Source organism: Lithobates pipiens, unplaced genomic scaffold (assembly GCF_037356315.1).
Source record: "Lithobates pipiens isolate NorthernLeopardFrog02 unplaced genomic scaffold, aLitPip1_a1.2 Scaffold_10, whole genome shotgun sequence".
NCBI classification, from domain to species: domain Eukaryota; kingdom Metazoa; phylum Chordata; class Amphibia; order Anura; family Ranidae; genus Lithobates; species Lithobates pipiens.
The window spans coordinates 73,861,813-74,005,991 of NW_027507686.1; positions in this window are offsets into that span (position 1 = coordinate 73,861,813).

Here is a 144,179-nt window from a genome sequence, read left to right on the forward strand (position 1 = left end):
GGGCAAAACGCAGGTGCTAGCAGGTATCTGGATTGATCCTGCTAACAATGCGTTTTTTTAGAACCCTAAATTGCTGGGCACGCTAGTATAGATCTGATCAGATCAGATATTGATCTGTTCGGATACTATACCACTAAGGGAGGTGTATGCTTTGCGCGTGGGTGTTAGCGGTGCTGGCACTAACCTAGCACTGCCTGGGGCGACGCAGACCCTTTCTGACCCTAAAACCAAATTTATATCACCCGCCGGGTGATCAGGGGGTTAACTAAGGGCAATCAGGGGTTAAAACCTTTATTGGGTATTTATATGGGGGTACCTAAATAACTAAATAACTAACTGGCTAACCAGCGTCACCAGTGACACTTATGCAGCGATCGCTGGTGAAAGGGTTAACTCTAGGGGCAATCAAAGGGTTAAAACCTTTATTAGGTTATATATCGGGGTACCTAACGGTATAAAAACCTGGCGTTGAACCTAAAAAAAAACTAGCTTCCTAGCGGGACCAGTGACACTATTGCAGCGATCAGAAAAACGATCGCTTAGTGACACTGGTAAAAGAGGGTGAAAGGGTTAACTGGGAGGGCAATCAAGGGGTTAAACCTTTATTAGGGGGGGGTAGGGGGCTACCCTGGACCTAAAGGGGCCTAACACTAGCTGCCCTGACACTTTTTACAGTCACAACTGACACTAAATGTAGTGATCAATAAATAAATGAACACTGCATTAGTGACACTGTGACTGGGGGGGGGCGGGGGGCCGATCGGGGGGGGGTGATCGGGGGGTGACTGGGGTGAAATGTGTGCCTGTGTGTACCTATGTGTCAGTGGACTGTTGGTGCACTTACTTGAAGGTCTTCACTCCTCGCTGTCCGGTTCAAAAAGACCGCCACGAGGAGTGTGACATCACTTCCTCCTCCTGTGTTTACATTTTCACAGGGGAGGAAGTTCGTCACTGGCCAGGAGCGATCGAGAGGCGATGGGCGGAAACCAGCGGCCATCCCCTCATCGCCGATCGCTCCGGCACCGAAAGGGACCGCCGTATCTAGCGGGAGGGGGTCCGATCGGACCCCCCACCCGCTAGAAGGCATTCACGTACATTTACGTGATTGTGCCTGCCTGTGCCATTGTGTTGACGTACATTGGCAATACGGCGGTCCCGAAGTGGTTAAGAAGTGTACCATGTCACACTTTCATGGTTTGCTTTTTAATCCTTAAAAAGCCTAACTGATATCAATGGTGAGCCTCAGACCTGCTGTTTTTATAGCTGTGTGTAGCTGACCATATGGTTGGATATTTACAGACACACTTTATCCAATCGTGTACTTGTTGCAGACATTGCTACGCAGATTGGTTAAATTTCCAGAAGTCATTTTTAAAAATGGTGGGCTTAGGTCTTTTTATTGTGTCTGTTCATTCCTTGACTATGCTCTGAACTCACCACTGAGTTTTGCTGTGTGAATATATTTTTTGTTGCATTGTAAAAAATGGAAATTGAAAAAATGTGAAAATTTGTGAAAACCTTCATAAATTGGTGCAATATGTCTTACCTATAAGATCTAGTAGTGGAAGGACTGTTTGAGGAGTAAAATACTTCAGTATTGTACAATGACCGATCTGTAGCTGGTGATGGAGGTGGATTCAAGATCTGTAAAAAAAAGTAATTATTCAGTTTAATACAATGAGCAATAGAATAAAGTGGCTGTGGCAAATAGCAAATAGCTTGGGGTGTCTACTTTCTAAAATGGGGTCATTTGTGGGGGTTTTGTGCCATCTTGGCATTTTATGGCCTTCAAAACTGTAATAGGTAGTGAGGAGTGAAATGAAAAATTTACGCCCTTAGAAAGCCTGAAGGCGGTGCTTGGTTTTCGGGGCCCCGTACGCGGCTAGGCTCCCAAAAAGTCCCACACATGTGGTATCCCCGTACTCAGGAGAAGCAGCAGAATTTATTTTGGGGTGTAATTTCACATATGCCCATAGCATGTGTGAGCAATATATCATTTAGTGACAACTTTGTGAAAAATTAATAAAGTTTGTAATTTTCCCGAAACTTGTGGCAAAATATAAAATATTCCATGGACTCAACATGCCTCTCAGCAAATAGCTTGGGGTGTCTACTTTCTAAAATGGGGTCATTTGTGGGGGTTTTGTGCCATCTTGGCATTTTATGGCCTATAAAACTGTGATAGGTAGTAAGGAGTAAAATTACAAATGTATGCCCTTAGAAATCCTGAAGGCGGTGCTTGGCTTTCGGGGCCCCGTACGCGGCTAGGCTTCCAAAAAGTCGACCACATGTGGTATCCCCGTACTCAGGAGAAGCAGCAGAATGTATTTTGGGGTACAATTCCACATATAACCATAGCATGTGTGAGCAATATATCATTTAGTGACAACTTTGTGTAAAAAAAAAAAAAAAAATGTCATTATTCAATCGCTTGAGGCAAAAAAATAAAATATTCAATGGGCTCAACATGCCTCTTATCAATTTCCTTAGGGTGTCTACTTTCCAAAATGGGGTCATTTGGGGGGGTTTTGTACTGCCCTGCCATTTTAGCACCTCAAGAAATGAGATAGGCAGTCATAAACTAAAAGCTGTGTAAATTCCAGAAAATGTACCTTAGTTTGTAGATGTGACAACTTTTGCGCAAACCAATAAATATACAGTTATTGACTTTTTTTTACCAAAGACATGTGGCTGAATACATTTTGGCCTAAATGTATGACTAAAATTGAGTTTACTGGATTTTTCTTATAACAAAAAGTAGAAAATATCATTTTTTTTTTAATTTGCGGTCTTTTTATGTTTATATTGCAAAAAATAAAAATCGCAGAGTCAGTCAAATACCTTTAAAAGAAAGCTCTATTTGTGGGAAAAAAAGGACGCAAATTTCGTTTGAATACAACATTGCATGACCGCGCAATTACCAGTTAAAGCAGCGCAGTGCCAAATTGTAAAAAGACCTCTGGTCATTGACCAGCAAAATGGTCCGGTCTGAAAGTGGTTAAGTGCTTTCATTCAAGTTTGGTTCATGTGAGTGTAATAATGAGTGTTTTTTATTGAGATTAAAAGATTTTTACAGTGTTACACTATGGAAAGTCTTTCTGTCTCCCCGAGGTATTTTGAGATGAAATTCTATTGATATCTGAAGGGAATTATACTGCAAGCGATTGCTGGATATTGATCAACATCATTCATAAGATCTTAAAACGCTTTTCTGGCTCAACACGAGAGTGCTGAGCAGTACAGCTGGTGAGTGCTCCAAACGAGGGGGGTCACGAACACCAAGGGTGTGGTGAAGGCTTTTGTTATATGGACACTGAATTTTCACATAAAAGAAAGTTTCCCGTATTCTGGATTTCTTTTTATGGACTATATATATTCTTTGTTCTCTATACACTTGTTTTTATTTATTTACTATTTTTTCACATTTGTAGAGTTTATCACTATTGATTATGCACATGTGAATTTACATAATTTTGGGGCTAACATAGTTTTGCAATCAATGTGTATAACTTTTATCCATTCTAATAGTAGTTAAGCTCTACAAGGTGATTTTTCTGATAATTTATTTTATTTCTGTATTCACCTTCTGATTTATATACTCATATTTATAAGTAGCAGCTGGAGGTAGGGTGTGCTTAGCGCTGTGATGATACACTAAGTTGGCGGTCTTTTGAAGTGTGTATCCTGGTTTTTATATGATATATACAATGGCAACATTATGGTTTCGATATAAAGATAGAGGACGCTCTACCCATCATCTTCGAATCCTCTGTATTAACTCCTATTCCTAAATCTTGCATAAATGTTTCTGTATCACAACAAAAAACAAATTTAATGTAACTTTTCCTCAGCTACCAGAGTGTAGGTATCGACGAGCATGGTATGATACAGTTCTGGGAGCTGCAGGAACCGGAATGGGAGTAATGAATGGGATACAGATGAAAATGATACAAAATAAGTGGAAACGTGCAGGAAGTCACATAGCTGATAGTTTAATAATCACAAGCAAATGGTTACCTACAACATTTGAAACACAAATTAACCAGGTGCAGTTAACTAAAAATCTCAATATTTTCGGTTAATCACACAGCACTAGCCAGTTAGGAGTTGTGGAAAGCAAATCAGAAGTTCATAAACATTACTCAATGTGCTTTTTCTACACTATCTTATCACATTCAAATTAATGGAGCTCGAGATGAGCTACGATTGGGGAATTATCACACTTGGATAAATTATTTCAAGGGTTTAAATTTAGAAAGTACATGGTTTGAAGTACAAGGAAAAGAAGTTGAATGTGAGGAAAGATGGTGTGCTGGAAGATTTGATGTATATAAAGTAGAGTGAGTTGAGGTAATGTGTAAGTTAATAGTAATGCCACTCTTGATAGGAAAGGATTTACCTGAATTTTGGTACCCTGAGATCTATGGACATTATGTAGATACACAAAACATGACTCATGATCTAAGTTTATGTGCTAAAACTAATAAGGGAATAGTCTGTGGAAGAAGTTCTCCGGTCTATGAACCTTGCTTATTGAAGCATCAATCTAACATATGTAAGTTTCAGAGATTACCAGTAAGTGTAGGAAACAGATTTATGGAGATAGGACCACAACATATTTGTTTAGTTACAAATGATCAGGAAACTATAGAAAGTTTAAATAAAACAGCCCCTTTTTCAGGATGCGTAAAGAATGTTAAAATGCTTAAATGGCAGAATGAAACTTTCCTTTTTGAACCAGATGCACATAGAATATTCAATCAAGAATGGACGGTAGATAATCTTACTGATACTACACCTTTCATAATATCATTAGAGCCCTTACAACAAATCTTAAATGAGCCCGAAATACTTAGAAAACACATAGAGACACAGGAACATACCCTTCAAAATAATCTAATATCTGCGGTTATAGATAAAGGGAAATTAATACATTTATCCTCACAAATAAGAGATGAAACCACACACCACTGGTACAATGTTTTCAGTGGATGGTCCCCTACCGCCACTACTATACTTAATTGGATGTTGAGTCCTATACTAATACTTATGCTTGCATTTGCTATAATGACAGTTATAAATATCTGTGTATATCGGAAGATATGATCAAGAGCTAAGAGACTGGAGAGAGGCAGGTATTGAAATCTGACTCTGGGTTATGATTAACTAGATGCTGACCGCCGGCCGTCAAATGATGGCCAGGCGGCACACCTATTGTGGCGGGAGGACGTCATATGACGTCCTCCCGTTTAAACAGGGAATGCGCGCGATCGTGCGCGCGCATCCCTGTTTCTTCGGTGGCGGCGTGTCACGGAGACACCGCTCGCCACCGAAGGGGGTGAACAGCCATTCGTTATGGCTGTTTACCACGTGATCGGCCGTGATGAAGTCACGGCCGATCACAGATGGTCACACCCTGAACATGCACGGCGCATGCGCGCGTTCGCGAGCGCGCTGCGCGTGCACGTCGGTGGCGGCGTGTTCCCCGGGAACACTGCTCGTCACCGACGCTGGTAAACAGCCATTGACCGGCTGTTTACCCACGTGATCGGCTGTGAAAGGATCACAGCCGATCACTAAAATGTAAACAAACCGCGACAACGGGATGTTACCGGGTTCTCCTCCTCACACACGAGGAGATTGCGGTAACATCTCGCATACTGATTGCCCCCCCCCAATAAAGAGGACCTGTCACCACCCCTCATAGTACCTGTCAATCACAGTCCATCAGAGTACCTGTCACAGTCCATCAGAGTATTTGAGTACCTGTCACCAGTCCATCAGAGTACCCGAGTACCTGTCCCAGCCCATCAGAGTACCCGAGTACCTGTCCCAGCCCATCAGAGTACCCGTCCCAGCCCATCAGAGTATCTGAGTACCTGTCACAGCCCATGAGAGTACCCGAGTACCTGTCCCAGCCTATCAGAGTACCCGAGTACCTGTCCCAGCCCATCTGAGTACCCGAGTACCTGTCCCAGCCCATCAGAGTACCCGAGTACCTGTCCCAGCCCATCAGAGTACCCGAGTACCTGTCCCGGCCCATCAGAGTACCCGAGTACCTGTCACGGCACATCAGAGTACCCGAGTACCTGTCACGGCACATCATAGTACCCGAGTACCTGTCACGGCACATCAGGGTACCTGAGTATTTGTCGCGGCCCATCAGGGTACCCGAGTACCCGTCACGGCCCATCAGGGTACCCGAGTATCTGCCACAGTCCATTAGAGTACCGAGTACCTGTCACAGTCCATTAGAGTACCGAGTACCTGTCACAGTCCATTAGAGTCCCGAGTACCTGTCACAGTCCATCAGGGTACCCGAGTACCTGTCACAGTCCATTAGACTACCGAGTACCTGTCACAGTCCATTAGAGTACCGAGTACCTGTCACAGTCCATTAGAGTGCCGAGTACCTGTCACAGTCCATCAGGGTACCCGAGTACCTGTCACAGTCCATTAGAGTACCGAGTACCTGTCACAGTCCATTAGAGTACCGAGTACCTGTCACAGTCCATCAGGGTACCCGAGTACCTGTCACAGTCCATTAGACTACCGAGTACCTGTCACAGTCCATTAGAGTACCGAGTACCTGTCACAGTCCATTAGAGTGCCGAGTACCTGTCACAGTCCATTAGAGTACCGAGTACCTGTCACAGTCCATCAGGGTACCCGAGTACCTGTCACAGCCCATCTGAGTACCCGAGTACCTGTTCCAGTCCATCTGTGTACCAGAGTACCTGTCACAGTCCATCTGAGTACCCGAGTACCTGTCACAGTTCATCTGAGTACCCGAGTACCTGTCACAGTCCATATGAGTACCTGTCACCGCCCTTCAGAGTACCCAAATACCAGTCACCAAACCATCAGAGTACCTGTCACCAGGCCATCAGAGTACCTGAGTACCTGTCACCAGGCCATCAGAGTACCTGAGTACCTGTCACCAGGCCATCAGAGTACCTGAGTACCTGTCACCAGGCCATCAGAGTACCTGAGTACTTGTCACCAGGCCATCAGAGTACCCGAGTACCTGTCACCAGGCCATCAGAGTACCCGAGTACCTGTCACCAGGCCATCAGAGTACCCGAGTACCTGTCACCAGGCCATCAGAGTACCCGAGTACCTGTCACCAGGCCATCAGAGTACCCAAGTACCTGTCACCAGGCCATCAGAGTACTCGAGTACCTGTCACCAGGCCATCAGAGTACCCGGGTACCTATCTCCAGCCCATCAGAGTACCCGAGTACCTATTTGCAGCCCATGTCTCATAGAATATACTTTGGGGTTTTGCTTTCCAAAATGGGGTCATTTTGTGGGTAATTTCACTGTCCTGGTGGTCCAGGACCTTCAAAAGTGTGATGGGTAGGAATGAAATGAGATGTGTCATTTATGCTCCTAGAATGCCTGAACGTACTACTTCAATGTTCGGCCTCTCTATGTGGCCAGGCTGTGTAAAAGTCCTACACATGTGGTATCGCCATACTCGGGAGGAGTAGCAGAATGTATTTTGGGGTGTAATTTTTGCTATATACATGCTATGTGTTAGAAATATCTTATAAATTGACAATTTTGTGTAAAAAAAAAATGTGTTTTAATTTTTTTCCACATATTCCAAAAACTTCTGGAAAAAAATGAACCGTTCAAAAGACTCATTATGCCTCACAGATTATACGTTGGGGTGTTTGCTTTCCAAAATGGGGTCATTTATGGGAAATTCCATTGTCCTGGTACTCCAGGGCCTTCAAAATGTAACAGGTGGTTGAGAAATGAGATGCGTAATTTTTGCTCGTAGAACGTCTGAAGGTACTACATCAATATTAGTGCTCTGTATGTGGCCAGGCTGTGTAAAAGTCTCACACACGTGGTATCGCCGTACTCGGGAAGAGTAGCAGAATGTATTTTGGGGTGGAATTTTTGCTATATACATGCTATGTGTTAGAAATATCTTATAAATTGACAATTTTGTGTAAAAAAAAATGCGTTTTAATTTTTTTCCACATATTCCAAAAACTTCTGGAAAAAAATTAACCATTCAAAAGACTCATTATGCCTCACAGATTATACGTTGGGGTGTTTGCTTTCCAAAATGGGGTCATTTTATTGGAAATTCCATTGTCCTGGTACTCCAGGGACTTCAAAAGTGTAATAGCTGGTTGAGAAATGAGATGCGTCATTTTTGCTTGTAGAATGTCTGAAGGTACTACATCAATGTTGGTGCTCTGTATGTGGCCAGGCTGTGTAAAAGTCTCACACATGTGGTATCGTCATACTCGGAAAGAGTAGCAGAATGTATTTTGGGGTGTAATTTGTTGTATGCATATGCTGTGTGTGAGAAATAACCTGATAATATGACAATTTAGTAAAAAATAAAAAATAAAAAAAAAAATCTTCATTTCGCAAAGAATTGTGGGAAAAAATGACAACTTAAAAAAACTCACCATGCTACTTACTTAATACCTTGGGATGTCTACTTTGTAAAAAGGGGTCATTTGGGGGGTATTTGTAATTTCCTGACTTGTTAGTGTCTCAAGAAATGAGGTACACCTGATGTACTGAAGGCCTGATCAGAAGTGATCAATTTTCAGTGATTGGCACCATAGTTTGTAGACTCTATAACTTTCACAAAGACCAAATAATATATACTAATGTGGGTTATTTTTACCAAAGATATGTAGCAGTATAAATTTTGGCCAAAATTTATGAAGAAAAATTACTAATTAGCAAAAATTTATGACAGAAACGAAGTAAAAGGCATTTTTTTCACAAAATTTACGTTTTATTTTATTTATAGCACAAAAAATAAAAAACCCACTACTGATTAAATACCACTAAAAGAAAGCTCTATTTATGTGGAAAAGTGGACGCAAGTTTCATATGGATACAGTGTTGGATGACTGAGTAATTGTCATTCAAACTGTGAGAGCGCTGAAAGCTGAAAATTGGTCTGGTCAGGAAGGGGGTGTAACTGCACTGTTTTGAGGTGGTTAAGGAAAAGTTGACGTCACCCTTCTCTTTGATTCTCTTCATCCATGAGATGATGGTATGGACTTGGGGGATGAGAATAGCAAAAGAAGACCTGTTCTCCTCTGACAACCCGCGGTCAGGGAAAGCACTCAGGAAAATACTATCACTCATGATTGAGGACCCAGAGTTTGGAGAAGGATGAAATTGGGGGAAATTGATAAGGGAAATTGATAAGATCAGAGTCAGAGTTCCACTTTACTTGTTTTCATGTTTCAGTAAAAACTAGGAGATGTTGTAATAGAAACTGTATGGGTTCAGCTTTCCTGTATTTCTTAATCACCCCGTGACTGAAAGATGTATTTTTTAACCATCCCGTGACAGAAAGACGTTGGTTTATTTATTTATTTATTTATTTTTTGGGTAATTTGTTAAACACAGAAGCTTTTGTGTCATCTTTCTCGTATTGTATAAAAGCTTTGCAAAAATAAAGGTGTCAGTAGCATCGGCAGTGTAACGAGGTGCATATGCTCAGAACTGAACTACGGAGAAGTCTTCTGTGTCTCATTTCAATAAGAGTATAAGATCTGAAATCAGCAGTACAAAGAGGAGAGCGATTAACTTAGAAATCGCACCTAACACCAGTGAGTCTCATACACAGCAATCAATCAGAGACCAGCGAGTCTCGAATACAGCAACCAATCGGAGACCAGCGAGTCTCGTATACAGCAAACAATCGGAGGCCAGCGAGTCTCATACACAGCAGAGACCAGCGAGTCTCGTACAAAGCAACCAATCAGAGACGAGTGAGGCTCATACACAGCAACCAATCAGAGACCAGTGAGTCTCGTACACAGCAACCAATCAGAGACCAGCGAGTTTCTTACATAGCAATCAAGGATCAGTGAGTCCCATACAAAGCAACCAATCAGAGACCAGTAAGTCTCTTACACAGCAACCAGAGACCAGTGAGTCTCTTACACAGCAACCAGAGACCAGTGAGTTTCTTACACAGCAACCAAATAGAGACCAGTGAGTCTCGTCCACAGCGACCAATCACAGACTAATGAGTCTCGTCCGCAGCAACCAATCAGAGACCAGTGAGTGTCATACACACCAACCAATCAGAGACCAGTGAGTCTCTTACAAAGCAACCAATCAGAGACCAGCGAGTCTCGTACACAGCAACCAATCAGAGACCAGTGAGGCTCATACACAGCAGCCAATCAGAGACCAGTGAGTCTCTTACACAGCAACGAATCAGAGACCAGCGAGTTTCTTAGATAGCAATCAAGGATCAGTGAGTCCCATACAAAGCAACCAATCAGAGACCAGTGAGTCTCTTACACAGCAATCAGAGACCAGTGAGTCTCCTACACAGCAACGAATCAGAGACCAGCGAGTCTCATACACAGGAACCAATCAGAGACCAGTGAGTCTCTTACATAGAAACCAGAGACCAGCGAGTCTCATAAACAGCAACCAATCGGAGACCAGTGAGTCTCTTACATAGCAACCAGAGACCAGTGAGTCTCATACACAGCAACCAGAGATCAATGAGTGACTTACACAGCAACCAATCAGAGACCAGTGAGTATCATACACAGCAACCAATCAGTGAGTCTCATACACAGCAACCAATCAGAGACCAGTGAGTGTCTTACACACCAACCAATCAGAGACCATTGAGTCTCGTACACAGCAACCAATCAGAGACCAGTGAGTCTCGTACACAGCAACCAATCACAGACCAGTGAGTCTCGTACACAGCAACCAATAAGAGACAAGTGTGTCTCGTACATAGCAACCAATCAGACCAGTGAGTCTTGTACACGGCAACCAATCAGAGACCAGCGAGTCTCTTTCACTGCAACCAGAGACCAGCGAATCACTTACACAGCAACCAATCAGAGACCAGTAAGTCCCGTACAAAGCAACCAATAAGAGACCAGTGAGTCTCTTACATAGCAACCAATCAGAGACCAGTGAGTCTCTTACACAGCAACCAATCAGAGACCAGAGAGTCTCATACATAGTAACCAATCAGAGACCAGAGAGTCTCATACATAGCAACCAATAAGAGACCAGTGAGTCTCTTAGACAGCAAACAATCAGAGACCAGTGAGCGTCATACACACCAACCAGAGACCAGTGAGTGTCATACACACAAACCAATCAGAGACCAGAAAATCTCCTATACAGCAACCAATCAGAGACCAGTAAGTCTCTTACAGAGCAACCAATCAGAGACCAGTGAGTCTGGTACACAGCAACCAATCAGAGACCAGTGAGTCTCGTACACAGCAACCAATCAGAGATCAGTGAGTCTTGTACACAACAACTAATCAGAGACCAGAGAGTCTCTTATACAGCAACCAATCGGAGACCAGCGAGTCTCTTATACAGCAACCAATCAGAGACCAGCAAGTCTCTTACACAGCAACCAATCAGAGACCAGCGAGTTTCTTACATAGCAATCAAGGATCAGTGAGTCCCATACAAAGCAACCAATCAGAGACCAGTGAGTCTCTTACACAGCAACCAGAGACCAGTGAGTTTCTTACACAGCAACCAATCAGAGACCAGTGAGTCTCGTCCACAGCAACCAATCACAGACTAGTGAGTCTCGTCCGCAGCAACCAATCAGAGACCAGTGAGTGTCATAAACACCAACCAATCAGAGACCAGTGAGTCTCTTACAGAGCAACCAATCAGAGACCAGTGAGTCTCATACACAGCAACCAATCAGAGACCAGTGAGTCCCATACATAGCAACCAATCAGAGACCAGTGAGTCTCGTACACAGCAACCAATCAGAGACTAGCGAGTCCCTTACACAGTAACTTATCAGAGACCAGCGAGTCTCTTACACTGCAACCAGAGACCAGAGAATTTCTTACAAAGCAACCAATCACAGACCAGTGAGTCTCGTACACAGCAACCAATCAGAGACCAGTGAGTCTCGCACAAAGCAACCAATCAGAGACCAGTGAGTCTCGTACATAGCAACCAATCACAGACCAGTGAGTCTCGTACATAGCAACCAATCAGAGACCAGTGAGTCTTGTACACAGCAACCAATCAGAGACCAGTGAGTCTCGCACAAAGCAACCAATCAGAGACCAGTGAGTCTCGTACACAGCAACCAATCAGAGACCAGTGAGTCTCGCACAAAGCAACCAATCAGAGACCAGTGAGTCTCGTACATAGCAACCAATCACAGACCAGTGAGTCTCGTACATAGCAACCAATCAGAGACCAGTGAGTCTTGTACACAGCAACCAATCAGAGACCAGTGAGTCTCGTACAAAGCAACCAATCAGAGACCAGTGAGTCTCGTACATAGCAACCAATCAGAGACCAGTAAGTCTCTTACAGAGCAACCGATCATAGACCAATGAGTCTCATACACAGCAACCAATCAGAGACCAGTGAGTCTTGTACACAGCAACCAATCAGAGACCAGTGAGTCTCTTACACAGCAACCAATCAGAGACCAGCGAGTCTCTTACACAGCAACCAATCAGAGACCAGCGAGTCTCTTACACAGCAACCAATCAGAGACCAGTGAGTCTCGTACACAGCAACCAATCAGAGGCCAGCGAGTCTCTTACACAGCAACCAATCAGAGACCAGCGAGGCTCATACACAGCAACCAATCAGAGACCAGCGAGTCTCTTACACAGCAACCAATCAGAGACCAGCAAGTCTCTTACACAGCAATAAATCAGAGACCAGTGAGTCTGGTACACAGCAACCAATCAGAGACCAGTGAGTCTTGTACACAGCAACCAATCAGAGACCAGCGAGTCTCTTACACAGCAACCAATCAGAGACCAGCGAGTCTCATACATAGCAACCAATCAGAGACCAGCGAGTCTCTTACACAGCAACCAATAAGAGACCAGCGAGTTTCTTACACAGCAATCAGAGATCAGTGAGTCCCATACAAAGCAACCAATCAGAGACCAGTAAGTCTCTTACAGAGCAACCAATCATAGACCAGTGAGTCTTGACACAGCAACCAATCAGAGACCAGTGAGTCTCTTACACAGCAACCAATCAGAGACCAGTGATTCTCTTACACAGCAACCAATCAGAGACCAGTGAGTCTCTTACACAGCAACCAGAGACCAGTAAGTGCCATACACACAAAGCAATCCAAAACCAGTGAGTCTCATACACAGCAACCAATCAGAGACCAGTGAGTCTCTTACACAGCAACCAGAGACCAGTGAGTGCCATACACACAAACCAATCAAAGACCAGTGAGTCTCGTCCACAGCAACCAATCAGAGACCAGTGAGTCTCGTACACAGCAACCAATCAGAGACCAGTGAGTCTCTTACACAGCAAACAATCAGAGACCAGTGAGTGTCATACACACCAACCAATCAGAGACCAGTGAGTGTCATACACACCAACCAATCAGAGACCAGTGAGTCTCTTACAGAGCAACCAATCAGAGAACAGCAAGTGTCTTACACAGCAACCAATTAGAGACCAGCGAGTTTATTACATAGCAATCAAGGATCAGTGAGTCCCATACAAAGCCACCAATCAGAGAATAGTGAGTCTTTTACATAGCAACCAGAGACCAGTGAGTTTCTTACACAGCAACCAATCAGAGACCAGTGAGTCTCGTCCACCGCAACCAATCACAGACTAGTGAGTCTCGTCCGCAGCAACCAATCAGAGACCAGTGAGTGTCATACACACCAACCAATCAGAGACCAGTGAGTCCCATACACAGCAACCAATCACAGACCAGTGAGTCTCGTATAGCAACCAATCAGAGACCAGTGAGTCTTGTACACAGCAACCAATCAGAGACCAGCGAGTCCCTTACACAGTAACTTATCAGAGACCAGTGAATCTCTTACACTGCAACCAGAGATCAGCGAATCTCTTACACAGCAACCAATCAGAGACCAGTGAGTCTCGTACACAGCAAACAATCAGAGACCAGTGAGTCTTGTACACAGCAACCAATCAGAGACCAGAGAGTCTCGTACACAGCAACCAATCAGAGACCAGTAAGTCTCTTACAGAGCAACCAATCAGAGACCAGTGAGTCTGGTACACAGCAACCAATCAGAGACCAGTGAGTCTCGTACACAACTAATCAGAGACCAGAGAGTCTCTTATACAGCAACCAATCGGAGACCAGCGAGTCTCTTACACAGCAACCAATCAGAGACCAGTGAGTCTCTTACACAGCAACCAGAGACCAGTGAGTGCCATACACACAAACCAATCAAAGACCAGTGAGTCTCGTCCACAGCAACCAATCAGAGACCAGTGAGTCTCGTACACAGCAACCAATCAGAGACCAGTGAGTCTCTTACACAGCAAACAATCAGAGACCAGTGAGTGTCATACACACCAACCAATCAGAGACCAGTGAGTGTCATACACACCAACCAATCAGAGACCAGTGAGTCTCTTACAGAGCAACCAATCAGAGAACAGCAAGTGTCTTACACAGCAACCAATTAGAGACCAGCGAGTTTATTACATAGCAATCAAGGATCAGTGAGTCCCATACAAAGCCACCAATCAGAGAATAGTGAGTCTTTTACATAGCAACCAGAGACCAGTGAGTTTCTTACACAGCAACCAATCAGAGACCAGTGAGTCTCGTCCACCGCAACCAATCACAGACTAGTGAGTCTCGTCCGCAGCAACCAATCAGAGACCAGTGAGTGTCATACACACCAACCAATCAGAGACCAGTGAGTCCCATACACAGCAACCAATCACAGACCAGTGAGTCTCGTATAGCAACCAATCAGAGACCAGTGAGTCTTGTACACAGCAACCAATCAGAGACCAGCGAGTCCCTTACACAGTAACTTATCAGAGACCAGTGAATCTCTTACACTGCAACCAGAGATCAGCGAATCTCTTACACAGCAACCAATCAGAGACCAGTGAGTCTCGTACACAGCAAACAATCAGAGACCAGTGAGTCTTGTACACAGCAACCAATCAGAGACCAGAGAGTCTCGTACACAGCAACCAATCAGAGACCAGTAAGTCTCTTACAGAGCAACCAATCAGAGACCAGTGAGTCTGGTACACAGCAACCAATCAGAGACCAGTGAGTCTCGTACACAACTAATCAGAGACCAGAGAGTCTCTTATACAGCAACCAATCGGAGACCAGCGAGTCTCTTACACAGCAACCAATCAGAGACCAGCAAGTCTCTTACACAACTTATCAGAGACCAGTGAATCTCTTACACTGCAACCAGAGATCAGCGAATCTCTTACACAGCAACCAATCAGAGACCAGTGAGTCTCTTACACAGCAACCAATCAGAGACCAGCGAGTTTCTTAAATAGCAATCAAGGATCAGTGAGTCCCATACAAAGCAACCAATCAGAGACCAGTGAGTCTCTTACACAGCAACCAGAGACCAGTGAGTTTCTTACACAGCAACCAATCAGAGACCAGTGAGTCTCGTCCACAGCAACCAATCACAGACTAGTGAGTCTTGTCCGCAGCAACCAATCAGAGACCAGTGAGTGTCATACACACCAACCAATCAGAGACCAGTGAGTCTCTTACAGAGCAACCAATCAGAGACCAGTGAGTCTCTTACACAGCAACCAATCAGAGACCAGTGAGTCTCGTACACAGCAACCAATCAGAGACCAGTGAGTCTTGTACACAGCAACCAATCAGAGACCAGTGAGTCTCGTACACAGCAACCAATCAGAGACCAGAGAGTCTCGTACACAGCAACCAATCAGAGACCAGCGAGTCTCTTACACAGCAAACAATCAGAGACCAGCGAGTCTCATACACAGCAACCAATCAGAGACCAGCGAGTCTCTTACACAGCAACCAATCAGAGACCAGCAAGTCTCTTACACAGCAACCAGAGACCAGTGAGTCTGGTACACAGCAACCAATCAGAGACCAGTGAGTCTTGTACAAAGCAACCAATCAGAGACCATTGAGTCTCGTACACAGCAACCAATCAGAGACCAGCGAGTCTCTTACATAGCAACCATTGACCAGTGAGTTTATTACACAGCAACCAATCAGAGACCAGTGAGTCTCGTCCACAGCAACCAATCACAGACTAGTGAGTCTCGTCCGCAGCAACCAATCAGAGACCAGTGAGTGTCATACACACCAACCAATCAGAGACCAGTGAGTCCCATACACAGCAACCAATCAGAGACCAGTGAGTCTCGTACACAGCAACCAATCAGAGACCAGCGAGTCCCTTACACAGTAACTTATCAGAGACCAGTGAGTCTCTTACACTGCAACCAGAGATCAGCGAATCTCTTACACAGCAACCAATCAGAGGCCAGTGAGTCTCGTACACAGCAAACAATCAGAGACCAGTGAGTCTCGTACACAGCAAACAATCAGAGACCAGTGAGTCTCGTACACAGCAACCAATCAGAGACCAGTGAGTCTCGTACAAAGCAACCAATCAGAGTCCAGTGAGTCTCTTACATAGCAACCAATCAGAGACCAGTAAGTCTCTTACAGAGCAACCAATCGTAGACCAATGAGTCTCGTACACAGCAACCAATCAGAGACCAGTGAGTCTCGTACACAGCAACCAATCAGAGACCAGTGAGTCTCGTACACAGCAACCAATCAGAGACCAGAGAGTCTCATACACAGCAACCAATTAGAGAACAGCGAGACTTTAACACAGCAACCAATCAGAGACCATTGAGTCTAATATACAGCAACCAATCAGAGACCAGTAAGTCTCGTACAGAGCAACCAATCAGAGACCAGAGAGTCTCGTACACAGTAACCAAGCAGAGACCAGTGAGTCTCATACACAGCAACCAATCAGAGACCAGGGAGTCTCATACACAGCAACCAATCAGAGACCAGGGAGTCTCATACACAGCAACCAATCGGAGACCAGCGAGTCTCGTATACAGCAACCAATCGGAGACCAGCGAGTCTCAGATACAGCAACCAATCGGAGGCCAGCGAGTCTCATACACAGCAACCGATCAGAGACCAGCGAGTCTCTTACACAGCAACCAATCAGAGAACAGCGAGTCTCTTACACAGCAATCAGAGATCAGTGAGTCCCATACAAAGCAACCAATCAGAGACCAGTAAGTCTGTTACAGAGCAACCAATCATAGACCAGAGAGTCTCGTACACAGCAACCAGAGACCAGCGAGTCTCTGACACAGCAACAAATCAGAGACCAGCAAGTCTCTTACACAGCAACCAATCAGATACCACTGAGTCTCTTACAGAGCAACCAATAAGAGACCAGTGAGTCTGGTACACAGCAACCAATCAGAGTCCAGTGAATCTCGTACACAGCAACCAATCAGAGACCAGCGAGTCTCTTACACAGCAACCAATCAGAGACCAGTGAGTGTCATACACACCAACCAGAGACCAGCGAGTGTCATACACACCAACCAATCAGAGAAGAGTGATTCTCTTACAGAACAACCAATCTGAGACCAGTAAGTCTCTTACAGAGCAACCATTCAGAGAGCAGTGAGTCTGGTACACAGCAACCAATCAGAGACCAGTGAGTCTGGTACAGAGCAACCAATCAGAGACCCGTGAGTCTCGTACACAGCAACTAATCAGAGACTAGCGAGTCTCTTACACAGCAACCAATCAGAGACCAGCGAGTCTCTTACACGGTAACCAATCAGAGACCAGCGAGTCTCTTACACAGCAATCAGAGATCAGTGAGTCCCATACAAAACAACCAAACAGAGACCAGTGAGTCTCTTACACAGCAACCAGAGACCAGTGAGTGCCATACACAGAAACCAATCAGAGACCAGAGAGTCTCATACACAGCAACCAATTAGAGAACAGCGAGACTCTAACACAGCAACCAATCAGAGACCATTGAGTCTAATATACAGCAACCAATCAGAGACCAGTAAGTCTCGTACAGAGCAACCAATCAGAGACCAGAGAGTCTCGTACACAGTAACCAAGCAGAGACCAGTGAGTCTCATACACAGCAACCAATCGGAGACCAGGGAGTCTCATAAACAGCAACCAATCGGAGACCAGCGAGTCTCGTATGCAGCAACCAATCGGAGACCAGCGAGTCTCAGATACAGCAACCAATCGGAGGCCAGCGAGTCTCATACACAGCAACCAGAGACCAGCGAGTCTCGTACACAGCAACCAATCAGAGACCAGCGAGTCTCGTACACAGGGACAAATCAGATACCAGTGAGTCTCGTACACAGCAACCAATCAGAGACCAGTGAGTCTCATACACAGCAACCAGAGATCAGTGAGTGACTTACACACCAACCAATCAGAGACTAGTGAGTGTCGTATACTGTAACCAATCACAGACGAGTAAGTCTGATCCACAGCAACTAATCAGAGACAAGTGAGTCTCATACACAGCAACCAATCATAGACCAGCGAGTCTCTTACACAGAAGCCAATCAGAGACCAGCGAGTCTTGTACACAGCAACCAATCAGAGACCAGTGAATATCATATTCAGCAACCAATCAGAGACCAGTGAGTCTCATACACAGCAATCAATCGGTGAGTCTCATACACAGCAACCAATCAGAGACCAGTGAGTGTCTTACACACCAACCAATCAGAGACCAGTGAGTTTCTTACATAACAACCAATCACAGACCAGTGAGTCTCATACGCAGCAACCAATCAGAGACCAGTGAGTCTGGTACACAGCAACCAATAAGAGACCAGTGAGTCTTTTACACATCAATCAATCAATCAGAGACCAGCGAGTCTCATACATAGCAACCAATCAGAGACCAGTGAGTCTTATACACAGCAAACAATCAGTGACCAGTGAGTCTCATACACACCAACCAATCAGAGACCAGTGAGTATCATACACACCAACCAATCAGAGACCAGTGAGTCTCTTACAGAGCAACCAATCATAGACTAGAGACTCTCGTACATAGCAACCAATCAGAGACCAGCGAGTCTCTGACACAGCAACAAATCAGAGACCAGCAAGTCTCTTACACAGCAACCAATCAGATACCACTGAGTCTCTTACAGAGCAACCAATCAGAGACCAGTGAGTCTGGTACACAGCAACCAATCAGAGTCCAGTGAATCTCGTACACAGCAACCAATCAGAGACCAGCGAGTCTCGTACACAGCAACCAATCAGAGACCAGCGAGTCTCTTACACAGCAACCAATCAGAGACCAGTGAGTGTCATACACACCAACCAATCAGAGACCAGCGAGTGTCATACACACCAACCAATCAGAGACCAGTGATTCTCTTACAGAACAACCAATCAGAGACCAGTAAGTCTCTTACAGGGCAACCATTCAGAGAGCAGTGAGTCTGGTACACAGCAACCAATCAGAGACCAGTGAGTCTGGTACAGAGCAACCAATCAGAGACCCTTGAGTCTCGTACACAGCAACTAATCAGAGACTAGCGAGTCTCTTACACAGCAACCAATCAGAGACCAGCGAGTCTCTTACACCGTAACCAATCAGAGACCAGTGAGTCTCTTACACAGCAACCAGAGACCAGTGAGTGCCATACACAGAAACCAATCAGAGACCAGAGAGTCTCATACACAGCAACCAATCAGAGATCAGTGAGTCTTGTACACAGCAACCAATCAGAGACCAGAGAGTCTTGTACACCGCAACCAATCAGAGACCAGCGAGTCTCGTACACAGCAACGAATCAGAGACCAGTGAGTCTCATACACAGCAACCAATCAGAGACCAGTGAGTTTCTTACATAGCATCCAGAGACCAGTGAGTTTCTTACACAGCAACCAATCAGAGACCAGTGAGTCTCGTCCACAGCAACCAATCACAGACTAGTGAGTCTCGTCCGCAGCAACCATTCAGAGACCAGTGAGTGTCATACACACCAACCATTCAGAGACCAGTGAGTCTCTTACAAAGCAACCAAACAGAGACCAGTCAGTCTCGTACACAGCAACCAATCAGAGACCAGCGAGTCTCTTACTCAGCAACCGATCAGAGACCAGTGAGTATCGTACACAGCAACCAATCAGAGACCAGCAAGTCTCTTACACAGCAACCAATCAGAGAACAGAGAGTCTCTTACACAGCAACCAATCAGAGACCAGTGAGTCTCTTACACAGCAACCAATCAGAGACCAGTGAGTCCCAAACACAGCAACCAATCAGAGACCAGCGAGTCTCTTACAGAGCAACCAATCAGAGACGTAAGTCTCTAACAGAGCAACCAATCATAGACCAGTGAGTCTCGTACACAGCAAGCAATCAGAGACCAGTGAGTTTCGTACACAGCAACCAATCAGAGACCAGCGAGTCTCTTACACAGCAAGCAATCAGATACCAGTGAGTCTCTTAGGCCGCGTACACACGCGGAGACTGTTCGCTCAACCTTGTTCGTCAAACAGTTTCGGCAAACAGTCCGCTCAAAATTAGCATGGACAGACATGGCCACACACGACGTACGAACAGTTTGCTGAAACCGTGCGCGATGACGTGAACGGCACGTACGACGGGACGAAAAATACGACGTCCTATACATTGCATTATAACTTTCGGCGTGTAAATCCTTTCTGAGCATGCGCGGAACTTAGTTTGTCGAACAAGCCTACACACGAGGGAACTGTTCGCCGAAACAAGGTTTCAGCGGACAGTTTTTCGGAATTTCCGAAAAACCTTGTTCAGCGGACTGTTCGCTGAAACTGTCCGCTGAAGGCCCACACACGAGCGGACTGTTCGCTGAAACCTTGTTTCGGCGGACAGTTTCAGCAAACAGTCCCCGCGTGTGTACGCGGCCTTACAGAGCAACCAATCAGAGACCAGTGAGCCTGGTACACAGCAACCAATCAGAGACCAGTGAGTCTCGTACACAGCAACCAATCAGAGACCAGCAAGTCTCTTACACAGCAACCAATCAGAGACCAGCAAGTCTCTTACACAGCAACCAATCAGAGACCAGCAAGTCTCATACACACCAACCAATCAGAGACCAGTGATTCTCTTACAGAGCAACCAATCAGAGACCAGTGAGTCTGGTACAAAGCAACCATTCGGAGACCAGCGAGTCTCGTACACAGCAACCAATCATAGACCAGTGAGTCTCGTACACAGCAACCAGAGACCAGCGAGTCTCTTGCACAGCAACCAATCAGAGACCAGTGAGTTTCGTACAAAGCAACCATTCAGAGGCCAGTTAGTGTCATACACGCCAACCAATCAGAGACCAGTGAGTCTCTTACAGAGCAACCAATAAGAGACCAGTAAGTCTCGTACACAGCAACCAGAGACCAGCGAGTCTCTTGCACAGCAACCAATCAGAGATCAGTGAGTCCCATACAAAGCAACCAATCAGAGACCAGTGAGTCTCTTACCTGGCAACCAATCAGAGACCAGTGCATCTTGTACACAGCAACCAATCAGAGGCCAGCGAGTCCCTTACACAGTAACTTATCAGAGACCAGCGAGTCTCTTACACTGCAACCAGAGACCAGCGAATCTCTTACACAGCAACCAATCAGAGACCAGTGAGTCTCGTACACAGCAACCAATCAGAGACCAGTGAGTCTCTAACAAAGCAACCAATCAGAGACCAGTGAGTCTCGTACATAGCAACCAATCAGAGACCAGTGTGTCTCGTACAAAGCAACCAATCAGAGGCCAGTTAGTGTCATACACACCAACCAATCAGAGACCAGTGAGTCTCTCACAGAGCAACCAATCAGAGACCAGTAAGTCTCTAACAGAGCAACCAATCATAGACCAGTGAGTCTCGTACACAGCAACCAATCAGAGACCAGTGAGTCTCGTACACAGCAACCAATCAGAGACCAGTGAGTTTCGTACACAGCAAGCAATCAGAGACCAGCGAGTCTCTTACACAGCAAGCAATCAGATACCAGTGAGTCTCTTACAGAGCAACCAATCAGAGACCAGTGAGCCTGGTACACAGCAACCAATCAGAGACCAGTGAGTCTCGTACACAGCAACCAATCAGAGACCAGCAAGTCTCTTACACAGCAACCAATCAGAGACCAGCAAGTCTCTTACACAGCAACCAATCAGAGACCAGCAAGTCTCATACACACCAACCAATCAGAGACCAGTGAGTCTCTTACAGAGCAACCAATCAGAGACCAGTAAGTCTCTTACAGAGCAACCAATCAGAGACCAGCGAGTCTCATACATAGCAACCAATCAGAGACCAGCGAGTCTTGTACACAGCAACCAATCAGAGACCAGTGAGACTCGTACAGAGCAACCAATCAGAGACCAGTGAGTCTCTTACATAGCAACCAATCAGAGACCAGTGAGTCTCTTACACAGCAAACAATCAGAGACCAGTGAGTCTCTTACACACCAACCAATCAGAGACCAGTGAGTGTCATACACAACAACCAATAAGAGACCAGTGAGTCTCTTACAGAGCAACCAATCAGAGACCAGTAAGTCTCTTACAGAGCAACCAATGAGAGACCAGTGAGTCTGGTACAAAGCAACCAATCGGAGACCAGCGAGTCTCGTACACAGCAACCAATCAAAGACCAGTGAGTCTCGTACACAGCAACCACAGACCAGCGAGTCTCTTGCACAGCAACCAATCAGAGATCAGTGAGTCCCATACAAAGCAACCAATCACAGACCAGTGAGTCTCGTACATAGCAACCAATCAGAGACCAGTGCATCTTGTACACAGCAACCAATCAGAGACCAGCGAGTCTCTTACACTGCAACCAGAGACCAGCGAATCTCTTTGACAGCAACCAGAGACCAGTGAGTCTCGTACATATCAACCAATCAGAGACCAGTGAGTCTCTTACAGAGCAACCAATCAGAGACCAGCGAGTCTCATACATAGCAACCAATCAGAGACCAGCGAGTCTTGTACACAGCAACCAATCAGAGACCAGTGAGACTCGTACACAGCAACCAATCAGAGACCAGTGAGTCTCTTACATAGCAACCAATCAGAGACCAGTGAGTCTCTTACACAGCAAACAATCAGAGACCAGTGAGTCTCTTACACACCAACCAATCAGAGACCAGTGAGTGTCATACACACCAACCAATCAGAGACCAGTGAGTCTCTTACAGAGCAACCAATCAGAGACCAGTAAGTCTCTTACAGAGCAACCAATCAGAGACCAGTGAGTCTGGTACAAAGCAACCAATCGGAGACCAGCGAGTCTCGTACACAGCAACCAATCAAAGACCAGTGAGTCTCGTACACAGCAACCACAGACCAGCGAGTCTCTTGCACAGCAACCAATCAGAGATCAGTGAGTCCCATACAAAGCAACCAATCAGAGACCAGTGAGTCTCGTACATATCAACCAGTCAGAGGCCAGTGAGTCTCGTACAAAGCAACCATTTAGGGGCCAGTTAGTGTCATACACGCCAACCAATCAGAGACCAGTGAGTCTCTTACAGAGCAACCAATCAGAGACCAGTAAGTCCCGTACACAGCAACCAGAGACCAGCGAGTCTCTTGCCCAGCAATCAATCAGAGATCAGTGAGTCCCATACAAAGCAACCAATCAGAGACCAGTGAGTCTCGTACACAGCAACCAATCAGAGACCAGTGAGTCTCGTACAAAGCAACCAATCAAAGACCAGTGAGTCTCGTACATAGCAACCAATCAGAGACCAGTGAGTCTCGTACAAAGCAACCAATCAGAGGCCAGTTAGTGTCATACACACCAATCAATCAGAGACCAGTGAGTCTCTTACAGAGCAACCAATCATAGACCAGTGAGTCTCGTACACAGCAACCAATCAGAGACCAGTGAGTCTCATACACAGCAACCAATCAGAGACCAGTGAGTCTCGTACACAGCAACCAATCAGAGACCAGCGAGTCTCTTAGACAGCAACCAATCAGAGACCAGCAAGTCTCTTACACAGCACGCAATCAGATACCAGTGAGTCTCTTACAGAGCAACCAATCAGAGACCAATGAGTCTGGTACACAGCAACCAATCAGAGACCAGTGAGTCTCTTACACAGCAACCAGAGACCAGTGAGTGCCATACACACAAACCAATCAGAGACCAGCGAGTCTCATACATAGCAACCAATCAGAGACCAGCGAGTCTTGTACACAGCAACCAATCAGAGACCAGTGAGACTCGTACACAGCAACCAATCAGAGACCAGTGAGTCTCTTACACACCAACCAATCAGAGACCAGTGAGTGTCATACACATCAACCAATCAGAGACCAGTGAGTCTCTTACAGAGCAACCAATCAGAGACCAGTAAGTCTCTTACAGAGCAACCAATCAGAGACCAGTGAGTCTGGTACAAAGCAACCAATCGGAGACCAGCGAGTCTCGTACACAGCAACTAATCAAAGACCAGTGAGTCTCGTACACAGCAACCAGAGACCAGCGAGTCTCTTGCACAGCAACCAATCAGAGATCAGTGAGTCCCATACAAAGCAACCAATCACAGACCAGTGAGTCTCGTACATAGCAACCAATCAGAGACCAGTGCATCTTGTACACAGCAACCAGAGACCAGCGAGTCCCTTACACAGTAACTTATCAGAGACCAGCGAGTCTCTTACACTGCAACCAGAGATCAGCGAATCTCTATGACAGCAACCAATCAGAGACCAGTGAGTCTCGTACATATCAACCAATCAGAGACCAGTGAGTCTCGTACAAAGCAACCAATCAGAGGCCAGTTAGTGTCATACACACCAAAAAATGAGAGACCAGTGAGTCTCTAACAGAGCAACCAATCATAGACCAGTTAGTCTCGTACACAGCAACCAATCGGAGACCAATGAGTCTCGTACACAGCAACCAATCAGAGACCAGTGAGTCTCGTACACAGCAACCAATCAGAGACCAGCGAGTCTCTTACACAGCAACCAATCAGAGAAGTATCTTCTGACCTTTGGTATAAAATATCCATTCAGCTGAACATCTTTAATGGGTGCATGAGCAACTCCTATTGACACAACTGAGGCAAAGCCCTGGATTTCCTGTAGAACAGCCTGTGTGTACGGCATTTTTACTTTGTCATCATAGTCAAGGTTGTCTCTGTCTCCTCTATTTCTTCTCTATATTTCTCTGAAAGAGCATCTACAGTTTTATACTCATACTGAAAATATAATAAAATAAAACTGAAGGCAGCTTAGGTTTGTATTATTCAAAAAAATATATTGAATTGCAGGTGACAGAAAGTGAAAGCACCTGATTGGTGGGTTGTAACTGACAATACAGATACTTCTAGAACAAAGCTACTAGATAATAAGAGATATAAAGAAGGAAACCATTATCAGAAGACTTTACCCCGAATGTCCGGATAGGTTATCATGTAAAGCAGACTCCATTCCAGAGTGGCAGAGGTAGTTTCCGTCCCAGAAAGAAAGATCTCCCACACATGAATAGGTTCTCAGCATCAAAGGTTGAATTGTGACCATCGGGGAAGTCTGCAAAATCTCCACTTACCATTCCTCGCTGTGGGGTTATCTGAGATAAACCTAATCACCCTTCACGGTGGGCTCCAAAACCTTCAGGAACAGGGGAACCTAGAGGTTACCCACAATCCTGGACCTGCAACAGCACCCTGCCAGTAAAACTTTGTGGCCCTACTACCAAAAAGTACTGGATCCCAGGGTCCAGCTCTCTAAAAAGACAAACATTCGCAAGCAAAACCTTGTTTCTTCAAACACGAGGCCCAGGTACCATTCCTTTGGCCCATGAAAGGACACTCTAAACGGATCCGGTCAGCATGGCTAGTCCCAGCAAGGAAGCTTCCAGTGGAGCTTAGCACAGCAGATCTTTACTCGTGACCAACACCTTAGACACTGGGGAAAAAACTGAGGACTCCCAGTAGTGGGAGGGGTTATAAAGGGAGTGCAATTCTTGCCTTAGGGTGTGCCAGTGTCCATCACCTATCAGTGGCCCTATAACCCGCATAGTAACTACTATGGCTCTGTGTCCCCTGATGTATGAAAAGAAAAGCAGATTTCAACTTTTGTAGACTGTTCATTTTACAGAAATCTTAAAAGCTGAACTTCAGTCATAGAAATAGAAAGTGCTTTCTACAGCAGGTGTGCTGCCTTACTGGGAATAAAGTGCCCAGTGCAGGGGGAAGCAGGGTGACATTTCAGCTCTAGAGATTACTTTTTTCATCACTGCAGCTTGCTGTTAAACTGAGTAACCTAGAAAAGCATTGCTTTGTCTGGGGGGTCCCTCTGCAACAAACTACAGCCAGTCTTTCCCTACTCATTGTGTGTGAGCATCTGTCTTCAGTAGCCCAGAGTTCAGCATAACCACTTGTTTAACGGGCACTTTCACCCACTTCCTGACCAGGCCAACATTTTAAGCTTTCAACACTGTCGCACTTTGACAACTGCACAGGCATGCAGCATTATACCCATGTGACATTTTTATCTCCCCCCCACACTAGAGCTTTCTTTTGATGGTATTTAGTCACCACAAGGTTTTATTTTTTGCTAAACAAATGAAAGAGCAAACATTTTGAAAATCACTGATCGGTTCCCTGATTAGTGTAGCTGTCCCCTTTCACACTTGTCGGTCACTGGCTCTCCTTAAAAATGAATGCTGATTACTGGGAAGTGTGCTTATGTCTTGATCAGCCGTGTATGGACACAGCTGATCATGTGGTAAAGGGCCACTGTGATTGCCGATCACAGAGCACGCTGGGTGAGCACTGCAGCGGGCAACGATCTTGAGGACGTCAACAGAAGCCCTCCTAGAACTAAACGACAGCACTGTAGCCGTCATTCTGCTATAGCACGGTCGGCAAGTGGTTAGAGGTTATAGTGTCATAGATTATCTATTTTAATTCCAATTCCTATGGAGATCACCTGTCAAGAATGTCACCAAGATTTAAAAAGTTAATAGTAATCCTACCACCATTTGATGTCGATGACTGTTGCGTTGGCATCCTTTGTGGCTTAGAGTCTGTTGGGTTGCTAATAGGAGTCATTTTACAAGTGCGCACCCAAAGAGAAGGCCTGGGGCTCTCAGCAGAAGGAGCCTAAAGAATAGACAAATTTGTTATAGACAATTTATAGGGATACGCAATAGAAAGTTATTCTACTTTAGACTAAGTCTTGTCATCAATTATATACAGTGCCATAAGAAAGGTATTCAAACCGCTTGAAATTTTTACTTTGTCATGTTTCAACCAAAAAAACTTAAATTGGGATTTTATGTGATAGACCAACACAAAGTGGGACATAATTAGGGGTGCAGCGGATCAAAAAAACTCACGGATCGCATCATTTTTAGGATCAGAAAATAGTAATTGAATTTGCAGAAACCTGTGAAAATTCCACCGCCATATAGTCCCCACTGTAATATCCACAATCTCCCCCACTGTAATATTGGCTGAGCGTGGCAGGGTACGGCTGGGTACGGCAGAGCATGGCTGGGTAAGGCAGAGCATGGCTGGGTACGGCAGAGCATGGCTGGGTACGGCAGAGTATTGCAGAGTAAGGCTGGGTATGTCAGAGTATCGGCAGGGTATGGCTGGGTATGGCAGAGTATTGGCAGAAGATGGCAGAGTAGTGGCAGGGGATGGCAGAGTATTGGCAGGGGATGGCTGGGTATGGCAGAGTATTGGCAGGGTATGGCAGAGTATTGGCAGGGTATGGCAGAATATTAGCAGGGTATGGCAGAATATTGGCAGGGTATTGGCAGGGTATTGCAGAGTAGGCTGTCAAAGAGCAGCGCTGTGGGCACTACAGATGCAGCCCACAGTGCTGCATCCATCCGACCTCTCCCCTTCCACTGTACAGATCAGTACAGAGAGGGGAGAGAGGAACCGGTATCATGTCATGATTTGGTTTGTTTATAAGTGATCGCTCCGTCATTTGACGGAGCAATCACATTGTAAACGGCCTGGGTGAATAAAGATGGCTGCCGCTTCAGACCTAGGCCGAAGCCGTGGCCTTCCCTGAGACCGTGACCGGGGAGCGCGCCGCGGATCACGGCGTGTGCCAATCCGAGCGAGGTGACCCGTTTGGATCACGGATCGGTGACGATCCGTTGCACCCCTAGACATAATTGTGAAGTGGAAGGAACACGATAAAAATGGTTTTTAACTTTTAACTTTTTTTTTACTGATACCTCCAACTAAAATCTAGTCTTGCCTTCAGACGTCACCTAATTAATAAACAGTCCACCTGTGTGCAATTTAATCTCAGCATAAATGCAGCTGTTCTGTGAAGCCCTCAGAGGTTGGTTAGAGAATCTTAGTGAACAAACAGCATCATGAAGGCCAAGAAAAAGCCATAAGAAGTCTTGTTTGCGAGAAGTCATGTGGGGGACACAGAAAACATGTGAAAGATGGTGCTCTGGTCAGGAGACCAAAATTAAATTTTTTGGCCTAAAAGCAAAACGCTATGTGTGGCGGAAAACTAACACTGCACATCACCCTGAAAACAGCATCCCCACCGTGAAATATGGTGGTGGCAGCATCATGTTGTAGGAATGCTTTTCTTCAGCAGGGACAGGGAAGCTGGTCAGAGCCAGATACAGGGCAATCTTATAAGAAAACCTGTTAAGAGTTTACAAAAGACTTGACTGAGGCGGTGGTTCACCTTCCAGCAGAACAACTACCCTAAACCTACAGCCAGAGTTACAATAGAATGGTTTAGATCAAAGCATATACATGTGTTAGAATGACCCAAAGTCCAGACCTAAATCCAATTGATAATCTGTGGCAAGACTTGAACATTGCTGTTCACAGATGCTCTCCATCCAATCTGACAGAGCTTGAGCTATTTTGCAAAGAATGGGCAAAAAGGTCACTCTAGATGTGCAAAGCTGGTAGAGACATTCTCAAAGACTTGCAGCGAAAGGTGGTTCTACAAACTATTAACTCAGGGGGGCTGAATTAAAATCACGTTGGCCACCATTTATCATTTTACTTCTACTTTACAATTATGTGCCATTTTGTGTTGTTTTATCACAGTAAAATACATTTACGTTTTTGGTTGTAACATAACAAAATGTGGAAAATTTCAAGGGGATGAATACTTTTTCAAGGCACTGTATACACCAATGGCTGCCAACCTAGCATTCTGGAACCACTTAATTTCATTCTGCAAGCCACTCATGTTGACCTCTGCTTCACATGCAGTACAGCAGGGGTGCCCAACCAGTGGCCCGCGGAGCCCTCTGATGTGGCCCGCGACCTCCTGCTCTGGGATGGCTGGTTGGCAAGCCCAGATTGCAGGTTCTCGACCCGGCATCCCAGAGCATCAGTGTTGTGAATGAAGCCGGTGGTAGTGGAAGCAAGCGGTTGTGTAGCAGAGCCATATAAGACGATGCTTCCTGTATAGCGCCACATCCTGTCACAGACAGAGTGATACCAAATGCACTCTTTCTGGAACAGCAACAGCTGGTGATACCCGAATTGAAGACTATTATTAAAGGTATGTTTAATACTATAATCTGCAGTGGTTACTGGACTGCTTTCAAACTGCACTGAGCCATAGACCTCTGTTATTTCCTATGGGTTTGGTGCGCTTTCAGAAAGTACACAACACCTGCAGGATATAATAGAATTCTATGGCAAAGTGCAGCTAACCCCAAGAAAAGCCAGAGGTGCACTGCTCTGGGTAGACCACAGCACATCAGTGTGAAAGCAGCCTTAGGCCCCTTTCACATGATTGGTCCAACCCAATCAGACCCTCCATTCACCTCTATGGAGTGGAAAATGTAAACAGACTTGTGTCCGTTTACATCTGCATACCTTCAATCCGAACCGCTAAAAGAAAAAAAAAACAGAAGGTGATCTGTCCCCTTCCATCTGGGTGGATCGGAGGGCCCATAGAGTAGAGTGGACTGTGTCGGCTCTGCATATGCGGAGTGTACATGGACCTGTCATCCTCCTTCTCCGCTCATTGTGGCCGTGACTGGTTACCAAGTCACTTAAGTGGCCCTTGCTCTTCAAAAGGTTGGCCATCCCTGCAGTACAGTCTGCAGGATTAACAGCAGCCTGATTAAGTTCTAAAGGGGCACAGAATGAGTAGAAAAAAACACCACATATTACTACAAATAATCAATTCTAGTTAAAAGGACAAACAAGCAATTTGTTTCTTATCTCCTCAGCAGGTTCTGCAGCTTCGGCCCTGCAGATTTAACAAACAAATTTAAGTCTGAAAAATCTAGCACCAGTCATTATACCACTTAGGATTTCCATTAATTTTTAAACACAACCATTATATACATGTATATATGCATACTAGTTGCAAGTACAATTCTTAACATGGTCACACAACCAATGAAGTCACCCAGAGGAGCAACGGATTCAAATGCAACTGGTGATAAGTATATCATAAAAAGAGTAATTAAGAGAAACAATAGCTAAGGCACTGGTCTAATAAAATTGTAACTTTTTTTTTTTTTTTTTTAAACAACCCATATCCAAACTTACACTAAGGTACTGAGGACGCAGCTCCTAAAGCCCCATACACACTATCAGATTGTCTGCTGATTTTTGTCATCAGATTTACCAAAACCATGTAGTAGAAGGGCCTACCTGATTGCATACACATTGAAACTCCTAATGTTTGACCTCATATTATATGGTTTTGGTAAATCTGAAGGAAAAACTCAGCAGAAAATCTGATAGTGTGTATGGGGCTTTAGACAGGGTGTTCACTAACTAGGACACAGGGTATCGAAGATCACTGAACTGAATGGAGGTGAGCCGGGCTCGCCACTCACCATGCCACTATTGGCATCTTTGTGAGCTCCCTCCGTCTCTGCGCTGCAAGCCAGAACCACAGTGAGTAGTGGGTGAGAATATGTTGGGGGCTTTGAAAAAGGGGCAAAGCCCCGAAACATATATGCCCTTTGGAGTTCTGGCTTGTAGCACAGAGATAAGAAGGGAGCTCACATGGACACCGACAGAGGCATGGTGGCCCCGTTCACCTCCATTCAGCTCAGTGATCTTTGATAACTAGGAAAGCAGCAAGCCACACCTCATGTGTGGATGGAGGAATCTTACTTATTTCAATCTTTAAAATATATAAAATAAGAAAACTTTACACAACTAAGAAAACTGTCAACTATTCAAACTAATCTCACAATCATTCTCACCTAATTTGAACAGTGACCTCTTCATTCACTATTTCAACGGAGCTCTGGTCTGCAAAAAAAGGTAACACATTAAAGAAGAATTAAAATGTAACGTTAATCAAAAAATTAAGTCCTAAATAATGCAATAAGCACGTCTTAAACTACGGGAGATGGTTCCTCAGTGCTTTGTCCTACCAATGCTCATCCCAGGTCAGCAAGCACTTTTACCATTATGTCAAAATAAATTAAGACATTACGCCATCCATCGTTTGCACAGAAAGACTTTGGGAAACCAGCAGTGGAGGCTTTTTCTTCCTGAACTAAAAGCCAAAGCCCTGCATTAAAGTGATTCTAAAAGAGTTGCGATAAAAAAAAAAAAAAATAAATAAATAAAAGCAGGGAGCAGATACCTGTCAAATTCAGGAATTTGCTCCCACTTCCGGGCATAGATCGCTGCACTTTCTGCTGCAAGCTACGCCATGTCCTGCAAGAGTGAAGCCGCCAACGTATTTTTTTTCCCAGGTGGAACTCCGCTTTAAAGTGGTAGTAAACCCGCTAATTTTTTTATTTTTTTTTTAACACCTGCAAAGCAAAAGGCATAATGAGCTAGTATGCACCGCATACTAGCTCATTATGAAATACTTACCTTAGAACGAGGCCCCGACATCTGGCCCGATCCACGCCGAGGGAGCTGACATGCTCCCTCGGCGTTTCTTCCGGGTATCGCGGCTCCAGCGCTGTGAGTGGCCGGAGCCGCGATATCGTCACTCCCATGCATGCGCGCTGGAGATTTCATTCCGGCCGGTCGGCCACTGCCAGATTTTCAGGCCGAGAATCCCCTTGTGCGCATGCGCCGCTGCAGTCAGCGGCGCATACCGAGGGGAATATCTCCTAAACCGTACAGGTTTAGGAGATGTTTTTTTTTACCTACAGGTAGTCCATTGATTCTTCCTGTCATGTGAAAAAGCCTGCCTGTACGATGTATAGGGCAGACAGCTTACACTGACCGTCTGTCGGAGTCATGCATGGTGCAATGCTTTCCAGGCTTCTATAAAGAATAAAAAAATAAAATGGTAAATGCACTTTTGTTACCTACAAAAAAAGTGCACTTATTTTTTTAATAGTGAACTTATCCTTTAAATTTCACAATGTTGAATCTATATAGTAAAACATGCAGTACCTCCAGACAATGTATTGTATAGGTAAATAGTCACTGAAGGTACACCTGGGTAAATGGTTACTAGGGAGGAAAAGAATTATAGGTAGCAATTCCTCAACCAGGCCACCAAAACTGTCACCCCAATAGTAATCAATAAAGTGTGAGGGGTGTTCCTCTGAATCAGTAAACAGCATATAAAAAAGTAGGACAAATTCCAAAGAGATTCTTCAAAGAGAAACAAAATATTTTATTAAACAATTCCACATAAGCACTGGCGACAATGAAAAATATTACCTCCACCACAATCATTAAAATGAGATCACGTTGACCACGGTGTCCCATCAATATTGCCCCATCATATTCCTCTATTATAAATCCTTAGTAGATGGTGTGGCTGTGCTGTCCCCCGGGTTCTATAATCAGAGCTAAGATGTCCCAGCCGCCTCCCCCACTGCTCATCACTGTGCAGAAGCTTTGGTAACCATGGCAACAAAAGCCTGTCAGTTAGAGGAGCACCAGGAGATTTGAAAAAAAAAAAAAAAAAGGTTTCCATGACAACACTGCTGCACTATGATGTCACTGGCTGCTCTCATATAAGAAACAGCTCAGCAGGGTTCCTGCCAGTTGCTTTGTTGACTCTGAACGGTTAACACAAGCTTCTTTCTCTAGCGAGTTTTTTCTTGTAATCTGATCAGATTTTATCCGATTTCATTACAATTTAATTCTCACCCATTTAAAGCGTGTTTCATTATTCTTCATAATGAACAGATTTAACCTTAAAAAGGTTGTTTCTCAAAATAACACCAAAGAGAAACCCACCATTGGAAGACCACCTATGGAAGGAGATATCAGTTTCCATCCTGCAGATATCTCAAGCAAGAAGCCCAAAAGAATGCAGAGAAGGATACTACGGGCTCTTATGCGCGGCTGCTTCAGAGCCGTTATTGGATGCTTTCATGCCGGCGTTAAAGTCAATGGCCAACAGCAGAAAACAGAAGACCTGAATGGTAAGTCCTTTTTTTATTAAGGTTTTTAGTTACAATCAACACAAGACATACACACAACCCATGTACGTATTGTACAATCATAATAAACACACATTTATAAGCAATATTTAAGAAAAAGAAAAGAAAAAAAAAAAAAAGACCTCATAACATTGTATACTACTAATATCTTAATCTCCCAACCCCATCATTCAAGTTTTTACACCGCTATATTTAGAGGTTCATATATATCTGGTGTAATAAATGGTCAATACATCATCACGACTATATCTGTCCTCAAACCCCTTGTGCCACTCTACATAATTGATGGTTGTGAGCAGGGGCGGACTGACAACTCATGGGGCCCCTGGGCAATAGGGGATCATGGGGCCCCCTTTGTCTCCACCCACCCACACACAAGCCACACCCTCACAAAGCACCACGTATATATTGCACTGCTACATTACATGCATTGGTCACATAATTTATCTACTGTATGTTCAAAATAAATGTTTAAAGAGTTAAGAAAAATAAACTCACATTAACCATGTACATTTACTGCGGGGGGCTGCATCTCCTGTGAGCAGAATCACGTACAGGTACTTGATTCTGCACTTGCGGGTCTGCGCGCTGTTTGATTGGACACACCGAGAGCTAATCAGCGCGTCTGGTGGGCCCCGCCCGATCGTTTCCAACAGAGGCAGAATAGTGGTCTGCCGATGTAAACAAATCCCCAGAGAGCCTCCCCCACTTACACCAGGATCCCCAGAGAGCCCCCTCCTTACATCGGGTCCCCAGAGAGCCCCCGACCCCCTTACGTGAGGCTCCCCAGAGAGCCCCCTCTTTACATAAGGGTCCCCAGAGAGCCCCCTCCTTACATCAGGGTCCCCAGAGAGCCCCCTCTTTACATAAGGGTCCCCAGAGAGCCCTCTCCTTACAACAGGGTCCCCAGAGAGCCCCCTCCTTACATCAGGGTCCACATTGAGCCCCTCATTACATCAGGGTCCCCAGAGAGCCCCCAACCCCCCCTTACATAAGGGTCCCCAGAGAGCCCCCTCTTTACATCAGGGTCCCCAGACAGCCCCCGACCCCCCTTACATAAGGGCCCCCAGAGAGCCCCCTCTTTATATCCTGGTTCCCAGAGAGCCCCCTCTTTACATCCTGGTCCCCAGAGAGCCCCCTCCTTATGTCAGGGTCCCCAGAGAGCCCCCGACCCCCCCTTACATCAGTGTCCCCAGAGAACCCCCGACCCCCCTTATGTCAGGGTCCCCAGCGAGCCCCTTCCTTACATAAGGGTCCCTAGAGAGCCCCCTCTTTACATCCTGGTCTCCAGAGAGCCCCCTCCTTACATCAGGGTCCTCAGAGAGCCCCCGACCCCCCTTATGTCAGTGTCCCCAGAGAGCCCCCGACCCCCCTTACGTCAGGGTCCCCAGAGAGCCCCCTCCTTACATAAGGGTCTCCAGAGAGCCCCCTCTTTACATCAGGGTCCCCAGAGAGCCCCCGACCCCCCCCTTTACATCAGGGTCCCCAAAGAGCCCCCTCCTTACATAAGGGTCCCCAGAGTCCCCTCTTTACCTCCTGGTCCCCAGAGAGCCCCCTTACATCAGGGTCCTCAGAGAGCCCCCCTTACATCAGGGTCCCCAGAGAGACCCCCATAGATCTGGGTTCCCAGAGAGACCCCCCCATTGATCCGGGTCCCCAGAGAGCCCCCCATACATCAGAGTCCCCAAATATCCCCCCATACATCAGGGTCCCAAGAAAGCCCCCATACATCAGGGTCCCCAGAAAGCCCACCACCCCCCATACATCAAGGTCCACAGAGATCCCCCTCCCCCATACATCAGGGTCCTATGTAGATATATTTATTTTTCTCTAAGCACCATATCATTTGTTTGCATTTTCCATTCGCCTAATGTCGGAGGATGTGGAGACATCCCTTAATTAGGCTATAAAGAGAGTCCTTACTATCGGTATATGAGTGTTTTCCAGGGTCCTAGATTCATCTATCATACTTAAGGGGCATACCCCAGGTTCTTCCATCAATTCTGACTTAAAGTGGAGGTCCCGCAATTTTTTTTTTAAAGTCAGCAGCTACAAATACTGCATCTGCTGCCTTTTAAAATATAGACACTTACCTGTCCAGGGCGCCCGTGATGTCGGCACCCGTGATGTCGGCACCCGAAGCCGATCTGTCGCTTGGCTCTCGGGTGCTGCCACCGCCATCATCGGTAAAGGAATCAGGAAATGAAGCCTTGTACATCCCAGTTCCCTACTGCTCAAGCGTGAGTTGCGCTGCGCAATCCGGATGGTCCCTGCTGTCTCTGGGATCCGTGCATTTCACAGTAGACGGAGGGGGGGGGGGAGGGTGAAGAGGCGTAGACTCCAACGAGAGTCTATGCCCAGAAATGGGTGCAAATACCTGTATTATACAGTTCCATTTTTATGTAAAGACAGTTAGCAGTAGAAATAACCCCTTCCCAATACTGATGGAGTTTAGGACATCTCCATAACATGTCTTAAATTAGCCAGCCCCATATTACATCTAGGACAAAGAGGGGTATCTTTACGCTGCCATGTGATAGGTCCTGTGTGAAATGAATAGTTGGGTTCATTTCTGTGTGGAGGATAAAGAGACCATGGGCAGTGCGGACAATGCCACCTCCCAATGATCATCCCTTATGGGACTTAGATCCCTTTCCCACTGTCTCTTTGAAGGTTCAATTTTGATTGCAACTCTGTAGTCATATATGTCAATCTTTTGATTTAATTTCCAACAATCCACATGTACACACTACTGGGAAGTCCATACACATGCAGATGGATGGTTATAGATCTCTTATTAGCACCATCTCCCTGTGAATTTGTATTTTCTGAAAACCAGAAGATTACTTAACGGTGCCCCAAAGAAAACATGAAATAGTCCCCTCTGTTCCCTGCTGAATTGACAAAAAATAATGGATTGTCTGAACAGCCTTAGGGCTCATTAAAGCATGTTGTGCCCTCTGAACAGCAATCCACATCCAGGTCGCTCTTCAGAGTCCATTTGACAGGTGGTAAGAAGGTGTTATATTGCCTCCTCACCACTTGTTTAAACACGACAATGTTATATAAACATTTTAGATCCCTGTATGTGTGCTGTACAGGTTTTAAAATCCTTATACTGTTAGGAAAATGTTGTCACACCCCAATTTCTTCACAGAGCACACAATCTCCTTTTTCTTTACTGGCTGAATGTGAGCTGTCAGGCAGGCCCAGGCCCTGGCCCTTATAGGTGGAGGGGGCCCAGTCATGCAAGCTGTACGGGGCCCCATTTCTAACAGCGGCCCTGAGTGTGGGGGCGAATGGCACTGAATGCAGACAGTGCATATCATATTAGGAGAAGTAGCTGCGTGTGTTCTAATCATTTTCAATAGACTGCCTGCATGCAGCACCTGGAAGTTACAGATGTTGCAAAAACGGCCCGTTCATGCTATATGGGCCTCATCACCCTTGTAAACAAGTCCATACAGACAGACAAAACTAATACAAATAAAACAGCGATAATTAATTATCCATGAGCATTTTAATATGCACTATGCAGGGCCGGACTGGCCTACCGGGATACCGGGAAATTTCCCGGTGGACCGGCTGCCTGGTTGTTTGTGGGGCCGCTGTGAGGGCAGCGGCGCCTGAAAAAATATGGCCGTGGGGCCGGGCCGACATGAAACTGAGCAGGCACCAGCGCTGTTCCGAAGCTGGCCGTGCTCGTCAATTTTCGTAAAGGAGGGCTCATGCGCAGTTACACGATGGGAGGCGCCATTTTTAAAAGTAAAGCAGAGCTCAGTGAGGTCTCGTCTGATGGCGTGTGCCTCTTCTTACGTCCCACCCGCAGCTTATGACCTCCTGAACGCCCCCCGTCCCCCTGCAGCCTCCGACCTTCTGTCCGCCCCCCTCCCCCATACAGCATCTGACCTCCTGTCCGCCCCCCTCCCTCATGCAGCATCTGACCTCCTGTCCGACCCCCATCCCCCATGCAGCATCTGACCTCCTGTCTGCCCCCACTCCCCCTGCAGCCTCTGACCTCCTGTCTGCCCCCCATGCAGCCTCTGACCTCCTGTCCGACCCCCCAGCAGCCTCTGACCTCCTGTCTGCCCCCCATGCAGCATCTGACCTCCTGTCCACCCCCCTGCATTATCTGACCTCCTGTCTGCCCCCACTCCCCCCTGCAGCCTCTGATCTCCTGTCTGCCCCTCCGCAGCATCTGACCTCCTGTCCGCCCCTCCTGCAGCCTCTGACCTCCTGTCCGGCCCCATGAAGCCACTGACCTCCTGTCCAGCCCCCGCAGCCTCTGGACTCCTTTCCACCCCCCCGCAGCCTCTGGCCTCCTGTCCGCCCCCCCCCCCGCAGCCTCTGGCCTCCTGTTCGCCCCCCCGCAGCTTCTGGCCTCCTGTCCGCCCCCCCGCAGCCTCTGGCCTCCTGTCCGCCCCCTCCCCGCAGCCTCTGACCTCCTGTCCGCCCCCCGCAGCCTCTGACCTCCTGTCAGCCCCCTTTAGCCTCTGACTTCCTGTCCGCCCCCCTCCCCCTGCAGCCTCTGACCTCCTGTTCGCCCCCCTGCAGCATCTGACCTCCTGTCCGCCCCACCCGCAGCCCTGACTTCTCCTGTCGTGCCATGCGCAGCCTCTGACTTCCCCTGTCGTCCCTTCCGCAGCCTCTGACTTCCCCTGTCGTCCCCTCCGAAGCCTCTGACTTCCCCTGTCGTCCCCTCCGCAGCCTCTGACTTGCCCTGTCCTCCCTTCTGCAGCCTCTGACCTCCTGTCCTCCCCCCTGCAGCCTCTGACCTCCTGTCTCCCCCCCTGCAGCTTCTGACCTCCTGTCCCCCCCGCACCTTCTGACCTCCTGTCTCCCCCTCTGCAACCTCTGATCTCCTGTCTGCCCCCATCCCCCCTGCAGCCTCTGACCTCCCATGTCCCCCCTCCTCCGCAGCCTCTGACCTCCCCTGTCCCCCTCTCTGCAGCCTCTGACCTCCCCTGTCCCCACCTCTGCAGCCTCTGACCTCCCCTCTTCCCCCTCTGCAGCCTCTGACCTCCCCTGTCCCCCCCCTGCAGCCTCTGACCTCCCCTGTCCCCCCCTCTGCAGCCTCTGACCTCCCCCGTCCCCCCTCTGCAGCCTCTGACTTCCCCTGTGCCCCCCTCTGCAGCCTCTGACCTCCCCTGTTCCCCCCTCTGCAGCCTCTGACCTACCCTCTCCCCCCTCTGACCTCCCCTGTTCCCCCCAACCACAGCCTCTGACCTCCCCTGTTCCCCCCTCTGCAGCCTCTGACCTCCCCTGTTCCCCCCTCTGCAGCCTCTGACCTCCCCTGTCCCCCCTCCTCCACAGCCTCTGACCTCCCGTCCCCCCCATGCAGCATCTGACCACCTGTCCGCCCCCTGCATCATCTGACCTCCTGTCTGCCCCATCCCCCTGCAGCATCTGACCTCCTGTCCGCCCCCTCCCTCATGCAGAATCTGACCTCCTGTCCGCCCCCTCCCCCATGCAGCATCTGACTTCCTGTCCGCCCCCCCTCCCCCTGCAGCCTCTGACCTCCTGTCTGCCCCCATCCCCCCTGCAGCCTCTGACCTCCCATGTCCCCCCTCCTCCGCAGCCTCTGACCTCCCCTGTCCCCCTCTGCAGCCTCTGACCTCCCCTGTCCCCCCTCTGCAGCTTCTGACCTCCCCTGTTTCCCCCAACCACAGCCTCTGACCTCCCCTGTTCCCCCCCAACCACAGCCTCTGACCTCCCCTGTTCCCCCCTCTGCAGCCTCTGACCTCCCCTGTCCCCCCCCTCTGCAGCCTCTGACCTCCCCTGTTCCCCCCCTCTGCAGCATCTGACCTCCCCTGTTTCCCCCTCCGCAGCCTCTGACCTCCCCTGTCGTACCCTCCGCAGCCTCTGACCTCCCCTGTCGTCCCCTTCACAGCCTCTGACCTCTCCTGTCGTCCCCTTCACAGCCTCTGACCTCCCCTGTCGTCCCCTCCGCAGCCTCTGACCTCCACTGTCGTCCCCTCCGCAGCCTCTGACCTCCCCTTTCGTCCCCTCCGCAGCCTCTGACCTCCCCTGTCGTCCCCTCCGCAGCCTCTGACCTCCCCTGTTGTCCCCTCCGCAGCCTCTGACCGCCCCTGTCATCCCCTCCGCAGCCTCTGACCTCCCCTGTCGTCCCCTCCGCAGCCTCTGACCTCCCCTGTTGTCCCCTCCGCAGCCTCTGACCGCCCCTGTCGTCCCCTCCGCAGCCTCTGACCTCCCCTGTCGTCCCCTCCGCAGCCTCTGACCTTCCCTGTCGTCCCCTCCGCAGCCTCTGACCTTCCCTGTCGTCCCCTCCGCAGCCTCTGACCTCCCCTGTCTTCCCCTCCGCAGCCTCTGACCTCCCGTCATCCCCTCCGCAGCCTCAGACCTCCCATGTCGTCCCCTCCGCAGCCATTGACCTCCCCGTACCATCTGCAGCCTCTGACCTCCCCTGGAGAGGAGTCAAGAGTGGAAATGCCGCCAGGGGGGTCATGGGAGAAGTCAGACATGTATGGACTGTGGAGAGGAAATGATGGGATAAAACCAGAGCCACGAGCTGAACCGACTGACTGAGCCCTGCACGGTGCACCTGAGAAGAGGTCAGTGAAAGCACCGCCAGGCCAGCCTGGGGGGGGGGGCAATACAATATTGTAAGGGGGCACTGATATAAAGGTTTCCCCCTTATATCAGTAAACCCTCTTATCTTAGTGTTTTCTTTCTTTCTGGTCATCAGAGTCCTCCCCACATTCCCAGAGTTCCCCTTTACATCATAGTCTGCAGGATTCCACCTTACAGTGCAAGGGGCGACTCTGATGTAAAGGGCAATGCTGCAGACCCTGATGTAAGTGAGAACTCTAAAGGGGAATGCAGTGGACTCTGATATAAGTGGGGTCTCTGGTCACCAGTGCCCCCTTTTTATATCAGAGTTCCCGCTTAGATCGTGATCTGCAATGTTCCCCTTTATGTCAGAGTTCCCTTGCACTGTAAAGGGGGAATCCTCCTGATGTAAGGGGGAACTCTGTGCTGGGTTATATTAATCTGACCTTCATGTAAATGGAGAAATTTGGTTTTTGACTTTTGTTTAACTTAAACACATTGCTAATAGCATTAGCTACATGTTTATAGGGTAAATATTGATATTTGTACTGAAAACTGCCATTTTTGGCACCTTTTTTTTTGCAGTGTCAGTAAAAAATGTGCCAGTAAGGCCCCTTTCACATTGAGGCACTTTGCCGGCACTAGAGTGCTAAAAATAGCGCCTGCAAAGCTTCCTCAAACAGCCGCTGCTGTCTCTCCAGTGTGAAAACCCGAGTGCTTTCACACTGGAGTGGTGCGCTTGCAGGACGCTGAAAAATGTCCTGCAAGCCGCATCTTCGGAGCGCTGTAGGAGCGGTGTATTTACCGTTCCTAAAGCGCCCCTTCCCATTGAAAACAATGGGGCAGCGCTCCAAACCCACCTGCAAAGCGCCGTTGCAGCAGTGCTTTGCGGGCGGTTTTAACCCTTTTTCAGGCGCTAGCGGGGTTTAAAACTGCCCCGCTAGTGGCCAAAAAGCACTGCTAAAACGATGGTAAAGCGCCGCTAAATATAGCGCCGCTTTACTGCCAGTGCGCCCAGCACCTCAGTGTGAAAGTAGCCTAAATGCCATGATTTTTTGCAAGTAAACAATTGGTGCTGTTTGTAAATTCCACATCTCTCTTATCTATATATAATACACTCTTCAAATGTGCTTTAAAATGTATGGTTTTCCCTTTTGTGAACAAGAAAATAATGACGTTATGCTGTTGGGCTGGTATAATAATGCTCTGGGGCTGGTATGAAATTATTTCCAGGGCTGGTTTTTATTCTCAGTCCGGCCCTGGCATTATGCCTTTAACCTAAGTGCTGTAATTAAAAGTGTCTGTGTTCCTAAAGCCGGCCATAGACAGTTCGTATCTCGGCCAGTTCAGCAGGGACCAGCCGAGATTCTATCCATGTATGCGCAGGCTGATTACGGGCTGGGTACAACCAGCCTGTCTGGTTTTTCATGTGATTATTGCCAGCCAGTGGGCTGGGATGAGTGGCAGGCAACCAGCATTTTTATACAAAGGCCAACAATAGTCATCCTGGTGTCCCTGTCATATCACGTTTATTCATTGTCTCTGGTACAAGAGTTTTGAACTTTTCTCTCTATAACTTGATGTTGTACAAAGAAAAATATATGAAATGTAGATGAAGGTGCTAAATCTAATTCCCCTTTTTTTTTTATTGAAGATGTATGCACTATTTACTGCAGACAAGGCTCACATGGCAGGCCTGTTGACCAACACATTGAGACGCCGCCATCAAGTGACATTGAAATTAAGACTCCACCAGAATGCGGCCTGGACATGGCCACTCCACCAGAGTGCGGCCTGGACATGGCCACTCCACCAGAGTGCGGCCTGGACATGGCCACTCCACCAGAGTGCGGCCTGGACATGGCCACTCCACCAGAGTGCGGCCTGGACATGGCCACTCCACCAGAGTGCGGCCTGGACATGGCCACTCCACCAGAGTGCGACCTGGACATGGCCACTCCACCAGAGTGCGACCTGGACATGGCCACTCCACCAGAATGCGACCTGGACATGGCCACTCCACCAGAGTGCGACCTGGACATGGCCACTCCACCAGAGTGCGACCTGGACATGGCCACTCCCCCAGAGTGCGACCTGGACATGGCCACTCCCCCAGAGTGCGACCTGGACATGGCCACTCCACCAGAGTGCGACCTGGACATGGCCACTCCACCAGAGTGCGACCTGGACATGGCCACTCCACCAGAGTGCGACGTGGACATGGCCACTCCCCCAGAGTGCGACCTGGACATGGCCACTCCCCCAGAGTGCGACCTGGACATGGCCACTCCACCAGAGTGCGACCTGGACATGGCCACTCCACCAGAGTGCGACCTGGACATGGCCACTCCACCAGAGTGCGACCTGGACATGGCCACTCCACCAGAGTGCGACCTGGACATGGCCACTCCCCCAGAGTGCGACATGGACATGGCCACTCCCCCAGAGTGCGACCTGGACATGGCCACTCCCCCAGAGTGCGACCTGGACATGGCCACTCCACCAGAGTGCGACCTTGACATGGCCACTCCACCAGAGTGCGACCTTGACATGGCCACTCCACCAGAGTGCGACCTTGACATGGCCACTCCACCAGAGTGCGACCTTGACATGGCCACTCCACCAGAGTGCGACCTTGACATGGCCACTCCACCAGAGTGCGACCTTGACATGGCCACTCCACCAGAGTGTGACCTAGACATGGCCACTCCACCAGAGTGTGACTTCCACAAGGATACTCCACCAGAGTGTGACTTCCACAGGGAGACTCCACCAGAGTGTGACTTCCACAGGGAGACTCCACCAGAGTGTGACTTCCACAGGGAGACTCCACCAGAGTGTGACTTCCACAGGGAGACTCCACCAGAGTGTGAATTCCACAGGGAGACTCCACCAGAGTGTGAATTCCACAGGGAGACTCCACCAGAGAATCCACTAGAATGTGACGTTCACATTCAGAACCCACCAGAATGTGACGTTCACGTTAAGACTACACCGGAAAGCGGCATTCACATTGTTAATCCACCAGAATGTGGCAATCACGTTGTGACTTCACCAGAATGTGACGCTCAAGATGAGACTCCACAAAAATGCCAGCGGAACCTTGGGAACATCTCCTCCGGTGAAGATGGGGGCAAAGTTCCAGCAAAGAATAGGAAGATATTGGTGGTAGGGGACTCAATCATTAGAAGGACAAAGAGGGAAATCTGTCTCAAAGACAGTTATTACCGAACAGTATGTTGTTTACCAGGTGCTCGTGTTCGAGACATTATCCATCAGATGGACAGATTGTTGGATGGGGCTGGGGAGAGCCCAGCTGTCATGATACATATTGGTACTAACGAAAAAGTTGGAGGAAATTGGGGCACCCTAAAAAATGATTTCAGGAACTTAGGGGCTATATTGAAGAAAAGGACCGCCAAGGCAATATTTTCAGAAATACTGCCTGTACCTCGAGCCAAACCATGGAGGCAGCAGGAGCTTAGGGATCTTAACAACTGGCTGAGGTACTATTGCAGGGAGGAGGGGTTTGGCTTCATGGAGAACTGGGCTGACTTTTCAGCCGGTTACCATCTTTATTGCAGTGATGGATTGCACTTAAATGGAAGAGGTGCAGCTTTTTTGGGAAGGAAGATGGCCAAAATGTTGGAAGAAATTTTGGTTGACGCTCCACCAGAATGTAAAGTTCACATTGAGAACCCACCAGAATGTGACTCTCACACTGAGACTCACCCAGAATGTGACGTTCACGTTGAGACTACACCTGAAAGCGGCGTTCACATTGTTTCTCCACCAGAATGTGGCATTCACGTTGTGACTTTACCAGAAAGTGACGCTCAAGATGAGACTCCACAAAAATGCCAGAGGAACCTTGGGAACATCTCCTCCAGTGAAGATGGGGGCAAAGTTCCAGCAAAGAATAGGAAGATATTGGTGGTAGGGGACTCAATCATTAGAAAGACAAAGAGGGAAATCTGCCACAAAGACAGTTATTACCGAACAGTATGTTGTTTACCAGGTGCTCGTGTTCGAGACATTATCCATCAGATGGACAGATTGTTGGATGGGGCTGAGGAGAGCCCAGCTGTCATGATACATATTGGTACTAACGAAAAAGTTAGAGGAAATTGGGACACCCTAACAAATGATTTCAGGAACTTAGGGGCTATATTGAAGAAAAGGACCTCCAAGGCAATATTTTCAGAAATACTGCCCGTACCTCGAGCCAAACCATGGAGGCAGCAGGAGCTTAGGGATCTTAACAACTGGCTGAGGTACTATTGCAGGGAGGAGGGGTTTGGCTTCATGGAGAACTGGGCTGACTTTTCAGCCGGTTACCATCTTTATTGCAGTGATGGATTGCACTTAAATGGAAGAGGTGCAGCTTTTTTGGGAAGGAAGATGGCCAAAATGTTGGAAGAAATTTTGGTTGACGCTCCACCAGAATGTAAAGTTCACATTGAGAACCCACCAGAATGTGACTCTCACACTGAGACTCACCCAGAATGTGACGTTCACGTTGAGACTACACCTGAAAGCGGCGTTCACATTGTTTCTCCACCAGAATGTGGCATTCACGTTGTGACTTTACCAGAAAGTGACGCTCAAGATGAGACTCCACAAAAATGCCAGAGGAACCTTGGGAACATCTCCTCCAGTGAAGATGGGGGCAAAGTTCCAGCAAAGAATAGGAAGGTATTGGTGGTAGGGGACTCAATCATTAGAAAGACAAAGAGGGAAATCTGCCACAAAGACAGTTATTACCGAACAGTATGTTGTTTACCAGGTGCTCGTGTTCGAGACATTATCCATCAGATGGACAGATTGTTGGATGGGGCTGAGGAGAGCCCAGCTGTCATGATACATATTGGTACTAACGAAAAAGTTAGAGGAAATTGGGACACCCTAACAAATGATTTCAGGAACTTAGGGGCTATATTGAAGAAAAGGACCTCCAAGGCAATATTTTCAGAAATACTGCCCGTACCTCGAGCCAAACCATGGAGGCAGCAGGAGCTTAGGGATCTTAACAACTGGCTGAGGAACTATTGCAGGGAGGAGGGGTTTGGCTTCATGGAGAACTGGGCTGACTTTTCAGCCGGTTACCATTTTTATTGCAGTGATGGATTGCACTTAAATGGAAGAGGTGCAGCTTTTTTGGGAAGGAAGATGGCCAAAATGCTGGAAGAAATTTTAAACTAGGAGATGATGAGGAAAAGGGATCAGAGAATGATTTTCTAGTGAACATGAGGGAGAAGATCTTCAAGTCGAGCCATCATCACCAGAGTCCAGATGTCATTACTCTCTAAAAAGATTCTCATCAGCACCTATCTTCAAAAGAGCAATACCTTCAGCTATCTTCACCCAACAAGAGTGCCATATTATCAGGGCCAGGACAAGGGGTGGGCAGGAGGGGCGGCTGCCCTGGGCACTGTGGTATCATGGGCGGTGGGGAGCACCACAAGGAAATAGGGGGAGGGGATTTGTGTTGGAAAGGGGGATTTGGGGGGCAACAGGAAGTATTGTTCTAGGAGGGGAAATTTGGGGGGTATGCTAAAATTTAGGGGGAGAAGGAATGGGGGAAGAAGATTTGTGCTAGGAAGGATGATTTGCAGTGGAGTTATTGGGAGGAGTAATCTTAGGGGTAGATAATTTGTGCTAGGAGGAGTGATTTTTTTTGGGGGGGGCACTTGAATTGGGGGGATTTGGGGGGTGGGGGGGTAAGATTTGTGCTGGGATGAGGGGGAATTTATGCTTAGGGGGGGTGAAAAAGATTAGTGCTCAGTTTTTTTTGTGGGGGGGTTTTGATGACGCATAATGCCCATACACCTTGGGGGCGGCGGGTGTAGTTGGGCATGTTTGCCCTGGGCTCTGGATGACCTTGTCCCGTCACTGCATATTATCTTTTCTACATAGTCCAAGTTTTGTGTGTGGGAACAGAATGTTACAAGACTCAATGGAAAGTCTGAGGAATCCTGCCAGGGACCAGGTATATATGTACCAACACAGGCTCCTACACTGATGGCGGCTGCCACTCCAGTAACTGGAGGGCCTTCCCATCAGCCCTCTATTTCCCTTTCTGCAGCTTCTGGATCACCAACTATCAAGTATAAGTAGTATCAGCATGTTTTTGAGGTGTGTGTTGGACCGGCTATGAGGGGAGGTTGGAGGCCGGTATGTTTTTTTTTTTTTTTTTTTTTTTTTAGCATTTTATGTTTTTAATATATTAACAGACATTACTGTATAAATGACTTTGCCAGTGGTGGACGTTAGGCAACTAAAAGGAAATAAAACATACAAACATGTTCATACAACTTCCTTGGCATCATTATTACTAACTTGCTCACTGCAGGGAATATCACAACAAATGTGTTGGCCTCCCTTATTGCGGAGGCCGGTATGTTTTTGAGCCGTGTGTTACACCGGCTATGAGGGGAGGTTGGAAATCTTTTTGTCTTCAGAGGTCGGAGGAGTCTTTCCAGCTTTATTTAGGCTTTTTCTGCTGGAGAAATGAGAACTCTTCTCACCAATAAGGTCCTTTATGGAGAAGTTCAAGGCCTCACTCACACGGGGTGTATGAATCTGTACCCTGTGTGGGGCTGTATTTACCCCAAAAAGGACATCCATGCGGGTGCAGTTGTGCGGACGCACCCTGGGTGCATTTCGGGGCCTTGCACCAGCACCCACACAGATGCCACATTGGGTACAGCTGCTGCACCCCAGTTGACAGCAATGGGACTGCCTACACGGGATGCTGGGAACACCTGTGCATCCCCATTCTGATAAACACGGCCCTCCCATGGGGTATGGCTTCATACCCTCCATGTGAATAAGACTGGCTAAAAGACAGAATTCAGAGAGTCGTGGTTAATGATTCTTACTCTGAATGGTCTAAGGTTATGAGTGGTGTACCCCAAGGTTCAGTGCTGGGACCCTTACTTTTTAATATCTTTATAAATGATATTGGGTCTGGGATCAAGAGTAACATTTCCGTCTTTGCAGATGACACCAAGCTATGTGGTGCAATAACGTCCTTACAGGATGTCACCAATTTACAAGCAGACCTCAATGCTCTGTCTAATTGGGCGACTATGTGGCAGATGAGGTTTAATGTTGAGAAATGTAAGGTTATGCACTTGGGGGCTAAGAATATGCATGCATCATACACGCTAGGAGGAGTACAACTGGGGGAATCCATAGTGGAGAAGGATCTGGGGGTTTTGGTAGATCATAAGCTCAATAATAGCATGCAATGCCAAGCTGCGGTTTCCAAAGCGAGCAAAGTCCTTTCCTGTATTAAGAGAGGTATGTACTCCAGAGAGAGAGATATCATTTTTCCCCTGTTCAAATCATTAGTAAGACCTCATCTGGAATATGCCGTTCAGTTTTGGGCACCAGTTCTCAAAAAGGATATCGGGGAACTGGAGAAAGTGCAGAGAAGGGCAACCAAACTGATAAGAGGCATGGAGCAACTCAGCTATGAGGAAAGATTAGAGGAACTGAATTTATTCACTCTTGATAAGAGGAGATTAAGGGGGGATTTGATCAACATGTACAAATATATAAAGGGTCCATATAGGGAACTTGGTGTCGAGTTATTCACTTTAAAGTCAACAAAGAGGACAAGGGGGCACTCTTTACGTCTAGAGGAGAAGAGATTTCATCTCCAAATACGGAAAGGTTTCTTCACAGTAAGAGCTGTGAAAATGTGGAATAGACTCCCTGCAGAGGTGGTTATGGCCAGCTCAGTGGATTGCTTTAAGAAAGGCCTGGATTATTTCCTAAGTGTACGTAATATAACTGGGTACTAAAATTTATAGGTAAAGTTGATCCGGGGAAAATCCGATTGGCTCTCGGGGGATCAGGAAGGAATTTTTTCCCCTGCTTTAGCAAATTGGATCATGCTCTGCTGGGGTTTTTTGCCTTCCTCTGGATCAACTGTGGGTATAGAATTGGGTATATGGGCTGGTATATGTATGTGTGTATATATATATATATATATATATATATATATATATATGTATGTATGTATAGTATATTTTACTTTATTTTATTTTATTTTTTTTGGTTGAACTGGATGGACTTGTGTCTTTTTTCAACCTGACTAACTATGTAACTATGTAACTATGAACGGAATCATTAGCTCCTTTGTGTTGCTAATTTGGGGACCACTGAACTCCCCCCCTCCCAGCTCCTCCAGTTACCATGGGCCTCTTGGCTGCTTCTCTGATTAATGCTCTCCTTGCCTGGCCTGTCAGTTTAGGTGGACGGCCATGTCTTGGTAGATCTGCAGTTATGCCATACTGTTTACATTTCCGGATGATGAATTAAACAGTGCTCCGCAAGATGTTCAAAGCTTGGCATTTTTTTTTTTTTTTTATAACCCAACCCCATTTTAAATGTCTCCACAACTTTATCCCTGACCTTTCTGGTGTGTTCCTTGGCCTTCATGATGCCGTCTGTTCACAAAGGTTCTCTAACAAGCCTCTGAGGGCTTTGCAGAACAGCTGTATTTATACTGAGATTACAGCAGCTACCTAAACCAAACAACCAGTTTCCCCAGGAAGTAGTAGAGAAGTTAATATTGCAGTCCAGCAACAGGTTTTATTTGCCCACCACCTTTACTACATAAGGTTCTGATGAAACTGCACTGAGGCTCTGCAACACTACACTTTAAAGTGAACTCTGCTTTGCCCATGCAGGTTACGTGAACAACCGTTTTCTTCCCTCACTTGCCACCCGCCGGCCATCATATGACAGCCAGGCGGTGCGGCTCTTGTTCTGGGAGTGCTTCATATGATGGCCTCCCATTTAAACAGGGAATGCGCACGATCATGCACACGCATCCCTGTTCCTTCGGTAGCGGCGTGTCACTGAGACACCGCTCGCCACTGAGGAGGGGTGTACAGCCATTTGACATGGCCGTTTACCACGTGATCAGCCGTGATGAAGTCACAGCCGATCACAAGTGGTACCGCCCCACTTTGCACAGCTCATGCACGCGATCGGAAACACGCTGCCCATGCACGTCGGTGGCGGCATGTTCCCAGGATCACTGCTCTTTACCGACGGTGGTAAACAGCCATTGGCTGGCGGCGGCATGTGATTGGCTGTGATCCTTTCACAGCCAATCACTAAATGTAAACAAACCGCGGTAACGAGATGTTACCGGGTTCTCCTCCTCACACACCAATCGTCGGTAACATCTCGTTACTGCCTACAGTGTACACCAACACACACTAATTGCCCCCCACACCTGTCACAGTCCACCAGAGTACCCGAGTACCTGTCCCCAGGCCATCAGAGTACCTGAGTACCTGTGGTGGTGAAGCACTCGGTCGGTGTTCCTATTAAACACTTTGGGTGGAGATAGAAGCATTATCAAGAAAATCTTAAACACTGAAGAGACTGTTTACATTTATGCACTATATTTATGCACAAAGCACTTTTTCTTACAGGAGATAATAAAGCACTTGTAATATTAATGGTATATTGGAGCATATTGTGGTTTATACTGTTTGTGGTATATAGAAAGCAACAAACAGTTTTTTTCACACATTTTTTACACTGTTGAAACTATTTATTGTGGATGATTTTTTTCACAGCATCCCTATATAATTTTGGGGGCTTGAGCACTTTAGTTGTTCGTGGTCTGTGTAAGATTTCTTTATTTATTTGTTGACGCCAGTGCAGGAGTTGGGGGTCTGGTCAACAGACACAAACTGCAGTGGTACCATCACATATGTATATTTTTCCTTTTTTTTCTGGTTTTATAATTTGTAAAAGTGGTGGTTTAGTTGGTAGTGATATTAATGTATTTGAAACACATGGTCTAGACTTCTTGGAAGTAAGGCATTATTATAGGAAATAAAGTTAGCGCAACCCTGATCATACGCACATATTCATTAGATTGACTCACATAGTGATATCTCTATATTAGGTTGCAGCAAACAGATATATTTTACATTTTCTTGTCCCTAGTGCGCCGGTATTTTTACTATTTTTTGTTAAAACACATGCATGTTCACCTTAAAGCAGAGTTCCACCCAAAAGTGGAAGTTCCGCTTTATGCACTCCTGGCCCCTTACATGCCACAAATGGCATGCAATTTTTTTTGGGGGGGGTTGGGTACCTATAAACACACCTTCTTGACAGGTACTTCCTGTCCCACTTCCTCCTTCCGTGTGCCTAGGCGATGCCTCCTCTCCCCCTAGGTGGCCCCTCCCTCGCTGCAATCTTCTGAGACATGTCACAGGTCCCACAAGATTTCCTGGCCACTAGGAGAGCTCAGAGCAACTCGCGCATTCGCAGAGTATGCCTGGCTGTGAAACCGCAAGCTGTCACAGCCGGGTGCCCACAGTTGCAATGACAGCACCGCGGAGAGGAGGGGGAGAGGAGTGAGGCTTGCGGCGGCCGCATTGCTGGAACGTGGGACAGGTGAGTGTTTTGTTAAAAGTCAGCAGCTACACTTCTTGTAGCTGCTGACTTTTAATAAACTGAAAAATGAGTGGAACGGTTTTGTTTTTTTACGTACTTGCAGTGCTTTTATAGGGATAACATTTAGAGAACTGTGTTTGTATTGCAGAGATATATTTTATATGTTTCTGTTTGTTTTTCTCAGACATACACTTGAAGTATCTTCTGACCTTTGGTATAAAATATCCATTCAGCTGAACATCTTTAATGGGTGCATGAGCAACTCCTATTGACACAACTGAGGCAAAGCCCTGGATTTCCTGTAGAACAGCCTGTGTGTACGGCATTTTTACTTTGTCATCATAGTCAAGGTTGTCTCTGTCTCCTCTATTTCTTCTCTATATTTCTCTGAAAGAGCATCTACAGTTTTATACTCATACTGAAAATATAATAAAATAAAACTGAAGGCAGCTTAGGTTTGTATTATTTAAAAAAATATATTGAATTGCAGGTGACAGAAAGTGAAAGCACCTGATTGGTGGGTTGTAACTGACAATACAGATACTTCTAGAACAAAGCTACTAGATAATAAGAGATATAAAGAAGGAAACCATTATCAGAAGACTTTACCCCGAATGTCCGGATAGGTTATCATGTAAAGCAGACTCCATTCCAGAGTGGCAGAGGTAGTTTCCGTCCCAGAAAGAAAGATCTCCCACACATGAATAGGTTCTCAGCATCAAAGGTTGAATTGTGACCATCGGGGAAGTCTGCAAAATCTCCACTTACCATTCCTCGCTGTGGGGTTATCTGAGATAAACCTAATCACCCTTCACGGTGGGCTCCAAAACCTTCAGGAACAGGGGAACCTAGAGGTTACCCACAATCCTGGACCTGCAACAGCACCCTGCCAGTAAAACTTTGTGGCCCTACTACCAAAAAGTACTGGATCCCAGGGTCCAGCTCTCTAAAAAGACAAACATTCGCAAGCAAAACCTTGTTTCTTCAAACACGAGGCCCAGGTACCATTCCTTTGGCCCATGAAAGGACACTCTAAACGGATCCGGTCAGCATGGCTAGTCCCAGCAAGGAAGCTTCCAGTGGAGCTTAGCACAGCAGATCTTTACTCGTGACCAACACCTTAGACACTGGGGAAAAAACTGAGGACTCCCATTAGTGGGAGGGGTTATATAGGGAGTGCAATTCTTGCCTTAGGGTGTGCCAGTGTCCATCACCTATCAGTGGCCCTATAACCAGCATAGTAACTACTATGGCTCTGTGTCCCCTGATGTATGAAAAGAAAAGCAGATTTCAACTTTTGTAGACTGTTCATTTTACAGAAATCTTAAAAGCTGAACTTCAGTCATAGAAATAGAAAGTGCTTTCTACAGCAGGTGTGCTGCCTTACTGGGAATAAAGTGCCCAGTGCAGGGGGAAGCAGGGTGACATTTCAGCTCTAGAGATTACTTTTTTCATCACTGCAGCTTGCTGTTAAACTGAGTAACCTAGAAAAGCATTGCTTTGTCTGGGGGGTCCCTCTGCAACAAACTACAGCCAGTCTTTCCCTACTCATTGTATGTGAGCATCTGTCTTCAGTAGCCCAGAGTTCAGCATAACCACTTGTTTAACGGGCACTTTCACCCACTTCCTGACCAGGCCAACATTTTAAGCTTTCAACACTGTCGCACTTTGACAACTGCACAGGCATGCAGCATTATACCCATGTGACATTTTTATCTCCCCCCCACACTAGAGCTTTCTTTTGATGGTATTTAGTCACCACAAGGTTTTATTTTTTGCTAAACAAATGAAAGAGCAAACATTTTGAAAATCACTGATCGGTTCCCTGATTAGTGTAGCTGTCCCCTTTCACACTTGTCGGTCTCTGGCTCTCCTTAAAAATGAATGCTGATTACTGGGAAGTGTGCTTATGTCTTGATCAGCCGTGTATGGACACAGCTGATCATGTGGTAAAGGGCCACTGTGATTGGCGATCACAGAGCACGCTGGGTGAGCACTGCAGTGGGCAACGATCTTGAGGACGTCAACAGAAGCCCTCCTAGAACTAAACGACAGCACTGTAGCCGTCATTCTGCTATAGCACGGTCGGCAAGTGGTTAGAGGTTATAGTGTCATAGATTATCTATTTTAATTCCAATTCCTATGGAGATCACCTGTCAAGAATGTCACCAAGATTTAAAAAGTTAATAGTAATCCTACCACCATTTGATGTCGATGACTGTCGCGTTGGCATCCTTTGTGGCTTAGAGTCTGTTGGGTTGCTAATAGGAGTCATTTTACAAGTGCGCACCCAAAGAGAAGGCCTGGGGCTCTCAGCAGAAGGAGCCTAAAGAATAGACAAATTTGTTATAGACAATTTATAGGGATACGCAATAGAAAGTTATTCTACTTTAGACTAAGTCTTGTCATCAATTATATACAGTGCCATAAGAAAGGTATTCAAACCGCTTGAAATTTTTACTTTGTCATGTTTCAACCAAAAAAACTTAAATTGGGATTTTATGTGATAGACCAACACAAAGTGGGACATAATTAGGGGTGCAACGGATCAAAAAAACTCACAGATCGGATCATTTTTAGGATCAGAAAATAGTAATTGAATTTGCAGAAACCTGTGAAAATTCCACCGCCATATAGTCCCCACTGTAATATCCACAATCTCCCCCACTGTAATATTGGCTGAGCGTGGCAGGGTACGGCTGGGTACGGCAGAGCATGGCTGGGTACGGCAGAGCATGGCTGGGTACGGCAGAGCATGGCTGCGTAAGGCAGAGCATGGCTGGGTACGGCAGAGCATGGCTGGGTACGGCAGAGCATGGCTGGGTACGGCAGAGTATTGCAGAGTAAGGCTGGGTATGTCAGAGTATCGGCAGGGTATGGCTGGGTATGGCAGAGTATTGGCAGAAGATGGCAGAGTAGTGGCAGGGGATGGCAGAGTATTGGCAGGGGATGGCTGGGTATGGCAGAGTATTGGCAGGGTATGGCAGAGTATTGGCAGGGTATGGCAGAATATTAGCAGGGTATGGCAGAATATTGGCAGGGTATTGCAGAGTAGGCTGTCAAAGAGCAGCGCTGTGGGCACTACAGATGCAGCCCACAGTGCTGCATCCATCCGACCTCTCCCCTTCCACTGTACAGATCAGTTCAGAGAGGGGAGAGAGGAACCGGTGTCATGTCATGATTTGGTTTGTTTATAAGTGATCGCTCCGTCATTTGACGGAGCAATCACATTGTAAACGGCCTGGGTGAATAAAGATGGCTGCCGCTTCAGACCTAGGCCGAAGCCGCGGCCTTCCCTGAGACCGTGACCGGGGAGCTCGCCGCGGATCACGGCGTGTGCCGATCCGAGCGGGGTGACCCGTTTGGATCACGGATCGGTGACGATCCGTTGCACCCCTAGACATAATTGTGAAGTGGAAGGAACACGATAAAAATGGTTTTTAACTTTTAACTTTTTTTTTACTGATACCTCCAACTAAAATCTAGTCTTGCCTTCAGACGTCACCTAATTAATAAACAGTCCACCTGTGTGCAATTTAATCTCAGCATAAATGCAGCTGTTCTGTGAAGCCCTCAGAGGTTGGTTAGAGAATCTTAGTGAACAAACAGCATCATGAAGGCCAAGAAAAAGCCATAAGAAGTCTTGTTTGCGAGAAGTCATGTGGGGGACACAGAAAACATGTGAAAGATGGTGCTCTGGTCAGGAGACCAAAATTAAATTTTTTGGCCTAAAAGCAAAACGCTATGTGTGGCGGAAAACTAACACTGCACATCACCCTGAAAACAGCATCCCCACCGTGAAATATGGTGGTGGCAGCATCATGTTGTAGGAATGCTTTTCTTCAGCAGGGACAGGGAAGCTGGTCAGAGCCAGATACAGGGCAATCTTATAAGAAAACCTGCTAAGAGTCTACAAAAGACTTGACTGAGGCGGTGGTTCACCTTCCAGCAGAACAACTACCCTAAACCTACAGCCAGAGTTACAATAGAATGGTTTAGATCAAAGCATATACATGTGTTAGAATGACCCAAAGTCCAGACCTAAATCCAATTGATAATCTGTGGCAAGACTTGAACATTGCTGTTCACAGATGCTCTCCATCCAATCTGACAGAGCTTGAGTTATTTTGCAAAGAATGGGCAAAAAGGTCACTCTAGATGTGCAAAGCTGGTAGAGACATTCTCAAAGACTTGCAGCGAAAGGTGGTTCTACAAACTATTAACTCAGGGGGGCTGAATTAAAATAACGTTGGCCACCATTTATCATTTTACTTCTACTTTACAATTATGTGCCATTTTGTGTTGTTTTATCACAGTAAAATACATTTACGTTTTTGGTTGTAACATAACAAAATGTGGAAAATTTCAAGGGGATGAATACTTTTTCAAGGCACTGTATACACCAATGGCTGCCAACCTAGCATTCTGGAACCACTTAATTTCATTCTGCAAGCCACTCATGTTGACCTCTGCTTCACATGCAGTACAGCAGGGGTGCCCAACCAGTGGCCCGCGGAGCCCTCTGATGTGGCCCGCGACCTCCTGCTCTGGGATGGCTGGTTGGCAAGCCCAGATTGCAGGTTCTCGACCCGGCATCCCAGAGCATCAGTGTTGTGAATGAAGCCGGTGGTAGTGGAAGCAAGCGGTTGTGTAGCAGAGCCATATAAGACGATGCTTCCTGTATAGCGCCACATCCTGTCACAGACAGAGTGATACCAAATGCACTCTTTCTGGAACAGCAACAGCTGGTGATACCCGAATTGAAGACTATTATTAAAGGTATGTTTAATACTATAATCTGCAGTGGTTACTGGACTGCTTTCAAACTGCACTGAGCCATAGACCTCTGTTATTTCCTATGGGTTTGGTGCGCTTTCAGAAAGTACACAACACCTGCAGGATATAATAGAATTCTATGGCAAAGTGCAGCTAACCCCAAGAAAAGCCAGAGGTGCACTGCTCTGGGTAGACCACAGCACATCAGTGTGAAAGCAGCCTTAGGCCCCTTTCACATGATTGGTCCAACCCAATCAGACCCTCCATTCACCTCTATGGAGTGGAAAATGTAAACAGACTTGTGTCCGTTTACATCTGCATACCTTCAATCCGATCCGCTAAAAGAAAAAAAAAACAGAAGGTGATCTGTCCCCTTCCATCTGGGTGGATCGGAGGGCCCATAGAGTAGAGTGGACTGTGTCCGCTCTGCATATGCGGAGTGTACATGGACCTGTCATCCTCCCACTCCGCTCATTGTGGCCGTGACTGGTTACCAAGTCACTTAAGTGGCCCTTGCTCTTCAAAAGGTTGGCCATCCCTGCAGTACAGTCTGCAGGATTAACAGCAGCCTGATTAAGTTCTAAAGGGGCACAGAATGAGTAGAAAAAAACACCACATATTACTACAAATAATCAATTCTAGTTAAAAGGACAAACAAGCAATTTGTTTCTTATCTCCTCAGCAGGTTCTGCAGCTTCGGCCCTGCAGATTTAACAAACAAATTTAAGTCTGAAAAATCTAGCACCAGTCATTATACCACTTAGGATTTCCATTAATTTTTAAACACAACCATTATATACATGTATATATGCATACTAGTTGCAAGTACAATTCTTAACATGGTAACACAACCAATGAAGTCACCCAGAGGAGCAACGGATTCAAATGCAACTGGTGATAAGTATATCATAAAAAGAGTAATTAAGAGAAACAATAGCTAAGGCACTGGTCTAATAAAATTGTAACTTTTTTTTTTTTTTTTTAAACAACCCATATCCAAACTTACACTAAGGTACTGAGGACGCAGCTCCTAAAGCCCCATACACACTATCAGATTGTCTGCTGATTTTTGTCATCAGATTTACCAAAACCATGTAGTAGAAGGGCCTACCTGATTGCATACACATTGAAACTCCTAATGTTTGACCTCATATTATATGGTTTTGGTAAATCTGAAGGAAAAACTCAGCAGAAAATCTGATAGTGTGTATGGGGCTTTAGACAGGGTGATCACTAACTAGGACACAGGGTATCGAAGATCACTGAACTGAATGGAGGTGAGCCGGGCTCGCCACTCACCATGCCACTATTGGCATCTTTGCTAGCTCCCTCCGTCTCTGCGCTGCAAGCCAGAACCACAGTGAGTAGTGGGTGAGAATATGTTGGGGGCTTTGAAAAAGGGGCAAAGCCCCGAAACATATATGCCCTTTGGAGTTCTGGCTTGTAGCACAGAGATAAGAAGGGAGCTCACATGGACACCGACAGAGGCATGGTGATCTTTGATAACTAGGAAAGCAGCAAGCCACACCTCATGTGTGGATGGAGGAATCTTACTTATTTCAATCTTTAAAATATATAAAATAAGAAAACTTTACACAACTAAGAAAACTGTCAACTATTCAAACTAATCTCACAATCATTCTCACCTAATTTGAACAGTGACCTCTTCATTCACTATTTCAACGGAGCTCTGGTCTGCAAAAAAAGGTAACACATTAAAGAAGAATTAAAATGTAACGTTAATCAAAAAATTAAGTCCTAAATAATGCAATAAGCACGTCTTAAACTACGGGAGATGGTTCCTCAGTGCTTTGTCCTACCAATGCTCATCCCAGGTCAGCAAGCACTTTTACCATTATGTCAAAATAAATTAAGACATTACGCCATCCATCGTTTGCACAGAAAGACTTTGGGAAACCAGCAGTGGAGGCTTTTTCTTCCTGAACTAAAAGCCAAAGCCCTGCATTAAAGTGATTCTAAAAGAGTTGCGATAAAAAAATAAATAAATAAATAAATAAAAGCAGGGAGCAGATACCTGTCAAATTCAGGAATTTGCTCCCACTTCCGGGCATAGATCGCTGCACTTTCTGCTGCAAGCTACGCCATGTCCTGCAAGAGTGAAGCCGCCAACGTATTTTTTTTTCCCAGGTGGAACTCCGCTTTAAAGTGGTAGTAAACCCGCTAATTTTTTTTTTTTTTTTAACACCTGCAAAGCAAAAGGCATAATGAGCTAGTATGCACCGCATACTAGCTCATTATGAAATACTTACCTTAGAACGAGGCCCCGACATCTGGCCCGATCCACGCCGAGGGAGCTGACATGCTCCCTCGGCGTTTCTTCCGGGTATCGCGGCTCCAGCGCTGTGAGTGGCCGGAGCCGCGATATCGTCACTCCCATGCATGCGCGCTGGAGATTTAATTCCGGCCGGTCGGCCACTGCCAGATTTTCAGGCCGAGAATCCCCTTGTGCGCATGCGCCGCTGCAGTCAGCGGCGCATACCGAGGGGAATATCTCCTAAACCGTACAGGTTTAGGAGATGTTTTTTTTTACCTACAGGTAGTCCATTGATTCTTCCTGTCATGTGAAAAAGCCTGCCTGTACGATGTATAGGGCAGACAGCTTACACTGACCGTCTGTAGGAGTCATGCATGGTGCAATGCTTTCCAGGCTTCTATAAAGAATAAAAAAATAAAATGGTAAATGCACTTTTGTTACCTACAAAAAAAGTGCACTTATTTTTTTAATAGTGAACTTATCCTTTAAATTTCACAATGTTGAATCTATATAGTAAAACATGCAGTACCTCCAGACAATGTATTGTATAGGTAAATAGTCACTGAAGGTACACCTGGGTAAATGGTTACTAGGGAGGAAAAGAATTATAGGTAGCAATTCCTCAACCAGGCCACCAAAACTGTCACCCCAATAGTAATCAATAAAGTGTGAGGGGTGTTCCTCTGAATCAGTAAACAGCATATAAAAAAGTAGGACAAATTCCAAAGAGATTCTTCAAAGAGAAACAAAATATTTTATTAAACAATTCCACATAAGCACTGGCGACAATGAAAAATATTACCTCCACCACAATCATTAAAATGAGATCACGTTGACCACGGTGTCCCATCAATATTGCCCCATCATATTCCTCTATTATAAATCCTTAGTAGATGGTGTGGCTGTGCTGTCCCCCGGGTTCTATAATCAGAGCTAAGATGTCCCAGCCGCCTCCCCCACTGCTCATCACTGTGCAGAAGCTTTGGTAACCATGGCAACAAAAGCCTGTCAGTTAGAGGAGCACCAGGAGATTTGAAAAAAAAAAAAAAAAAGGTTTCCATGACAACACTGCTGCACTATGATGTCACTGGCTGCTCTCATATAAGAAACAGCTCAGCAGGGTTCCTGCCAGTTGCTTTGTTGACTCTGAACGGTTAACACGAGCTTCTTTCTCTAGCGAGTTTTTTCTTGTAATCTGATCAGATTTTATCCGATTTCATTACAATTTAATTCTCACCCATTTAAAGCGTGTTTCATTATTCTTCATAATGAACAGATTTAACCTTAAAAAGGTTGTTTCTCAAAATAACACCAAAGAGAAACCCACCATTGGAAGACCACCTATGGAAGGAGATATCAGTTTCCATCCTGCAGATATCTCAAGCAAGAAGCCCAAAAGAATGCAGAGAAGGATACTACGGGCTCTTATGCGCGGCTGCTTCAGAGCCGTTATTGGATGCTTTCATGCCGGCGTTAAAGTCAATGGCCAACAGCAGAAAACAGAAGACCTGAATGGTAAGTCCTTTTTTTATTAAGGTTTTTAGTTACAATCAACACAAGACATACACACAACCCATGTACGTATTGTACAATCATAATAAACACACATTTATAAGCAATATTTAAGAAAAAGAAAAAAAAAAAAAAAAAAAAGACCTCATAACATTGTATACTACTAATATCTTAATCTCCCAACCCCATCATTCAAGTTTTTACACCGCTATATTTAGAGGTTCATATATACCGTATATACTCGAGTATAGGCCGACCCGAATATAAGCCGAGGCCCCCAATTTACCCCCCAAAAAACTGGCAAACTTATTGACTCGTGTATAAGCCGAGGGTGAGACATGCCTGTCCATCCCTGTGTGTGTGTCCGTCCATCCCTGTGTGTCCGTCCATCCCTGTGTGTCCGTCCATCCCTGTGTGTCCGTCCATCCCTGTGTGTCCGTCCATCCATCCCTGTGTGTGTGTGTGTCCATCCATCCATCCATCCCTGTGTGTGTGTGTCTCCATCCATCCATCCATCCATCCCTGTGTGTGTGTGTCTCCATCCATCCATCCATCCATCCATCCCTGTGTGTGTGTCTCCATCCATCCATCCATCCATCCCTGTGTGTGTCTCCATCCATGTGTGTGTGTGTGTGTGTGTGTGTGTGTGTGTGTGTGTGTGTGTGTGTGTGTGTGTGTGTGTGTCCAGCCTACCTTTGTCCCGAGCCTCCGTCCCGTGCCTTGCCTCCTTGCCTCCGTCCCGTGCCGTGCCTTGCCTCCTTGCATCCGTCCCGTGTCGTGCCTTGCCTTGCCTTGCCCCCGTCCCGTCCCGTGCCGTGCCGTCCCGTGCCCTCTTCGTCGGCGGCCATTGTAAAGTTCAAAAGCTGCGCCGCCGCCTTCGCCTGTGATAGGCGGAACACTGAATTTCCCAGCAGCCTGTGTTCCGCCTATCACAGACGTCGTATCATCCTCGTCCGTAGTACGAGGATGATACGACGTCCGTGATAGGCGGAACACAGGCTGCTGGGAAATTCAGTGTTCCGCCTATCACAGGCGAAGGCGGAGCCGGAGGCGCGGCTTTTGAATAGAATGGCCGCTGTCTGTCTGCTCGACACGCTGATCGAGCGGGCAGACAGCGATGACTCGAGTATAAGCCGAGGGGGGCACTTTCAGCCTCAAAAAAGAGGCTGAAAATCTCGGCTTATACTCGAGTATATACGGTATCTGGTGTAATAAATGGTCAATACATCATCACGACTATATCTGTCCTCAAACCCCTTGTGCCACTCTACATAATTGATGGTTGTGAGCAGGGGCGGACTGACAACTCATGGGGCCCCTGGGCAATAGGGGATCATGGGGCCCCCTTTGTCTCCACCCACCCACACACAAGCCACACCCTCACAAAGCACCACGTATATATTGCACTGCTACATTACATGCATTGGTCACATAATTTATCTACTGTATGTTCAAAATAAATGTTTAAAGAGTTAAGAAAAATAAACTCACATTAACCATGTACATTTACTGCGGGGCTGCATCTCCTGTGAGCAGAATCACGTACAGGTACTTGATTCTGCACTTGCGGGTCTGCGCGCTGTTTGATTGGACACACCGAGAGCTAATCAGCGCGTCTGGTGGGCCCCGCCCGATCGTTTCCAACAGAGGCAGAATAGTGGTCTGCCGATGTAAACAAATCCCCAGAGAGCCTCCCCCACTTACACCAGGATCCCCAGAGAGCCCCCTCCTTACATCGGGTCCCCAGAGAGCCCCCGACCCCCTTACGTCAGGCTCCCCAGAGAGCCCCCTCTTTACATAAGGGTCCCCAGAGAGCCCCCTCCTTACATCAGGGTCCCCAGAGAGCCCCCTCTTTACATAAGGGTCCCCAGAGAGCCCTCTCCTTACAACAGGGTCCCCAGAGAGCCCCCTCCTTACATCAGGGTCCACATTGAGCCCCCTCATTACATCAGGGTCCCCAGAGAGCCCCCAACCCCCCCTTACATAAGGGTCCCCAGAGAGCCCCCTCTTTACATCAGGGTCCCCAGACAGCCCCCGACCCCCCTTACATAAGGGCCCCCAGAGAGCCCCCTCTTTATATCCTGGTTCCCAGAGAGCCCCCTCTTAACATCCTGGTCCCCAGAGAGCCCCCTCCTTATGTCAGGGTCCCCAGAGAGCCCCCGACCCCCCCTTACATCAGTGTCCCCAGAGAACCCCCGACCCCCCTTATGTCAGGGTCCCCAGAGAGCCCCTTCCTTACATAAGGGTCCCTAGAGAGCCCCCTCTTTACATCCTGGTCTCCAGAGAGCCCCCTCCTTACATCAGGGTCCTCAGAGAGCCCCCGACCCCCCTTATGTCAGTGTCCCCAGAGAGCCCCCGACCCCCCTTACGTCAGGGTCCCCAGAGAGCCCCCTCCTTACATAAGGGTCTCCAGAGAGCCCCCTCTTTACATCAGGGTCCCCAGAGAGCCCCCGACCCCCCCTTTACATCAGGGTCCCCAGAGAGCCCCCTCCTTACATAAGGGTCCCCAGAGTCCCCTCTTTACCTCCTGGTCCTTACTATCGGTATATGAGTGTTTTCCAGGGTCCTAGATTCATCTATCATACTTAAGGGGCATACCCCAGGTTCTTCCATCAATTCTGACTTAAAGTGGAGGTCCCGCAATTTTTTTTTTAAAGTCAGCAGCTACAAATACTGCATCTGCTGCCTTTTAAAATATAGACACTTACCTGTCCAGGGCGCCCGTGATGTCGGCACCCGTGATGTCGGCACCCGAAGCCGATCTGTCGCTTGGCTCTCGGGTGCTGCCACCGCCATCATCGGTAAAGGAATCAGGAAATGAAGCCTTGTACATCCCAGTTCCCTACTGCTCAAGCGTGAGTTGCGCTGCGCAATCCGGATGGTCCCTGCTGTCTCTGGGATCCGTGCATTTCACAGTAGACGGGGGGGGGGAGGGTGAAGAGGCGTAGACTCCAACGAGAGTCTATGCCCAGAAATGGGTGCAAATACCTGTATTATACAGTTCCATTTTTATGTAAAGACAGTTAGCAGTAGAAATAACCCCTTCCCAATACTGATGGAGTTTAGGACATCTCCATAACATGTCTTAAATTAGCCAGCCCCATATTACATCTAGGACAAAGAGGGGTATCTTTACGCTGCCATGTGATAGGTCCTGTGTGAAATGAATAGTTGGGTTCATTTCTGTGTGGAGGATAAAGAGACCATGGGCAGTGCGGACAATGCCACCTCCCAATGATCATCCCTTATGGGACTTAGATCCCTTTCCCACTGTCTCTTTGAAGGTTCAATTTTGATTGCAACTCTGTAGTCATATATGTCAATCTTTTGATTTAATTTCCAACAATCCACATGTACACACTACTGGGAAGTCCATACACATGCAGATGGATGGTTATAGATCTCTTATTAGCACCATCTCCCTGTGAATTTGTATTTTCTGAAAACCAGAAGATTACTTAACGGTGCCCCAAAGAAAACATGAAATAGTCCCCTCTGTTCCCTGCTGAATTGACAAAAAATAATGGATTGTCTGAACAGCCTTAGGGCTCATTTAAGCATGTTGTGCCCTCTGAACAGCAATCCACATCCAGGTCGCTCTTCAGAGTCCATTTGACAGGTGGTAAGAAGGTGTTATATTGCCTCCTCACCACTTGTTTAAACACGACAACGTTATATAAACATTTTAGATCCCTGTATGTGTGCTGTACAGGTTTTAAAATCCTTATACTGTTAGGAAAATGTTGTCACACCCCAATTTCTTCACAGAGCACACAATCTCCTTTTTCTTTACTGGCTGAATGTGAGCTGTCAGGCAGGCCCAGGCCCTGGCCCTTATAGGTGGAGGGGGCCCAGTCATGCAAGCTGTACGGGGCCCCATTTCTAACAGCGGCCCTGAGTGTGGGGGCGAATGGCACTGAATGCAGACAGTGCATATCATATTAGGAGAAGTAGCTGCGTGTGTTCTAATCATTTTCAATAGACTGCCTGCATGCAGCACCTGGAAGTTACAGATGTTGCAAAAACGGCCCGTTCATGCTATATGGGCCTCATCACCCTTGTAAACAAGTCCATACAGACAGACAAAACTAATACAAATAAAACAGCGATAATTAATTATCCATGAGCATTTTAATATGCACTATGCAGGGCCGGACTGGCCTACCGGGATACCGGGAAATTTCCCGGTGGGCCGGCTGCCTGGTTGTTCGTGGGGCCGCTGTGAGGGCAGCGGCGCCTGAAAAAATATGGCCGTGGGGCCGGGCCGACATGAAACTGAGCAGGCACCAGCGCTGTTCCGAAGCTGGCCGTGCTCGGGCTGAGCCCGTACACGCTCGTCAATTTTCGTAAAGGAGGGCTCATGCGCAGTTACACGATGGGAGGCGCCATTTTTAAAAGTAAAGCAGAGCTCAGTGAGGTCTCGTCTGATGGCGTGTGCCTCTTCTTACGTCCCACCCGCAGCTTATGACCTCCTGAACGCCCCCCCTCCCCCTGCAGCCTCCGACCTTCTGTCCGCCCCCCTCCCCCATGCAGCATCTGACCTCCTGTCCGCCCCCCTCCCTCATGCAGCATCTGACCTCCTGTCCGACCCCCATCCCCCATGCAGCATCTGACCTCCTGTCTGCCCCCACTCCCCCTGCAGCCTCTGACCTCCTGTCTGCCCCCCATGCAGCCTCTGACCTCCTGTCCGACCCCCCAGCAGCCTCTGACCTCCTGTCTGCCCCCCATGCAGCATCTGACCTCCTGTCCACCCCCCTGCATTATCTGACCTCCTGTCTGCCCCCACTCCCCCCTGCAGCCTCTGATCTCCTGTCTGCCCCTCCGCAGCATCTGACCTCCTGTCCGCCCCTCCTGCAGCCTCTGACCTCCTGTCCGGCCCCATGAAGCCACTGACCTCCTGTCCAGCCCCCGCAGCCTCTGGACTCCTGTCCACCCCCCCGCAGCCTCTGGCCTCCTGTCCGCCCCCCCCCCGCAGCCTCTGGCCTCCTGTTCGCCCCCCCCGCAGCCTCTGGCCTCCTGTCCGCCCCCCCGCAGCCTCTGGCCTCCTGTCCGCCCCCTCCCCGCAGCCTCTGACCTCCTGTCCGCCCCCCCCCAGCCTCTGACCTCCTGTCCGCCCCCCCCCAGCCTCTGACCTCCTGTCAGCCCCCTTTAGCCTCTGACTTCCTGTCCGCCCCCCTCCCCCTGCAGCCTCTGACCTCCTGTTCGCCCCCCTGCAGCATCTGACCTCCTGTCCGCCCCACCCGCAGCCCTGACTTCTCCTGTCGTGCCCTGCGCAGCCTCTGACTTCCCCTGTCGTCCCTTCCGCAGCCTCTGACTTCCCCTGTCGTCCCCTCCGAAGCCTCTGACTTCCCCTGTTCTCCCCTCCGCAGCCTCTGACTTCCCCTGTCGTCCCCTCCGCAGCCTCTGACTTCCCCTGTCGTCCCCTCCGCAGCCTCTGACTTCCCCTTTCGTTCCCTCCGCAACCTCTGACTTCCCCTGTCGTCCCCTCCGCAGCCTCTGACTTCCCCTGTCGTCCCCTCCGCAGCCTCTGACTTGCCCTGTCCTCCCTTCTGCAGCCTCTGACCTCCTGTCCTCCCCCCTGCAGCCTCTGACCTCCTGTCTCCCCCCCTGCAGCTTCTGACCTCCTGTCCCCCCCGCACCTTCTGACCTCCTGTCTCCCCCTCTGCAACCTCTGATCTCCTGTCTGCCCCCATCCCCCCTGCAGCCTCTGACCTCCCATGTCCCCCCTCCTCCGCAGCCTCTGACCTCCCCTGTCCCCCTCTCTGCAGCCTCTGACCTCCCCTGTCCCCACCTCTGCAGCCTCTGACCTCCCCTCTTCCCCCTCTGCAGCCTCTGACCTCCCCTGTCCCCCCCTGCAGCCTCTGACCTCCCCTGTCCCCCCCTCTGCAGCCTCTGACCTCCCCCGTCCCCCCTCTGCAGCCTCTGACTTCCCCTGTGCCCCCCTCTGCAGCCTCTGACCTCCCCTGTTCCCCCCTCTGCAGCCTCTGACCTACCCTCTCCCCCCTCTGACCTCCCCTGTTCCCCCCAACCACAGCCTCTGACCTCCCCTGTTCCCCCCTCTGCAGCCTCTGACCTCCCCTGTTCCCCCCTCTGCAGCCTCTGACCTCCCCTGTCCCCCCTCCTCCACAGCCTCTGACCTCCCGTCCCCCCCATGCAGCATCTGACCACCTGTCCGCCCCCTGCATCATCTGACCTCCTGTCTGCCCCATCCCCCTGCAGCATCTGACCTCCTGTCCGCCCCCTCCCTCATGCAGAATCTGACCTCCTGTCCGCCCCCCTCCCCCATGCAGCATCTTACTTCCTGTCCGCCCCCCTCCCCCTGCAGCCTCTGACCTCCTGTCTGCCCCCATCCCCCCTGCAGCCTCTGACCTCCCATGTCCCCCCTCCTCCGCAGCCTCTGACCTCCCCTGTCCCCCTCTGCAGCCTCTGACCTCCCCTGTCCCCCCTCTGCAGCTTCTGACCTCCCCTGTTTCCCCCAACCACAGCCTCTGACCTCCCCTGTTCCCCCCCAACCACAGCCTCTGACCTCCCCTGTTCCCCCCTCTGCAGCCTCTGACCTCCCCTGTCCCCCCCCCTCTGCAGCCTCTGACCTCCCCTGTTCCCCCCCTCCGCAGCATCTGACCTCCCCTGTTTCCCCCTCCGCAGCCTCTGACCTCCCCTGTCGTCCCCTCCGCAGCCTCTGACCTCCCCTGTCGTCCCCTTCACAGCCTCTGACCTCCCCTGTCGTCCCCTTCACAGCCTCTGACCTCCCCTGTCGTCCCCTCCGCAGCCTCTGACCTCCACTGTCGTCCCCTCCGCAGCCTCTGACCTCCCCTTTCGTCCCCTCCGCAGCCTCTGACCTCCCCTGTCGTCCCCTCCGCAGCCTCTGACCTCCCCTGTCGTCCCCTCCGCAGCCTCTGACCGCCCCTGTCGTCCCCTCCGCAGCCTCTGACCTCCCCTGTCGTCCCCTCCGCAGCCTCTGACCTTCCCTGTCGTCCCCTCCGCAGCCTCTGACCTTCCCTGTCTTCCCCTCCGCAGCCTCTGACCTCCCCTGTCTTCCCCTCCGCAGCCTCTGACCTCCCGTCATCCCCTCCGCAGCCTCAGACCTCCCATGTCGTCCCCTCCGCAGCCATTGACCTCCCCGTACCATCTGCAGCCTCTGACCTCCCCTGGAGAGGAGTCAAGAGTGGAAATGCCGCCAGGGGGGTCATGGGAGAAGTCAGACATGTATGGACTGTGGAGAGGAAATGATGGGATAAAACCAGAGCCACGAGCTGAACCGACTGACTGAGCCCTGCACGGTGCACCTGAGAAGAGGTCAGTGAAAGCACCGCCAGGCCAGCCTGGGGGGGGGGGGGCAATACAATATTGTAAGGGGGCACTGATATAAAGGTTTCCCCCTTATATCAGTAAACCCTCTTATCTTAGTGTTTTCTTTCTTTCTGGTCATCAGAGTCCTCCCCACATTCCCAGAGTTCCCCTTTACATCATAGTCTGCAGGATTCCACCTTACAGTGCAAGGGGCGACTCTGATGTAAAGGGCAATGCTGCAGACCCTGATGTAAGTGAGAACTCTAAAGGGGAATGCAGTGGACTCTGATATAAGTGGGGTCTCTGGTCACCAGTGCCCCCTTTTTATATCAGAGTTCCCGCTTAGATCGTGATCTGCAATGTTCCCCTTTATGTCAGAGTTCCCTTGCACTGTAAAGGGGGAATCCTCCTGATGTAAGGGGGAACTCTGTGCTGGGTTATATTAATCTGACCTTCATGTAAATGGAGAAATTTGGTTTTTGACTTTTGTTTAACTTAAACACATTGCTAATAGCATTAGCTACATGTTTATAGGGTAAATATTGATATTTGTACTGAAAACTGCCATTTTTGGCACCTTTTTTTTTGCAGTGTCAGTAAAAAATGTGCCAGTAAGGCCCCTTTCACACTGAGGCACTTTGCCGGCGCTAGAGTGCTAAAAATAGCGCCTGCAAAGCTTCCTCAAACAGCCGCTGCTGTCTCTCCAGTGTGAAAACCCGAGTGCTTTCACACTGGAGTGGTGCGCTTGCAGGACGCTGAAAAATGTCCTGCAAGCCGCATCTTCGGAGCGCTGTAGGAGCGGTGTATTTACCGTTCCTAAAGCGCCCCTTCCCATTGAAAACAATGGGGCAGCGCTCCAAACCCACCTGCAAAGCGCCGTTGCAGCAGTGCTTTGCGGGCGGTTTTAACGCTTTTTCAGGCGCTAGCGGGGTTTAAAACTGCCCCGCTAGTGGCCAAAAAGCACTGCTAAAACGATGGTAAAGCGCCGCTAAATATAGCGCCGCTTTACTGCCAGTGCGCCCAGCACCTCAGTGTGAAAGTAGCCTAAATGCCATGATTTTTTGCAAGTAAACAATTGGTGCTGTTTGTAAATTCCACGTCTCTCTTATCTATATATAATACACTCTTCAAATGTGCTTTAAAATGTATGGTTTTCCCTTTTGTGAACAAGAAAATAATGACGTTATGCTGTTGGGCTGGTATAATAATGCTCTGGGGCTGGTATGAAATTATTTCCAGGGCTGGTTTTTATTCTCAGTCCGGCCCTGGCATTATGCCTTTAACCTAAGTGCTGTAATTAAAAGTGTCTGTGTTCCTAAAGCCGGCCATAGACAGTTCGTATCTCGGCCAGTTCAGCAGGGACCAGCCGAGATTCTATCCATGTATGCGCAAGCTGATTACGGGCTGGGTACAACCAGCCTGTCTGGTTTTTCATGTGATTATTGCCAGCCAGTGGGCTGGGATGAGTGGCAGGCAACCAGCATTTTTATACAAAGGCCAACAATAGTCATCCTGGTGTCCCTGTCATATCACGTTTATTCATTGTCTCTGGTACAAGAGTTTTGAACTTTTCTCTCTATAACTTGATGTTGTACAAAGAAAAATATATGAAATGTAGATGAAGGTGCTAAATCTAATTCCTCTTTTTTTTTATTGAAGATGTATGCACTATTTACTGCAGACAAGGCTCACATGGCAGGCCTGTTGACCAACACATTGAGACGCCGCCATCAAGTGACATTGAAATTAAGACTCCACCAGAATGCGGCCTGGACATGGCCACTCCACCAGAGTGCGGCCTGGACATGGCCACTCCACCAGAGTGCGGCCTGGACATGGCCACTCCACCAGAGTGCGGCCTGGACATGGCCACTCCACCAGAGTGCGGCCTGGACATGGCCACTCCACCAGAGTGCGGCCTGGACATGGCCACTCCACTCGAGTGCGACCTGGACATGGCCACTCCACCAGAGTGCGACCTGGACATGGCAACTCCACCAGAGTGCGACCTGGACATGGCCACTCCACCAGAGTGCGACCTGGACATGGCCACTCCACCAGAGTGCGACCTGGACATGGCCACTCCCCCAGAGTGCGACCTGGACATGGCCACTCCCCCAGAGTGCGACCTGGACATGGCCACTCCACCAGAGTGCGACCTGGACATGGCCACTCCACCAGAGTGCGACCTGGACATGGCCACTCCACCAGAGTGCGACCTGGACATGGCCACTCCACCAGAGTGCGACCTGGACATGGCCACTCCCCCAGAGTGCGACCTGGACATGGCCACTCCCCCAGAGTGCGACCTGGACATGGCCACTCCCCCAGAGTGCGACCTGGACATGGCCACTCCCCCAGAGTGCGACCTGGACATGGCCACTCCACCAGAGTGCGACCTTGACATGGCCACTCCACCAGAGTGCGACCTTGACATGGCCACTCCACCAGAGTGCGACCTTGACATGGCCACTCCACCAGAGTGCGACCTTGACATGGCCACTCCACCAGAGTGCGACCTTGACATGGCCACTCCACCAGAGTGCGACCTAGACATGGCCACTCCACCAGAGTGTGACTTCCACAAGGATACTCCACCAGAGTGTGACTTCCACAAGGATACTCCACCAGAGTGTGACTTCCACAGGGAGACTCCACCAGAGTGTGACTTCCACAGGGAGACTCCACCAGAGTGTGACTTCCACAGGGAGACTCCACCAGAGTGTGACTTCCACAGGGAGACTCCACCAGAGTGTGAATTCCACAGGGAGACTCCACCAGAGTGTGAATTCCACAGGGAGACTCCACCAGAGAATCCACTAGAATGTGACGTTCACATTCAGAACCCACCAGAATGTGACGTTCACGTTAAGACTACACCGGAAAGCGGCATTCACATTGTTAATCCACCAGAATGTGGCATTCACGTTGTGACTTCACCAGAATGTGACGCTCAAGATGAGACTCCACAAAAATGCCAGCGGAACCTTGGGAACATCTCCTCCGGTGAAGATGGGGGCAAAGTTCCAGCAAAGAATAGGAAGATATTGGTGGTAGGGGACTCAATCATTAGAAGGACAAAGAGGGAAATCTGTCTCAAAGACAGTTATTACCGAACAGTATGTTGTTTACCAGGTGCTCGTGTTCGAGACATTATCCATCAGATGGACAGATTGTTGGATGGGGCTGGGGAGAGCCCAGCTGTCATGATACATATTGGTACTAACGAAAAAGTTGGAGGAAATTGGGGCACCCTAAAAAATGATTTCAGGAACTTAGGGGCTATATTGAAGAAAAGGACCTCCAAGGCAATATTTTCAGAAATACTGCCCGTACCTCGAGCCAAACCATGGAGGCAGCAGGAGCTTAGGGATCTTAACAACTGGCTGAGGTACTATTGCAGGGAGGAGGGGTTTGGCTTCATGGAGAACTGGGCTGACTTTTCAGCCGGTTACCATCTTTATTGCAGTGATGGATTGCACTTAAATGGAAGAGGTGCAGCTTTTTTGGGAAGGAAGATGGCCAAAATGTTGGAAGAAATTTTGGTTGACGCTCCACCAGAATGTAAAGTTCACATTGAGAACCCACCAGAATGTGACTCTCACACTGAGACTCACCCAGAATGTGACGTTCACGTTGAGACTACACCTGAAAGCGGCGTTCACATTGTTTCTCCACCAGAATGTGGCATTCACGTTGTGACTTTACCAGAAAGTGACGCTCAAGATGAGACTCCACAAAAATGCCAGAGGAACCTTGGGAACATCTCCTCCAGTGAAGATGGGGGCAAAGTTCCAGCAAAGAATAGGAAGGTATTGGTGGTAGGGGACTCAATCATTAGAAAGACAAAGAGGGAAATCTGCCACAAAGACAGTTATTACCGAACAGTATGTTGTTTACCAGGTGCTCGTGTTCGAGACATTATCCATCAGATGGACAGATTGTTGGATGGGGCTGAGGAGAGCCCAGCTGTCATGATACATATTGGTACTAACGAAAAAGTTAGAGGAAATTGGGACACCCTAACAAATGATTTCAGGAACTTAGGGGCTATATTGAAGAAAAGGACCTCCAAGGCAATATTTTCAGAAATACTGCCCGTACCTCGAGCCAAACCATGGAGGCAGCAGGAGCTTAGGGATCTTAACAACTGGCTGAGGAACTATTGCAGGGAGGAGGGGTTTGGCTTCATGGAGAACTGGGCTGACTTTTCAGCCGGTTACCATTTTTATTGCAGTGATGGATTGCACTTAAATGGAAGAGGTGCAGCTTTTTTGGGAAGGAAGATGGCCAAAATGCTGGAAGAAATTTTAAACTAGGAGATGATGAGGAAAAGGGATCAGAGAATGATTTTCTAGTGAACATGAGGGAGAAGATCTTCAAGTCGAGCCATCATCACCAGAGTCCAGATGTCATTACTCTCTAAAAAGATTCTCATCAGCACCTATCTTCAAAAGAGCAATACCTTCAGCTATCTTCACCCAACAAGAGTGCCATATTATCAGGGCCAGGACAAGGGGTGGGCAGGAGGGGCGGCTGCCCTGGGCACTGTGGTATCATGGGCGGTGGGGAGCACCACAAGGAAATAGGGGGAGGGGATTTGTGTTGGAAAGGGGGATTTGGGGGGCAACAGGAAGTATTGTTCTAGGAGGGGAAATTTGGGGGGTATGCTAAAATTTAGGGGGAGAAGGAATGGGGGAAGAAGATTTGTGCTAGGAAGGATGATTTGCAGTGGAGTTATTGGGAGGAGTAATCTTAGGGGTAGATAATTTGTGCTAGGAGGAGTGATTTTTTTTGGGGGGGGGCACTTGAATTGGGGGGATTTGGGGGGTGGGGGGGTAAGATTTGTGCTGGGATGAGGGGGAATTTATGCTTAGGGGGGTGAAAAAGATTAGTGCTCAGTTTTTTTTGTGGGGGGGTTTTGATGACGCATAATGCCCATACACCTTGGGGGCGGCGGGTGTAGTTGGGCATGTTTGCCCTGGGCTCTGGATGACCTTGTCCCGTCACTGCATATTATCTTTTCTACATAGTCCAAGTTTTGTGTGTGGGAACAGAATGTTACAAGACTCAATGGAAAGTCTGAGGAATCCTGCCAGGGACCAGGTATATATGTACCAACACAGGCTCCTACACTGATGGCGGCTGCCACTCCAGTAACTGGAGGGCCTTCCCATCAGCCCTCTATTTCCCTTTCTGCAGCTTCTGGATCACCAACTATCAAGTATAAGTAGTATCAGCATGTTTTTGAGGTGTGTGTTGGACCGGCTATGAGGGGAGGTTGGAGGCCGGTATGTTTTTTTTTTATTTTTATTTTTTTTTTAGCATTTTATGTTTTTAATATATTAACAGACATTACTGTATAAATGACTTTGCCAGTGGTGGACGTTAGGCAACTAAAAGGAAATAAAACATACAAACATGTTCATACAACTTCCTTGGCATCATTATTACTAACTTGCTCACTGCAGGGAATATCACAACAAATGTGTTGGCCTCCCTTATTGCGGAGGCCGGTATGTTTTTGAGCCGTGTGTTACACCGGCTATGAGGGGAGGTTGGAAATCTTTTTGTCTTCAGAGGTCGGAGGAGTCTTTCCAGCTTTATTTGTAACTTTTTCTGCTGGAGAAATGAGAACTCTTCTCACCAATAAGGTCCTTTATGGAGAAGTTCAAGGCCTCACTCACACGGGGTGTATGAATCTGTACCCTGTGTGGGGCTGTATTTACCCCAAAAAGGACATCCATGCGGGTGCAGTTGTGCGGACGCACCCTGGGTGCATTTCGGGGCCTTGCACCAGCACCCACACAGATGCCACATTGAGTACAGCTGCTGCACCCCAGTTGACAGCAATGGGACTGCCTACACGGGATGCTGGGAACACCTGTGCATCCCCATTCTGATAAACACGGCCCTCCCATGGGGTATGGCTTCATACCCTCCATGTGAATAAGACGGAAGTATGAACGGAATCATTAGCTCCTTTGTGTTGCTAATTTGGGGACCACTGAACTCCCCCCCTCCCAGCTCCTCCAGTTACCATGGGCCTCTTGGCTGCTTCTCTGATTAATGCTCTCCTTGCCTGGCCTGTCAGTTTAGGTGGACGGCCATGTCTTGGTAGATCTGCAGTTATGCCATACTGTTTACATTTCCGGATGATGAATTAAACAGTGCTCCGCAAGATGTTCAAAGCTTGGCATTTTTTTTTTTTTTATAACCCAACCCCGTTTTAAATGTCTCCACAACTTTATCCCTGACCTTTCTGGTGTGTTCCTTGGCCTTCATGATGCCGTCTGTTCACAAAGGTTCTCTAACAAGCCTCTGAGGGCTTTGCAGAACAGCTGTATTTATACTGAGATTACAGCAGCTACCTAAACCAAACAACCAGTTTCCCCAGGAAGTAGTAGAGAAGTTAATATTGCAGTCCAGCAACAGGTTTTATTTGCCCACCACCTTTACTACATAAGGTTCTGATGAAACTGCACTGAGGCTCTGCAAAACTACACTTTAAAGTGAACTCTGCTTTGCCCATGCAGGTTACGTGAACAACCGTTTTCTTCCCTCACTTGCCACCCGCCGGCCATCATATGACAGCCAGGCGGTGCGGCTCTTGTTCTGGGAGTGCTTCATATGATGGCCTCCCATTTAAACAGGGAATGCGCACGATCATGCGCACGCATCCCTGTTCCTTCGGTGGCGGCGTGTCACTGAGACACCGCTCGCCACTGAGGAGGGGTGTACAGCCATTTGACATGGCCGTTTACCACGTGATCAGCCGTGATGAAGTCACAGCCGATCACAAGTGGTACCGCCCCACTTTGCACAGCTCATGCACGCGATCGGAAACACGCTGCCCATGCACGTCGGTGGCGGCATGTTCCCAGGATCACTGCTCTTTACCGACGGTGGTAAACAGCCATTGGCTGGCGGCGGCATGTGATTGGCTGTGATCCTTTCACAGCCAATCACTAAATGTAAACAAACCGCGGTAACGAGATGTTACCGGGTTCTCCTCCTCACACACCAATCGTGTGTGAGGAGATTGCGGTAACATCTCGTTACTGCCTACAGTGTACACCAACACACACTGATTGCCCCCCACACCTGTCACAGTCCACCAGAGTACCCGAGTACCTGTCCCCAGGCCATCAGAGTACCTGAGTACCTGTGGTGGTGAAGCACTCGGTCGGTGTTCCTATTAAACACTTTGGGTGGAGATAGAAGCATTATCAAGAAAATCTTAAACACTGAAGAGACTGTTTACATTTATGCACTATATTTATGCACAAAGCACTTTTTCTTACAGGAGATAATAAAGCACTTGTAATATTAATGGTATATTGGAGCATATTGTGGTTTATACTGTTTGTGGTATATAGAAAGCAACAAAAAGTTTTTTTCACACATTTTTTACACTGTTGAAACTATTTATTGTGGATGATTTTTTTCACAGCATCCCTATATAATTTTGGGGGCTTGAGCACTTTAGTTGTTCATGGTCTGTGTAAGATTTCTTTATTTATTTGTTGACGCCAGTGCAGGAGTTGGGGGTCTGGTCAACAGACACAAACTGCAGTGGTACCATCACATATGTATATTTTTCCTTTTTTTTCTGGTTTTATAATTTGTAAAAGTGGTGGTTTAGTTGGTAGTGATATTAATGTATTTGAAACACATGGTCTAGACTTCTTGGAAGTAAGGCATTATTATAGGAAATAAAGTTAGCGCAACCCTGATCATACGCACATATTCATTAGATTGACTCACATAGTGATATCTCTATATTAGGTTGCAGCAAACAGATATATTTTACATTTTCTTGTCCCTAGTGCGCCGGTATTTTTACTATTTTTTGTTAAAACACATGCATGTTCACCTTAAAGCAGAGTTCCACCCAAAAGTGGAAGTTCCGCTTTATGCACTCCTGGCCCCTTACATGCCACAAATGGCATGCAATTTTTTTTGGGGGGGGTTGGGTACCTATAAACACACCTTCTTGACAGGTACTTCCTGTCCCACTTCCTCCTTCCGTGTGCCTAGGCGATGCCTCCTCTCCCCCTAGGTGGCCCCTCCCTCGCTGCAATCTTCTGAGACATGTCACAGGTCCCACAAGATTTCCTGGCCACTAGGAGAGCTCAGAGCAACTCGCGCATTCGCAGAGTATGCCTGGCTGTGAAACCGCAAGCTGTCACAGCCGGGTGCCCACAGTTGCAATGACAGCACCGCGGAGAGGAGGGGGAGAGGAGTGAGGCTTGCGGCGGCCGCATTGCTGGAACGTGGGACAGGTGAGTGTTTTGTTAAAAGTCAGCAGCTACACTTCTTGTAGCTGCTGACTTTTAATAAACTGAAAAATGAGTGGAACGGTTTTGTTTTTTTACGTACTTGCAGTGCTTTTATAGGGATAACATTTAGAGAACTGTGTTTGTATTGCAGAGATATATTTTATATGTTTCTGTTTGTTTTTCTCAGACATACACTTGAAGTATCTTCTGACCTTTGGTATAAAATATCCATTCAGCTGAACATCTTTAATGGGTGCATGAGCAACTCCTATTGACACAACTGAGGCAAAGCCCTGGATTTCCTGTAGAACAGCCTGTGTGTACGGCATTTTTACTTTGTCATCATAGTCAAGGTTGTCTCTGTCTCCTCTATTTCTTCTCTATATTTCTCTGAAAGAGCATCTACAGTTTTATACTCATACTGAAAATATAATAAAATAAAACTGAAGGCAGCTTAGGTTTGTATTATTCAAAAAAATATATTGAATTGCAGGTGACAGAAAGTGAAAGCACCTGATTGGTGGGTTGTAACTGACAATACAGATACTTCTAGAACAAAGCTACTAGATAATAAGAGATATAAAGAAGGAAACCATTATCAGAAGACTTTACCCCGAATGTCCGGATAGGTTATCATGTAAAGCAGACTCCATTCCAGAGTGGCAGAGGTAGTTTCCGTCCCAGAAAGAAAGATCTCCCACACATGAATAGGTTCTCAGCATCAAAGGTTGAATTGTGACCATCGGGGAAGTCTGCAAAATCTCCACTTACCATTCCTCGCTGTGGGGTTATCTGAGATAAACCTAATCACCCTTCACGGTGGGCTCCAAAACCTTCAGGAACAGGGGAACCTAGAGGTTACCCACAATCCTGGACCTGCAACAGCACCCTGCCAGTAAAACTTTGTGGCCCTACTACCAAAAAGTACTGGATCCCAGGGTCCAGCTCTCTAAAAAGACAAACATTCGCAAGCAAAACCTTGTTTCTTCAAACACGAGGCCCAGGTACCATTCCTTTGGCCCATGAAAGGACACTCTAAACGGATCCGGTCAGCATGGCTAGTCCCAGCAAGGAAGCTTCCAGTGGAGCTTAGCACAGCAGATCTTTACTCGTGACCAACACCTTAGACACTGGGGAAAAAACTGAGGACTCCCAGTAGTGGGAGGGGTTATATAGGGAGTGCAATTCTTGCCTTAGGGTGTGCCAGTGTCCATCACCTATCAGTGGCCCTATAACCCGCATAGTAACTACTATGGCTCTGTGTCCCCTGATGTATGAAAAGAAAAGCAGATTTCAACTTTTGTAGACTGTTCATTTTACAGAAATCTTAAAAGCTGAACTTCAGTCATAGAAATAGAAAGTGCTTTCTACAGCAGGTGTGCTGCCTTACTGGGAATAAAGTGCCCAGTGCAGGGGGAAGCAGGGTGACATTTCAGCTCTAGAGATTACTTTTTTCATCACTGCAGCTTGCTGTTAAACTGAGTAACCTAGAAAAGCATTGCTTTGTCTGGGGGGTCCCTCTGCAACAAACTACAGCCAGTCTTTCCCTACTCATTGTGTGTGAGCATCTGTCTTCAGTAGCCCAGAGTTCAGCATAACCACTTGTTTAACGGGCACTTTCCCCCCCTTCTGACCAGGCCAACATTTTAAGCTTTCAACACTGTCGCACTTTGACAACTGCACAGGCATGCAGCATTATACCCATGTGACATTTTTATCTCCCCCCACACTAGAGCTTTCTTTTGATGGTATTTAGTCACCACAAGGTTTTATTTTTTGCTAAACAAATGAAAGAGCAAACATTTTGAAAATCACTGATCGGTTCCCTGATTAGTGTAGCTGTCCCCTTTCACACTTGTCAGTCACTGGCTCTCCTTAAAAATGAATGCTGATTACTGGGAAGTGTGCTTATGTCTTGATCAGCCGTGTATGGACACAGCTGATCATGTGGTAAAGGGCCACTGTGATTGGCGATCACAGAGCACGCTGGGTGAGCACTGCAGCGGGCAACGATCTTGAGGACGTCAACAGAAGCCCTCCTAGAACTAAACGACAGCACTGTAGCCGTCATTCTGCTATAGCACGGTCGGCAAGTGGTTAGAGGTTATAGTGTCATAGATTATCTATTTTAATTCCAATTCCTATGGAGATCACCTGTCAAGAATGTCACCAAGATTTAAAAAGTTAATAGTAATCCTACCACCATTTGATGTCGATGACTGTCGCGTTGGCATCCTTTGTGGCTTAGAGTCTGTTGGGTTGCTAATAGGAGTCATTTTACAAGTGCGCACCCAAAGAGAAGGCCTGGGGCTCTCAGCAGAAGGAGCCTAAAGAATAGACAAATTTGTTATAGACAATTTATAGGGATACGCAATAGAAAGTTATTCTACTTTAGACTAAGTCTTGTCATCAATTATATACAGTGCCATAAGAAAGGTATTCAAACCGCTTGAAATTTTTACTTTGTCATGTTTCAACCAAAAAAACTTAAATTGGGATTTTATGTGATAGACCAACACAAAGTGGGACATAATTAGGGGTGCAACGGATCAAAAAAACTCACGGATCGGATCATTTTTAGGATCAGAAAATAGTAATTGAATTTGCAGAAACCTGTGAAAATTCCACCGCCATATAGTCCCCACTGTAATATCCACAATCTCCCCCATTGTAATATTGGCTGAGCGTGGCAGGGTACGGCTGGGTACGGCAGAGCATGGCTGGGTACGGCAGAGCATGGCTGGGTACGGCAGAGCATGGCTGCGTAAGGCAGAGCATGGCTGGGTACGGCAGAGCATGGCTGGGTACGGCAGAGCATGGCTGGGTACGGCAGAGTATTGCAGAGTAAGGCTGGGTATGTCAGAGTATCGGCAGGGTATGGCTGGGTATGGCAGAGTATTGGCAGAAGATGGCAGAGTAGTGGCAGGGGATGGCAGAGTATTGGCAGGGGATGGCTGGGTATGGCAGAGTATTGGCAGGGTATGGCAGAGTATTGGCAGGGTATGGCAGAATATTAGCAGGGTATGGCAGAATATTGGCAGGGTATTGCAGAGTAGGCTGTCAAAGAGCAGCGCTGTGGGCACTACAGATGCAGCCCACAGTGCTGCATCCATCTGACCTCTCCCCTTCCACTGTACAGATCAGTACAGAGAGGGGAGAGAGGAACCGGTGTCATGTCATGATTTGGTTTGTTTATAAGTGATCGCTCCGTCATTTGACGGAGCAATCACATTGTAAACGGCCTGGGTGAATAAAGATGGCTGCCGCTTCAGACCTAGGCCGAAGCCGCGGCCTTCCCTGAGACCGTGACCGGGGAGCTCGCCGCGGATCACGGCGTGTGCCGATCCAAGCGGGGTGACCCGTTTGGATCACAGATCGGTGACGATCCGTTGCACCCCTAGACATAATTGTGAAGTGGAAGGAACACGATAAAAATGGTTTTTAACTTTTAACTTTTTTTTTACTGATACCTCCAACTAAAATCTAGTCTTGCCTTCAGACGTCACCTAATTAATAAACAGTCCACCTGTGTGCAATTTAATCTCAGCATAAATGCAGCTGTTCTGTGAAGCCCTCAGAGGTTGGTTAGAGAATCTTAGTGAACAAACAGCATCATGAAGGCCAAGAAAAAGCCATAAGAAGTCTTGTTTGCGAGAAGTCATGTGGGGGACACAGAAAACATGTGAAAGATGGTGCTCTGGTCAGGAGACCAAAATTAAATTTTTTGGCCTAAAAGCAAAACGCTATGTGTGGCGGAAAACTAACACTGCACATCACCCTGAAAACAGCATCCCCACCGTGAAATATGGTGGTGGCAGCATCATGTTGTAGGAATGCTTTTCTTCAGCAGGGACAGGGAAGCTGGTCAGAGCCAGATACAGGGCAATCTTATAAGAAAACCTGTTAAGAGTCTACAAAAGACTTGACTGAGGCGGTGGTTCACCTTCCAGCAGAACAACTACCCTAAACCTACAGCCAGAGTTACAATAGAATGGTTTAGATCAAAGCATATACATATGTTAGAATGACCCAAAGTCCAGACCTAAATCCAATTGATAATCTGTGGCAAGACTTGAACATTGCTGTTCACAGATGCTCTCCATCCAATCTGACAGAGCTTGAGCTATTTTGCAAAGAATGGTCAAAAAGGTCACTCTAGATGTGCAAAGCTGGTAGAGACATTCTCAAAGACTTGCAGCGAAAAGGTGGTTCTACAAACTATTAACTCAGGGGGGCTGAATTAAAATCACGTTGGCCACCATTTATCATTTTACTTCTACTTTACAATTATGTGCCATTTTGTGTTGTTTTATCACAGTAAAATACATTTACGTTTTTGGTTGTAACATAACAAAATGTGGAAAATTTCAAGGGGATGAATACTTTTTCAAGGCACTGTATACACCAATGGCTGCCAACCTAGCATTCTGGAACCACTTAATTTCATTCTGCAAGCCACTCATGTTGACCTCTGCTTCACATGCAGTACAGCAGGGGTGCCCAACCAGTGGCCCGCGGAGCCCTCTGATGTGGCCCGCGACCTCCTGCTCTGGGATGGCTGGTTGGCAAGCCCAGATTGCAGGTTCTCGACCCGGCATCCCAGAGCATCAGTGTTGTGAATGAAGCCGGTGGTAGTGGAAGCAAGCGGTTGTGTAGCAGAGCCATATAAGACGATGCTTCCTGTATAGCGCCACATCCTGTCACAGACAGAGTGATACCAAATGCACTCTTTCTGGAACAGCAACAGCTGGTGATACCCGAATTGAAGACTATTATTAAAGGTATGCTTAATACTATAATCTGCAGTGGTTACTGGACTGCTTTCAAACTGCAATGAGCCATAGACCTCTGTTATTTCCTATGGGTTTGGTGCGCTTTCAGAAAGTGCACAACACCTGCAGGATATAATAGAATTCTATGGCAAAGTGCAGCTAACCCCAAGAAAAGCCAGAGGTGCACTGCTCTGGGTAGACCACAGCACATCAGTGTGAAAGCAGCCTTAGGCCCCTTTCACATGATTGGTCCAACCCAATCAGACCCTCCATTCACCTCTATGGAGTGGAAAATGTAAACAGACTTGTGTCCGTTTACATCTGCATACCTTCAATCCGATCCGCTAAAAGAAAAAAAAACAGAAGGTGATCTGTCCCCTTCCATCTGGGTGGATCGGAGGGCCCATAGAGTAGAGTGGACTGTGTCCGCTCTGCATATGCGAAGTGTACATGGACCTGTCATCCTCCCACTCCGCTCATTGTGGCCGTGACTGGTTACCAAGTCACTTAAGTGGCCCTTGCTCTTCAAAAGGTTGGCCATCCCTGCAGTACAGTCTGCAGGATTAACAGCAGCCTGATTAAGTTCTAAAGGGGCACAGAATGAGTAGAAAAAAACACCACATATTACTACAAATAATCAATTCTAGTTAAAAGGACAAACAAGCAATTTGTTTCTTATCTCCTCAGCAGGTTCTGCAGCTTCGGCCCTGCAGATTTAACAAACAAATTTAAGTCTGAAAAATCTAGCACCAGTCATTATACCACTTAGGATTTCCATTAATTTTTAAACACAACCATTATATACATGTATATATGCATACTAGTTGCAAGTACAATTCTTAACATGGTCACACAACCAATGAAGTCACCCAGAGGAGCAACAGATTCAAATGCAACTGGTGATAAGTATATCATAAAAAGAGTAATTAAGAGAAACAATAGCTAAGGCACTGGTCTAATAAAATTGTAACTTTTTTTTTTTTTTTTTAAACAACCCATATCCAAACTTACACTAAGGTACTGAGGACGCAGCTCCTAAAGCCCCATACACACTATCAGATTGTCTGCTGATTTTTGTCATCAGATTTACCAAAACCATGTAGTAGAAGGGCCTACCTGATTGCATACACATTGAAACTCCTAATGTTTGACCTCATATTATATGGTTTTGGTAAATCTGAAGGAAAAACTCAGCAGAAAATCTGATAGTGTGTATGGGGCTTTAGACAGGGTGATCACTAACTAGGACACAGGGTATCGAAGATCACTGAACTGAATGGAGGTGAGCCGGGCTCGCCACTCACCATGCCACTATTGGCATCTTTGTGAGCTCCCTCCGTCTCTACGCTGCAAGCCAGAACCACAGTGAGTAGTGGGTGAGAATATGTTGGGGGCTTTGAAAAAGGGGCAAAGCCCCGAAACATATATGCCCTTTGGAGTTCTGGCTTGTAGCACAGAGATAAGAAGGGAGCTCACATGGACACCGACAGAGGCATGGTGGCCCCGTTCACCTCCATTCAGCTCAGTGATCTTTGATAACTAGGAAAGCAGCAAGCCACACCTCATGTGTGGATGGAGGAATCTTACTTATTTCAATCTTTGAAATATATAAAATAAGAAAACTTTACACAACTAAGAAAACTGTCAACTATTCAAACTAATCTCACAATCATTCTCACCTAATTTGAACAGTGACCTCTTCATTCACTATTTCAACGGAGCTCTGGTCTGCAAAAAAAGGTAACACATTAAAGAAGAATTAAAATGTAACGTTAATCAAAAAATTAAGTCCTAAATAATGCAATAAGCACGTCTTAAACTACGGGAGATGGTTCCTCAGTGCTTTGTCCTACCAATGCTCATCCCAGGTCAGCAAGCACTTTTACCATTATGTCAAAATAAATTAAGACATTACGCCATCCATCGTTTGCACAGAAAGACTTTGGGAAACCAGCAGTGGAGGCTTTTTCTTCCTGAACTAAAAGCCAAAGCCCTGTATTAAAGTGATTCTAAAAGAGTTGCGATAAAAAAATAAAAAAATAAATAAATAAAAGCAGGGAGCAGATACCTGTCAAATTCAGGAATTTGCTCCCACTTCCGGGCATAGATCGCTGCACTTTCTGCTGCAAGCTACGCCATGTCCTGCAAGAGTGAAGCCGCCAACGTATTTTTTTTTCCCAGGTGGAACTCCGCTTTAAAGTGGTAGTAAACCCGCTAATTTTTATTTTATTTTTTTAACACCTGCAAAGCAAAAGGCATAATGAGCTAGTATGCACCGCATACTAGCTCATTATGAAATACTTACCTTAGAACGAGGCCCCGACATCTGGCCCGATCCACGCCGAGGGAGCTGACATGCTCCCTCGGCGTTTCTTCCGGGTATCGCGGCTCCAGCGCTGTGAGTGGCCGGAGCCGCGATATCGTCACTCCCATGCATGCGCGCTGGAGATTTCATTCCGGCCGGTCGGCCACTGCCAGATTTTCAGGCCGAGAATCCCCTTGTGCGCATGCGCCGCTGCAGTCAGCGGCGCATACCGAGGGGAATATCTCCTAAACCGTACAGGTTTAGGAGATGTTTTTTTTTACCTACAGGTAGTCCATTGATTCTTCCTGTCATGTGAAAAAGCCTGCCTGTACGATGTATAGGGCAGACAGCTTACACTGACCGTCTGTAGGAGTCATGCATGGTGCAATGCTTTCCAGGCTTCTATAAAGAATAAAAAAATAAAATGGTAAATGCACTTTTGTTACCTACAAAAAAAGTGCACTTATTTTTTTAATAGTGAACTTATCCTTTAAATTTCACAATGTTGAATCTATATAGTAAAACATGCAGTACCTCCAGACAATGTATTGTATAGGTAAATAGTCACTGAAGGTACACCTGGGTAAATGGTTACTAGGGAGGAAAAGAATTATAGGTAGCAATTCCTCAACCAGGCCACCAAAACTGTCACCCCAATAGTAACCAATAAAGTGTGAGGGGTGTTCCTCTGAATCAGTAAACAGCATATAAAAAAGTAGGACAAATTCCAAAGAGATTCTTCAAAGAGAAACAAAATATTTTATTAAACAATTCCACATAAGCACTGGCGACAATGAAAAACCTCCACCACAATCATTAAAATGAGATCACGTTGACCACGGTGTCCCATCAATATTGCCCCATCATATTCCTCTATTATAAATCCTTAGTAGATGGTGTGGCTGTGCTGTCCCCCGGGTTCTATAATCAGAGCTAAGATGTCCCAGCCACCTCCCCCACTGCTCATCACTGTGCAGAAGCTTTGGTAACCATGGCAACAAAAGCCTGTCAGTTAGAGGAGCACCAGGAGATTTGAAAAAAAAAAAAAAAAAAGGTTTCCATGACAACACTGCTGCACTATGATGTCACTGGCTGCTCTCATATAAGAAACAGCTCAGCAGGGTTCCTGCCAGTTGCTTTGTTGACTCTGAACGGTTAACACGAGCTTCTTTCTCTAGCGAGTTTTTTCTTGTAATCTGATCAGATTTTATCCGATTTCATTACAATTTAATTCTCACCCATTTAAAGCGTGTTTCATTATTCTTCATAATGAACAGATTTAACCTTAAAAAGGTTGTTTCTCAAAATAACACCAAAGAGAAACCCACCATTGGAAGACCACCTATGGAAGGAGATATCAGTTTCCATCCTGCAGATATCTCAAGCAAGAAGCCCAAAAGAATGCAGAGAAGGATACTACGGGCTCTTATGCGCGGCTGCTTCAGAGCCGTTATTGGATGCTTTCATGCCGGCGTTAAAGTCAATGGCCAACAGCAGAAAACAGAAGACCTGAATGGTAAGTCCTTTTTTTATTAAGGTTTTTAGTTACAATCAACACAAGACATACACACAACCCATGTACGTATTGTACAATCATAATAAACACACATTTATAAGCAATATTTAAGAAAAAGAAAAGAAAAAAAAAAAAAAGACCTCATAACATTGTATACTACTAATATCTTAATCTCCCAACCCCATCATTCAAGTTTTTACACCGCTATATTTAGAGGTTCATATATATCTGGTGTAATAAATGGTCAATACATCATCACGACTATATCTGTCCTCAAACCCCTTGTGCCACTCTACATAATTGATGGTTGTGAGCAGGGGCGGACTGACAACTCATGGGGCCCCTGGGCAATAGGGGATCATGGGGCCCCCTTTGTCTCCACCCACCCACACAAAAGCCACACCCTCACAAAGCACCACGTATATATTGCACTGCTACATTACATGCATTGGTCACATAATTTATCTACTGTATGTTCAAAATAAATGTTTAAAGAGTTAAGAAAAATAAACTCACATTAACCATGTACATTTACTGCGGGGCTGCATCTCCTGTGAGCAGAATCACGTACAGGTACTTGATTCTGCACTTGCGGGTCTGCGCGCTGTTTGATTGGACACACCGAGAGCTAATCAGCGCGTCTGGTGGGCCCCGCCCGATCGTTTCCAACAGAGGCAGAATAGTGGTCTGCCGATGTAAACAAATCCCCAGAGAGCCTCCCCCACTTACACCAGGATCCCCAGAGAGCCCCCTCCTTACATCGGGTCCCCAGAGAGCCCCCGACCCCCTTACGTCAGGCTCCCCAGAGAGCCCCCTCTTTACATAAGGGTCCCCAGAGAGCCCCCTCCTTACATCAGGGTCCCCAGAGAGCCCCCTCTTTACATAAGGGTCCCCAGAGAGCCCTCTCCTTACAACAGGGTCCCCAGAGAGCCCCCTCCTTACATCAGGGTCCACATTGAGCCCCCTCATTACATCAGGGTCCCCAGAGAGCCCCCAACCCCCCCTTACATAAGGGTCCCCAGAGAGCCCCCTCTTTACATCAGGGTCCCCAGACAGCCCCCGACCCCCCTTACATAAGGGCCCCCAGAGAGCCCCCTCTTTATATCCTGGTTCCCAGAGAGCCCCCTCTTTACATCCTGGTCCCCAGAGAGCCCCCTCCTTATGTCAGGGTCCCCAGAGAGCCCCCGACCCCCCCTTACATCAGTGTCCCCAGAGAACCCCCGACCCCCCTTATGTCAGGGTCCCCAGAGAGCCCCTTCCTTACATAAGGGTCCCTAGAGAGCCCCCTCTTTACATTCTGGTCTCCAGAGAGCCCCCTCCTTACATCAGGGTCCTCAGAGAGCCCCCGACCCCCCTTATGTCAGTGTCCCCAGAGAGCCCCCGACCCCCCTTACGTCAGGGTCCCCAGAGAGCCCCCTCCTTACATAAGGGTCTCCAGAGAGCCCCCTCTTTACATCAGGGTCCCCAGAGAGCCCCCGACCCCCCCCTTTACATCAGGGTCCCCAGAGAGCCCCCTCCTTACATAAGGGTCCCCAGAGTCCCCTCTTTACCTCCTGGTCCCCAGAGAGCCCCCTTACATCAGGGTCCTCAGAGAGCCCCCCTTACATCAGGGTCCCCAGAGAGACCCCCATAGATCTGGGTTCCCAGAGAGACCCCCCATTGATCCGGGTCCCCAGAGAGCCCCCCATACATCAGAGTCCCCAAATATCCCCCCATACATCAGGGTCCCAAGAAAGCCCCCATACATCAGGGTCCCCAGAAAGCCCACCACCCCCCATACATCAAGGTCCACAGAGATCCCCCTCCCCCATACATCAGGGTCCTATGTAGATATATTTATTTTTCTCTAAGCACCATATCATTTGTTTGCATTTTCCATTCGCCTAATGTCGGAGGATGTGGAGACATCCCTTAATTAGGCTATAAAGAGAGTCCTTACTATCGGTATATGAGTGTTTTCCAGGGTCCTAGATTCATCTATCATACTTAAGGGGCATACCCCAGGTTCTTCCATCAATTCTGACTTAAAGTGGAGGTCCCGCAATTTTTTTTTTAAAGTCAGCAGCTACAAATACTGCATCTGCTGCCTTTTAAAATATAGACACTTACCTGTCCAGGGCGCCCGTGATGTCGGCACCCGTGATGTCAGCACCCGAAGCCGATCTGTCGCTTGGCTCTCGGGTGCTGCCACCGCCATCATCGGTAAAGGAATCAGGAAATGAAGCCTTGTACATCCCAGTTCCCTACTGCTCAAGCGTGAGTTGCGCTGCGCAATCCGGATGGTCCCTGCTGTCTCTGGGATCCGTGCATTTCACAGTAGACGGGGGGGGGGGGGGGGGAGGGTGAAGAGGCGTAGACTCCAACGAGAGTCTATGCCCAGAAATGGGTGCAAATACCTGTATTATACAGTTCCATTTTTATGTAAAGACAGTTAGCAGTAGAAATAACCCCTTCCCAATACTGATGGAGTTTAGGACATCTCCATAACATGTCTTAAATTAGCCAGCCCCATATTACATCTAGGACAAAGAGGGGTATCTTTACGCTGCCATGTGATAGGTCCTGTGTGAAATTAATAGTTGGGTTCATTTCTGTGTGGAGGATAAAGAGACCATGGGCAGTGCGGACAATGCCACCTCCCAATGATCATCCCTTATGGGACTTAGATCCCTTTCCCACTGTCTCTTTGAAGGTTCAATTTTGATTGCAACTCTGTAGTCATATGTGTCAATCTTTTGATTTAATTTCCAACAATCCACATGTACACACTACTGGGAAGTCCATACACATGCAGATGGATGGTTATAGATCTCTTATTAGCACCATCTCCCTGTGAATTTGTATTTTCTGAAAACCAGAAGATTACTTAACGGTGCCCCAAAGAAAACATGAAATAGTCCCCTCTGTTCCCTGCTGAATTGACAAAAAATAATGGATTGTCTGAACAGCCTTAGGGCTCATTTAAGCATGTTGTGCCCTCTGAACAGCAATCCACATCCAGGTCGCTCTTCAGAGTCCATTTGACAGGTGGTAAGAAGGTGTTATATTGCCTCCTCACCACTTGTTTAAACACGACAACGTTATATAAACATTTTAGATCCCTGTATGTGTGCTGTACAGGTTTTAAAATCCTTATACTGTTAGGAAAATGTTGTCACACCCCAATTTCTTCACAGAGCACACAATCTCCTTTTTCTTTACTGGCTGAATGTGAGCTGTCAGGCAGGCCCAGGCCCTGGCCCTTATAGGTGGAGGGGGCCCAGTCATGCAAGCTGTACGGGGCCCCATTTCTAACAGCGGCCCTGAGTGTGGGGGCGAATGGCACTGAATGCAGACAGTGCATATCATATTAGGAGAAGTAGCTGCGTGTGTTCTAATCATTTTCAATAGACTGCCTGCATGCAGCACCTGGAAGTTACAGATGTTGCAAAAACGGCCCGTTCATGCTATATGGGCCTCATCACCCTTGTAAACAAGTCCATACAGACAGACAAAACTAATACAAATAAAACAGCGATAATTAATTATCCATGAGCATTTTAATATGCACTATGCAGGGCCGGACTGGCCTACCGGGATACCGGGAAATTTCCCGGTGGGCCGGCTGCCTGGTTGTTCGTGGGGCCGCTGTGAGGGCAGCGGCGCCTGAAAAAATATGGCCGTGGGGCCGGGCCGACATGAAACTGAGCAGGCACCAGCGCTGTTCCGAAGCTGGCCGTGCTCGGGCTGAGCCCGTACACGCTCGTCAATTTTTGTAAAGGAGGGCTCATGCGCAGTTACACGATGGGAGGCGCCATTTTTAAAAGTAAAGCAGAGCTCAGTGAGGTCTCGTCTGATGGCGTGTGCCTCTTCTTACGTCCCACCCGCAGCTTATGACCTCCTGAACGCCCCCCCTCCCCCTGCAGCCTCCGACCTTCTGTCCGCCCCCCTCCCCCATGCAGCATCTGACCTCCTGTCCGCCCCCCTCCCTCATGCAGCATCTGACCTCCTGTCCGACCCCCATCCCCCATGCAGCATCTGACCTCCTGTCTGCCCCCACTCCCCCTGCAGCCTCTGACCTCCTGTCTGCCCCCCATGCAGCCTCTGACCTCCTGTCCGACCCCCCAGCAGCCTCTGACCTCCTGTCTGCCCCCCATGCAGCATCTGACCTCCTGTCCACCCCCCTGCATTATCTGACCTCCTGTCTGCCCCCACTCCCCCCTGCAGCCTCTGATCTCCTGTCTGCCCCTCCGCAGCATCTGACCTCCTGTCCGCCCCTCCTGCAGCCTCTGACCTCCTGTCCGGCCCCATGAAGCCACTGACCTCCTGTCCAGCCCCCGCAGCCTCTGGACTCCTGTCCACCCCCCCGCAGCCTCTGGCCTCCTGTCCGCCCCCCCCCCCCCCGCTGCCTCTGGCCTCCTGTTTGCCCCCCCCCCCGCAGCCTCTGGCCTCCTGTTCGCCCCCCGCAGCCTCTGGCCTCCTGTCCGCCCCCTCCCCGCAGCCTCTGACCTCCTGTCCGCCCCCCGCAGCCTCTGACCTCCTGTCAGCCCCCTTTAGCCTCTGACTTCCTGTCCGCCCCCCTCCCCCTGCAGCCTCTGACCTCCTGTTCGCCCCCCTGCAGCATCTGACCTCCTGTCCGCCCCACCCGCAGCCCTGACTTCTCCTGTCGTGCCCTGCGCAGCCTCTGACTTCCCCTGTCGTCCCTTCCGCAGCCTCTGACTTCCCCTGTCGTCCCCTCCGAAGCCTCTGACTTCCCCTGTTCTCCCCTCCGCAGCCTCTGACTTCCCCTGTCGTCCCCTCCGCAGCCTCTGACTTCCCCTGTCGTCCCCTCCGCAGCCTCTGACTTGCCCTGTCCTCCCTTCTGCAGCCTCTGACCTCCTGTCCTCCCCCCTGCAGCCTCTGACCTCCTGTCTCCCCCCTGCAGCTTCTGACCTCCTGTCCCCCCCGCACCTTCTGACCTCCTGTCTCCCCCTCTGCAACCTCTGATCTCCTGTCTGCCCCCATCCCCCCTGCAGCCTCTGACCTCCCATGTCCCCCCTCCTCCGCAGCCTCTGACCTCCCCTGTCCCCCTCTCTGCAGCCTCTGACCTCCCCTGTCCCCACCTCTGCAGCCTCTGACCTCCCCTCTTCCCCCTCTGCAGCCTCTGACCTCCCCTGTCCCCCCCCTGCAGCCTCTGACCTCCCCTGTCCCCCCCTCTGCAGCCTCTGACCTCCCCCGTCCCCCCTCTGCAGCCTCTGACTTCCCCTGTGCCCCCCTCTGCAGCCTCTGACCTCCCCTGTTCCCCCCTCTGCAGCCTCTGACCTACCCTCTCCCCCCTCTGACCTCCCCTGTTCCCCCCAACCACAGCCTCTGACCTCCCCTGTTCCCCCCTCTGCAGCCTCTGACCTCCCCTGTTCCCCCCTCTGCAGCCTCTGACCTCCCCTGTCCCCCCTCCTCCACAGCCTCTGACCTCCCGTCCCCCCCATGCAGCATCTGACCACCTGTCCGCCCCCTGCATCATCTGACCTCCTGTCTGCCCAATCCCCCTGCAGCATCTGACCTCCTGTCCGCCCCCTCCCTCATGCAGAATCTGACCTCCTGTCCGCCCCCCTCCCCCATGCAGCATCTGACTTCCTGTCCGCCCCCCCTCCCCCTGCAGCCTCTGACCTCCTGTCTGCCCCCATCCCCCCTGCAGCCTCTGACCTCCCATGTCCCCCCTCCTCCGCAGCCTCTGACCTCCCCTGTCCCCCTCTGCAGCCTCTGACCTCCCCTGTTTCCCCCAACCACAGCCTCTGACCTCCCCTGTTCCCCCCCAACCACAGCCTCTGACCTCCCCTGTTCCCCCCTCTGCAGCCTCTGACCTCCCCTGTCCCCCCCCTCTGCAGCCTCTGACCTCCCCTGTTCCCCCCCTCCGCAGCATCTGACCTCCCCTGTTTCCCCCTCCGCAGCCTCTGACCTCCCCTGTCGTCCCCTCCGCAGCCTCTGACCTCCCCTGTCGTCCCCTTCACAGCCTCTGACCTTCCCTGTCGTCCCCTTCACAGCCTCTGACCTCCCCTGTCGTCCCCTCCGCAGCCTCTGACCTCCCCTGTCCCCCTCTCTGCAGCCTCTGACCTCCCCTGTCCCCACCTCTGCAGCCTCTGACCTCCCCTCTTCCCCCTCTGCAGCCTCTGACCTCCCCTGTCCCCCCCCCTGCAGCCTCTGACCTCCCCTGTCCCCCCCTCTGCAGCCTCTGACCTCCCCCGTCCCCCCTCTGCAGCCTCTGACTTCCCCTGTGCCCCCCTCTGCAGCCTCTGACCTCCCCTGTTCCCCCCTCTGCAGCCTCTGACCTACCCTCTCCCCCCTCTGACCTCCCCTGTTCCCCCCAACCACAGCCTCTGACCTCCCCTGTTCCCCCCTCTGCAGCCTCTGACCTCCCCTGTTCCCCCCTCTGCAGCCTCTGACCTCCCATGTCCCCCCTCCTCCACAGCCTCTGACCTCCCATCCCCCCCATGCAGCATCTGACCACCTGTCCGCCCCCTGCATCATCTGACCTCCTGTCTGCCCCATCCCCCTGCAGCATCTGACCTCCTGTCCGCCCCCTCCCTCATGCAGAATCTGACCTCCTGTCCGCTCTCCTCCCCCATGCAGCATCTGACTTCCTGTCCGCCCCCCCTCCCCCTCCAGCCTCTAACCTCCTGTCTGCCCCCATCCCCCCTGCAGCCTCTGACCTCCCATGTCCCCCCTCCTCCGCAGCCTCTGACCTCCCCTGTCCCCCTCTGCAGCCTCTGACCTCCCCTGTCCCCCCTCTGCAGCTTCTGACCTCCCCTGTTTCCCCCAACCACAGCCTCTGACCTCCCCTGTTCCCCCCCAACCACAGCCTCTGACCTCCCCTGTTCCCCCCTCTGCAGCCTCTGACCTCCCCTGTACCCCCCCTCTGCAGCCTCTGACCTCCCCTGTTCCCCCCCTCCGCAGCATCTGACCTCCCCTGTTTCCCCCTCCGCAGCCTCTGACCTCCCCTGTCGTCCCCTCCGCAGCCTCTGACCTCCCCTGTCGTCCCCTTCACAGCCTCTGACCTCCCCTGTCGTCCCCTTCACAGCCTCTGACCTCCCCTGTCGTCCCCTCCGCAGCCTCTGACCTCCACTGTCGTCCCCTCCGCAGCCTCTGACCTCCCCTTTCGTCCCCTCCGCAGCCTCTGACCTCCCCTGTCGTCCCCTCCGCAGCCTCTGACCGCCCCTGTCGTCCCCTCGGCAGCCTCTGACCTCCCCTGTCATCCCCTTCGGCAGCCTCTGACCTCCCCTGTCGTCCCCTCCGCAGCCTCTGACCTTCCCTGTCGTCCCCTCCGCAGCCTCTGACCTTCCCTGTCGTCCCCTCCGCAGCCTCTGACCTCCCCTGTCTTCCCCTCCGCAGCCTCTGACCTCCCGTCATCCCCTCCGCAGCCTCAGACCTCCCATGTCGTCCCCTCTGCAGCCATTGACCTCCCCGTACCATTTGCAGCCTCTGACCTCCCCTGGAGAGGAGTCAAGAGTGGAAATGCCGCCAGGGGGGTCATGGGAGAAGTCAGACATGTATGGACTGTGGAGAGGAAATGATGGGATAAAACCAGAGCCACGAGCTGAACCGACTGACTGAGCCCTGCACGGTGCACCTGAGAAGAGGTCAGTGAAAGCACCGCCAGGCCAGCCTGGGGGGGGGCAATACAATATTGTAAGGGGGCACTGATATAAAGGTTTCCCCCTTATATCAGTAAACCCTCTTATCTTAGTGTTTTCTTTCTTTCTGGTCATCAGAGTCCTCCCCACATTCCCAGAGTTCCCCTTTACATCATAGTCTGCAGGATTCCACCTTACAGTGCAAGGGGCGACTCTGATGTAAAGGGCAATGCTGCAGACCCTGATGTAAGTGAGAACTCTAAAGGGGAATGCAGTGGACTCTGATATAAGTGGGGTCTCTGGTCACCAGTGCCCCCTTTTTATATCAGAGTTCCCGCTTAGATCGTGATCTGCAATGTTCCCCTTTATGTCAGAGTTCCCTTGCACTGTAAAGGGGGAAGCCTCCTGATGTAAGGGGGAACTCTGTGCTGGGTTATATTAATCTGACCTTCATGTAAATGGAGAAATTTGGTTTTTGACTTTTGTTTAACTTAAACACATTGCTAATAGCATTAGCTACATGTTTATAGGGTAAATATTGATATTTGTACTGAAAACTGCCATTTTTGGCACCTTTTTTTTTGCAGTGTCAGTAAATAATGTGCCAGTAAGGCCCCTTTCACACTGAGGCACTTTGCCGGCGCTAGAGTGCTAAAAATAGCGCCTGCAAAGCTTCCTCAAACAGCCGCTGCTGTCTCTCCAGTGTGAAAACCCGAGTGCTTTCACACTGGAGTGGTGCGCTTGCAGGACGCTGAAAAATGTCCTGCAAGCCGCATCTTCGGAGCGCTGTAGGAGCGGTGTATTTACCGTTCCTAAAGCGCCCCTTCCCATTGAAAACAATGGGGCAGCGCTCCAAACCCACCTGCAAAGCGCCGTTGCAGCAGTGCTTTGCGGGCGGTTTTAACCCTTTTTCAGGCGCTAGCGGGGTTTAAAACTGCCCCGCTAGTGGCCAAAAAGCACTGCTAAAACGATGGTAAAGCGCCGCTAAATATAGCGCCGCTTTACTGCCAGTGCGCCCAGCACCTCAGTGTGAAAGTAGCCTAAATGCCATGATTTTTTGCAAGTAAACAATTGGTGCTGTTTGTAAATTCCACGTCTCTCTTATCTATATATAATACACTCTTCAAATGTGCTTTAAAATGTATGGTTTTCCCTTTTGTGAACAAGAAAATAATGACGTTATGCTGTTGGGCTGGTATAATAATGCTCTGGGGCTGGTATGAAATTATTTCCAGGGCTGGTTTTTATTCTCAGTCCGGCCCTGGCATTATGCCTTTAACCTAAGTGCTGTAATTGTTGTTCCTAAAGCCGGCCATAGACAGTTCGTATCTCGGCCAGTTCAGCAGGGACCAGCCGAGATTCTATCCATGTATGCGCAGGCTGATTACGGGCTGGGTACAACCAGCCTGTCTGGTTATTCATGTGATTATTGCCAGCCAGTGGGCTTGGATGAGTGGCAGGCAACCAGCATTTTTATACAAAGGCCAACAATAGTCATCCTGGTGTCCCTGTCATATCACGTTTATTCATTGTCTCTGGTACAAGAGTTTTGAACTTTTCTCTCTATAACTTGATGTTGTACAAAGAAAAATATATGAAATGTAGATGAAGGTGCTAAATCTAATTCCTCTTTTTTTTTATTGAAGATGTATGCACTATTTACTGCAGACAAGGCTCACATGGCAGGCCTGTTGACCAACACATTGAGACGCCGCCATCAAGTGACATTGAAATTAAGACTCCACCAGAATGCGGCCTGGACATGGCCACTCCACCAGAGTGCGGCCTGGACATGGCCACTCCACCAGAGTGCGGCCTGGACATGGCCACTCCACCAGAGTGCGACCTGGACATGGCCACTCCACCAGAGTGCGACCTGGACATGGCCACTCCACCAGAGTGCGACCTGGACATGGCCACTCCACCAGAGTGCGTCCTGGACATGGCCACTCCACCAGAGTGCGACCTGGACATGGCCACTCCCCCAGAGTGCGACCTGGACATGGCCACTCCCCCAGAGTGCGACCTGGACATGGCCACTCCACCAGAGTGCGACCTGGACATGGCCACTCCACCAGAGTGCGACCTGGACATGGCCACTCCACCAGAGTGCGACCTGGACATGGCCACTCCCCCAGAGTGCGACCTGGACATGGCCACTCCCCCAGAGTGCGACCTGGACATGGCCACTCCCCCAGAGTGCGACCTGGACATGGCCACTCCCCCAGAGTGCGACCTGGACATGGCCACTCCCCCAGAGTGCGACCTGGACATGGCCACTCCACCAGAGTGCGACCTTGACATGGCCACTCCACCAGAGTGCGACCTTGACATGGCCACTCCACCAGAGTGCGACCTTGACATGGCCACTCCACCAGAGTGCGACCTTGACATGGCCACTCCACCAGAGTGTGACCTTGACATGGCCACACCACCAGAGTGTGACCTAGACATGGCCACTCCACCAGAGTGTGACTTCCACAAGGATACTCCACCAGAGTGTGACTTCCACAGGGAGACTCCACCAGAGTGTGACTTCCACAGGGAGACTCCACCAGAGTGTGACTTCCACAGGGAGACTCCACCAGAGTGTGACTTCCACAGGGAGACTCCACCAGAGTGTGAATTCCACAGGGAGACTCCACCAGAGTGTGAATTCCACAGGGAGACTCCACCAGAGAATCCACTAGAATGTGACGTTCACATTCAGAACCCACCAGAATGTGACGTTCACGTTAAGACTACACCGGAAAGTGGCATTCACATTGTTAATCCACCAGAATGTGGCATTCACGTTGTGACTTCACCAGAAGGTGACGCTCAAGATGAGACTCCACAAAAATGCCAGCGGAACCTTGGGAACATCTCCTCCGGTGAAGATGGGGGCAAAGTTCCAGCAAAGAATAGGAAGATATTGGTGGTAGGGGACTCAATCATTAGAAGGACAAAGAGGGAAATCTGTCTCAAAGACAGTTATTACCGAACAGTATGTTGTTTACCAGGTGCTCGTGTTCGAGACATTATCCATCAGATGGACAGATTGTTGGATGGGGCTGGGGAGAGCCCAGCTGTCATGATACATATTGGTACTAACGAAAAAGTTGGAGGAAATTGGGGCACCCTAAAAAATGATTTCAGGAACTTAGGGGCTATATTGAAGAAAAGGACCTCCAAGGCAATATTTTCAGAAATACTGCCCGTACCTCGAGCCAAACCATGGAGGCAGCAGGAGCTTAGGGATCTTAACAACTGGCTGAGGTACTATTGCAGGGAGGAGGGGTTTGGCTTCATGGAGAACTGGGCTGACTTTTCAGCCGGTTACCATCTTTATTGCAGTGATGGATTGCACTTAAATGGAAGAGGTGCAGCTTTTTTGGGAAGGAAGATGGCCAAAATGTTGGAAGAAATTTTGGTTGACGCTCCACCAGAATGTAAAGTTCACATTGAGAACCCACCAGAATGTGACTCCCACACTGAGACTCACCCAGAATGTGACGTTCACGTTGAGACTACACCTGAAAGCGGCGTTCACATTGTTTCTCCACCAGAATGTGGCATTCACGTTGTGACTTTACCAGAAAGTGACGCTCAAGATGAGACTCCACAAAAATGCCAGAGGAACCTTGGGAACATCTCCTCCAGTGAAGATGGGGGCAAAGTTCCAGCAAAGAATAGGAAGATATTGGTGGTAGGGGACTCAATCATTAGAAAGACAAAGAGGGAAATCTGCCACAAAGACAGTTATTACCGAACAGTATGTTGTTTACCAGGTGCTCGTGTTCGAGACATTATCCATCAGATGGACAGATTGTTGGATGGGGCTGAGGAGAGCCCAGCTGTCATGATACATATTGGTACTAACGAAAAAGTTAGAGGAAATTGGGACACCCTAACAAATGATTTCAGGAACTTAGGGGCTATATTGAAGAAAAGGACCTCCAAGGCAATATTTTCAGAAATACTGCCCGTACCTCGAGCCAAACCATGGAGGCAGCAGGAGCTTAGGGATCTTAACAACTGGCTGAGGTACTATTGCAGGGAGGAGGGGTTTGGCTTCATGGAGAACTGGGCTGACTTTTCAGCCGGTTACCATCTTTATTGCAGTGATGGATTGCACTTAAATGGAAGAGGTGCAGCTTTTTTGGGAAGGAAGATGGCCAAAATGTTGGAAGAAATTTTGGTTGACGCTCCACCAGAATGTAAAGTTCACATTGAGAACCCACCAGAATGTGACTCTCACACTGAGACTCACCCAGAATGTGACGTTCACGTTGAGACTACACCTGAAAGCGGCGTTCACATTGTTTCTCCACCAGAATGTGGCATTCACGTTGTGACTTTACCAGAAAGTGACGCTCAAGATGAGACTCCACAAAAATGCCAGAGGAACCTTGGGAACATCTCCTCCAGTGAAGATGGGGGCAAAGTTCCAGCAAAGAATAGGAAGGTATTGGTGGTAGGGGACTCAATCATTAGAAAGACAAAGAGGGAAATCTGCCACAAAGACAGTTATTACCGAACAGTATGTTGTTTACCAGGTGCTCGTGTTCGAGACATTATCCATCAGATGGACAGATTGTTGGATGGGGCTGAGGAGAGCCCAGCTGTCATGATACATATTGGTACTAACGAAAAAGTTAGAGGAAATTGGGACACCCTAACAAATGATTTCAGGAACTTAGGGGCTATATTGAAGAAAAGGACCTCCAAGGCAATATTTTCAGAAATACTGCCCGTACCTCGAGCCAAACCATGGAGGCAGCAGGAGCTTAGGGATCTTAACAACTGGCTGAGGAACTATTGCAGGGAGGAGGGGTTTGGCTTCATGGAGAACTGGGCTGACTTTTCAGCCGGTTACCATTTTTATTGCAGTGATGGATTGCACTTAAATGGAAGAGGTGCAGCTTTTTTGGGAAGGAAGATGGCCAAAATGCTGGAAGAAATTTTAAACTAGGAGATGATGAGGAAAAGGGATCAGAGAATGATTTTCTAGTGAACATGAGGGAGAAGATCTTCAAGTCGAGCCATCATCACCAGAGTCCAGATGTCATTACTCTCTAAAAAGATTCTCATCAGCACCTATCTTCAAAAGAGCAATACCTTCAGCTATCTTCACCCAACAAGAGTGCCATATTATCAGGGCCAGGACAAGGGGTGGGCAGGAGGGGCTGCTGCCCTGGGCACTGTGGTATCATGGGCGGTGGGGAGCACCACAAGGAAATAGGGGGAGGAGATTTGTGTTGGAAAGGGGGATTTGGGGGGCAACAGGAAGTATTGTTCTAGGAGGGGAAATTTGGGGGGTATGCTAAAATTTAGGGGGAGAAGGAATGGGGGAAGAAGATTTGTGCTAGGAAGGATGATTTGCAGTGGAGTTATTGGGAGGAGTAATCTTAGGGGTAGATAATTTGTGCTAGGAGGAGTGATTTTTTTTGGGGGGGGCACTTGAATTGGGGGGATTTGGGGGGTGGGGGGGTAAGATTTGTGCTGGGATGAGGGGGAATTTATGCTTAGGGGGGGTGAAAAAGATTAGTGCTCAGTTTTTTTTGTGGGGGGGTTTTGATGACGCATAATGCCCATACACCTTGGGGGCGGCGGGTGTAGTTGGGCATGTTTGCCCTGGGCTCTGGATGACCTTGTCCCGTCACTGCATATTATCTTTTCTACATAGTCCAAGTTTTGTGTGTGGGAACAGAATGTTACAAGACTCAATGGAAAGTCTGAGGAATCCTGCCAGGGACCAGGTATATATGTACCAACACAGGCTCCTACACTGATGGCGGCTGCCACTCCAGTAACTGGAGGGCCTTCCCATCAGCCCTCTATTTCCCTTTCTGCAGCTTCTGGATCACCAACTATCAAGTATAAGTAGTATCAGCATGTTTTTGAGGTGTGTGTTGGACCGGCTATGAGGGGAGGTTGGAGGCCGGTATGTTTTTTTTTTTTTTTTTTTTTTTTTAGCATTTTATGTTTTTAATATATTAACAGACATTACTGTATAAATGACTTTGCCAGTGGTGGACGTTAGGCAACTAAAAGGAAATAAAACATACAAACATGTTCATACAACTTCCTTGGCATCATTATTACTAACTTGCTCACTGCAGGGAATATCACAACAAATGTGTTGGCCTCCCTTATTGCGGAGGCCGGTATGTTTTTGAGCCGTGTGTTACACCGGCTATGAGGGGAGGTTGGAAATCTTTTTGTCTTCAGAGGTCGGAGGAGTCTTTCCAGCTTTATTTAGGCTTTTTCTGCTGGAGAAATGAGAACTCTTCTCACCAATAAGGTCCTTTATGGAGAAGTTCAAGGCCTCACTCACACGGGGTGTATGAATCTGTACCCTGTGTGGGGCTGTATTTACCCCAAAAAGGACATCCATGCGGGTGCAGTTGTGCGGACGCACCCTGGGTGCATTTCGGGGCCTTGCACCAGCACCCACACAGATGCCACATTGGGTACAGCTGCTGCACCCCAGTTGACAGCAATGGGACTGCCTACACGGGATGCTGGGAACACCTGTGCATCCCCATTCTGATAAACACGGCCCTCCCATGGGGTATGGCTTCATACCCTCCATGTGAATAAGACGGAAGTATGAACGGAATCATTAGCTCCTTTGTGTTGCTAATTTGGGGACCACTGAACTCCCCCCCTCCCAGCTCCTCCAGTTACCATGGGCCTCTTGGCTGCTTCTCTGATTAATGCTCTCCTTGCCTGGCCTGTCAGTTTAGGTGGACGGCCATGTCTTGGTAGATCTGCAGTTATGCCATACTGTTTACATTTCCGGATGATGAATTAAACAGTGCTCCGCAAGATGTTCAAAGCTTGGCATTTTTATTTATTTTTTATAACCCAACCCCGTTTTAAATGTCTCCACAACTTTATCCCTGACCTTTCTGGTGTGTTCCTTGGCCTTCATGATGCCGTCTGTTCACAAAGGTTCTCTAACAAGCCTCTGAGGGCTTTGCAGAACAGCTGTATTTATACTGAGATTACAGCAGCTACCTAAACCAAACAACCAGTTTCCCCAGGAAGTAGTAGAGAAGTTAATATTGCAGTCCAGCAACAGGTTTTATTTGCCCACCACCTTTACTACATAAGGTTCTGATGAAACTGCACTGAGGCTTTGCAACATTACACTTTAAAGTGAACTCTGCTTTGCCCATGCAGGTTACGTGAACAACCGTTTTCTTCCCTCACTTGCCACCCGCCGGCCATCATATGACAGCCAGGCGGTGCGGCTCTTGTTCTGGGAGTGCTTCATATGATGGCCTCCCATTTAAACAGGGAATGCGCACGATCATGCGCACGCATCCCTGTTCCTTCGGTGGCGGCGTGTCACTGAGACACCGCTCGCCACTGAGGAGGGGTGTACAGCCATTTGACATGGCCGTTTACCACGTGATCAGCCGTGATGAAGTCACAGCCGATCACAAGTGGTACCGCCCCACTTTGCACAGCTCATGCACGCGATCGGAAACACGCTGCCCATGCACGTCGGTGGCGGCATGTTCCCAGGATCACTGCTCTTTACCGACGGTGGTAAACAGCCATTGGCTGGCGGCGGCATGTGATTGGCTGTGATCCTTTCACAGCCAATCACTAAATGTAAACAAACCGCGGTAACGAGATGTTACCGGGTTCTCCTCCTCACACACCAATCGTCGGTAACATCTCGTTACTGCCTACAGTGTATACCAACACACACTAATTGCCCCCCACACCTGTCACAGTCCACCAGAGTACCCGAGTACCTGTCCCCAGGCCATCAGAGTACCTGAGTACCTGTGGTGGTGAAGCACTCGGTCGGTGTTCCTATTAAACACTTTGGGTGGAGATAGAAGCATTATCAAGAAAATCTTAAACACTGAAGAGACTGTTTACATTTATGCACTATATTTATGCACAAAGCACTTTTTCTTACAGGAGATAATAAAGCACTTGTAATATTAATGGTATATTGGAGCATATTGTGGTTTATACTGTTTGTGGTATATAGAAAGCAACAAACAGTTTTTTTCACACATTTTTTACACTGTTGAAACTATTTATTGTGGATGATTTTTTTCACAGCATCCCTATATAATTTTGGGGGCTTGAGCACTTTAGTTGTTTGTGGTCTGTGTAAGATTTCTTTATTTATTTGTTGACGCCAGTGCAGGAGTTGGGGGTCTGGTCAACAGACACAAACTGCAGTGGTACCATCACATATGTATATTTTTCCTTTTTTTTCTGGTTTTATAATTTGTAAAAGTGGTGGTTTAGTTGGTAGTGATATTAATGTATTTGAAACACATGGTCTAGACTTCTTGGAAGTAAGGCATTATTATAGGAAATAAAGTTAGCGCAACCCTGATCATACGCACATATTCATTAGATTGACTCACATAGTGATATCTCTATATTAGGTTGCAGCAAACAGATATATTTTACATTTTCTTGTCCCTAGTGCGCCGGTATTTTTACTATTTTTTGTTAAAACACATGCATGTTCACCTTAAAGCAGAGTTCCACCCAAAAGTGGAAGTTCCGCTTTATGCACTCCTCGCCCCTTACATGCCACAAATGGCATGCAATTTTTTTTGGGGGGGGTTGGGTACCTATAAACACACCTTCTTGACAGGTACTTCCTGTCCCACTTCCTCCTTCCGTGTGCCTAGGCGATGCCTCCTCTCCCCCTAGGTGGCCCCTCCCTCGCTGCAATCTTCTGAGACATGTCACAGGTCCCACAAGATTTCCTGGCCACTAGGAGAGCTCAGAGCAACTCGCGCATTCGCAGAGTATGCCTGGCTGTGAAACCGCAAGCTGTCACAGCCGGGTGCCCACAGTTGCAATGACAGCACCGCGGAGAGGAGGGGGAGAGGAGTGAGGCTTGCGGCGGCCGCATTGCTGGAACGTGGGACAGGTGAGTGTTTTGTTAAAAGTCAGCAGCTACACTTCTTGTAGCTGCTGACTTTTAATAAACTGAAAAATGAGTGGAACGGTTTTGTTCTTTTATGTACTTGCAATGCTTTTATAGGGATAACATTTAGAGAACTGTGTTTGTATTGCAGAGATATATTTTATATGTTTCTGTTTGTTTTTCTCAGACATACACTTGAAGTATCTTCTGACCTTTGGTATAAAATATCCATTCAGCTGAACATCTTTAATGGGTGCATGAGCAACTCCTATTGACACAACTGAGGCAAAGCCCTGGATTTCCTGTAGAACAGCCTGTGTGTACGGCATCTTTACTTTGTCATCATAGTCAAGGTTGTCTCTGTCTCCTCTATTTCTTCTCTATATTTCTCTGAAAGAGCATCTACAGTTTTATACTCATACTGAAAATATAATAAAATAAAACTGAAGGCAGCTTAGGTTTGTATTATTCAAAAAAATATATTGAATTGCAGGTGACAGAAAGTGAAAGCACCTGATTGGTGGGTTGTAACTGACAATACAGATACTTCTAGAACAAAGCTACTAGATAATAAGAGATATAAAGAAGGAAACCATTATCAGAAGACTTTACCCCGAATGTCCGGATAGGTTATCATGTAAAGCAGACTCCATTCCAGAGTGGCAGAGGTAGTTTCCGTCCCAGAAAGAAAGATCTCCCACACATGAATAGGTTCTCAGCATCAAAGGTTGAATTGTGACCATCGGGGAAGTCTGAAAAATCTCCACTTACCATTCCTCGCTGTGGGGTTATCTGAGATAAACCTAATCACCCTTCACGGTGGGCTCCAAAACCTTCAGGAACAGGGGAACCTAGAGGTTACCCACAATCCTGGACCTGCAACAGCACCCTGCCAGTAAAACTTTGTGGCCCTACTACCAAAAAGTACTGGATCCCAGGGTCCAGCTCTCTAAAAAGACAAACATTTGCAAGCAAAACCTTGTTTCTTCAAACACGAGGCCCAGGTACCATTCCTTTGGCCCATGAAAGGACACTCTAAACGGATCCGGTCAGCATGGCTAGTCCCAGCAAGGAAGCTTCCAGTGGAGCTTAGCACAGCAGATCTTTACTCGTGACCAACACCTTAGACACGGGGGAAAAAACTGAGGACTGGGAGGGGTTATATAGGGAGTGCAATTCTTGCCTTAGGGTGTGCCAGTGTCCATCACCTATCAGTGGCCCTATAACCCGCATAGTAACTACTATGGCTCTGTGTCCCCTGATGTATGAAAAGAAAAGCAGATTTCAACTTTTGTAGACTGTTCATTTTACAGAAATCTTAAAAGCTGAACTTCAGTCATAGAAATAGAAAGTGCTTTCTACAGAAGGTGTGCTGCCTTACTGGGAATAAAGTGCCCAGTGCAGGGGGAAGCAGGGTGACATTTCAGCTCTAGAGATTACTTTTTCATCACTGCAGCTTGCTGTTAAACTGAGTAACCTAGAAAAGCATTGCTTTGTCTGGGGGGTCCCTCTGCAACAAACTACAGCCAGTCTTTCCCTACTCATTGTGTGTGAGCATCTGTCTTCAGTAGCCCAGAGTTCAGCATAACCACTTGTTTAACGGGCACTTTCACCCACTTCCTGACCAGGCCAACATTTTAAGCTTTCAGCACTGTCGCACTTTGACAACTGCACAGGCATGCAGCATTATACCCATGTGACATTTTTATCTCCCCCCCACACTAGAGCTTTCTTTTGATGGTATTTAGTCACCACAAGGTTTTATTTTTTGCTAAACAAATGAAAGAGCAAACATTTTGAAAATCACTGATCGGTTCCCTGATTAGTGTAGCTGTCCCCTTTCACACTTGTCGGTCACTGGCTCTCCTTAAAAATGAATGCTGATTACTGGGAAGTGTGCTTATGTCTTGATCAGCCGTGTATGGACACAGCTGATCATGTGGTAAAGGGCCACTGTGATTGGCGATCACAGAGCACGCTGGGTGAGCACTGCAGCGGGCAACGATCTTGAGGACGTCAACAGAAGCCCTCCTAGAACTAAACGACAGCACTGTAGCCGTCATTCTGCTATAGCACGGTCGGCAAGTGGTTAGAGGTTATAGTGTCATAGATTATCTATTTTAATTCCAATTCCTATGGAGATCACCTGTCAAGAATGTCACCAAGATTTAAAAAGTTAATAGTAATCCTACCACCATTTGATGTCGATGACTGTCGCGTTGGCATCCTTTGTGGCTTAGAGTCTGTTGGGTTGCTAATAGGAGTCATTTTACAAGTGCGCACCCAAAGAGAAGGCCTGGGGCTCTCAGCAGAAGGAGCCTAAAGAATAGACAAATTTGTTATAGACAATTTATAGGGATACGCAATAGAAAGTTATTCTACTTTAGACTAAGTCTTGTCATCAATTATATACAGTGCCATAAGAAAGGTATTCAAACCGCTTGAAATTTTTACTTTGTCATGTTTCAACCAAAAAAACTTAAATTGGGATTTTATGTGATAGACCAACACAAAGTGGGACATAATTAGGGGTGCAACGGATCAAAAAAACTCACGGATCGGATCATTTTTAGGATCAGAAAATAGTAATTGAATTTGCAGAAACCTGTGAAAATTCCACCGCCATATAGTCCCCACTGTAATATCCACAATCTCCCCCACTGTAATATTGGCTGAGCGTGGCAGGGTACGGCTGGGTACGGCAGAGCATGGCTGGGTACGGCAGAGCATGGCTGCGTAAGGCAGAGCATGGCTGGGTACGGCAGAGCATGGCTGGGTACGGCAGAGCATGGCTGGGTACAGCAGAGTATTGCAGAGTAAGGCTGGGTATGTCAGAGTATCGGCAGGGTATGGCAGAGTATTGGCAGAAGATGGCAGAGTAGTGGCAGGGGATGGCAGAGTATTGGCAGGGGATGGCTGGGTATGGCAGAATATTGGCAGGGTATGGCAGAGTATTGGCAGGGTATGGCAGAATATTAGCAGGGTATGGCAGAATATTGGCAGGGTATTGGCAGGGTATTGCAGAGTAGGCTGTCAAAGAGCAGCGCTGTGGGCACTACAGATGCAGCCCACAGTGCTGCATCCATCCGACCTCTCCCCTTCCACTGTACAGATCAGTACAGAGAGGGGAGAGAGGAACCGGTGTCATGTCATGATTTGGTTTGTTTATAAGTGATCGCTCCGTCATTTGACGGAGCAATCACATTGTAAACGGCCTGGGTGAATAAAGATGGCTGCCGCTTCAGACCTAGGCCGAAGCCGTGGCCTTCCCTGAGACCGTGACCGGGGAGCGCGCCGCGGATCACGGCGTGTGCCGATCCGAGCGGGGTGACCCGTTTGGATCACGGATCGGTGACGATCCGTTGCACCCCTAGACATAATTGTGAAGTGGAAGGAACACGATAAAAATGGTTTTTAACTTTTAACTTTTTTTTTACTGATACCTCCAACTAAAATCTAGTCTTGCCTTCAGACGTCACCTAATTAATAAACAGTCCACCTGTGTGCAATTTAATCTCAGCATAAATGCAGCTGTTCTGTGAAGCCCTCAGAGGTTGGTTAGAGAATCTTAGTGAACAAACAGCATCATGAAGGCCAAGAAAAAGCCATAAGAAGTCTTGTTTGCGAGAAGTCATGTGGGGGACACAGAAAACATGTGAAAGATGGTGCTCTGGTCAGGAGACCAAAATTAAATTTTTTGGCCTAAAAGCAAAACGCTATGTGTGGCGGAAAACTAACACTGCACATCACCCTGAAAACAGCATCCCCACCGTGAAATATGGTGGTGGCAGCATCATGTTGTAGGAATGCTTTTCTTCAGCAGGGACAGGGAAGCTGGTCAGAGCCAGATACAGGGCAATCTTATAAGAAAACCTGTTAAGAGTCTACAAAAGACTTGACTGAGGCGGTGGTTCACCTTCCAGCAGAACAACTACCCTAAACCTACAGCCAGAGTTACAATAGAATGGTTTAGATCAAAGCATATACATGTGTTAGAATGACCCAAAGTCCAGACCTAAATCCAATTGATAATCTGTGGCAAGACTTGAACATTGCTGTTCACAGATGCTCTCCATCCAATCTGACAGAGCTTGAGCTATTTTGCAAAGAATGGGCAAAAAAGTCACTCTAGATGTGCAAAGCTGGTAGAGACATTCTCAAAGACTTGCAGCGAAAGGTGGTTCTACAAACTATTAACTCAGGGGGGCTGAATTAAAATCACGTTGGCCACCATTTATCATTTTACTTCTACTTTACAATTATGTGCCATTTTGTGTTGTTTTATCACAGTAAAATACATTTACGTTTTTGGTTGCAACATAACAAAATGTGGAAAATTTCAAGGGGATGAATACTTTTTCAAGGCACTGTATACACCAATGGCTGCCAACCTAGCATTCTGGAACCACTTAATTTCATTCTGCAAGCCACTCATGTTGACCTCTGCTTCACATGCAGTACAGCAGGGGTGCCCAACCAGTGGCCCGCGGAGCCCTCTGATGTGGCCCGCGACCTCCTGCTCTGGGATGGCTGGTTGGCAAGCCCAGATTGCAGGTTCTCGACCCGGCATCCCAGAGCATCAGTGTTGTGAATGAAGCCGGTGGTAGTGGAAGCAAGCGGTTGTGTAGCAGAGCCATATAAGACGATGCTTCCTGTATAGCGCCACATCCTGTCACAGACAGAGTGATACCAAATGCACTCTTTCTGGAACAGCAACAGCTGGTGATACCCGAATTGAAGACTATTATTAAAGGTATGTTTAATACTATAATCTGCAGTGGTTACTGGACTGCTTTCAAACTGCACTGAGCCATAGACCTCTGTTATTTCCTATGGGTTTGGTGCGCTTTCAGAAGGTACACAACACCTGCAGGATATAATAGAATTCTATGGCAAAGTGCAGCTAACCCCAAGAAAAGCCAGAGGTGCACTGCTCTGGGTAGACCACAGCACATCAGTGTGAAAGCAGCCTTAGGCCCCTTTCACATGATTGGTCCAACCCAATCAGACCCTCCATTCACCTCTATGGAGTGGAAAATGTAAACAGACTTGTGTCCGTTTACATCTGCATACCTTCAATCCGATCCGCTAAAAGAAAAAAAAAACAGAAGGTGATCTGTCCCCTTCCATCTGGGTGGATCGGAGGGCCCATAGAGTAGAGTGGACTGTGTCCGCTCTGCATATGCGGAGTGTACATGGACCTGTCATCCTCCCACTCCGCTCATTGTGGCCGTGACTGGTTACCAAGTCACTTAAGTGGCCCTTGCTCTTCAAAAGGTTGGCCATCCCTGCAGTACAGTCTGCAGGATTAACAGCAGCCTGATTAAGTTCTAAAGGGGCACAGAATGAGTAGAAAAAAACACCACATATTACTACAAATAATCAATTCTAGTTAAAAGGACAAACAAGCAATTTGTTTCTTATCTCCTCAGCAGGTTCTGCAGCTTCGGCCCTGCAGATTTAACAAACAAATTTAAGTCTGAAAAATCTAGCACCAGTCATTATACCACTTAGGATTTCCATTAATTTTTAAACACAACCATTATATACATGTATATATGCATACTAGTTGCAAGTACAATTCTTAACATGGTCACACAACCAATGAAGTCACCCAGAGGAGCAACGGATTCAAATGCAACTGGTGATAAGTATATCATAAAAAGAGTAATTAAGAGAAACAATAGCTAAGGCACTGGTCTAATAAAATTGTAACTTTTTTTTTTTTTTTTTTAAACAACCCATATCCAAACTTACACTAAGGTACTGAGGACGCAGCTCCTAAAGCCCCATACACACTATCAGATTGTCTGCTGATTTTTGTCATCAGATTTACCAAAACCATGTAGTAGAAGGGCCTACCTGATTGCATACACATTGAAACTCCTAATGTTTGACCTCATATTATATGGTTTTGGTAAATCTGAAGGAAAAACTCAGCAGAAAATCTGATAGTGTGTATGGGGCTTTAGACAGGGTGATCACTAACTAGGACACAGGGTATCGAAGATCACTGAACTGAATGGAGGTGAGCCGGGCTCGCCACTCACCATGCCACTATTGGCATCTTTGTGAGCTCCCTCCGTCTCTGCGCTGCAAGCCAGAACCACAGTGAGTAGTGGGTGAGAATATGTTGGGGGCTTTGAAAAAGGGGCAAAGCCCCGAAACATATATGCCCTTTGGAGTTCTGGCTTGTAGCACAGAGATAAGAAGGGAGCTCACATGGACACCGACAGAGGCATGGTGGCCCCGTTCACCTCCATTCAGCTCAGTGATCTTTGATAACTAGGAAAGCAGCAAGCCACACCTCATGTGTGGATGGAGGAATCTTACTTATTTCAATCTTTGAAATATATAAAATAAGAAAACTTTACACAACTAAGAAAACTGTCAACTATTCAAACTAATCTCACAATCATTCTCACCTAATTTGAACAGTGACCTCTTCATTCACTATTTCAACGGAGCTCTGGTCTGCAAAAAAAGGTAACACATTAAAGAAGAATTAAAATGTAACGTTAATCAAAAAATTAAGTCCTAAATAATGCAATAAGCACGTCTTAAACTACGGGAGATGGTTCCTCAGTGCTTTGTCCTACCAATGCTCATCCCAGGTCAGCAAGCACTTTTACCATTATGTCAAAATAAATTAAGACATTACGCCATCCATCGTTTGCACAGAAAGACTTTGGGAAACCAGCAGTGGAGGCTTTTTCTTCCTGAACTAAAAGCCAAAGCCCTGCATTAAAGTGATTCTAAAAGAGTTGTGATAAAAAAATAAATAAATAAATAAATAAAAGCAGGGAGCAGATACCTGTCAAATTCAGGAATTTGCTCCCACTTCCGGGCATAGATCGCTGCACTTTCTGCTGCAAGCTACGCCATGTCCTGCAAGAGTGAAGCCGCCAACGTATTTTTTTTTCCCAGGTGGAACTCCGCTTTAAAGTGGTAGTAAACCCGCTAATTTTTTTTTTTTTTTAACACCTGCAAAGCAAAAGGCATAATGAGCTAGTATGCACCGCATACTAGCTCATTATGAAATACTTACCTTAGAACGAGGCCCCGACATCTGGCCCGATCCACGCCGAGGGAGCTGACATGCTCCCTCGGCGTTTCTTCCGGGTATCGCGGCTCCAGCGCTGTGAGTGGCCGGAGCCGCGATATCGTCACTCCCATGCATGCGCGCTGGAGATTTCATTCCGGCCGGTCGGCCACTGCCAGATTTTCAGGCCGAGAATCCCCTTGTGCGCATGCGCCGCTGCAGTCAGCGGCGCATACCGAGGGGAATATCTCCTAAACCGTACAGGTTTAGGAGATGTTTTTTTTTACCTACAGGTAGTCCATTGATTCTTCCTGTCATGTGAAAAAGCCTGCCTGTACGATGTATAGGGCAGACAGCTTACACTGACCGTCTGTAGGAGTCATGCATGGTGCAATGCTTTCCAGGCTTCTATAAAGAATAAAAAAATAAAATGGTAAATGCACTTTTGTTACCTACAAAAATAGTGCACTTATTTTTTTAATAGTGAACTTATCCTTTAAATTTCACAATGTTGAATCTATATAGTAAAACATGCAGTACCTCCAGACAATGTATTGTATAGGTAAATAGTCACTGAAGGTACACCTGGGTAAATGGTTACTAGGGAGGAAAAGAATTATAGGTAGCAATTCCTCAACCAGGCCACCAAAACTGTCACCCCAATAGTAATCAATAAAGTGTGAGGGGTGTTCCTCTGAATCAGTAAACAGCATATAAAAAAGTAGGACAAATTCCAAAGAGATTCTTCAAAGAGAAACAAAATATTTTATTAAACAATTCCACATAAGCACTGGCGACAATGAAAAATATTACCTCCACCACAATCATTAAAATGAGATCACGTTGACCACGGTGTCCCATCAATATTGCCCCATCATATTCCTCTATTATAAATCCTTAGTAGATGGTGTGGCTGTGCTGTCCCCCGGGTTCTATAATCAGAGCTAAGATGTCCCAGCCGCCTCCCCCACTGCTCATCACTGTGCAGAAGCTTTGGTAACCATGGCAACAAAAGCCTGTCAGTTAGAGGAGCACCAGGAGATTTGAAAAAAAAAAAAAAAAAGGTTTCCATGACAACACTGCTGCACTATGATGTCACTGGCTGCTCTCATATAAGAAACAGCTCAGCAGGGTTCCTGCCAGTTGCTTTGTTGACTCTGAACGGTTAACACGAGCTTCTTTCTCTAGCGAGTTTTTTCTTGTAATCTGATCAGATTTTATCCGATTTCATTACAATTTAATTCTCACCCATTTAAAGCGTGTTTCATTATTCTTCATAATGAACAGATTTAACCTTAAAAAGGTTGTTTCTCAAAATAACACCAAAGAGAAACCCACCATTGGAAGACCACCTATGGAAGGAGATATCAGTTTCCATCCTGCAGATATCTCAAGCAAGAAGCCCAAAAGAATGCAGAGAAGGATACTACGGGCTCTTATGCGCGGCTGCTTCAGAGCCGTTATTGGATGCTTTCATGCCGGCGTTAAAGTCAATGGCCAACAGCAGAAAACAGAAGACCTGAATGGTAAGTCCTTTTTTTATTAAGGTTTTTAGTTACAATCAACACAAGACATACACACAACCCATGTACGTATTGTACAATCATAATAAACACACATTTATAAGCAATATTTAAGAAAAAGAAAAGAAAAAAAAAAAAAGACCTCATAACATTGTATACTACTAATATCTTAATCTCCCAACCCCATCATTCAAGTTTTTACACCGCTATATTTAGAGGTTCATATATATCTGGTGTAATAAATGGTCAATACATCATCACGACTATATCTGTCCTCAAACCCCTTGTGCCACTCTACATAATTGATGGTTGTGAGCAGGGGCGGACTGACAACTCATGGGGCCCCTGGGCAATAGGGGATCATGGGGCCCCTTTGTCTCCACCCACCCACACACAAGCCACACCCTCACAAAGCACCACGTATATATTGCACTGCTACATTACATGCATTGGTCACATAATTTATCTACTGTATGTTCAAAATAAATGTTTAAAGAGTTAAGAAAAATAAACTCACATTAACCATGTACATTTACTGCGGGGCTGCATCTCCTGTGAGCAGAATCACGTACAGGTACTTGATTCTGCACTTGCGGGTCTGCGCGCTGTTTGATTGGACACACCGAGAGCTAATCAGCGCGTCTGGTGGGCCCCGCCCGATCGTTTCCAACAGAGGCAGAATAGTGGTCTGCCGATGTAAACAAATCCCCAGAGAGCCTCCCCCACTTACACCAGGATCCCCAGAGAGCCCCCTCCTTACATCGGGTCCCCAGAGAGCCCCCGACCCCCTTACGTCAGGCTCCCCAGAGAGCCCCCTCTTTACATAAGGGTCCCCAGAGAGCCCCCTCCTTACATCAGGGTCCCCAGAGAGCCCCCTCTTTACATAAGGGTCCCCAGAGAGCCCTCTCCTTACAACAGGGTCCCCAGAGAGCCCCCTCCTTACATCAGGGTCCACATTGAGCCCCCTCATTACATCAGGGTCCCCAGAGAGCCCCCAACCCCCCTTACATAAGGGTCCCCAGAGAGCCCCCTCTTTACATCAGGGTCCCCAGACAGCCCCCGACCCCCCTTACATAAGGGTCCCCAGAGAGCCCCCTCTTTATATCCTGGTTCCCAGAGAGCCCCCTCTTTACATCCTGGTCCCCAGAGAGCCCCCTCCTTATGTCAGGGTCCCCAGAGAGCCCCCGACCCCCCCTTACATCAGTGTCCCCAGAGAACCCCCGACCCCCCTTATGTCAGGGTCCCCAGAGAGCCCCTTCCTTACATAAGGGTCCCTAGAGAGCCCCCTCTTTACATCCTGGTCTCCAGAGAGCCCCCTCCTTACATCAGGGTCCTCAGAGAGCCCCCGACCCCCCTTATGTCAGTGTCCCCAGAGAGCCCCCGACCCCCCTTACGTCAGGGTCCCCAGAGAGCCCCCTCCTTACATAAGGGTCTCCAGAGAGCCCCCTCTTTACATCAGGGTCCCCAGAGAGCCCCCGACCCCCCCCCTTTACATCAGGGTCCCCAGAGAGCCCCCTCCTTACATAAGGGTCCCCAGAGTCCCCTCTTTACCTCCTGGTCCCCAGAGAGCCCCCTTACATCAGGGTCCTCAGAGAGCCCCCCTTACATCAGGGTCCCCAGAGAGACCCCCATAGATCTGGGTTCCCAGAGAGACCCCCCCATTGATCCGGGTCCCCAGAGAGCCCCCCATACATCAGAGTCCCCAAATATCCCCCCATACATCAGGGTCCCAAGAAAGCCCCCATACATCAGGGTCCCCAGAAAGCCCACCACCCCCCATACATCAAGGTCCACAGAGATCCCCCTCCCCCATACATCAGGGTCCTATGTAGATATATTTATTTTTCTCTAAGCACCATATCATTTGTTTGCATTTTCCATTCGCCTAATGTCGGAGGATGTGGAGACATCCCTTAATTAGGCTATAAAGAGTCCTTACTATCGGTATATGAGTGTTTTCCAGGGTCCTAGATTCATCTATCATACTTAAGGGGCATACCCCAGGTTCTTCCATCAATTCTGACTTAAAGTGGAGGTCCCGCAATTTTTTTTTTAAAGTCAGCAGCTACAAATACTGCATCTGCTGCCTTTTAAAATATAGACACTTACCTGTCCAGGGCGCCCGTGATGTCGGCACCCGTGATGTCGGCACCCGAAGCCGATCTGTCGCTTGGCTCTCGGGTGCTGCCACCGCCATCATCGGTAAAGGAATCAGGAAATGAAGCCTTGTACATCCCAGTTCCCTACTGCTCAAGCGTGAGTTGCGCTGAGCAATCCGGATGGTCCCTGCTGTCTCTGGGATCCGTGCATTTCACAGTAGACGGGGGGGGGGGGGGAGGGTGAAGAGGCGTAGACTCCAACGAGAGTCTATGCCCAGAAATGGGTGCAAATACCTGTATTATACAGTTCCATTTTTATGTAAAGACAGTTAGCAGTAGAAATAACCCCTTCCCAATACTGATGGAGTTTAGGACATCTCCATAACATGTCTTAAATTAGCCAGCCCCATATTACATCTAGGACAAAGAGGGGTATCTTTACGCTGCCATGTGATAGGTCCTGTGTGAAATGAATAGTTGGGTTCATTTCTGTGTGGAGGATAAAGAGACCATGGGCAGTGCGGACAATGCCACCTCCCAATGATCATCCCTTATGGGACTTAGATCCCTTTCCCACTGTCTCTTTGAAGGTTCAATTTTGATTGCAACTCTGTAGTCATATATGTCAATCTTTTGATTTAATTTCCAACAATCCACATGTACACACTACTGGGAAGTCCATACACATGCAGATGGATGGTTATAGATCTCTTATTAGCACCATCTCCCTGTGAATTTGTATTTTCTGAAAACCAGAAGATTACTTAACGGTGCCCCAAAGAAAACATGAAATAGTCCCCTCTGTTCCCTGCTGAATTGACAAAAAATAATGGATTGTCTGAACAGCCTTAGGGCTCATTTAAGCATGTTGTGCCCTCTGAACAGCAATCCACATCCAGGTCGCTCTTCAGAGTCCATTTGACAGGTGGTAAGAAGGTGTTATATTGCCTCCTCACCACTTGTTTAAACACGACAACGTTATATAAACATTTTAGATCCCTGTATGTGTGCTGTACAGGTTTTAAAATCCTTATACTGTTAGGAAAATGTTGTCACACCCCAATTTCTTCACAGAGCACACAATCTCCTTTTTCTTTACTGGCTGAATGTGAGCTGTCAGGCAGGCCCAGGCCCTGGCCCTTATAGGTGGAGGGGGCCCAGTCATGCAAGCTGTACGGGGCCCCATTTCTAACAGCGGCCCTGAGTGTGGGGGCGAATGGCACTGAATGCAGACAGTGCATATCATATTAGGAGAAGTAGCTGTGTGTGTTCTAATCATTTTCAATAGACTGCCTGCATGCAGCACCTGGAAGTTACAGATGTTGCAAAAACGGCCCGTTCATGCTATATGGGCCTCATCACCCTTGTAAACAAGTCCATACAGACAGACAAAACGAATACAAATAAAACAGCGATAATTAATTATCCATGAGCATTTTAATATGCACTATGCAGGGCCGGACTGGCCTACCGGGATACCGGGAAATTTCCCGGTGGGCCAGCTGCCTGGTTGTTCGTGGGGCCGCTGTGAGGGCAGCGGCGCCTGAAAAAATATGGCCGTGGGGCCGGGCCGACATGAAACTGAGCAGGCACCAGCGCTGTTCCGAAGCTGGCCGTGCTCGGGCTGAGCCCGTACACGCTCGTCAATTTTCGTAAAGGAGGGCTCATGTGCAGTTACACGATGGGAGGCGCCATTTTTAAAAGTAAAGCAGAGCTCAGTGAGGTCTCGTCTGATGGCGTGTGCCTCTTCTTACGTCCCACCCGCAGCTTATGACCTCCTGAACGCCCCCCCTCCCCCTGCAGCCTCCGACCTTCTGTCCGCCCCCCTCCCCCATGCAGCATCTGACCTCCTGTCCGCCCCCCTCCCTCATGCAGCATCTGACCTCCTGTCCGACCCCCATCCCCCATGCAGCATCTGACCTCCTGTCTGCCCCCACTCCCCCTGCAGCCTCTGACCTCCTGTCTGCCCCCCATGCAGCCTCTGACCTCCTGTCCGACCCCCCAGCAGCCTCTGACCTCCTGTCTGCCCCCCATGCAGCATCTGACCTCCTGTCCACCCCCCTGCATTATCTGACCTCCTGTCTGCCCCCACTCCCCCCTGCAGCCTCTGATCTCCTGTCTGCCCCTCCGCAGCATCTGACCTCCTGTCCGCCCCTCCTGCAGCCTCTGACCTCCTGTCCGGCCCCATGAAGCCACTGACCTCCTGTCCAGCCCCCGCAGCCTCTGGACTCCTGTCCACCCCCCCGCAGCCTCTGGCCTCCTGTCCGCCCCCCCCCCGCAGCCTCTGGCCTCCTGTTCGCCCCCCCCGCAGCCTCTGGCCTCCTGTCCGCCCCCCGCAGCCTCTGGCCTCCTGTCCGCCCCCTCCCCGCAGCCTCTGACCTCCTGTCCACCCCCCGCAGCCTCTGACCTCCTGTCAGCCCCCTTTAGCCTCTGACTTCCTGTCCGCCCCCCTCCCCCTGCAGCCTCTGACCTCCTGTTCGCCCCCCTGCAGCATCTGACCTCCTGTCCGCCCCACCCGCAGCCCTGACTTCTCCTGTCGTGCCCTGCGCAGCCTCTGACTTCCCCTGTCGTCCCTTCCGCAGCCTCTGACTTCCCCTGTCGTCCCCTCCGAAGCCTCTGACTTCCCCTGTTCTCCCCTCCGCAGCCTCTGACTTCCCCTGTCGTCCCCTCCGCAGCCTCTGACTTCCCCTGTCGTCCCCTCCGCAGCCTCTGACTTCCCCTTTCGTTCCCTCCGCAACCTCTGACTTCCCCTGTCGTCCCCTCCGCAGCCTCTGACTTCCCCTGTCGTCCCCTCCGCAGCCTCTGACTTGCCCTGTCCTCCCTTCTGCAGCCTCTGACCTCCTGTCCTCCCCCCTGCAGCCTCTGACCTCCTGTCTCCCCCCCTGCAGCTTCTGACCTCCTGTCCCCCCCCGCACCTTCTGACCTCCTGTCTCCCCCTCTGCAACCTCTGATCTCCTGTCTGCCCCCATCCCCCCTGCAGCCTCTGACCTCCCATGTCCCCCCTCCTCCGCAGCCTCTGACCTCCCCTGTCCCCCTCTCTGCAGCCTCTGACCTCCCCTGTCCCCACCTCTGCAGCCTCTTACCTCCCCTCTTCCCCCTCTGCAGCCTCTGACCTCCCCTGTCCCCCCCCTGCAGCCTCTGACCTCCCCTGTCCCCCCCTCTGCAGCCTCTGACCTCCCCCGTCCCCCCTCTGCAGCCTCTGACTTCCCCTGTGCCCCCCTCTGCAGCCCCTGACCTCCCCTGTTCCCCCCTCTGCAGCCTCTGACCTACCCTCTCCCCCCTCTGACCTCCCCTGTTCCCCCCAACCACAGCCTCTGACCTCCCCTGTTCCCCCCTCTGCAGCCTCTGACCTCCCCTGTTCCCCCCTCTGCAGCCTCTGACCTCCCCTGTCCCCCCTCCTCCACAGCCTCTGACCTCCCGTCCCCCCCATGCAGCATCTGACCACCTGTCCGCCACCCTGCATCATCTGACCTCCTGTCTGCCTCATCCCCCTGCAGCATCTGACCTCCTGTCCACCCCCTCCCTCATGCAGAATCTGACCTCCTGTCCGCCCCCCTCCCCCATGCAGCATCTGACTTCCTGTCTGTCCCCCCTCCCCCTGCAGCCTCTGACCTCCTGTCTGCCCCCATCCCCCCTGCAGCCTCTGACCTCCCATGTCCCCCCTCCTCCGCAGCCTCTGACCTCCCCTGTCCCCCTCTGCAGCCTCTGACCTCCCCTGTCCCCCCTCTGCAGCTTCTGACCTCCCCTGTTTCCCCCAACCACAGCCTCTGACCTCCCCTGTTCCCCCCCAACCACAGCCTCTGACCTCCCCTGTTCCCCCCTCTGCAGCCTCTGACCTCCCCTGTCCCCCCCCTCTGCAGCCTCTGACCTCCCCTGTTCCCCCCCTCCGCAGCATCTGACCTCCCCTGTTTCCCCCTCCGCAGCCTCTGACCTCCCCTGTCGTCCCCTCCGCAGCCTCTGACCTCCCCTGTCGTCCCCTTCACAGCCTCTGACCTCCCCTGTCGCCCCCTTCACAGCCTCTGACCTCCCCTGTCGTCCCCTCCGCAGCCTCTGACCTCCACTGTCGTCCCCTCCGCAGCCTCTGACCTCCCCTTTCGTCCCCTCCGCAGCCTCTGACCTCCCCTGTCGTCCCCTCCGCAGCCTCTGACCTCCCCTGTTGTCCCCTCCGCAGCCTCTGACCGCCCCTGTCGTCCCCTCGGCAGCCTCTGACCTCCCCTGTCATCCCCTCTGCAGCCTCTGACCTTCCCTGTCGTCCCCTCCGCAGCCTCTGACCTTCCCTGTCGTCCCCTCCGCAGCCTCTGACCTCCCCTGTCTTCCCCTCCGCAGCCTCTGACCTCCCGTCATCCCCTCCGCAGCCTCAGACCTCCCATGTCGTCCCCTCCGCAGCCATTGACCTCCCCGTACCATCTGCAGCCTGGAGAAGTCAGACATGTATGGACTGTGGAGAGGAAATGATGGGATAAAACCAGAGCCACGAGCTGAACCGACTGACTGAGCCCTGCACGGTGCACCTGAGAAGAGGTCAGTGAAAGCACCGCCAGGCCAGCCTGGGGGGGGGGGCAATACAATATTGTAAGGGGGCACTGATATAAAGGTTTCCCCCTTATATCAGTAAACCCTCTTATCTTAGTGTTTTCTTTCTTTCTGGTCATCAGAGTCCTCCCCACATTCCCAGAGTTCCCCTTTACATCATAGTCTGCAGGATTCCACCTTACAGTGCAAGGGGCGACTCTGATGTAAAGGGCAATGCTGCAGACCCTGATGTAAGTGAGAACTCTAAAGGGGAATGCAGTGGACTCTGATATAAGTGGGGTCTCTGGTCACCAGTGCCCCCTTTTTATATCAGAGTTCCCGCTTAGATCGTGATCTGCAATGTTCCCCTTTATGTCAGAGTTCCCTTGCACTGTAAAGGGGGAATCCTCCTGATGTAAGGGGGAACTCTGTGCTGGGTTATATTAATCTGACCTTCATGTAAATGGAGAAATTTGGTTTTTGACTTTTGTTTAACTTAAACACATTGCTAATAGCATTAGCTACATGTTTATAGGGTAAATATTGATATTTGTACTGAAAACTGCCATTTTTGGCACCTTTTTTTTTGCAGTGTCAGTAAAAAATGTGCCAGTAAGGCCCCTTTCACACTGAGGCACTTTGCCGGCGCTAGAGTGCTAAAAATAGCGCCTGCAAAGCTTCCTCAAACAGCCGCTGCTGTCTCTCCAGTGTGAAAACCCGAGTGCTTTCACACTGGAGTGGTGCGCTTGCAGGACGCTGAAAAATGTCCTGCAAGCCGCATCTTCGGAGCACTGTAGGAGCGGTGTATTTACCGTTCCTAAAGCGCCCCTTCCCATTGAAAACAATGGGGCAGCGCTCCAAACCCACCTGCAAAGCGCCGTTGCAGCAGTGCTTTGCGGGCGGTTTTAACCCTTTTTCAGGCGCTAGCGGGGTTTAAAACTGCCCCGCTAGTGGCCAAAAAGCACTGCTAAAACGATGGTAAAGCGCCGCTAAATATAGCGCCGCTTTACTGCCAGTGCGCCCAGCACCTCAGTGTGAAAGTAGCCTAAATGCCATGATTTTTTGCAAGTAAAAAATTGGTGCTGTTTGTAAATTCCACGTCTCTCTTATCTATATATAATACACTCTTCAAATGTGCTTTAAAATGTATGGTTTTCCCTTTTGTGAACAAGAAAATAATGATGTTATGCTGTTGGGCTGGTATAATAATGCTCTGGGGCTGGTATGAAATTATTTCCAGGGCTGGTTTTTATTCTCAGTCCGGCCCTGGCATTATGCCTTTAACCTAAGTGCTGTAATTAAAAGTGTCTGTGTTCCTAAAGCCGGCCATAGACAGTTCGTATCTCGGCCAGTTCAGCAGGGACCAGCCGAGATTCTATCCATGTATGCGCAGGCTGATTACGGGCTGGGTACAACCAGCCTGTCTGGTTTTTCATGTGATTATTGCCAGCCAGTGGGCTGGGATGAGTGGCAGGCAACCAGCATTTTTATACAAAGGCCAACAATAGTCATCCTGGTGTCCCTGTCATATCACGTTTATTCATTGTCTCTGGTACAAGAGTTTTGAACTTTTCTCTCTATAACTTGATGTTGTACAAAGAAAAATATATGAAATGTAGATGAAGGTGCTAAATCTAATTCCTCTTTTTTTTTATTGAAGATGTATGCACTATTTACTGCAGACAAGGCTCACATGGCAGGCCTGTTGACCAACACATTGAGACGCCGCCATCAAGTGACATTGAAATTAAGACTCCACCAGAATGCGGCCTGGACATGGCCACTCCACCAGAGAGCGGCCTGGACATGGCCACTCCACCAGAGTGCGGCCTGGACATGGCCACTCCACCAGAGTGCGGCCTGGACATGGCCACTCCACCAGAGTGCGGCCTGGACATGGCCACTCCACCAGAGTGCGGCCTGGACATGGCCACTCCACCAGAGTGCGACCTGGACATGGCCACTCCACCAGAGTGCGACCTGGACATGGCCACTCCACCAGAGTGCGACCTGGACATGGCCACTCCACCAGAGTGCGACCTGGACATGGCCACTCCACCAGACTGCGACCTGGACATGGCCACTCCCCCAGAGTGCGACCTGGACATGGCCACTCCCCCAGAGTGCGACCTGGACATGGCCACTCCACCAGAGTGCGACCTGGACATGGCCACTCCACCAGAGTGCGACCTGGACATGGCCACTCCACCAGAGTGCGACCTGGACATGGCCACTCCACCAGAGTGCGACCTGGACATGGCCACTCCCCCAGAGTGCGACCTGGACATGGCCACTCCCCCAGAGTGCGACCTGGACATGGCCACTCCCCCAGAGTGCGACCTGGACATGGCCACTCCCCCAGAGTGCGACCTGGACATGGTCACTCCCCCAGAGTGCGACCTGGACATGGCCACTCCACCAGAGTGCGACCTTGACATGGCCACTCCACCAGAGTGCGACCTTGACATGGCCACTCCACCAGAGTGCGACCTTGACATGGCCACTCCACCAGAGTGCGACCTTGACATGGCCACTCCACCAGAGTGCGACCTTGACATGGCCACTCCACCAGAGTGCGACCTTGACATGGCCACTCCACCAGAGTGCGACCTAGACATGGCCACTCCACCAGAGTGTGACTTCCACAAGGATACTCCACCAGAGTGTGACTTCCACAGGGAGACTCCACCAGAGTGTGACTTCCACAGGGAGACTCCACCAGAGTGTGACTTCCACAGGGAGACTCCACCAGAGTGTGACTTCCACAGGGAGACTCCACCAGAGTGTGACTTCCACAGGGAGACTCCACCAGAGTGTGAATTCCACAGGGAGACTCCACCAGAGTGTGAATTCCACAGGGAGACTCCACCAGAGAATCCACTAGAATGTGACGTTCACATTCAGAACCCACCAGAATGTGACGTTCACGTTAAGACTACACCGGAAAGCGGCATTCACATTGTTAATCCACCAGAATGTGGCATTCACGTTGTGACTTCACCAGAATGTGACGCTCAAGATGAGACTCCACAAAAATGCCAGCGGAACCTTGGGAACATCTCCTCCGGTGAAGATGGGGGCAAAGTTCCAGCAAAGAATAGGAAGATATTGGTGGTAGGGGACTCAATCATTAGAAGGACAAAGAGGGAAATCTGTCTCAAAGACAGTTATTACCGAACAGTATGTTGTTTACCAGGTGCTCGTGTTCGAGACATTATCCATCAGATGGACAGATTGTTGGATGGGGCTGGGGAGAGCCCAGCTGTCATGATACATATTGGTACTAACGAAAAAGTTGGAGGAAATTGGGGCACCCTAAAAAATGATTTCAGGAACTTAGGGGCTATATTGAAGAAAAGGACCTCCAAGGCAATATTTTCAGAAATACTGCCCGTACCTCGAGCCAAACCATGGAGGCAGCAGGAGCTTAGGGATCTTAACAACTGGCTGAGGTACTATTGCAGGGAGGAGGGGTTTGGCTTCATGGAGAACTGGGCTGACTTTTCAGCCGGTTACCATCTTTATTGCAGTGATGGATTGCACTTAAATGGAAGAGGTGCAGCTTTTTTGGGAAGGAAGATGGCCAAAATGTTGGAAGAAATTTTGGTTGACGCTCCACCAGAATGTAAAGTTCACATTGAGAACCCACCAGAATGTGACTCTCACACTGAGACTCACCCAGAATGTGACGTTCACGTTGAGACTACACCTGAAAGCGGCGTTCACATTGTTTCTCCACCAGAATGTGGCATTCACGTTGTGACTTTACCAGAAAGTGACGCTCAAGATAAGACTCCACAAAAATGCCAGAGGAACCTTGGGAACATCTCCTCCAGTGAAGATGGGGGCAAAGTTCCAGCAAAGAATAGGAAGATATTGGTGGTAGGGGACTCAATCATTAGAAAGACAAAGAGGGAAATCTGCCACAAAGACAGTTATTACCGAACAGTATGTTGTTTACCAGGTGCTCGTGTTCGAGACATTATCCATCAGATGGACAGATTGTTGGATGGGGCTGAGGAGAGCCCAGCTGTCATGATACATATTGGTACTAACGAAAAAGTTAGAGGAAATTGGGACACCCTAACAAATGATTTCAGGAACTTAGGGGCTATATTGAAGAAAAGGACCTCCAAGGCAATATTTTCAGAAATACTGCCCGTACCTCGAGCCAAACCATGGAGGCAGCAGGAGCTTAGGGATCTTAACAACTGGCTGAGGTACTATTGCAGGGAGGAGGGGTTTGGCTTCATGGAGAACTGGGCTGACTTTTCAGCCGGTTACCATCTTTATTGCAGTGATGGATTGCACTTAAATGGAAGAGGTGCAGCTTTTTTGGGAAGGAAGATGGCCAAAATGTTGGAAGAAATTTTGGTTGACGCTCCACCAGAATGTAAAGTTCACATTGAGAACCCACCAGAATGTGACTCTCACACTGAGACTCACCCAGAATGTGACGTTCACGTTGAGACTACACCTGAAAGCGGCGTTCACATTGTTTCTCCACCAGAATGTGGCATTCACGTTGTGACTTTACCAGAAAGTGACGCTCAAGATGAGACTCCACAAAAATGCCAGAGGAACCTTGGGAACATCTCCTCCAGTGAAGATGGGGGCAAAGTTCCAGCAAAGAATAGGAAGGTATTGGTGGTAGGGGACTCAATCATTAGAAAGACAAAGAGGGAAATCTGCCACAAAGACAGTTATTACCGAACAGTATGTTGTTTACCAGGTGCTCGTGTTCGAGACATTATCCATCAGATGGACAGATTGTTGGATGGGGCTGAGGAGAGCCCAGCTGTCATGATACATATTGGTACTAACGAAAAAGTTAGAGGAAATTGGGACACCCTAACAAATGATTTCAGGAACTTAGGGGCTATATTGAAGAAAAGGACCTCCAAGGCAATATTTTCAGAAATACTGCCCGTACCTCGAGCCAAACCATGGAGGCAGCAGGAGCTTAGGGATCTTAACAACTGGCTGAGGAACTATTGCAGGGAGGAGGGGTTTGGCTTCATGGAGAACTGGGCTGACTTTTCAGCCGGTTACCATTTCTATTGCAGTGATGGATTGCACTTAAATGGAAGAGGTGCAGCTTTTTTGGGAAGGAAGATGGCCAAAATGCTGGAAGAAATTTTAAACTAGGAGATGATGAGGAAAAGGGATCAGAGAATGATTTTCTAGTGAACATGAGGGAGAAGATCTTCAAGTTGAGCCATCATCACCAGAGTCCAGATGTCATTACTCTCTAAAAAGATTCTCATCAGCACCTATCTTCAAAAGAGCAATACCTTCAGCTATCTTCACCCAACAAGAGTGCCATATTATCAGGGCCAGGACAAGGGGTGGGCAGGAGGGGCGGCTGCCCTGGGCACTGTGGTATCATGGGCGGTGGGGAGCACCACAAGGAAATAGGGGGAGGGGATTTGTGTTGGAAAGGGGGATTTGGGGGGCAACAGGAAGTATTGTTCTAGGAGGGGAAATTTGGGGGGTATGCTAAAATTTAGGGGGAGAAGGAATGGGGGAAGAAGATTTGTGCTAGGAAGGATGATTTGCAGTGGAGTTATTGGGAGGAGTAATCTTAGGGGTAGATAATTTGTGCTAAGAGGAGTGATTTTTTTTGGGGGGGGGGGGCACTTGAATTGGGGGGATTTGGGGGGTGGGGGGGGTAAGATTTGTGCTGGGATGAGGGGGAATTTATGCTTAGGGGGGGTGAAAAAGATTAGTGCTCAGTTTTTTTTGTGGGGGGGTTTTGATGACGCATAATGCCCATACACCTTGGGGGCGGCGGGTGTAGTTGGGCATGTTTGCCCTGGGCTCTGGATGACCTTGTCCCGTCACTGCATATTATCATTTCTACATAGTCCAAGTTTTGTGTGTGGGAACAGAATGTTACAAGACTCAATGGAAAGTCTGAGGAATCCTGCCAGGGACCAGGTATATATGTACCAACACAGGCTCCTACACTGATGGCGGCTGCCACTCCAGTAACTGGAGGGCCTTCCCATCAGCCCTCTATTTCCCTTTCTGCAGCTTCTGGATCACCAACTATCAAGTATAAGTAGTATCAGCATGTTTTTGAGGTGTGTGTTGGACCGGCTATTAGGGGAGGTTGGAGGCCGGTATGTTTTTTTTTTTTTTTTTTTTTTTTTTTTTTTTTTTTAGCATTTAATGTTTTTAATATATTAACAGACATTACTGTATAAATGACTTTGCCAGTGGTGGACGTTAGGCAACTAAAAGGAAATAAAACATACAAACATGTTCATACAACTTCCTTGGCATCATTATTACTAACTTGCTCACTGCAGGGAATATCACAACAAATGTGTTGGCCTCCCTTATTGCGGAGGCCGGTATGTTTTTGAGCCGTGTGTTACACCGGATATGAGGGGAGGTTGGAAATCTTTTTGTCTTCAGAGGTCGGAGGAGTCTTTCCAGCTTTATTTAGGCTTTTTCTGCTGGAGAAATGAGAACTCTTCTCACCAATAAGGTCCTTTATGGAGAAGTTCAAGGCCTCACTCACACGGGGTGTATGAATCTGTACCCTGTGTGGGGCTGTATTTACCCCAAAAAGGACATCCATGCGGGTGCAGTTGTGCGGACGCACCCTGGGTGCATTTCGGGGCCTTGCACCAGCACCCACACAGATGCCACATTGGGTACAGCTGCTGCACCCCAGTTGACAGCAATGGGACTGCCTACACGGGATGCTGGGAACACCTGTGCATCCCCATTCTGATAAACACGGCCCTCCCATGGGGTATGGCTTCATACCCTCCATGTGAATAAGACGGAAGTATGAACGGAATCATTAGCTCCTTTGTGTTGCTAATTTGGGGACCACTGAACTCCCCCCCTCCCAGCTCCTCCAGTTACCATGGACCTCTTGGCTGCTTCTCTGATTAATGCTCTCCTTGCCTGGCCTGTCAGTTTAGGTGGACGGCCATGTCTTGGTAGATCTGCAGTTATGCCATACTGTTTACATTTCCGGATGATGAATTAAACAGTGCTCCGCAAGATGTTCATAGCTTGGCATTTTTATTTATTTTTTTATAACCCAACCCCGTTTTAAATGTCTCCACAACTTTATCCCTGACCTTTCTGGTATGTTCCTTGGCCTTCATGATGCCGTCTGTTCACAAAGGTTCTCTAACAAGCCTCTGAGGGCTTTGCAGAACAGCTGTATTTATACTGAGATTACAGCAGCTACCTAAACCAAACAACCAGTTTCCCCAGGAAGTAGTAGAGAAGTTAATATTGCAGTCCAGCAACAGGTTTTATTTGCCCACCACCTTTACTACATAAGGTTCTGATGAAACTGCACTGAGGCTCTGCAACATTACACTTTAAAGTGAACTCTGCTTTGCCCATGCAGGTTACGTGAACAACCGTTTTCTTCCCTCACTTGCCACCCGCCGGCCATCAGATGACAGCCAGGCGGTGCGGCTCTTGTTCTGGGAGTGCTTCATATGATGGCCTCCCATTTAAACAGGGAATGCGCACGATCATGCGCACGCATCCCTGTTCCTTCGGTGGCGGCGTGTCACTGAGACACCGCTCGCCACTGAGGAGGGGTGTACAGCCATTTGACATGGCCGTTTACCACGTGATCAGCCGTGATGAAGTCACAGCCGATCACAAGTGGTACCGCCCCACTTTGCACAGCTCATGCACGCGATCGGAAACACGCTGCCCATGCACGTCGGTGGCGGCATGTTCCCAGGATCACTGCTCTTTACCGACGGTGGTAAACAGCCATTGGCTGGCGGCGGCATGTGATTGGCTGTGATCCTTTCACAGCCAATCACTAAATGTAAACAAACCGCGGTAACGAGATGTTACCGGGTTCTCCTCCTCACACACCAATCGTGTGTGAGGAGATTGCGGTAACATCTCGTTACTGCCTACAGTGTACACCAACACACACTGATTGCCCCCCACACCTGTCACAGTCCACCAGAGTACCCGAGTACCTGTCCCCAGGCCATCAGAGTACCTGAGTACCTGTGGTGGTGAAGCACTCGGTCGGTGTTCCTATTAAACACTTTGGGTGGAGATAGAAGCATTATCAAGAAAATCTTAAACACTGAAGAGACTGTTTACATTTATGCACTATATTTATGCACAAAGCACTTTTTCTTACAGGAGATAATAAAGCACTTGTAATATTAATGGTATATTGGAGCATATTGTGGTTTATACTGTTTGTGGTATATAGAAAGCAACAAACAGTTTTTTTCACACATTTTTTACACTGTTGAAACTATTTATTGTGGATGATTTTTTTCACAGCATCCCTATATAATTTTGGGGGCTTGAGCACTTTAGTTGTTTGTGGTCTGTGTAAGATTTCTTTATTTATTTGTTGACGCCAGTGCAGGAGTTGGGGGTCTGGTCAACAGACACAAACTGCAGTGGTACCATCACATATGTATATTTTTCCTTTTTTTTCTGGTTTTATAATTTGTAAAAGTGGTGGTTTAGTTGGTAGTGATATTAATGTATTTGAAACACATGGTCTAGACTTCTTGGAAGTAAGGCATTATTATAGGAAATAAAGTTAGCGCAACCCTGATCATACGCACATATTCATTAGATTGACTCACATAGTGATATCTCTATATTAGGTTGCAGCAAACAGATATATTTTACATTTTCTTGTCCCTAGTGCGCCGGTATTTTTACTATTTTTTGTTAAAACACATGCATGTTCACCTTAAAGCAGAGTTCCACCCAAAAGTGGAAGTTCGGCTTTATGCACTCCTCGCCCCTTACATGCCACAAATGGCATGCAATTTTTTTTGGGGGGGGGGTTGGGTACCTATAAACACACCTTCTTGACAGGTACTTCCTGTCCCACTTCCTCCTTCCGTGTGCCTAGGCAATGCCTCCTCTCCCCCTAGGTGGCCCCTCCCTCGCTGCAATCTTCTGAGACACGTCACAGGTCCCACAAGATTTCCTGGCCACTAGGAGAGCTCAGAGCAACTCGCGCATTCGCAGAGTATGCCTGGCTGTGAAACCGCAAGCTGTCACAGCCGGGTGCCCACAGTTGCAATGACAGCACTGCGGAGAGGAGGGGGAGAGGAGTGAGGCTTGCGGCGGCCGCATTGCTGGAACGTGGGACAGGTGAGTGTTTTGTTAAAAGTCAGCAGCTACACTTCTTGTAGCTGCTGACTTTTAATAAACTGAAAAATGAGTGGAACGGTTTTGTTCTTTTATGTACTTGCAGTGCTTTTATAGGGATAACATTTAGAGAACTGTGTTTGTATTGCAGAGATATATTTTATATGTTTCTGTTTGTTTTTCTCAGACATACACTTGAAGTATCTTCTGACCTTTGGTATAAAATATCCATTCAGCTGAACATCTTTAATGGGTGCATGAGCAACTCCTATTGACACAACTGAGGCAAAGCCCTGGATTTCATGTAGAACAGCCTGTGTGTACAGCATCTTTACTTTGTCATCATAGTCAAGGTTGTCTCTGTCTCCTCTATTTCTTCTCTATATTTCTCTGAAAGAGCATCTACAGTTTTATACTCATACTGAAAATATAATAAAATAAAACTGAAGGCAGCTTAGGTTTGTATTATTCAAAAAAATATATTGAATTGCAGGTGACAGAAAGTGAAAGCACCTGATTGGTGGGTTGTAACTGACAATACAGATACTTCTAGAACAAAGCTACTAGATAATAAGAGATATAAAGAAGGAAACCATTATCAGAAGACTTTACCCCGAATGTCCGGATAGGTTATCATGTAAAGCAGACTCCATTCCAGAGTGGCAGAGGTAGTTTCCGTCCCAGAAAGAAAGATCTCCCACACATGAATAGGTTCTCAGCATCAAAGGTTGAATTGTGACCATCGGGGAAGTCTGCAAAATCTCCACTTACCATTCCTCGCTGTGGGGTTATCTGAGATAAACCTAATCACCCTTCACGGTGGGCTCCAAAACCTTCAGGAACAGGGGAACCTAGAGGTTACCCACAATCCTGGACCTGCAACAGCACCCTGCCAGTAAAACTTTGTGGCCCTACTACCAAAAAGTACTGGATCCCAGGGTCCAGCTCTCTAAAAAGACAAACATTCGCAAGCAAAACCTTGTTTCTTCAAACACGAGGCCCAGGTACCATTCCTTTGGCCCATGAAAGGACACTCTAAACGGATCCGGTCAACATGGCTAGTCCCAGCAAGGAAGCTTCCAGTGGAGCTTAGCACAGCAGATCTTTACTCGTGACCAACACCTTAGACACTGGGGAAAAAACTGAGGGGTGGGAGGGGTTATATAGGGAGTGCAATTCTTGCCTTAGGGTGTGCCAGTGTCCATCACCTATCAGTGGCCCTATAACCCGCATAGTAACTACTATGGCTCTGTGTCCCCTGATGTATGAAAAGAAAAGCAGATTTCAACTTTTGTAGACTGTTCATTTTACAGAAATCTTAAAAGCTGAACTTCAGTCATAGAAATAGAAAGTGCTTTCTACAGCAGGTGTGCTGCCTTACTGGGAATAAAGTGCCCAGTGCAGGGGGAAGCAGGGTGACATTTCAGCTCTAGAGATTACTTTTTTCATCACTGCAGCTTGCTGTTAAACTGAGTAACCTAGAAAAGCATTGCTTTGTCTGGGGGGTCCCTCTGCAACAAACTACAGCCAGTCTTTCCCTACTCATTGTGTGTGAGCATCTGTCTTCAGTAGCCCAGAGTTCAGCATAACCACTTGTTTAACGGGCACTTTCACCCACTTCCTGACCAGGCCAACATTTTAAGCTTTCAACACTGTCGCACTTTGACAACTGCACAGGCATGCAGCATTATACCCATGTGACATTTTTATCTCCCCCCCACACTAGAGCTTTCTTTTGATGGTATTTAGTCACCACAAGGTTTTATTTTTTGCTAAACAAATGAAAGAGCAAACATTTTGAAAATCACTGATCGGTTCCCTGATTAGTGTAGCTGTCCCCTTTCACACTTGTCGGTCACTGGCTCTCCTTAAAAATGAATGCTGATTACTGGGAAGTGTGCTTATGTCTTGATCAGCCGTGTATGGACACAGCTGATCATGTGGTAAAGGGCCACTGTGATTGCCGATCACAGAGCACGCTGGGTGAGCACTGCAGCGGGCAACGATCTTGAGGACGTCAACAGAAGCCCTCCTAGAACTAAACGACAGCACTGTAGCCGTCATTCTGCTATAGCACGGTCGGCAAGTGGTTAGAGGTTATAGTGTCATAGATTATCTATTTTAATTCCAATTCCTATGGAGATCACCTGTCAAGAATGTCACCAAGATTTAAAAAGTTAATAGTAATCCTACCACCATTTGATGTCGATGACTGTCGCGTTGGCATCCTTTGTGGCTTAGAGTCTGTTGGGTTGCTAATAGGAGTCATTTTATAAGTGCGCACCCAAAGAGAAGGCCTGGGGCTCTCAGCAGAAGGAGCCTAAAGAATAGACAAATTTGTTATAGACAATTTATAGGGATACGCAATAGAAAGTTATTCTACTTTAGACTAAGTCTTGTCATCAATTATATACAGTGCCATAAGAAAGGTATTCAAACCGCTTGAAATTTTTACTTTGTCATGTTTCAACCAAAAAAACTTAAATTGGGATTTTATGTGATAGACCAACACAAAGTGGGACATAATTAGGGGTGCAGCGGATCAAAAAAACTCACGGATCGCATCATTTTTAGGATCAGAAAATAGTAATTGAATTTGCAGAAACCTGTGAAAATTCCACCGCCATATAGTCCCCACTGTAATATCCACAATCTCCCCCACTGTAATATTGGCTGAGCGTGGCAGGGTACGGCTGGGTACGGCAGAGCATGGCTGGGTAAGGCAGAGCATGGCTGGGTACGGCAGAGCATGGCTGGGTACGGCAGAGTATTGCAGAGTAAGGCTGGGTATGTCAGAGTATCGGCAGGGTATGGCTGGGTATGGCAGAGTATTGGCAGAAGATGGCAGAGTAGTGGCAGGGGATGGCAGAGTATTGGCAGGGGATGGCTGGGTATGGCAGAGTATTGGCAGGGTATGGCAGAGTATTGGCAGGGTATGGCAGAATATTAGCAGGGTATGGCAGAATATTGGCAGGGTATTGGCAGGGTATTGCAGAGTAGGCTGTCAAAGAGCAGCGCTGTGGGCACTACAGATGCAGCCCACAGTGCTGCATCCATCCGACCTCTCCCCTTCCACTGTACAGATCAGTACAGAGAGGGGAGAGAGGAACCGGTGTCATGTCATGATTTGGTTTGTTTATAAGTGATCGCTCCGTCATTTGACGGAGCAATCACATTGTAAACGGCCTGGGTGAATAAAGATGGCTGCCGCTTCAGACCTAGGCCGAAGCCGTGGCCTTCCCTGAGACCGTGACCGGGGAGCGCGCCGCGGATCACGGCGTGTGCCAATCCTAGCGGGGTGACCCGTTTGGATCACGGATCGGTGACGATCCGTTGCACCCCTAGACATAATTGTGAAGTGGAAGGAACACGATAAAAATGGTTTTTAACTTTTAACTTTTTTTTTACTGATACCTCCAACTAAAATCTAGTCTTGCCTTCAGACGTCACCTAATTAATAAACAGTCCACCTGTGTGCAATTTAATCTCAGCATAAATGCAGCTGTTCTGTGAAGCCCTCAGAGGTTGGTTAGAGAATCTTAGTGAACAAACAGCATCATGAAGGCCAAGAAAAAGCCATAAGAAGTCTTGTTTGCGAGAAGTCATGTGGGGGACACAGAAAACATGTGAAAGATGGTGCTCTGGTCAGGAGACCAAAATTAAATTTTTTGGCCTAAAAGCAAAACGCTATGTGTGGCGGAAAACTAACACTGCACATCACCCTGAAAACAGCATCCCCACCGTGAAATATGGTGGTGGCAGCATCATGTTGTAGGAATGCTTTTCTTCAGCAGGGACAGGGAAGCTGGTCAGAGCCAGATACAGGGCAATCTTATAAGAAAACCTGTTAAGAGTCTACAAAAGACTTGACTGAGGCGGTGGTTCACCTTCCAGCAGAACAACTACCCTAAACCTACAGCCAGAGTTACAATAGAATGGTTTAGATCAAAGCATATACATGTGTTAGAATGACCCAAAGTCCAGACCTAAATCCAATTGATAATCTGTGGCAAGACTTGAACATTGCTGTTCACAGATGCTCTCCATCCAATCTGACAGAGCTTGAGCTATTTTGCAAAGAATGGGCAAAAAGGTCACTCTAGATGTGCAAAGCTGGTAGAGACATTCTCAAAGACTTGCAGCGAAAGGTGGTTCTACAAACTATTAACTCAGGGGGGCTGAATTAAAATCACGTTGGCCACCATTTATCATTTTACTTCTACTTTACAATTATGTGCCATTTTGTGTTGTTTTATCACAGTAAAATACATTTACGTTTTTGGTTGTAACATAACAAAATGTGGAAAATTTCAAGGGGATGAATACTTTTTCAAGGCACTGTATACACCAATGGCTGCCAACCTAGCATTCTGGAACCACTTAATTTCATTCTGCAAGCCACTCATGTTGACCTCTGCTTCACATGCAGTACAGCAGGGGTGCCCAACCAGTGGCCCGCGGAGCCCTCTGATGTGGCCCGCGACCTCCTGCTCTGGGATGGCTGGTTGGCAAGCCCAGATTGCAGGTTCTCGACCCGGCATCCCAGAGCATCAGTGTTGTGAATGAAGCCGGTGGTAGTGGAAGCAAGCGGTTGTGTAGCAGAGCCATATAAGACGATGCTTCCTGTATAGCGCTACATCCTGTCACAGACAGAGTGATACCAAATGCACTCTTTCTGGAACAGCAACAGCTGGTGATACCCGAATTGAAGACTATTATTAAAGGTATGTTTAATACTATAATCTGCAGTGGTTACTGGACTGCTTTCAAACTGCACTGAGCCATAGACCTCTGTTATTTCCTATGGGTTTGGTGCGCTTTCAGAAAGTACACAACACCTGCAGGATATAATAGAATTCTATGGCAAAGTGCAGCTAACCCCAAGAAAAGCCAGAGGTGCACTGCTCTGGGTAGACCACAGCACATCAGTGTGAAAGCAGCCTTAGGCCCCTTTCACATGATTGGTCCAACCCAATCAGACCCTCCATTCACCTCTATGGAGTGGAAAATGTAAACAGACTTGTGTCCGTTTACATCTGCATACCTTCAATCCGAGCCGCTAAAAGAAAAAAAAAACAGAAGGTGATCTGTCCCCTTCCATCTGGGTGGATCGGAGGGCCCATAGAGTAGAGTGGACTGTGTCCGCTCTGCATATGCGGAGTGTACATGGACCTGTCATCCTCCCACTCCGCTCATTGTGGCCGTGACTGGTTACCAAGTCACTTAAGTGGCCCTTGCTCTTCAAAAGGTTGGCCATCCCTGCAGTACAGTCTGCAGGATTAACAGCAGCCTGATTAAGTTCTAAAGGGGCACAGAATGAGTAGAAAAAAACACCACATATTACTACAAATAATCAATTCTAGTTAAAAGGACAAACAAGCAATTTGTTTCTTATCTCCTCAGCAGGTTCTGCAGCTTCGGCCCTGCAGATTTAACAAACAAATTTAAGTCTGAAAAATCTAGCACCAGTCATTATACCACTTAGGATTTCCATTAATTTTTAAACACAACCATTATATACATGTATATATGCATACTAGTTGCAAGTACAATTCTTAACATGGTCACACAACCAATGAAGTCACCCAGAGGAGCAACGGATTCAAATGCAACTGGTGATAAGTATATCATAAAAAGAGTAATTAAGAGAAACAATAGCTAAGGCACTGGTCTAATAAAATTGTAACTTTTTTTTTTTTTTTTAAACAACCCATATCCAAACTTACACTAAGGTACTGAGGACGCAGCTCCTAAAGCCCCATACACACTATCAGATTGTCTGCTGATTTTTGTCATCAGATTTACCAAAACCATGTAGTAGAAGGGCCTACCTGATTGCATACACATTGAAACTCCTAATGTTTGACCTCATATTATATGGTTTTGGTAAATCTGAAGGAAAAACTCAGCAGAAAATCTGATAGTGTGTATGGGGCTTTAGACAGGGTGATCACTAACTAGGACACAGGGTATCGAAGATCACTGAACTGAATGGAGGTGAGCCGGGCTCGCCACTCACCATGCCACTATTGGCATCTTTGTGAGCTCCCTCCGTCTCTGCGCTGCAAGCCAGAACCACAGTGAGTAGTGGGTGAGAATATGTTGGGGGCTTTGAAAAAGGGGCAAAGCCCCGAAACATATATGCCCTTTGGAGTTCTGGCTTGTAGCACAGAGATAAGAAGGGAGCTCACATGGACACCGACAGAGGCATGGTGGCCCCGTTCACCTCCATTCAGCTCAGTGATCTTTGATAACTAGGAAAGCAGCAAGCCACACCTCATGTGTGGATGGAGGAATCTTACTTATTTCAATCTTTGAAATATATAAAATAAGAAAACTTTACACAACTAAGAAAACTGTCAACTATTCAAACTAATCTCACAATCATTCTCACCTAATTTGAACAGTGACCTCTTCATTCACTATTTCAACGGAGCTCTGGTCTGCAAAAAAAGGTAACACATTAAAGAAGAATTAAAATGTAACGTTAATCAAAAAATTAAGTCCTAAATAATGCAATAAGCATGTCTTAAACTACGGGAGATGGTTCCTCAGTGCTTTGTCCTACCAATGCTCATCCCAGGTCAGCAAGCACTTTTACCATTATGTCAAAATAAATTAAGACATTACGCCATCCATCGTTTGCACAGAAAGACTTTGGGAAACCAGCAGTGGAGGCTTTTTCTTCCTGAACTAAAAGCCAAAGCCCTGCATTAAAGTGATTCTAAAAGAGTTGCGATAAAAAAAAAAAAATAAATAAATAAAAGCAGGGAGCAGATACCTGTCAAATTCAGGAATTTGCTCCCACTTCCGGGCATAGATCGCTGCACTTTCTGCTGCAAGCTACGCCATGTCCTGCAAGAGTGAAGCCGCCAACGTATTTTTTTTTCCCAGGTGGAACTCCGCTTTAAAGTGGTAGTAAACCCGCTAATTATTATTATTTTTTTTTTAACACCTGCAAAGCAAAAGGCATAATGAGCTAGTATGCACCGCATACTAGCTCATTATGAAATACTTACCTTAGAACGAGGCCCCGACATCTGGCCCGATCCACGCCGAGGGAGCTGACATGCTCCCTCGGCGTTTCTTCCGGGTATCGCGGCTCCAGCGCTGTGAGTGGCCAGAGCCGCGATATCGTCACTCCCATGCATGCGCGCTGGAGATTTAATTCCGGCCGGTCGGCCACTGCCAGATTTTCAGGCCGAGAATCCCCTTGTGCGCATGCGCCGCTGCAGTCAGCGGCGCATACCGAGGGGAATATCTATAATGTTTTTTTTTACCTACAGGTAAGCCTTATTATAGGCTTTCCTGTAGGTAAAAGTTAAAAAAATGAGTATACAACCACTTTAAGCATCTCTATAAAATGGAGCCTCACTAAGACACTGTTTTCTGAGCTGGGTATAGAGCTTTAAAAGTGAATTTATCAGGTGACCACATTTCTAGTGTCAAAATAAAGAAACTAAATAAAGGGCTAACTGTACAAGCTTGTAAACCCTTACCTATGCTAAAGAACTAAATTCTTGTTGCTGCAAGGGAGACTGAACATCACCTTCACTAAGCAAAGTATGCCAAGGCACCCCAGACCTTGCCTCTTCTTGCTACAACAAAACTACATCACATGAATGTGTCAATAATGCTCACATGACTGAAGATTTAAGTGAGCAAGTGGCACACACTGCTTAGTCATAAGGTACTTTTTTTCTGCTCCTGGGCAACCCTCTGATTCCAGGCCCACACCTTACATAAGTTCTTGACTTTTGTCTGTAGTGATTGATGAGCTCCGTCCACCTCAGATATAATCTCTCTGCTGTTCAAAGATCCAATATAAGCACCTTGACTATAAAGGCTTCCACATGTAGGCTGGCAAGACCGGGCTTATTATTAGCACCAGGCTGTAGGTATAGCCTGGGATTTAGGCACTTCCAAGGCTCTAAGAAAACTAGTTGAAGTGAAATCTAAGTGCCATCTCCACAAGGTGCCCGCACATGTGTCAGTATTATTAGTTTGAAGACCTAAAGTGTTCACTATATCATTGTAAAGCACAGCTGTTGTGGAACTTTAGACCTGGTTATAAGTAGCACAGTGAGTCAAAGATAAACAGAAAGTGTTGTGCATAAATGATCCAATAGTATCATCACTGCTGCAGCAGCAGGGCCGATATCAGGGGTTACAGGCAGTTCTACTATAAGGGGCCCGAGCGTCCTAAGGGGCCCCACTAGCCAGGCCCACTGCCCGTTCATCAAGACATGACATTAATCTGTCATGCACTGGCCGGGCCCCTGCAGGCCGTCCGATATTGAGGAGAGAGAAGCCTCCAACGCCTTTCACTAGCAACCCCCGCCCCCCCCCATTCGCACGCATTGGAAGGAGAACAGCGCTTACTAGTCTGAGCCCACCACCGCCTTTCACGAGCAGACCAGGCCCGCCATCAGTGTGCGGGGGCAGTAGGAGGGCCCCATGGAGGAAAAGGTCAGGGCAGAGGAGCCTGCAGCGCCTGGGCTCCTGCAGCTGTGGCCCATAGAGCCTGGTGGAGATGGGGCACAGGGTCAGCTATCCCTCCTGGTACTGCTGGACAGGTGAGAGATGGGAGGACTGGTGCGTCCCAAGGTGTGTGTGACACTGCCCCCCCACCTGTCCTGCTGTCCCCTATCTGTGACACCTACCCTCCTGTCCCACTGACCTCCTCCCATGACACCTCCTCCTCCAGTTCCGCTGTCCCCTACCTGTCCTGCTGCACCCTTTTTATCCGGCTGCCCCCTTTTCTGTGACATTTCCCCCTCCTGTCTCTCTGCCCCCCTCCTAACACACTGGCCCCCACCTGTCCCACTGCTCCCTTCCTGTCCCACTCCTGTGGTAGGAGAAGATGGGACTGGAGAAGGAAGAGGACATGGGATGGATGAATTGGGACTGGAGGTGGAATGGGATGGAGGAGGAAGAGGACATGGGATGGAGGAGATGGGAATGGAGGAGGAGGATGAGGATATGGGATGGAGGAGATGGGACTGGAGGAGGATGAGGATATGGGATGGAGGAGATGGGACTGGAGGTGGAATGGGATGGAGGAGGAAGAGGACATGGGATGGAGGAGATGGGAATGGAGGAGGATGAGGATATGGGATGGAGGAGATGGGACTGGAGGAGGATGAGGATATGGGATGGAGGAGATGGGATTGCAGACAAAGGAGGACATGGAATGGCCAGTGGGCGAATTTGGTGGTACAGCCAAGGGGGAGACTCTGGGGAATGTTGGTGGTTAGGCCCGGGGGGGGGGGCCAGGCCTAAAGCTGTGTAAGGGGCCCAAAAATGTCTGATGGCTGCCCTGTGCAGCAGTTCCCTGCGCCCACTCGGGTCCCTATTTTCATCTGGCACAATAGAGATTCTTTTCTTTCTGTGTCTCTTCTGAGACGGTGTCTTTGGCATCAGTTGTGGCACAGCAGTGAAGTCATTGTTGGCAAAGTAGACAGCTGAAAATATTATGCAGACAATAAAGCCACTGATTGCAACAACCTGCACAAATCAGGACAATCGACACAAAAAACACGTTTATTGAACGGACATGTGGAAAAGGGACGGGACTGTTGCTGTACAGAAGAGAAGTGAGTTTTGCAGGACATTTCCATCAGTGTTTGAATTACAATGAAGATGTAGACAACTTGGCCATAATAAAAACATTTGCAGCTTGAGAGGTTATGTGATAAGTTGCTGATCTGCTATACTCACTTGCTGAACATCTTCCTGGCTGCCTCCTCTATCTCCATCGCACATACCATGTGCTTGCTGTCCAGATGCCGCACAAAATCTTCTGTTTTCTTCCTCCCTCCAGTCATGTGACAAGGGCATAGAATGAGTGAGAACGGGCACAGCCTTCCCTCACTTCACTTCACAGCGGCGCTCTCTATTGTCACCTGCAGGCTGGAGGAGGGAGAAGAAAGCAGAATTCTCTCTCCAGCTATCTGTCTTCTCCCATTAGTACATCGGGGCTGAGCGGTGCACACAGCCCGCGCATGCCCTGTGCGGCGGGGGGGGGGGGGCGGTTTACTCTGATTGGCGGAGGGGGTGGGGGACGCGCTTACGCTGATTGGCGCAGGGGACAGGCGGATAACGATCATACCAGGCACGCGCCAGCTGACCGGCGCCATTTTCTTCTGTGTATTGAAGGCGTCTTATCGGCTCTCGTCACAGAAGAGGAACAGCGCCATACAGTGGATTTTTTGGAGATTACAGGCACAACTTTTTCATCGGAGATATAGTAAGTGTCATTAGCAGTGATGTCACCTTAGTAGTGAGATCGGGTCCAGTGTCGGGATGTGTGGGGGGGTGGGGAGAATAGAGAAGGGGAGCGGCTTGTACTGTAATGATCTTTCAGTGTTTTCTCTCCTCCTTTCTAATCCTGAGGATTCACACAGCATCAGAGCTGCCATTAGAGATCACAGGGGCCCCCAACACCCCACTGACAGGGGCCCCCAACACCCCACCTGACAGACGCCCCCAACACCCCACTGACAGGGGCCCCCAACACACCACTGACAGGGGCCCCCAACACCCCATCTTACAGGGGCCCCGAACACCCCACTGACAGGGGCCCCCGAACACCCCACCTGACAGGGGCCCCCTCCTCCTCCCAGTTCTAATCTTTTCCCCAAATTCCTATAGAAAAGTGATGGCATCCCCCATGCAGTGTTTGTGTATCCCCCCCCCCATGCCTGCTGTCTGCAGAGATCTGCCTGGACTGCATCCAAGCAATGTGTACAGTGCTGCCTGTGAGACAGAATATCACATTACATCACAATACATGACAGTGTCACACTCTGAGTGGTTGGGGAAGGAGGTGACAGGAGGAGCTGGTAGTGTCTGGTGGTGGCAGAAGGAGGTGGTGATGGTGGTAGAAGGTGAGGGGGTAGGAGGTGAGGGGGCAGGAGGAGTTTGTAGCAGGAGCTGGTGGGGTCAGGAGGAGCTGATGGTGGCAAGAGGAGTTTATGGCAGGAGCTTGTGATGGTGGCAGGAGCTGGAGGGGGCAGGAGGAGCTTGTGGCAGGAGCTGGTGATGATGGCAGGAGCTGGTGGGGGCAGGAAGTGCCAGGAGCTGGAGGGGGCAGGTGGTGACAGGAGGAGCTGGAGGTGGCAGGAGAAGCTGGTGATGGTGGCACTAGCTGATGGGGGCAGGAGGAGCATGTGACAGGAGCTGGTGGTGGCAGGAGGAGCTTTTGCCGGAGCTGGTGATGTTGGTAGGAGCTGGAGAGGGCTGGTGGTGGCAGGAAGTGATGGGGCAGGAGCTGGTGTGGCAGGAGGAGCTTGCGGCAAGAGGTGATGGTGGTGGCAGGAGCTGGTTGGGGAAGGAGGTGACAGGAGGAGCTGGTAGTGTCTGATGGTGGCAGGAGGTGAGGGGGCAGGAGGAGATGGTGAACAAAATATGATGGACTATTTTTATATTGAACCTTAAAGAGGAAGTAAATCCTGATGAGTTTACTTCCTCTTTCATTCCCTGCAAAGGAAAAGCATAATGGACTACTATGCATCGCATAGTAGTCCATTATGTGTCACTTACCTGACACAGGAGCCAGCGAAGTCACCGCTGTCCCCTGTAGTCCGGCGCATCCATCTTCACGGTGGGGTCTCACAGCTCCGCCGCTGTCATTCGGCGCAGCCACGATGACGTCACTTGCGCGCATGCGCACGGGAGCCGACACGCGCGGCAGCTCCGTTGTTGAAAATGCCGCGCTCAGTGCGCCTGCGCGCCGCCGTCGACGGCGCATGCGCTGTCGACAGCGATGCCTCTATTTGGGCAAATATCTCCTAAACCGTATAGGTTTAGGAGATATTTCTTGGACCTACAGATAAGCCTTAACCACTTCCCGACCGCCGCACGACGATGTACGTCGACAGAATGGCACGGGCAGGCATACGTGCGTACATGTACGTCCCTGCCTTCCCGCGGGTCGGGGGCCCGATCGGGCCCCCGCCCGGTGCCTGCGGCGGTCGGTATTCGTTCGGGAGCGATCCGAGATGAGGGGGCGGCCATTCATTCATGGCCACCCCCTCGCGATCGCTCCCGACGAATAGAAATCCTTCGTGACATCACTTCCTCTCCTGTAATGTAAACACAGGAGAGGAAGTGATGTAATCTCTCCTCCGTGTCGGTATTTTTCGTTCCGACACCGAGGAGAGAGGATCGGTGAGTTGCACCAACACGACACTTCACAGTAGAACATGCCAGGCACACTCACACCCCCCCGATCACCCCCCCCAATTACCCCTGACCCCCAGTCACAGTGACACCAATGTCATTTTTTTTTTTGCATTGGTGTCATTTGTGACTGTAATAGCTGTTAGGGCAGTTAGGGTTAGCCCCCTTTAGTTCTAATGTACCCCCCTAACCCCCCCAATAAAGGTTTAACCCCGTGATCACCCCCCGTCGCCAGTGTCACTAAGGCTGGGTTCACATTGCAGCGGTTTATGAGAACGAATGTGATTCGCACCGCACTGCAGTGCAAATCACATCCGATCTCTGTGCGATTCGAGTTCAGCCATACAGATAGTATGGCTGAATTCGCATCGCACCCGCCGCACCCGCCGCACCCGCCGCAAATTCGCACGGGACCCTTTTTTTGGTCCGCAGCAGAATCGGATCGCATGGTGTTCACACCATGCGATCCGAGTTTGCAGATCGCACTGCGATATGCGAACTGATCTGGGGGTGTCATTAACATTTCACTGACACTCCCAGCAGTTTGCATAGGGCAGTGTGAACTGCCGCCGGGAGGCATGCGATGCGGGAACCCGCCGCGGATTCGTGGCGTTCCCGCATCGCTCCAGTGTGAACCCAGCCTAATAAGCGATCATTTTTCTGATCGCTGTATTAGTGTCACAGGTGACGCTAGTTAGGCAGGTAGGTATTTAGGTTCGCTGCAGCTTTTTATAGCGCCAGGGACCCCCATATACTACCGCATAAAACCCCCTGATTGCCCCCTAGTTAACACTTTCACCAGTGATCACCATATAACTGTTACAGGTGACGCTGGTTGGTTAGTTATTTTTTTATAGTTTCAGGGCACCCGCCATTTATTACCTAATAAAGGTTTAACCCCCTGATCACCCGGCGGGTGTAATTTGTGACTGTAATAACTGTTAGGGCAGTTAGGGTTAGCCCCCTTTAGTTCTAAGGTACCCCCCTAACCCCCCCAATAAAGGTTTAACCCCGTGATCACCCCCCGTCACCAGTGTCACTAAGGCTGGGTTCACATTGCAGCGGTTTATGAGAACGGATGTGATTCGCACTGCACTGCAGTGCAAATCACATCCAATCTCTGTGCGATTCGAGTTCAGCCATACAGATAGTATGGCTGAATTCGTGTCGCACCCGCCGCAAACTCGCACGGGACCCTTTTTTTGGTCCGCAGCAGAATCGGATCGCATGGGTGTTCACACCATGCGATCCGAGTTTGCAGATCGCACTGCGATATGCGAACTGAACCGGGGGGTGTCATTAACATTTCACTGACACTCCCAGCAGTTCGCATAGGGCAGTGTGAACTGCCGCCGGGAGGCATGCGATGCGGGAACCCGCCGCGGATTCGTGGCGTTCCCGCATCGCTCCAGTGTGAACCCAGCCTAATAAGCGATCATTTTTCTGATCGCTGTATTAGTGTCACAGGTGACGCTAGTTAGGCAGGTAGGTATTTAGGTTCGCCGCAGCTTTTTATAGCGCCAGGGACCCCCATGTACTGCCGCATAAAGCCCCCTGATTGCCCCCTAGTTAACCCTTTCACCAGTTATCACCATATAACTGTTACAGGTGACGCTGGTTGGTTAGTTATTTTTTTATAGTTTCAGGGCACCCGCCATTTATTACCTAGTCTCACTAGTGTACCCCTAAATTTAGGGGTGTCTACTTTCCAAAATGGGGTCATTTGGGGGGGGTTTGTGCCATCTTGGCATTTTATGGCCTTCAAAACTGTAACGCCCTTAGAAAGCCTGAAGGCGGTGCTTGGTTTTCGGGGCCCCGTACGCGGCTAGGCTCCCAAAAAGTCCCACATATGTGGTATCCCCGTACTCAGGAGAAGCAGCAGAATTTATTCTGGGGTGTCATTTCACATATGCCCATGGCATGCGTGAGCAATATATCATTTAGTGACAACTTTGTGAAAAAAATAAAAAATAATAAAGTTTGTAATTTTCCCGCAACTTGTGGCAAAATATAAAATATTCCATGGACTCAACATGCCTCTCAGCAAATAGCTTGGGGTGTCTACTTTCTAAAATGGGGTCATTTGTGGGGGTTTTGTGCCATCTTGGCATTTTATGGCCTTCAAAACTGTAATAGGTAGTGAGGAGTGAAGTCAAATATTTACGCCCTTAGAAAACCTGAAGGCGGTTCTTGGTTTTCGGGGCCCCGTACGCGGCTAGGCTCCCAAAAAATCCCACACATGTGGTATCCCCGTACTCAGGAGAAGCAGCAGAATTTATTTTGGGGTGTCATTTCACATATGCCCATAGCATGTGTGAGCAATATATCATTTAGTGCCAACTTTGTGTAAAAAAAAATAAATAAATTTTTTTTTGTCATTATTCAATCGCTTGAGGCAAAAAAATAAAATATTCAATGGGCTCAACATGCCACTTATCAATTTCCTTAGGGGGTCTACTTTCCAAAATGGGGTCATTTGGGGGGGTTTTGTACTGCCCTGCCATTTTAGCACCTCAAGAAATGAGATAAGCAGTCGTAAACTAAAAGCTGCGTAAATTCAAGAAAACGTACCTTAGTTTGTAGATGTGACAACTTTTGCGCAAACCAATAAATATACAATTATTGACTTTTTTTTTACCAAAGACATGTGGCTGAATACATTTTGGCCTAAATGTATGACTAAAATTGAGTTTATTGGATTTTTCTAATAACAAAAAGTAGAAAATATCATTTTTTTTCAAAATTTGCGGTCTTTTTACGTTTATATCGCAAAAAATAAAAATCGCAGAGGCAATCAAATACCATCAAAAGAAAGCTCTATTTGTGGGAAGAAAAGGACGCAAATTTTGTTTGGGTACAACATTGCATGACCGCACAATTACCAAATAAAGCAGCGCAGTGCCAAATTGTAAAAAGACCTCTGGTCATTGACCAGCAAAATGGTCCGGTCTGAAAGTGGTTAATCTAGGCTTACCTGTAGGTCAAAGTGTGTTGTAAGGGTTTACAACCACTTTAAATTGCATTGCTATTCAGATAGTGTACTTGTTTGTAACCTAAATACTGAAATTTGCAATTAAAACTGTAATTTTGTAACTTTTTTAAAATGCTAGTAAAAATTTGGCTTTGCCAGTAAATTTTGGGTGTCGTGCCAGTAAATTTCAATCTGGTAGGTTGGCAACACTGGCACACACTACCCAATGGGGCACAGGGATCCCCACCTGGGGGCACCCACACTACCAAGTGGGGGCACAGAAATCCCTGATGGGGGCACACACTATCCAGTAGGGGCACAGAGATCCCCCACCAGGGGGCACACACTACCCAATGGGGGCACAGAGATCCCTGCCAGGAGGGCACATACTACCCATTGGAAGCACAGTTCCCCCTTTACATGTGAATCCACAGAGTTCTCTTACACTGTAAGGGGGGGACTCTGCAGACTCTAACATAAGGGATGCTCTGGGAACCCTGATTTAAGGGGGAACACTGAGTACTCTGATGCACGGTGAGGACTCTGGTGTAAAGGGGAACTGTGATATAGAGGGTGCTCTGAGAGCCCTGATTTACCTCAGTGTACTCACTCAGCCGCTTGATCGTTCTTATGGGTGGCGAGAGGGGACATCCCCCCCTCCCGCCACCCTCCGGTGCTTCTACCGACTTACCGCTGTGGAGAACAGATCCGCCAGGCCCGGATGTTTACCATAGAGATTTCCGGCGGACCAGATGGTCGCCAGAGTCTATGATTGTTTAGAGGCTGGGCACGATGTTATGACATCACGCCCAGCCTCTGCATTCAAACAGCGCCGCCTCGGCTGGGAAGCTGAGATCGTTTTATTGACCCCATATCTCATTGTAAAGAGGACCGCTCATGCCATATTCCTATTACATGGGATGTTTACATTCCTTGTAATATGAATAAAAGTGATCAAAAATGTTTTTTTTTTTTTTTTTTTTAAGTGTCAAACTAAAAAATGTAAAGTAAAATTAACAAAATAGAAAAAAGTTAAAGTGCCCCTGTCCCCGTGTGCTCGCACGCAGAAGTGAATGCATACGCAAGTCCCGCCCACATATGAAAACGGTGTTAAAACCACCCATGTGAGGTGTCACAGCGAACGCTAGAGCGAGAGTAATAATTCTAGCGATAGACCTCCTTTGTAACTCAAATATTTAAAGCGTCGCCTATGGGAATTTTAAAGTACCGAGGTTTGGCACCATTCCACGAGCGTGTGCAATTTTGAAGCATGACATGTTAGGTATCTATTTACTCGGCATAACTTCATCTTTCATATTATGCAAAACAAAATGGGCTAACTTTAATGTTGTGCTTTTTTAAAGCATGAAACTATATTTTTTTTTCCAAAAAAAACACGTTTGATAAATACTGTGTGAGATAAAAAGTTGCAATGACCGCCATTGTATTCTCTATGATCTCTGCTAAAAAAAAATCTATAATGTTTGGGGATTCTATGTAATTTTCTAGAAAAAAAATGATGACTTTTATATGAAGGAGAGAAATGTCAGAATTGGCCTGGGTGGCAAGGGGTTAAAGGAGAAGTACAGCCAAAGCTCGTTTTGCACTCCTGTGACACGTCACAGAAGTCAATCCAGGAACCCGTGTCATCACAACAATGGAAGTTGGGATCCACCAGGTCCCTGGACCAACACCCAGATCAGCTTCTCAGTGAGCCGCTGAAAGCCTGAGCCGACCACTCCACCCCCTCCACAGCCCAGTGATCCAGAGAGTGAGGAGGAGGCAGAGCAGAGAGCGGTGACTGACAGTCTGAAGCTCTCTGCTCACTGAGAACCAAGGGATCAACAGTTTTTGATTGCTCAGTTCTCCATGTAGAGTGGCCGGGGGACAGATGCAGCATTCACCTAGGTAAGTATGATACTGGGAAAAACTCCCAGCATACGGAACAAGAGAAGTGGTACTGTGCAGAAAAAGAATAAGAATAACACAAACAGAATAAAAACAGATACTGAGAATTATGCCCAGCATACCCAGCCATTAAAATGACCATAGTACAGTTTAATTATATGTAAAATCTATGAAATGATATAAAATGTATTTGGCTACAGTGTTACATGGCCGAGGTATTCCCAGTCAAAGTTTTCATACTAGAAAAGTGGCAGTTGGTATGAGGTGTGTGATGCCACAGTGGGCTGCAAACCGGTTCAAACCGGACTTCAGTTGTTTCAAAACATTCCTGCACTGGGAGCTGACCGGGTCATATCGTCAGATTGTGTCTCCTGGGATTATTAGCTTTTTTATTCAAATATATTGCTATTGTACTATTATTGTATATATTAGTATTATTAGTATTTAACAAATTTAGTTTTTTCCAGGCACACCGGCATCAATCACCACCACCATGCCACGAGCTTCACGCCGTCCATCCCGTGGAAGGTGATCCCGTCAGGAGGGAGAAGAGTCTCCAGTTGCTCACTGGACAAGAGGACAACTTCGGAGGAGACGGGAGGAGGCAGAAAACAACCGGAGCCGTTCCCCCGGAGACAGAGCTGCAGAACACCGCCCAGCACCACCGAGACCACCGGCAGTGGAGCAGCCTACCTGTTCCATTTGCCTCGGTGAGTACAATGCAGGGACCACCAGAACATTACCATGTGCTCACAGTTTCCATTCTGTTTGTATTTACAGATGGCTTCTACAAACACCAACTTGTCCTCTGTGCCGAGCACCGACTTCCCCATACCAAGACCCTGCCTTCCAGATTCATCAGTGGGCGAGGCTTCGTAGAAATCTGGGCATCCAAATGTTTATCCACTAATGTACCACCTTTCTCTTATTACAGGCCTCAAAAACAGCATGGGGTAACGTACAGTATACCAATATGTATGTTTTTTTTTTATATTTCCTGCATATAAATGTGATGAAATAATGGACCAGCAGGTAATATCAACAATATAGTAGATTGTGTAATACAATGAAAACTATAAAATGCAGCGCTGTGAAAAGAAAATTTTAGTGAAACTGGTGGGAGACTGGCACCAAAAATGCCGACAGGTAGATGTCCCTACATGGGAAGGCGATCACCAGCTGGAATGGTCTGCGGTACTCCCGATAGCATCCAGTCAGGGTTTAAAATTATGAAAAAAACAAGAAAAGAAAAAGGGCCTCCACACAGTGCATGAATCCAAGTGAAAAAAGATTTTTGTTTTATTTAAAAAATAAATAAAAATGTACAATCACCAATCATGATGGGTACATAAAGAGATCACATAAAAAATGGTGTGGTAACGACAGCATAATAGGCTAGCAACCTGAAAAAAAAAGGGCATATGCCCCAGTAGATGGAATATTGTCCGAAATATGTTGGGTTGCTGGCCCATTGTGCTCTCGTTACCACACCATTTTTTATGTGATCACTTTATGTACCCATCATGATTGGTGATTGTACATTTTTATTTAAAATCTTGCATGAATCCAAGTGAAAAAAGATTTCTGTTTTATTTAAAAAATAAATAAAAATGTACAATCACCAATCATGATGGGTACATATATAGCAACAGTTGAACTGTCCTGTGGTCTCGGCCGCAACATCTACAGCGGCCCATCGATTCCCGAGCCCGCCATCAATGTACACTGTCACATACTGCCTGTGCAAGAGCTGGGCAGCGGGCTCCCTCTGACTGGCTGAATGAGTTATGTGCGTGGGCACTCGAGTCTGTGATTGGCCTGGTGGAGCTGGTAAGTGGTCACATGTGGTGGCGGGGCTGGACTTGGGGTGATCGCAGCCGCCCGGAGTCCCACCTTCCTGCCTGGCACACTGTGTTTCTCCTAACTGAGGTGAGGTTTCTCTGCAATCCGCTCTTCCACCCGCCCGTCTGTCAGCCCGCCCCTCTCTGTCAGCAACCCCCCCCCTCTATCAGTCCCCCTCTCTCTTAGCAACCCCCCTGTCAGCCCCCTTCTGTCAGCCCACCCCTCTCTATAAGCCACCCCCCTCTGTCAGCAACCCCCCCCCTATCAGTCCCCTCTCTGTCAGCAACCCTCCCCTTCTGTCAGCCCCCCTCTCTCTCAGCCACCCCCGTCTGCCCCCTTCTGTCCGCCCACCCCTCTTTATAAGCCACCCCCCTCTTTCAGCAACCCCTCCTCTATCAGTCCCCTCTCTGTCAGCAACCCTCCCCTTCTGTCAGCCCCCCTCTTTCTCAGCAACCCTCCTGTCAGCCCCCCCCTCTGTCAGCGCCCCCTCTCTGTCAGCATCCCCCCTCTGTCAGCCCCCCTCTATGTCAGCAACCCCCTGTCAGCCCCCATCTGTCAGCCCACCCCTCTCTGTAAGCCACCCTCCTCTGTCAGGAACCCCCCTCTATCAGCAACCCCCCCTGTCAGCCCGCCCCTCTCTATAAGCCATCCCCATCTGTCAGCCCGCCCTTCTCTGTAAGCCGCCCCCCTCTCCCTCAGCAACGTCCCCTTATGTCAGCCCCCTTCTCTGTAAGCCACCCCCCTCTGTCAGCCCGCCCCTCTCTATAAGCCACCCCATCTGTCAGCCCACTACCTTCTCTGTCAGCAGCCCCCCTCTCTGTCAGCAGCCCCCCTCTCTGTCAGCAACCCCCCTCTCTGTCAGCAACCCCCCTCTGTCAGCCCCCCTCTGTCAGCCCCCCCTCGGTCAACAACCCCCCCATCAGACCCCTTCTGTCAGCCCGCCCCTCTCTGTAAGCCACCCTCCTCTATCAGTCCCCCTCTCTGTAAGCAACCCCCCTGTCAGCCCCCTTCTGTCAGCCCACCCCTCTTTGTAAGCCACCCCCTCTGTCAGCCCGCCCCTCTCTATAAGCCATCCCCATCTGTCAGCCCGCCCTTCTCTGTAAGCCACCCCCTCTGTCAGTAATCCCCCCATCAGTCCCCCTCTCTCTCAGCAACCCCCGTCAACCCCCTTCTGTCAGCCTGCCCCTCTCTATAAGCCACCTCCATCTGTCAGCCCGCTCCCTTCTATGTCAGCAGCCCCCCCCCTCTGTTAGAAACCCCCCTCTGTCAGCAACCCCCCCATCAGCCCCCTCTCTGTCAGCAACCCTCCCCTTCTGTCAGCCCTCTCTCTATCAGCAACCCCCCTTCTCTGTAAGCCACCCCCTCCTCTGTCAGCTAACCCCTCCCCTCTGTCAGCTACCCCCTCTTCTGTCAGCTACCCTCCTCCTATGTCAGCTACCCCCCTCCTCTGTCAGCTACCCCCCTCCTCTGTCAACTATCCGACCCCCCCCGTCAGCTTACCCCCAAACAGCATGCAAAACCCCCCTTTCTTCCCCTGCTCCAGTG